The 107081-nt window shown below is 51.5% G+C and overlaps 4 protein-coding genes across 5 annotated transcripts; 3 read left to right on the forward strand and 1 right to left on the reverse strand.

Annotated features, from left to right (window-relative positions):
* Positions 1 to 5430: 5430 nt before the first annotated feature.
* Positions 5431 to 18827, forward strand: TMEM221 (transmembrane protein 221). 2 transcript variants are annotated; one of them, XM_009199629.4, is made up of 4 exons: positions 5438 to 6003; positions 8735 to 8820; positions 17412 to 17642; positions 18295 to 18827. In XM_009199629.4, exons 1-4 carry the CDS (start codon positions 5684 to 5686, stop codon positions 18354 to 18356), a joined length of 699 nt encoding a protein of 232 aa, XP_009197893.1. In that variant the 5' UTR covers positions 5438 to 5683; the 3' UTR covers positions 18357 to 18827. The 2 variants fall into 2 exon arrangements, with proteins under 2 accessions (XP_003919243.1, XP_009197893.1); XM_003919194.5 differs by having other exon boundaries at positions 5431 to 6003; positions 17412 to 18827.
* A 12953-nt stretch (positions 18828 to 31780) lies between these two features.
* MVB12A (multivesicular body subunit 12A) lies at positions 31781 to 37845 on the reverse strand. The gene is made up of 9 exons (XM_003919193.4): positions 37081 to 37845; positions 36895 to 36993; positions 36671 to 36767; positions 34546 to 34672; positions 33452 to 33571; positions 33270 to 33376; positions 33002 to 33063; positions 32384 to 32440; positions 31781 to 32152 (listed from the first exon to the last, which is right to left on the reverse strand). The coding sequence occupies exons 1-9, from the start codon at positions 37168 to 37170 to the stop codon at positions 32090 to 32092; spliced, it is 822 nt and encodes a 273-aa protein (XP_003919242.1). The 5' UTR covers positions 37171 to 37845; the 3' UTR covers positions 31781 to 32089.
* A 14416-nt stretch (positions 37846 to 52261) lies between these two features.
* BST2 (bone marrow stromal cell antigen 2) lies at positions 52262 to 54915 on the forward strand. Its single transcript, XM_003915138.4, has 5 exons — positions 52262 to 52635; positions 53447 to 53513; positions 53695 to 53755; positions 54064 to 54205; positions 54518 to 54915. Exons 1-4 carry the CDS (start codon positions 52342 to 52344, stop codon positions 54188 to 54190), a joined length of 549 nt encoding a protein of 182 aa, XP_003915187.1. The 5' UTR covers positions 52262 to 52341; the 3' UTR covers positions 54191 to 54205; positions 54518 to 54915.
* A 24794-nt stretch (positions 54916 to 79709) lies between these two features.
* PLVAP (plasmalemma vesicle associated protein) lies at positions 79710 to 106433 on the forward strand. Its single transcript, XM_003915137.5, has 6 exons — positions 79710 to 80188; positions 91541 to 91637; positions 91737 to 92449; positions 96326 to 96386; positions 96551 to 96632; positions 105495 to 106433. The coding sequence occupies exons 1-6, from the start codon at positions 79820 to 79822 to the stop codon at positions 105499 to 105501; spliced, it is 1329 nt and encodes a 442-aa protein (XP_003915186.1). The 5' UTR covers positions 79710 to 79819; the 3' UTR covers positions 105502 to 106433.
* The last annotated feature ends 648 nt before the right edge of the window (positions 106434 to 107081 follow it).

Raw genomic sequence — 107081 nt, forward strand, 5'->3', positions numbered from 1 at the left:
GCGGCTGCCCGCAGGAGCCAAGAGTCTCCCAGGTTTCACTCTGTTCCTCGTGGACCGGGGCATTACCAGGGAAGACAGCAGAATATAGACATCAAAAACTCCGATCTAGAACCATCTCCTGGCTTTGAGACTGTGAGACTATCTACCTTCTCTAAACCCTAATCCCTTCCTCTGAAAAATTAGATTTAAGGCAGATTCTCCCAGGCACGTCAGCGCAGAAGGAGGTGCAGTTTGCTAGGCTCACGAACTGTTTGGTTTGGCCTCTGGCGCCCCCTAGCGGCAGGATGAGTTGCTACACCGTCGGGGCGGGGCCTAACTTTCAAATGAGATGCAAACCACTCCTCTCGTGTCGGGTCTCCGGAAAGGATTTCCTGGGAGGCCACGCGTGTCCGTGGAAACTAGCAAGCGTGACTACGGTGCGCGGGAGTCTGGCTGACAGGAGGAAGGTGGTTGGGGGCCTGGGAGGCCAGAGGGTCCTGAATACTGGATGACCACCTCATTTCATGCTCACCTCCACTTCCAACCTCCAGGTTGGAAAATTGACCCAGCTCAGGATCCTGGTGCTGCCTGATGCTTCATGTTCCAGCAGCCCTCTCTGGACTCCAGGAGGCACATCTGTGAAATGGGTGCATTGAGGCTGGGCGTGGTGGCTCATGCCTGTAATCCTAACACTTTGGGAGGCCGAGGCAAGTGGATCACCTGAGGTCAGGAGTTCAAGACCAGCCTGGCCAATGTGACGAAAGCCCGTCTCTACTTAAAAAATATAGGCCGGTGTGGTGGCACGTGTCTGTAGTCCCAGCTACTCAGGAGGCTGAGGCACAAGAATCACTTGAACCTGGGAGGCGGAGGTCGCAGTGAGCCAAGATTGCGCCCCTGCACTCCAGCCTGGGCAACAGAGGGAGACTCTGTCCCCCCAAAAAATAAAATAAAAATCACTTAAATTATCTGTACCTCATACCAGGTTACCTTTTCCAACAAATCACAGGCTATGCAACCTGTCAGCATTGTTACTATTGTTCTAGCCAACATGCAGTGACCAGCCATCCCTGTCTGGGCAGTGAGGTTGAGGAAGTCCACCCTCTGTCCCTGTCAGGCCATGTGACTTGAACTATATAGTGGAACTCTCCAAGTCTCACCCCCCCATCCCCACCTACCCACTCCCCACCTGTCTGAGCTGGAATGAGAAGGGCAGCTTAGCAAAAGGCTAAGGTAGATGAGCTCACCATCTACCATGAGCAGAGTGGGGCCTGTTAGCAGGGTTAACATTCCAAGTTGAAGCCAGACACCCCCAAACTAGAGAATCATCCCACATACAAGGACCAGACCTTGGTATCTGTGTTCCCGCAACCCCCAACAAATACCGGCAAAACCTAAGACAGCACTGTAATGAATTTTGGCCACCTTAGGTAAGTGTCCCCTTATTGTGGGATTTCATGTATGTTTCCACCTCCCCCACCAGGCAGGCTGTGAGCACTGGAAGGGAGAGCAGGGCCTGTCTTGGTCACCCCTGGGTTCTCAAAGCCCAGCACATAGACGGGCTCTCCACTGATGTTCCTCGAATGAATACAGGAAAGTATCTTATATCTCTGTATTCCCACCACCCGGAGCAAAACTGTAGCCCTGATCCAGATGAATTGCTGCGCCCCTCAATTTGAGACTTTTCCTTACCTGGAAAACATGGAAAATTCACCCTAACACTGGTGATGATGAACAAGTGAGTGTTAGGCTGAGGCCTGATGAATGAATGAATGAATGAATGAATGAATGAATGAATGAATTGAAAGAAGGAACAGGTTCTTGCTACAGATGAGGAGGCCCAGAGAGGTTAAGGGATGTGCCCAAAGTCACACAGCAAAGAAGGAGGCCACCTGGAAAGGAAGGGTCACCCTCACCCCATACACTTCCTTGGGGCCATTTTACCTACAAGCTGAGGGCACAGGGCCCACAAACTCTTTTCAAACCCAGAATTTTCAAACCTGAAAAAAAAAATTGATTCCAGGCAAGGTGCAGTGGCTCAAGCCCGTAATCCCAGCACTTTGGGAGGCCCAGTGGGCGGATCAGTTGAGCTTAAGAGTTCCAGATGAGCCTGGACAACATAGCAAGACCCCATCTCTACAAAAAATTAATTAAAATGGAGAAAGGACTTGAATAGACATTTCTCCAAAGAAGATATATGAACAGTCAAAAAGCCCATGAAAAGATGCTTAACATCATTAGTTATTAGGGAAATGCAAATAAAAACCACAATGAGATATTACTTCATAAGCATCAGAACGACTATTTTCAGGGAGGAGGAGGCTGGGTGTGGTGGCTCACCCCTGTAATCCCCCAGAACTTTGGTTGGCTGAGGTGAGAGGTTAGCTTGGGCATACGAAGTTTGAGACCAGACCAACATAGCAAGACCCCAACTCTACAAAAACATTTAAAAAACTGGTTGGGTATGGTGGCTCACAGCTGTAATTCCAACACTTTGGGAGGCCGAGGCAGGAAGATCACTTGAGGCCAGGAGTTCGAGACCAGTCTGGCCAACATGGTGAAACCCCATCTCTACTAAAAATACAAAAATTAGCTGAGTGTTGTGGCAGCCACCTGTAATCCCAGCTACTTGGAAGGCTGAGGTGCAAGAATCGCTTGAACCCGGGAGGTGGAGGTTGCAAGTGAGCCGAGATCTCGCCACTGCACTCCAGCCTGGGCAAAAGAGTGAGTTCATCTCAAAAAAAAAAAAAAAAAAAAAAAAAAGGAAGAAGAGGAAGAATGGTTATGATGAGGGAGGAGGAGGCTGGGTGTGGTGGTTCACTCCTGTAATCCCAGCACTTTGGGAGGCTGAGGTGAGAGAATCACTTGAGTATAAAGAGTTTGAGACCAGACCAACATAGCAAGACCCCATATCTAAAAAAAAAGAAAAAAAAATTTTAAATGCTTAAAAATTAGCCAGGCATGCTGTGCTTGCCTGTGGTCCCAGCTACCTGGGGAGGCTGAGGCAGGAAGATCACTTGAGCCCAGGAGGTCAAGGCTATAATGAACTATGATCACACCACTGCAATCCAGCCTGGGTGACAGAGCAAGGCCTTGATGAAAAAAAAAAAACAGTAGAAGAAGAAGGAGAAGGAGGAGGAGGAGAGGAGGAGAGGAGGAGGAGAGGAGGAGGAGGAGGAGGAGGAGGAGGAAGAGGAGGAAAGCAGAAGGAAACACGTGTTGGGGAGGATGTGCAGAAAATTATTTTTAAAAACCTCAGACATTGCTGGTGGAAATGGAAAATGGTTCAGCTGCTATGGAAAAGCTTGAGGGTCCCACAAAGAGTTAAAATCGAGTAACTATGTGACTCAGCAACTCCACTCCTAGGAGTCCACATCCCACAAGAGTTGACAGCAGTGACTCAAGAAGATACCTGTGCGGCCGGGCGCGGTGGCTCAAGCCTGTAATCCCAGCACTTTGGGAGGCCGAGATGGGCGGATCACGAGGTCAGGAGATCGAGACCATCCTGGCTAACACGGTGAAACCCCGTCTCTACTAAGAAATACAAAAACTAGCCGGGCGAGGTGGCGGGTGCCTGTAGTCCCAGCTACTCGGGAGGCTGAGGCCGGAGAATGGCGTGAACCCGGGAGGCGGAGCTTGCAGTGAGCTGAGATCCGGCCACTGCACTCCAGCCTGGGCGACAGAGCGAGACTCCGTCTCAAAAAAAAAAAAAAAAAAAAGAAGATACCTGTGCGTACACATTTATAGCAGCATTAGTCACCTCCACCAAAAGGAAGCAACAACACAAATACCCATCAATGGATGAATGGATGAACACAGTGTGTTCCAGACACGCTATGGAATATTACACAGCCATAAAAAGGAATGAGGCACTGATCCATGCTACAACCTGGATGAACCTTGAGTATATGATGCAGAGTGAGAGAAGCCAGAATGCCACCTCTTGTATGACTCCATTGATATGAAATGTCCAGAATAGGCAAATCCACAGAAACAGGAAGTAGATAAATGGTTGTCAGTCGCTTGAGGAGGGGGAATGGGGAGTGACTTCTAATAGGGATGGGGGGATGAAAATCTTTTGGAGCTAGACAGAGGTAATGGTTGGACAACACTAAATGCCACTGAATAAAATGGTTCATTTTATGTTATGTAAGTTTCATTTCGATTTTTTTAAAGTGCTGTGGGAATAACGGGGGACCAGTTAGGGAAGGGATCCAGGATTCTCCCTAGCCTCCTGGAGGAAGCAACATTTACCCAAAGCCTTGAAGGAGGTAAGCAGAGGGGAAATCGCAGCCAATGACAGAGTCCCTGGGTTGAGATAAAATGAAAAGTGAATTTTTAAAGTTTGTTATTTCTTTTTTGAGACACAGCCTCACTCTGTTGCTCAGGCTGGAGTGCAGTGATGTGATCTCAGCTCACTGCAGCCTTGACCTCCTGGGCTCAAGCGATCCTCCTGTCTCAGTCCCTAAAGTAGCTGGGTCCACAGGCCTGCGCCACCACACCAGGCTAACTTCCTTATTTCTTGTAGAGATGAGGTCTGGCTATGTTGTCCAGGCTGGTCTCAAACTCCTGGGCTCAAGCCATCCTCCTGCCTCAGCCTCCCAAAGTGCTGGGATTACAGGCATGTACCACCTCACCCAGCCCTTTCTCTCTCCCTCTTTTTTTTTTTTTTTTAGACAGAGTCTCACTCTGTCAGCCAGGCTGGAGTGTGCAGTGGTGCAATCTCGACTCATTGCAACCTCTACCTCCCTGATTCAAACATTCCTCCCACCTCAGCCTCCCAAGTAGCTAGGATTACAGGGATGTACCACCATGCCCAGCTAATTTTTTTTTTTTTCACCATGTTGGCCAGGCTGGTCTTGAACTCCTGACCTCAAGTGATCCACCCGCCTCGGACTCCTAAAGTGCTGGGATTGCAGGCGAGAGCCACCACGCCCGGCCTCCTTTCTCTTTTTTATTTATTTATTTATTTATTTATTTATTTATTTTTAAAATTTATTTATTTGTTTGTTTGTTTATTTATTTATTTATGGCATGATCTCAGCTCATTGCAACCTCCGCCTCCTGGGTTCAAGCAATTCTCCTGCCTCAGCCTCCCAAGTAGCTGGGATTACAGGCTCCGGCCACCACACTCGGCTAATTTTTGTGTTTTTAGTAGAGACGGGGTTTCACAGTATTGGCCAGGCTGGTCTGGAACTCTTGACCTTGTGATCCGCCTGCCTTGGCCTCCCAAGGTGCTGGGATTACAGGCGAGGACCACCGCGCCAGGCCTCCTTTTTCTTGTTTTAAACAATAAAATTGATGCTTAGGGCGGCAGGGGGCGAGGTGGTGCCCTTTTCTGAACTTAGAGAGCTGTGGGGTTCCCGCGATCCAGTCCCTCGTGGGGCCTCCCCGCCCTGTGTCCCGTGCCAGGCCCCGCCCCGCCAGGCCCAGCGGACCAAGAGGGGGCGCCCGCGGGGCCCCGGGAGGGAGGAGAAAAGACTTTGTCCCAAGTTTTCGCGGAGATTCGGCGTCCCCGCTGCGACCAGCACCCCAGAGCCCCCGTCCATCTGGCGACCCCCAGCCCAGCCCCCGAACTTGCAGACACTCCCTGCGGCCCCGCCCCCTCGGGGACCCCCTGGGGACCCTCGGACTCCCCCCAACTCCCCTGCCCCCTAAAACCACTTCGATTCCTCAACTGTTCCCCCGGCCAGCGGGAACCCTCGCCATGTCTCGCTCTTACGGGGGCCGGGTGCTGGCCGCAATGACCCTGTTGGGCATCGCGGCGGCCGTGCTGACGGCTCTGGGCGCGCAGCTGCTGTTCCAGCTGCAGGCGGGCCGCGCCGAGCTGCGGGGGCTGCGCGCGGACGGGCTGGGCCAGGAGCTGGGCGCCGGCCCCGGGCTGCCCGAAGACGCGGCCGGGGCGCTACTGCCGCTGGCCGCCGCGCTGGCCGCGCTCGTGCTGGTGCTGGGGTTCACCTGCCTGCTGCTCGCTGCGCTCTGTGGCCACCTGGGCGCCGAGCTGGCGCGGGGGCCTGGCCCCAGGAGGTAGGAGGACCGGCCTCACCGCCCCGGAGGCCCGGCTGGGGGCTGGGTGAACCTGGATGAGCCTCTTTCCCTCTTTTGGCCTCAGGCTGGGGGGACAGCTTCCCTCCCCACTTCCCTCTCCCCACCACTCCGTGCATCTCTGCCTCCCTCCTTTCCTCTCTTCCTCCCTCCCTCCCTCCATTCTATATTTGTTAAATTTTGCGGCAGGCGCAACCACTGCTGTGTCTCCCGTTTTGCAGATGAGGAAACTGAGGCTCAAAGAGGGTCCAGGATCAGCTTACCTGGATCTCAAACAGGGGAGGCTGAACTCTAAGGCTGTCTGGCTTGAAAGTGGGTAGGGGGCGGGAGAGTGCTGGACTTGAACTTGGTTCTGGGTAGAGCCAGCCAGAGCCTGTGTCCTGGCCTGAAATTGAGTTCCTTCCTCAGGGACCTGAACTCAGGGATGTGCTCATTGAGGGACCTCTATCAGGGGCAGTGGTTGCAGAAGGAGGAACCCTCCTTGAGCTGAGGACCCCGCTGTCCCACATGGTAGTGTTTCCCTCCAGAATGTCGGGGGAGAGGAGCCCAAATTCTAAACCAGAATTCTGTGAAATTGAGCAGATGAGAACTTCCACTACTGGGGTAGATCCTATTCAGACCACATACCTTCCACCCAAGGGACAATGAAATGCATGGGTCCCATGGGTCAGCAAACATGTGTTGGGCGCCTGCCTGCAGGGGGGTGGGTCTGGCTCGGGGCATCAGAGACACAGCAGGGACCAAGTGGACCCAGACCTGCTCTCATGGAGTCACAGAAAATAAGGAAACATAACAAGAGCCAGGCGTGATCGTTCACACCTGCAATCCCAGCACTTTGGGAGGCAGAGGCAGGAGGATTCATTTGAGGCCAGGAATTTTTTTTTTTTTTTTTTTTTTTTTTGAGACAGAGTCTTGCTCTGTCACCCAGGCTGGAGTGCAGTGGCGCTATTTTGGTTCACTGCAGCCTACCACCTCTCGGGTTCAAGCGATTCTCCCACCTCAGCTTCCCGAGTAGCTGGAATTACAGGTGCGCACCACCACAGCCAGCTAATTTTTGTATTTTTAGTGGAGGTGGGGTTTCACCATGTTGGCCAGGCTGGTCTCGAACTCCTAACCTCAAATGATCCACCCACCTTGGCCTCCCAAAGTGCTGGGAGGCCAGGAATTTGAGACCAGCCTGGGTAATATAGCAAGACCTTCCCTGTACAAAAAGAAAAAAATAATAATTAGCTAGGTGTGGTGGTGCATGCCTGTAGTTCCATATACTTGAGAGGCTGAGGCAAGAGGATCTCTTGAGCCCAGGAGGTCGAGGCTGCAGTGAGCCATGATCATGCTTATGAATAACCACTGCGCTCTAGTTTGGGCAACATAGTGAGACCCCATCTCTAATAATAATAATAGCAGATGATAATGAATGCTGAGAAGGAAAGAAGAGAGATGGGATAGAGAGGGGATAGGACTTTGGGATTTCTCCTGCGTAGGAGAGTTGTGAGTGAGGAGGAAGGTGATCTGATTTAGGTTTTTAATGACCACCTCTAGCCACTGTGCTGAAAAGGGGACAGGAGGGAAGGAAGGGAAGGCGTCCACTTTCATTATACTGGTGGGAGCTGAGTGAGGATGGAAGCTCTCAGAGCCTCCGTTTCCTCCTCAATCAGTCTCACCTCTTGGGGTCGCTGTTTGTACCATCAATAACAGCACGTGAAACTCAGTTTCCTCATCTCTCAAAGAAGCTTGTGGTCTGTAAAATAATGGAAGCCAGGTGTGCAGCAAGTATCTGCACATAGCTGCTTCCTGAGTGTTGGGTGTTTGAGTGGACTCATGTATATAGATGGATTATAGGGGAAAGAGAATAGATGGTGGATGGATGGAAGGAAGGAGGGATGGATGGATGGATGAGGGGTGGATGGATAGTGAATGGGAGATGGATGACCAGTGGATGGGTGGGTGAGGGATAGATAGGATAGCGGAGGGTGTTTAAATGAATGGATGGATGGGTTAATAGCACATGGTTAAATGAATGGAAAGCTGTATATGAGTGCTGGTCGAATAATCAATGAATATGGATGGTAAATGGATGGTGGACACTGACTTGGAAAAATGGATGGGTGGATGGATGGAGCATAGATAAATGGATTGATATCAGATAGGTGGATGGTGGATATCTAAATGATTGTATGGATGGATGAATGGATGGGGCTGATGGATAGATAGATAAGTGGATGGATGAATGAATTGATAAGTGGATGGGTGAATGAATGAGTGGATGGATGACTGGTTGATGGATGGATAAGTGGATGGATAGATGGATGGATAGATGGATGGATAAGTGGGTGGGTGGATGGATGGATGGATGGATAAGTGGATGGATGGGTGAATGGGCGGATGTATGGATGGGTGGATGAATGGATGAGTGGACAGATGGATGAATGGGTGGATAAATGGATGAATGGATAAATGGGTGGACAGATGGATGGATGGGCTGATGGATGGATGAGTTGATGGATGAATAGATGGATAGATGGAGAGTGGATAAGTAAATGGATATAAATGGGTGGGTGAGTAGATGGATGATGGTTAGGTACTCATAGATTTTGGGTCCCTGAAAGCTGGGTCCTTGTCTCATTTAAGCTGCTCTCCCTCCCTGTCCTCACTGACCTCCCACCACCAGCTCCACTTCCTGAACCCTTTATCTTCCTGCTTCCCTTCATTCCAGGTCGGACTGGTTTCTCTATGACTGCCGCCTCCTCAGACACGTGGCCCTTGGCCTTTTCTGCTGTGGGATCTCTGTCTACTTAGCAGGTGTGTGCTGAAATAGAACGTGGGGCATAGGATCCGGGGTTGGGTAGAGAGCAGCAATGGTCCCCTAACTGGGATCAACTCCGCAGACAGTCTCCTTGAGTTCAGCTCCAGGCTCTGACACTTCCTTGCTTTGGTGCCTTGGGCAAATTCTCTCTGTGCCTTGATTTCCTCATCAGTACAATGGGAATAACTGTCTTTACCTCACAGAACCACTTGAGGAGATTCTGAGATTTAATCCTCATGAAAGCCCATAGGACCAGGGATAGTGCCTCACATCTATATCCCAGCAATTTGGGAGACTTAGGCTTGGTGTGGTGGTACACACCTGTAGTCCCAGCTACTCAGGAGGCTAAGGTGGGAGGATCACCTAAGCCCAGAAGGTTGAGGCTGCAGTGAGCCATGATTGCACCACTGCATCGCACTCCAGCCTGGGTGATACAGCGAGACCCTGTCTCATTAAAAAAAAAAAAAAAAGCCCGTGGATGGCATCTGACTCCAGTAGGGACTCCACAAATGCTAGTTGTCATCAGAACACTTCTGATTCATCAGTTTTATACATTTGTTTGAACAAAAATTTTCATGGCCTGGGTGGTGTCTAAAGATAGCATTTTGGCCAGGCGCAGTGGCTCACGCCTATAATCCCAGCACTCTGAAGGCCTGAGGCCAGTGGATCACCTGAGGTCAGGAGTTCGAGACCAGCCTGGCCAACATGGTGAAACCCCGTCTCTACTAAAAATACAAAAAAATTAGCCAGGCATGGTGGCGGGCGCCTGTATTCTCAGCTACTCAGGAGGCTGAGGCAGAGGAATCACTTGAACCCTGGAGGCAGAGGTTGCAGTGAGCCAAGATCACGCCACTGCACTCCAGCCTGGGCAACAAGGGCAAAACTCTGTCTCAAAAAAAAAAAAAGCATTTTACAGGTTGGAATGAGTGAAAGCTGTTTTGGTTACAAATATCAATCTCCAGCTCAAAAATGGCTTGAGACAATTAAAAAAAAAAAAAAAGGATACCCCAGATGCCAGAATGTTCCACACTGTCCTTCCTTCCTGATTTATAATAACTTTTCTTCAATCAACTTTCTTCATCCATCCGGGCTGGTAAAGGAACCAAATCATTAAGTGTCTTTCAAGAGACTCCTAATGCCTTATATTTGTTTTAATCTTGAAACAAATGTGTTGATGATGCTGGGGACTCAACGCTGAATCATATATAAGTCCCTGCCAGCCCTGTAAACAATCTGATTTACAGGAAGAAAAAATATCCCACTGAATGAGAAACAGGATTTGCTATTACTGTTTTTTTTATAGTCCCACCATAGAAAAATAGAAGTTTAAAAAGATATTTAGCCTGGGTGTGGTGACTCACGCCTGTAATCCCAGCACTTTGGGAGGCTGAAGTGGGTGAATCACTTGAGGGTAGGAGTTTAAGACCATCCTGGCCAACATGCTGAAATCCCCCCTCTATGAAAAATTCAAAAAAATTAGCTAGACCTGGTGGCAGGTGCCTGTAATCCCAGCTACTCGGGAGGCTGAGGTGGAAGAATCGCTTGAACCTGAGAGGTGGCTGAGATCACGCAACTGCCCTCCAGCCTGGGCGACAGAGTGAAACTTCATCTCAAAAAATAAATAAATAAAAAGACATATTTAAAATATTTTTAATGAGATGTGAGCCTAAGGTTCACTGTGGGAATTTATATATACGAAGTGCACGGAACGCTGCATAACTTTTGTTGTTTGACTTAATGAAATGCTCCAGGCCGGGCGCGGTGGCTCAAGCCTGTAATCCCAGCACTTTGGGAGGCCGAGACGGGCGGATCACGAGGTCAGGAGATCGAGACCATCCTGGCTAACACGGTGAAACCCCGTCTCTACTAAAAAATACAAAAAACTAGCCGGGCGAGGTGGTGGGCGCCTGTAGTCCCAGCTACTCGGGAGGCTGAGGCAGGAGAATGGCATAAACCCGGGAGGCGGAGCTTGCAGTGAGCTGAGATCTGGCCACTGTACTCCAGCCTGGGCGACAGAGCGAGCCTCCGTCTCAAAAAAAAAAAAAAAAAATGAAATGCTCCAGAGGTAGTTTTTTTTAGAAAAAGGAGAAGGAATGGATGACTTGTGCATCTGAAATTATCAGGGAAGTTGGCCTCAGGTGCGGCTGGATCCAGGTACTCAAATTAGGTTATCAGAAATGCCTCTCAGCTGGGTGTGGTGGCTCGCACCTGTAATTCCAGCACTTTGGGAGGCCGAGGCGGGTGGATCACTTAAGGTCAGGAGTTTGAGACCAGCCTGGCCAACATGGTGAAACCCCATCTCTACTAAAAATACAAAAATTAGCCAACCATCGGGGCACACCCCTGTAATCCCAGCTACTCCAGAGGCTGGGGCAGGAGAATTGTTTGAATCTGGGAGGTGGATGTTGCAGTGAGTCGAGATCACGCCACTGCACTCCTGCCTGGGCAATAGAGCGAGACTCCGTCTCAAAAAAAAAAAGAAAAAGAAAAGAAAAGAAAGAAATTAGCCAGGCATGGTGGCTCGTGCCTGTAGTCCCAGCTACTCAGGAGGCTGAAGGCAGGAGAATCACTTGAACCCACGAGGTGGAGGTTGCAGTGAGCTGAGATCGTGCCACTGCACAGCCTGGGTGACAGAGCGAGACTCCGTCTCAAAAATGATAATAAAAGAAAAAAGAAACAGAAATGCTTGTCACTTCACCTCTTCATCTGCTGTTCCCTGAGTGGGCATCTCTCTGAGAAAGTTGACTCTATCTGTAAGCACTTTTGACACGATGCCTGGAGCCATGAGTCTTTGCACAGGCCAACAGAAATATTAAAGACCTAGGGAATAAGATCTCCACATTCTAAAATACAAGAACAATTACAAAAGAAAAAAAAAAAGGTAACATTATGTCAGCCTCACTAAGCGTAAAATTGAGAATTCATTCACCTCCCATTTAGATTGTTTTTGAGGCTAGGTGACCTCATTCAGCAAGAATTCCTAAGCACATCCAACCAATCATCCATTCATTGCTAGCTAGAACTAAAGGAATAATTACAAAATCCCTTTCAAAATGTTTCCAGCAAAAGAAAAATGTCCTTGGCCTTGCTTTCATATGTCGGACATCATGCAGTGTGATATCTTCCAAAGCAACAGTACAGAGCCAGAGAATGTGTATAAACAGCCTGGAAAGTGCCAAAAAAAAAAAAGTCCCCCTTGTGTTCTGGGCCCCTCTCCTACCAATACCCGAGACACTGCAGGAAAATGTATCTGTCCCAATAGCCCAAGCTAAAGTCTCAGGGCTGACTCTGATAGGCTGAGCTTGGGCCATGTAATATTCCTACACCAATCACTAACATCATGGGAAGCAATTAATGCTCTGATTGGCTGAGCTTGGCCCAATGAGGACCTCACTGATGCCAAAGTGGGTCAGTGATCCCAAATCCACTCCGCAGTGTAGAGATAGGGACCAGACCAGGGATTCCCCACTGAGACTGATTCTGGCCTCAGAGGACTTTTATCACTACCTAGAGACATTTTTGGTGGTCGCCACAGAGTTGAGGGTGGGATGCTACTGACATCTAGTGGGTAAAAGCTGCTAAACGGGCCGGGCGCGGTGGCTCAAGCCTGTAATCCCAGCACTTTGGGAGGCCGAGGCGGGTGGATCACGAGGTCAGGAGATCAAGACTATCCTGGCTAACATGGTGAAACCCCGTCTCTACTAAAAATACAAAAAAAAAAAACTAGCCGGGCGTGGTGGCGGGCGCCTGTAGTCTCAGCTACTTGGGAGGCTGAGGCGGGAGAATGGCGTGAACCCGGGAGGCGGAGCTTGCAGTGAGCCGAGATCACGCCACTGCACTCCAGCCTGGGAGCACAGCGAGACTCTGTCTCAAAAAAAAAAAAAAAAAAAAAAAAAAAAGCTGCTAAACGACCTATGATGCACCACCACTAAGAATGGTGCCAACTGTATGCTGGAGAGGCTGATGGAGGGCTAGCTAGCGCAGGTCCTCAAAGTCCCTTCCTTTATTTGTTTTTGTTTTTGTTTTTTTTCTCTGAGAGGGAGTCTTGCTGTGTTGCCCAGGCTGGAACCCAGCGGAGTGATCCCAGCTCACTGCAACCACCACCTCCCAGGTTCAAGCCATTCTCCTACCTCAGCCTCCCAAGTACCCAGGATTACAGGAGTCCACCATCACGCCCAGCTAATTTTTGTATCTTTAGCAGAGACAGGGTTTTACCATGTTGGCCAGGCTGGTCTCAAACTCCTGGCCTCAAGTGATCCGCCCACCTCAGCCTCCCAAAGTGCTGGGGTTACTGGCATGAGCCACCACACCTGGTCCCTCAAGGTCCCTTCTTATTCACATTGGCTAACTGAGGCCAGAGAGAGGCTGTGAATCTCTCACAATGTCCCCCAAGCCTGGGGCGTGGCAAACCTGTGGGCACCGGACAGTAGGCAGCAGAGGCTGGCTCCCCCACCCTGACCCTCACCCCCACCCCAGGCAGAGACAGACAGAGATACAGGACCCTGAGAGCTGAGTTGCTGGAGGTGTTTCTGGTTTTGTTTGTTTAGAGACAGGGTCTTGCTGTGTAGCCCAGGCTGGACTTGAACTCCTGGCTCAAGCAATCCTCCTGCCTCAGTCTCCCAATCCAAGAAGCTGGAACTACAGGTGTGCACCACCATACCCAGTTAAGTTGCAGTTTCATTGTGGCAAAGTACACATAACCAAAACATTACCACTTTAGGCCGGGCGCAGTGGCTGCCACTTGTAATCCCAGCACTTTGGGAAGCCGAGGCAGGCGGATCATGAGGTCAGGAGATTGAGACCAACCTGGCTAACAAAGTGAAACTCCGTCTCTACTAAAAATACAAAACTTAGCCGGACGTGATGGCGGGCACCTGTAGTCCCAGTTACTTGGGAGTCTGAGGTAGGAGAATGGCATGAACCCGGGAGGCGGAGCTTGCAATGAGCCAAGATCATGCCACTGCACTCCAGCCTGGGCAACAGAGCAAGACTCTGTCTCAAAAAAAAAAAAAAAATTAGCATTTTAACCAGTGTATTTTATTTCTATTTTTTGAGGCAGGGTCTTGCTCTGTTACCCAGGCTGGAGTGCAGTGGTGTGATCATAGCTCACTGCAGCCTCCATATCCTGGGCTCAAGCAATTCTTCTGCCTCAGCCCCACAACTAGGCAAGCACTGCCATTCCTGGATAGTTTCTTATTTTTTGTAGAGACTGGTCTATCTATGTTGCCTGAGCTGGTGTCGAACTCCTGGCCTCAAGCAACCTCTCACCTCAGCTTCCAAAAGTGCTGGGATTACAGGTGTGACCCACCTCGCCCAACCTTTAACCACTTTGAAGTGTACAATTCAGTGGGATTTAGCACATTCACAGTCTTAGGCAACTATCGCTACTATCTGGTTCCAGAATATTTTAATCACCCAACAGGAAACGCTGTCCCCATTAGCAATCACTCCCCATTCCCCCTTCCTCATCCCTGGCAGCCACTAATCTACTGTCTGTCTATGGATTTGCTTGTTGTTTTTTTTTTTTTTTTTTTTTTCTTGAGACAGCGTCTTGCTTTGTCGCCCAGGGTGCAGTGCAGCAGCACGATCTCAGCTCACTGCAACCTCCACCTCTCAGATTCAAGCGATTCTCCTGCCTCAGTCTCCCAAGTAGCTGGGATTACAGGCACGCGCCACCACGCCCAGCTAATTTTTGTATTTTTAGTAGAGACCGGGTTTCACCATGTTGGTCAGGTTGTTCTCCAACACGTGACTTCAGGTGATCCACCCACCTCAGCCTCCCAAAGTGCTGGGATTACAAGCATGAGCCACTGCGCCCAGCTGGTATTTGCCTGTTCTGTACGTTTCAGATCAATGACACCTCACACTCTGTGGCTATTTGCATCTGGCTTCTCTCACTCAGCATCATGTTTTCCTGTTTCATCCACATTGTAGAATGGAAGGGTGCCTCATTCCTTACATGCTGCATCATATTCCCTCATATGGGTATTCCACCAACAGGGATGGTTCTTTTTTTTTTAAGACGGAGTCTCGCTCTGTCACCCAGGCTAGAGTGCAGTGGCATGATCTCGGTTCACTGCAAGCTCCGCCTCCCGGGTTCACACCATTCTCCTGCCTCAGCCTCCCGAGTAGCTGGGACTACAGGCACGCCCCATCACGCCCGGCTAATTTTTTTGTATTTTTAATAGAGATGGGGTTTCACCGTGTTAACCAGGATGGTCTCAATCTCCTGACCTCGTGATCCACCCACCTTGGCCTCCCAAAGTGCTGGGATTACAGGCGTGAGCCACCGTGCCTGGCTAGGGAGGCTTCTTAAGAGATAGAGCAGGTGGCTGGGCACAGTGACTCACGCCTGTAATCCCAGCACTTTGGGAGGCCAAGGCACGTGGATCACCTGAGGTCAGGAGTTCGGGACCAGCCTGACCAACATGGTGAAATCCCCGTCTCTACTAAAAATGCAAAATTAGCCAGGCATGGTGGTGCATGCCTGTAATCCCAGTTACTCGAGAGGCTGAGGCAGGAGAATTGCTTGAACCCGAGAGGCAGAGGTTGCAGTGAGCTGAGATTGCGCCACTGCACTGCAGCCTGCGCAACAAGAGCGGAACTCCATCTCAAAAAAAAAAAAAGGGAGAGAGAGCAGGTCCCATTACTCTCCAGCTCCAAAATCCCCCTACTCATTGCTCTTAGAAGAAAACATGGTGGGGCACAGTGGCTCATGCCTGTAATCCCAGCCCTCTTGGGAGGCCAAGGCGAGAGGATCACTTGAGCTCAGGAATTGGAGACCAGCCTGGGCAACAAGGCGAAACCCTGTCTCTACTAAAAATGCAAAAATTAGTCTGGGCACCATGACTCATGCCTGTAATCCCAGCACTTTGGAAGGCTGAGGCAGGCAGATCACCTGAGATCAGGGGTTCGAGACCAGCTTGGCCAACATGGTGAAACCCTGTTTCTACTAAAAATACAACAATTAGCCGAGCGTGGTGGCGGGTGCCTGTAATCCCAGCTACTTGGGAGGCTGAGGCATGAGAATCACTTGAACCCAGGAAGCAGAGGTTGCAGTGAGCAGAGGTCACACCCCTGCACTCCAGCCTAGGTGACAGAGCAAGATTCTGTCTCAAAAAAAAAAAAAAAAAAACAAGAAACAAAAACAAAACAAAATAAAACAAAAATTAGCCAGGCATGGTGGCGTGCACCTGTAGTCCCACCTACTCAGGAGGCTGAGGTGGGAGACTCACCTGAGCCTGGGGAGGTTGAGGTGGCAGTGAGCCGTAGCCAAGCCACTGCCTTCCAATCTGGGGTGACAGAGCGAGACCCTGTCTCAAGAAAAAAAAAAGAAGGAGAAGAAGGAAGAGGGCTGGGCGCGGTGGCTTACGCCTGTAATCCCAGCACTTTGGGAGGCCGAGGCGGGTGGATCACTTGAGGTCAGGAGATCGAGACCATCCTGGCTAACATGGTGAAACCCCATCTCTACTAAAAAACATTTTTAAAAAAAAAAAAAAAGAAGAAGGAAGAAGAACAAGAAGAACAAGAAGGAAGACGAACGAAGAAGGAAGAAGGACAAGAAGGAGAAGAAGGAGGAGGAGGAGGAGGAAGAGGAAGAAGAAGATGGAGGAGGAGGAAGAGGAGGAAGAGGAGGAAGGGAAGAAGAGGAAGAAGAGGAAGAAGAGGCCTCCACCCCCATCTGGTCCCCAACATCCACTCCTTCCTTAACTCCTCTATCTCTCCCCCACCTCTCTTCTCCAGTTACATCACAACCTATTTATCTTTTGTTGTTGTTATTGTTGTTGAGACTGAATCTCACTCTGTTGCCCAGACTGGAGTGCAGTGGTGCGATCTCGGCTCACTGCAGCCTCCATCTCCCAGGCTCAAGCAATTCTCTTGCTTCAGCCTCCCGAGGAGCTGGGATTACAGGCATCCGCCACGATGCCCAGCTAAGTTTTGTATTTTTTTGTAGAGAGAGGGTTTCACCATGTTGCCCAGGCTGGTCTCGAACTCCTGACCTCAAGTGATCCACCCGCCTCAGCCTCCCAAAATGTTAGGATTACAGGCGTGAGCCACTGAGCCCGGCCAGAACCCGTTTTGTTTTCTTCTGAGCCTCAGACACTCGGGCGTTTCCACCTCAGGACCTCTGCACTTGCTGTGTCCCCTGCAGCCGTCATCCTCCTCAGCAATCCCAGAAGCTGCTACTTCTTCCCCCAGGGTCTCAGCTCAGATAGCTCCTCCTCAGGGAAGCCCCTGCCCACAGCTGCTGAAATGAGTCTCTTTCTGTTGTCTTCTTTGGAGGCAGACCTGTGCCTCAGAGCACAGACTCTGGAGCCGACCAGCCTGGGTTAAAATCCCACCTCTGTCACTTCCTGACTGTATGGCTTTGAAGAGTCTCCTAACCTCTCTGGGCCCCAGCTTTCTTCTCTGTAAAATGGATGTGATGATGATGCACGTGTGGGATGTGGGAGAATTAGATGCCTAGTCTATGTTCCAGTCCCGTGGCAGGGTTTTTCATGATTTCTCCCTGTGAGCAAGAACTCCCTGAGGGCTTGGAGGGCAAATGTTTGTTGAGTGAATAAATGAGAGTCGTTTCCTTCCACAGCACTGTCCATCTATGCCTTGCTACTTTTCGAGATCGAGACAGGCGCAGCAGCCGCTTCCATCCTCGGCTCGGGCGCCCTGGTTCTGGTGGCTGTGCTGACCCACACTCTCCTCCGGGCTGCTCGGGCCACCCGCCGTGGGCTCCATGAGTTGTCCCCGCCATCCTTTGAAGATGACCTCACCCGCCCTGCTGAAGTCTCCAAGGCCAGCCCCAGAGCTCAGCCTCAGCAGGGTATCCATCGTCGGACCCCCTATTCAAGCTGTCCAGAGCCTGGGGACCCCTTTGTGTCCATGGCCACTGCCACAGCACCTGCAGCCCTGGGGGGAGGCTGGGAGAGCAGCCTGCCTGCAACCCGAATGCACCGGACACTGTCCGGCCTGGGGCACTGGGACGGGGTTACCCATGAGATGCGTCGAATGCTAGGCCATAGACCAGGGAGCACGGGGAAGGACTCTACACTGGTGTGAGCCCAGGGATAAGGAATAGAGACCTGGTGTAAGAAAAGGATACCATACAGATAGGTTCAGGTTCAGCTGCAGTAGCAGTAGGACTTGATTTTTCTCTCATTTTATTGCATACTTAGCTTTTGTCCTCAAGGTTGCCTCATGGCACAAAATAGTTGCCAGAGCTCCAGCCTTCACCTCCTCATTCTGAGGGAAAGTCAGAGGCCAGCACTGGCTGGGTGTCTCCTGGAAGTCTCCCCAGGAAGCCTTGAAACCCTTCATTTTATATCCCACTGGCCAGAACAGAGCGAAATGGCCACACCTTGCTGCAGGGGAGGCTGGGAAATGTGGCTATCCAGATGGATGAGATTCTGTTATTGGTAGAAGGGGAGCAGGGGGCTTAGGCAGTGATTCTCTAAGTGTCTCCATCCATTTTACAGATGAGGAAACCGAGGCCCCAAGAGAGGCAGTGACTCACCAGGGGGCCCACGGCCAGGACTGAGCACCAGAGCCAGGATCCTCACCTGAACCCCGTAATCGCCAGGCTGCTGATATGCAAATCTCAGACTCTGCAAAATCCGCTGCGCCCCCTTGGGCTGTGAACATTTCAAACCCATGTGTGCCAAGCTTGGAGCAGCCCAGGGCCAGAGGCACGGCTGGAGGGCTGGACCCAGGTTCCTGGCTGTGGACTCATGGCTGAGGGCTTAGCCGCTTTGTGCCTCAGTTTCCTCATCTGTAATATGGGGACAAGAAGTGGCCCTGTCTCCAAGGGCTCAGACGAGACACATGACTTCATGTAAGGCATTCTGGGGACCCCCACACAATAGGTCCTCGATGCGTGTTAATTGTTCTCATGCTGCTGCTGCTTGGGGTGTAGACATGGGTAGTTCCTGGGGCTCAAGGAAATAACAGAGGGGTCTCCAAAGGTCTCCTGTCTTGCACAACCCACAAATAAACTCCGATGTTCACTATCTGTGTGTTACTCAATATTCAATTGTGCCGCCTGGCCAAGCCCAGGCCCATGGGTGGGACTTGGATCGGGGAAGGGAAGGGCAAGAGTGAGCGCCAGGCCATGCCCCTTGTAGTCCCCAGTCTGGGACGTGTGCTCCACCAGTTGTTTATGTTTGGTTTTGGTTTGAGACGGAGTCTTGCTCTGTCTCCCAGGTGGGAGTGCAGTGGCATGATCTAGGCTCACTGCAACCTCCGTCTCCCAGGTTCAAGTGAGTCTCCTGCCTCAGCCTCCCGAGTAGCTGGGATTACAGGCGCCCGCCACCATGCCTGGCTAATTTTTGTATTTTTAGTAGAGACAGGTTTCACCATGTTGGCCGGGCTGATCTCGAACTCCTGACCTCAGGTGATCCCCCTGCCTCGGCCTCCCAAAGTGCTGGGATTACAGGTGTGAGCCACTGCTCCTGGCCTTTAAACAATATTTATGAGATGGAGTTTTGCTCTTGTGGCCCAGGCTGCAGTGCAATGGCCCAATCTCGGCTCATTGCAACCTCCCGGGTTCAAGCGATTCTCCTGCCTCAGCCTCCCAAATAGCTGGGACTAGAGGCAAGGGCCACCATGCCCGGCTAGTTTTACATTGTTTGTTGTTTGTTTTTGTTTTCTTTTTTTTTTTTTTTTTTTTTTGAGGCGGTCTGGCTCTGCAGCCAGGCTGGAGTGCGGTGGCGTCTACCGGCTCACTGCAAGCACCTCCCAGGTTCCGCGCGCCATTCTCCTGCCTCAGCCTCCTGGTATGGGACCCCAAGCGCCCGCCACCGCCCGGCTGGACTGTATTTTTTGGTAGAGGCAGTTTCACCGTGTCAGCCAGAATGGTCTCGATCTCCTGACCTCGTGATCCGCCCGTCTCCGGCCTGCGCCAAAGTGTGTTTGTTTGTTTTCTAGACAGGGGTCTCACTCTGGCCGCCCTAGGCTACAGTGCAGTGGGCGATCTGCGGCTTTCACTGCAGCCTCCGCCTCCCCACGGTTCAGCGATTCTCCTGCCTCCACCTCCCAAGTAGCTGGGACTACAGGCAAGGGCCATCATGCCTGGCTAGTTTTTACATTTTTAGTAGAGATGAGGTTTAACCATGTTGGCCAGCTAGTCTCGAACTCCTGACCTCAAGTGATCCACCCACCTTGGCCCCTCAAGATGCTACAGGCATGAGCCACCGCGCCTGACCTGAATTGTATACTTTTAAATGGTTGATTCTATGTTGATGTGATTTTCACCTCAACATCTTTTTATTTATTTATTTATTTTTAAGAGAGGGGTTTGCTCTGTCACCTGGGCTGGAATACAGTGTTGTGATCATAGCTCATTGCAGCCTCAAACTCCTGGGCTCAAGTGATCCTCCTGACTCAGTATCCAGAGTAGCTGGGACTACAGGCATGCACCACTACATCAGGTTAATTTTTGTATTTTTAATTTTTGTAGAGATGGTGTTTTGCTATGTTGCCCAGGCTGATCTCGAACTCCCGGGCGCAAACAATTCTACCTCAGCCACCTAGTAGCTAGGATTACAGGGGCATGCCACCATGCTCCCTTGCCTTTTTACACAAAAATAAAACAAGGAGGCTGGGGGCGTGGCTCACAGCTGCCTGCTTAATCCCAGCACTTTGGGAGGCTGCAGTGGGCGGATCACGAGCTCAGGAGTTCAAGACCAGCCTGGCCAACTTGGTGAAACCCTATCTCTACTAAAAATACAAAAATTAGCTGGGCATGGTGACGCACGCCAGTAATCCCAGCTACTCGGGAGGCTGAGGCAGGAGAATTGCTTGAACCGGGACCCAGGCTTCAGTGAGCTGAGATCATGCCACTGCCCTCCAGTCTGGGCTACAGAGCAAGACTCCGTCCCCCGACCAAAATAAAAATTAGCTGGGCATGGTGGTGGGTGCCTATAATCCCAGCTACTCGGGAGACTGAGGCAGGAGAATCGCTTAAGCCCGGGAGGCAGAGGTTGCAGTGAGCCAAGATTGCGCCACTGCTCTCCAGCCTAGGCACAAAGCGAGACTCCGTCTCAAAAAATAATATAATAGGCCAGGCGCAGTGGCTCACGCCTGTAATCCCAGCACTTTGGGAGGCCGAGGCGGGCGGATCACGAGGTCAGGAGATCAAGACCACAGTGAAACCCCGTCTCTACTAAAAATACAAAAAATTAGCTGGGCGTGGTGGCGGGCGCCTGTAGTCCCAGCTACCCGGGAGGCTGAGGCAGGAGAATGGCGTGAACCCGAGAGGTGGAGCTTGCAGTGAGCCAAGATCGCGCCACTGCACTCCAGCCTGGGCGACAGACAGAGACTCCGTCTCAAAAATAATAATAATAATAATAATATAATAAAAATAAATAAAAAGTTGCACCCTGGGCACCTCAACAACCTCACCCTAGGCTGGTCCCTGCTCTTCCTCCTGATACCTCAACCTTGAACCTTGGAAACTATAAGGTTCCAACTTGGGAGGCCCAGCTGAAAACCTGCCCCCTCGTCTGCACTGCCTGGAAGGAAAGCTGAGCTACCGAGCATCTTCCTATCTCAGCTAGAATCAGGTGAGGCGCAGGGCAAGGCTGGTCCTGGGGCTGCGGCCAAAACCTCCAGACTGCAGGCACCTGATACCGGTTTGGTGTGCGGCTTTCAGAGTGTTCCGGGAGCTGGGCAGACCTGCCTTAAGGAACAGTCATGCAAACTCAGTTTCCTTCTTTATAAACAGAGGTGATCTCCCCTACCCACCAAGTCATAGGCATAAGGCCCCAGTCGAAAGGGTAGAAATGCCTCCATTAATTCCACAGGCCTCACAAACACAAGCTGTCAGCATTCTGGTATGTGCTAGGGTATGAACAGTAGCTGTCAAAGATGTTGTCTTGTGAGAGGATCACCTGAGGCCAGGAGTTCAAGACCAGCCTGGGCAATATAGGGAGACCCTATCTCTAGAAAAAATTTAAAAATGAGCCAGGCGTGGTGATACACACCTGCAGTCTCAGCTACTTAGGAGGCTGAGGCGGGAGGATCAGCAATGACTGAACCAACTGCAATCCAGCCTGGGCAACAGAGCAAGACCCCATCTGTTTAAAAGAAAAGCTGGCAGGGTGCAGTGGCTCACTCCTCTAATCCCAGCACTTTGGTAGGCCAAGGCAGTCGAACTGCTTGAGGCCAGGAGTTCAAGACCAGCCTGGCCAACATGGTGAAATCCTGTCTCTATTAAAAATACAAAAATTAGCTGGACACGGTGGAAGGGACCTGTAATCCCAGCTACTTGGGAAGCTGAGGCAGGAGAATCGCTTGAACCCCAGAGGTGGAGGTTGCAGTGAGCCGAGATCATGCCCCTGCACTCCAGCCTGGGCGACAGAATGAGACTCTGTTGCAAAAAAAAAAAAAATTAGCCATGCATAGCCAAGTGTGGCAGCTCATGCCTGTATCCCAGTACTTTGGGAGGCCGAGGCAGGTGGATCACTTGAGGTCAGGAGTTCGAGACCAGCCTGGCCAACATGGTGAAACCCCATCTCTACTAAAAATACAAAATTAGCCAGGTGTGGTGGCCCTTGCCTGTAATTCTATTAATCCCAGTTACTCGGGAGCTTGAGGCAGGAGAATCACTTGAACCCAGGAGGCGGAGGTTGAGTAAGCCGAGATCACGCCATTGCACTCCAGCCTGAGCAACAAAGCCAGACGCTGTCTCAAAAAAAAAAAAAAAAATTCCACAGGCCTCACAAACACAAGCTCTGTCAGCATTCTGGTATGTTCTAGGGTGTGGACAGTGTCTGTCAAAGATGTTGTCTTGCAAGACGATCACCTGAGGCCAGGAGTTCAAGACCAGCCTGGGCAACAGAGGGAGACCCCATCTCTACCAAAAAAATCAAAAATTAGCCAGGCGTGGTGGTGCACACCTGTGGTCCCAGCTACTTGGGAGGCTGAGGCAGGAAGATCAGCAATGATAGAATCACTACGATCCAGCCTAGGCAACAGAGCAAGACCCCATCTGTTTAAAAGAAAAGTAGGCAAGGCACAGTGGCTCACTCCTGTAATCCCAGCACTTTGGGAGGCCAAGGCAGTTGGACTGCTTGAGGCCAAGAGTTCAAGACCAGCCTGGCCAACATGGCAAAACCCCATCTCTACTAAAAATATAACAATTAGCTAGGCATGGCCGGGTGCCGTGGCTCACATCTGTAATCCCAACACTTTGGGAGGCTGAGGTGGGCAGATCACTTGAAGTCAGGAGTCCAAGACCAGCCTGGCCAACAAGGTGAAACATCGTCTCTACTAAAAATACAAAAAGAAAGAAAGAAAAGAGGCCAGGTGCAGTGGCCACACTGTAATCCCAGCAGCACTTTGGGAGGCCAGGGCAGGTAGATCCGAGGTCAAGGAGATGAGACCATCCTATGCTGCAGTTGGGGAAACCCATCTCTACTAAAAATACCACAAAAAAATTAGCTGGGGCGTGGTGGGGCGGTAGCCTGTGGTCCCAGCTTCTTGGGGCTTGAGGCAGGAGGGATGGCGTGAACCGGGAGGCGGAGCTTGCAGTGAGCAGGGTCACGCCCACTGCCTCAGCCTAGTTGACAGAGTGAGACTCTGTCTAAAAAAAAAGAAAGAAGAGGAGGAGCCCGAGGTGGCCGGTGAGAAGCTCAAGCCTGTAATCCCAGCACTTTGGGAGGCCCGGCCCGAGGCGGGGACCACGAGGTCAGAGGAGTCGAGACCATCCCTGTAAGCTAACATGGTGAAACCGTCTCTACTAAAAATACAAAAACAGCCGAGGCGTGGTGGCGCCTGTAGTCCCAGCTACTCGGAGGCTGAGGCAGGAGAATGGCCCTGAACCTGGGAGGCAGGAGCTTGCAGTGAGGCGAGATCACGCCACTGCACTCCAGCCTGGGTGACACAAGCCAGCGAGACTCCGTCTCAAAAAAGAAAAGAAAAGAAAGGAGAGGAAAGGAGAGGAAGGAAGAAATTAGGCGGGCACAGTGGCTCCACGCCTCAATCCCAGCAACACTTTGGGAGGCCGAGGATCACAGGCGGATCCACGAGGTCAGGAGATTGAGACCATCCTGGCTAATGCAGGTGAGAGCCTCGTCTTTACTAAAAATACAAAAAGCCTGATGTGGTTTGCAAGCACCTGTAGTCCCAGCTACTCGGGAGGCTGAGGCAGGAGAATGGCATGAACCCGGAGGGTGGGGCTTACAGTGAGCGAGATCGCCACTGCACTCCAGCCTGGGCGACAGAGTGAGACTCCGTCTCAAAAAAAAGAAATTAGCGGGCTTGGTGGTGGGTGCCTGCAGTCCCAGCTACTCAGGAGGCTGAGGCAGGAGAATCACTTGAACCCCAGAGACAGAGAGGTTGTAGTGAGCATGATCACCTTGGCGCTCAGCCAGGTTGACAGAGTGAGACTCATAGCTGGAAAAAAAAAAATCTATAGAGACTGGGGTCTCCCTATGTTGCCCAGGCTGGCCTCAAACTCCTGGACTCAAGTGATCCTCCCACCTCAGCTTCCCAAAGTGATGGGATTACAGGGCTGAGCCACAGAGCCCAGCCCCTCTGCAACCTTTGAATACAGGAAGTGTAGGGTTTGCCACTAGCAGAGGCCACTCACGGGGAGTCACATCATCCATTCTGCCTGGATGTCAGGCTGCAGGAACCTTCCAGCTTCAAAGGCCTGTCAGAGTCAAGAGGTGTTTATTCAAGAGTCATCAGGGAGGCCGGGCGTGGTGGCTCACGCCTGTAATCCCAGGACTTTGGGAGGCCGAGGCAGGCGGATCACGAGGTCAGGAGATCGAGACCATTCTGGCTAACACGGTGAAACCCCGCCTCTACTAAAAATACAAAAAGTTAGCCAGGTGTGGTGGCGGGCGCCTGTAGTCCCAGCTACTTGGGAGGCTGAGACAGGAGAATGGCGTGAACCTGGATACCACAGATCACGCCACTGCACTCCAGCCTGGGTCACAGAGCGATTCTCCATCTCGATAAAAGGCAGCTGAGAGACACAGCTCCTGTGCATTCTCCTGTACACGTATCCCATGCAATGAGAGGATCAATGAGGTTCCCATTGTAAAGATGGAAAAACTGAGGCACAGAGAAGTTTAAGCCACAGCTCAGGGTCAGCAGCTATTGAGTAGAGGAGCTGGGATCATGTCTCTCCAAAAATGCCACTCTCAGTACCCATGTCCCTGTGGTGCCTGGGAGTAAGCAATAGAAGAGAAACCCACCTGGGCAACATAGCAAGACCCCATCTCTACAAAAGTAAAAACGTAGCTGGGTGTGGTGGCACACACCTATAGTTCCAGCTACTAGGGAGGCTGAGGTGGGAGGATAGCTTGTCCCCAGGAGGTCAAGGCTGCAGTAAGCCATGATTGCACCACTGCACTCTAGCTTGGGTAGCAGAGTGAGAGGTTGCCTCAATAAAACAGAAATGGCCAGGCACGGTGGGTCACACCTGTAATCCCAGCACTTTGGGAGGTCAATGTGAGCAGATTGCTTGAGGTCAGCAGTTCCAGACCAGCCTGACCAACATAGTAAAACCTCATCTCTACTAAAAATATAAAAATTAGGCCAGACACGTTGGCTCATGCCTATAATCCCAGCACTTTGGGAGACTGAGGCGGGTGGATCACTTGAAGCCAGGAGTTCAAGATCAGCCTGGCCAGCATGATGAAACCCTGTCTCTCTAAAAATACAGAAATAAGGACCGGGCATGGTGACTCATGCCTGTAATCCCAACACTGCCGAGGTGGGCAGATCACCTGAGGTCAGGAGTTCAAGACCAGCCTGACCAACATGGTGAAACCCTATCTCTACTAAAAACACAAAAATCAGCCAAGTGTGGTGGTGGGTGCCTGTAATCCCAGCTACTAGGGGGCTGAGGCAGGAGAATCACTTGAACCCAGGAGGCAGAGGTTGCAGTGAGCCGAGATCATACCATTGCACTCCAACCTGGGCAACAAGAATGAAACTCCGTCTCAAAAAAAAAAAAAAAAAATTACCCCAAAAACTACAAAAATTAGCTGGGTGTAGTGGTGCATGCTTGTAATCCCAGCTACTCAGGAGGCTGAGACAGGAGAATCACTTCAACCCGGGAGGTGGAGGTTGCAGTGGGCCAAGATCACACCATTGTACTCCAGCCTGGGCCACAGAGTGAGACCCAGTCTCAAAAATTATAATAATAAAAGGAGAGAAGGATAGGCACGGATCCTGGACTGAGTGCTGTGGTTCCCAGGGCCCTCAGCTCCTTCCTCTGTAACCCAAGATGATGTACGCTCAGCCTAGAAATGTTAGGATTGATGATACCCAAGTCAGAAGCAGGGGGTGGGCTCCATCGGGCCCCTCCAAACCTTGCGTGATGCAGTCCCCAGGCCTGCCTGGGCTCAGAGGGCTGGGATTTTTCGGGTTGAGTGGCCCTGTCATCAGTGACAATTGGTCTAGTCGGACCCAAGCCCAGGATGGCTCATCCTCAGGCCCCTGGTCACACACAGACTCCCCGAAATGAGATCTGGGGCTGCTTTTGGGGCAGTCGAGAAGGACGGCAGAGAGGACAAATGGCATTGGCTTTCTGGCTGGATCAGATTCTGTGGCCGGCGCCAGAGGAGCCTGGGCGAGACCTGGCAGATGGTCTGTGCGCCGGGAGCCAGGAGATGCAGGCAGGCACCTTAGCACTAGAGACCTAATTTTTCCGAGGCAGCTGAAGAGTTTGGGGGAAGGGCATACATTTTGCATCATCCCCGCTCACCTTCCCTTCCAGGAGAACTCACTGTCCCCCGTCTCAGATTCCCAGGGCCAGGCCGGGTCTCTGCCCCGACAAAGACTCTCTTCTTGGCCAAACTTGAGTCAGAGTCCTCTGAAATCTCTTCTGCATTGGGCCTTGACCTTGGTTCCCATGCTGTCTTTGATCTGTCTCGCTCAGTTTTAGCAAGAATCCTGCTAAGTCAGTTTCTTGACAGCTGATCGCCCTGGCCTGGCTTCAGCAAGGATCCTGTTAAGTGAGTTTAAGGTGACTCCCCAAGTCTTTACAATTTTCTCTCCACTGACACCCCCTTGCCCTGCTCCACGGCTATAAATCCCCCCTTGTCAATAACTTCGTGGATTCGGAGTTAAGCTCAATTTTGCCTGCAGTAGTCTTGAATAAAGCCTTGTTTACTTTAAAAAATCATCAGAATTATATATGTGTGTGGATTTTTTTCTTTTTCTTTTTTTTTTAAGAGGGAGTCTCACTCTGTCACCCAGGCTGGAATATTGAAATGTAGTGGCTCGATCTTGACTCACTGCAACCTCTGCCTCCCAGGTTCAAGCGATTCTCCTGCCTCAGCCTCCCAAGTAGCTGGGATTATAGGCACCCACCATGCCCGGGCTTTTTTTTTTTTTTTTCATATATTTAGTAGAGATGGGGTTTCACCATGTTGGCCAGGCTGGTCTCAAACTCCTGACCTCGTGATCCGCCCACCTTGGCCTCTCAAAGCGCTGGGATTATGGGCGTGAGCCATCATGCCCGATCATGTGTGCCTTTTTCATAGAGATGGTGTTTCACTGCTGCCCAGGCTGCCCTTAAACTCTTGAGCTCAACAGATCCTCCCAGCTTGGCCTCTCAAAGTGCTGGGATTACAGGTGTGAGCCACCCCTGCACCCAGCCCCATTTTTTTTTTTTTTTTTTTGAGACAGGGTCTTGCTGTATCACCCAGCCAGGAGTGTAGTAACGCAATCATGGCTCACTGCAGCCTTCACCTCCCGGGCTCAAGTGATCCTCCCACCTCAGCCTCTCGAGTAGCATGACTACAGGCACGTATCACTATGCCCGGCTAATTTTTAATTTGTACAGACAGGGCCTTGCCGTGTTGCCCAGGCTGGTCTCAAACTCCTGGGGGCTCAAGTGATCCTCTCGCCTCAGCCTCCGATAGTGCTGGCATTACAGGCATGAGCCACGATGGCTGGCCAACTGTAATTATGTAAAAGCTTGGATGTTTCTTTAGACGACACCGTCGTCACTGTGAGAAAACGACCCTCCCATTAGGCCGGTTTCTGCACCACTACAACTACCAAAGTCTACTGCCGCTAAGAGATACGCCTTAGCTTTGCTATTTATTTATTCATTTACTTAGAGATAGGGTTTTGCTCTGCACCCAGGCTGTTTACTTTTTTTTTTTTTCCAGACAGAGTTTCGCTCTTGTTGCCAAGGCTGGAGTGCAATGGCGCGATCTCGGCTCACCACAACTCCTGCCTCTCGAGTTCAAGCAATTCTCCTGTCTCAGCCTCCCGAGTAGCTGGGATTACAGGCATGGGCCACCATACCCAGCTAATTTTTTTTTTTTTTTTTTGAGACGGAATCTCGCTCTGTCGCCCAGGCTGGAGTGCAGTGGCGCCATCTCAGCTCACTACAAGTTCCGCCTCCCAGGTTCACGCCATTCTCCTGCCTCAGCCTCCCAAATAGCTGGGACTACAGGCGCCCGCCACCACACCCGGCTAATTTTTTAATATTTTTATTAGAGATGGGGTTTCACCATGTTAGCCAGGATGGTCTCGATCACCTGACCTTGTGATCCGCCCGCCTTGGCCTCCCAAAGTGCTGGGATTACAGGCGTGAGTCATCGCGCCCGGTCTAATTTTGTATTTTTAGTAGAGATGGGGGTTTCTCCATGCTGGTCAGGTTGGTCTTGAACTCCCGACCTCAGGTGATCCGTCCACCTCGGCCTCCCAAAGTGCTGGAATTACAGGCGTGAGACACCACGCCCTGCCTTATTTATTTATTTAGAGACAGGGTCTCACTGTGTCACACAGGCTGGAGTACAGTGGTGCAATCATAGCAAACTGCAGCCTTGATCTTCTGGCCTCGAGCGATCCTTGTGCCTCAGTCCCCAAAAGTGCCGAGATTACAGATAGGAGACTCCAAGTATGACAGCCTTAGTTTATCTTTTCTTTTCTTTTTTTTTCCGAGACAGAGTTTCACTCTTATTGCCAAAGCTGGAGTACAATGGTGCTATCTTGGCTCACTGTAAATTTGACCTTCCGGGTTCCAGCGATTCTCCTGCCTCAGCCTCCCAAGAAGCTAGGATTACAGGCGTGTACCACCACACACACCTAGTTTTTATATTTTTAATAGAGATGGGGTTTCACTACGTTGGCCAGGCTGGTCTCGAACTCCTGACCTCAGGTGATCTGCCTGCCTCGGCCTCCCAAAGTGCTGGGATTACAGGTGTGAGCCACCATGCCTGGCCAGCTTTTCTAAGTCACAGAGATCTGGTGAATGTTTACAACTGCAGCAGAATGTGGGCCACCACAAGGCTACAAAAGCCCAGAAGAGAAACAGGAGAAACAGCAGCATAGCAGCTGTCGCACACGTCCATGGTCATGTGCTCATGGGAGATGGAAGGTGTGAGTTTAGGGTGGTGAATTTCTTTTTTTATTTTATCATTATTTTTTTCTTTTTTGAAATGGAGTTGGCCGGGCGCGGTGGCTCAAGCCTGTAATCCCAGCACTTTGGGAGGCCGAGACGGGCGGATCACGAGGTCAGGAGATCGAGACCATCCTGGCTAACACAGTGAAACCCCGTCTCTACTAAAAAATACAAAAAACTAGCTGGGCGAGGTGGCAGGCGCCTGTAGTCCCAGCTACTCGGGAGGCTGAGGCAGGAGAATGGCACAAACCCGGGAGGCGGAGCTTGCAGTGAGCTGAGATCCGGCCACTGCACTCCAGCCCGGGCGACAGCGCAAGACTCCGTCACAAAAAAAAAAAAAAAAAAGAAATGGAGTTTTACTCTTGTTGCCTAGGCTGGAATGCAATGGTGCAATCTCAGCTCACTGCAACCTCCACCTCCTGGGTTCAAGCAATTCTCCTGCCTCAGCATCCCAAGTAGCTGGGACTACAGGCACCTGCCACCACGCCTGGCTAATGTTGCATGTTTGGTAGAGGCGGGGTTTCACCATGTTGGCCAGTCTGGTCTCGAACTCCTGACCTCAGGTGATCCACCCACCTTGGCCTCCCAAAATGCTGGGATTACAAGCGTGAGCCACTGTGCCTGGCCACGTTCTTGTGGTTTTTGTTGGTGATTTTGCTATTGAAATTCCCCCAGACACTGAAATGCTGTCCAGGGTTCCTAAGTACCAAAAGACTGTGATGGCTGGGCTCGGTGGCTCACGCCTGTAATCCCAGCACATTGGGAGCCGAGGCAGGAGGACTGCCCAAGGCCAGGAGTTCAAGACCAGCTTGGGCAATATAGTGAGACCCCCAGCAGTACAAAAACTTTTTAAAAATTAGTCCAGTGTAGCCTGTAGTCCCAGCTACTCAGGAGGCTGAGATTGGAGGATCACCTGAGCATGGGAGGTCAAGGCTGCAGTGAGCTATGATCACACCAAAAATAAAATACTTAAAAAAAAAAAAAAGTCTGTGATGCACCTCATGGAGAAAATCCCTTATAGAGAAGCTTCATGCAGACATGAGTTTCAGTGCCGCTGGCTGTGAGTTCAATGTGAATGAATCCACCATAGATATTAAATAAGATGTCTTTAAACAAACATACATAAAACAAGGTTGTATGAATCGGTGGATGAAAATGGTGTGGCCTGGGCCGGGTGCAGTGGCTCACACCTGTAATCCCAGCACTTTGGGAGGCCAAGGCGGGGGATCACTTGAGGTCAGGAGTTTGAGACCAGCCTGGCCAACAAGGTGAAACGCCATCTCTACTAAAAATACAGAAAATAAATTAGCTGGATATGGTGGCCTGAGCCTGTAGTTCCAGCTACTCGGCAGCAAAGGGGCGGGGAGGGGGGGAGCGGGGGCGGGGGCTGAGGCCGGAGAATCGCTTGAATCTGAGAGGCAGAGGTTGCAGTCAGCCGAGATCGTGCCACTGCACCCAGTCTGGGCGACAGCGCGAGATGCTGTCTCAAAAAAAAAAAAAAAATTAAAAAAGGGCTGGGCGCGGTGGCTCAAGCCTGTAATCCCAGCACTTCAGGAGGCCGAGGCCGGTGGATCATGACGTCAAGAGACTGGGACCATCCTGGCTAGCATGGTGAAACCCTGTCTCTACTAAAAATACAAAAAATTAGCCAGGCGTGGTGGCGGGCGCCTGTAGTCCCAGCTGCTCGGGAGGCTGAGGCAGGAGAATGGCGTGAACCTGGGAGGCGGAGCTTGCAGTGAGCCGAGATCGCGCCACCGCACTCCAGCCTGGGCGACAGAGCGAGACTCCCTCAAGGAAAGGAAAGGAAAGGAAAGGGCAGGGCAGGGCAGGGCAGGGCAGGACAGGGGAGGGGAGGGGAGGGGAGAGAGGAAAGGAAACAGCAATTGCTGGGTTTGAGTCCCAGTTGTGGCCTTAGCACCCCTGTCGCAGTTTCTCTATCTGGAAAACGGCAACAAAACCTGGGCTTCCCAGTGCGTTGTAGGGAGACTGAATGAGGTAATAATGGTGTATCACGTGTTGGGGATGTGGCCACTGCAATAGAAACAGTATTTGTTTTATTGTTATGCCCAATGATGGAGGGCCGAGACGAGGTCTTCTCTATGATCTAGCATCCAGACTCACTCACTCCCTGAGCCTCAGTTTCCCACTCTAGAATGGGAGACCCAAGCCGGGCGCGATGGCTCACGCCTGTAATCCCAACACTTTGGGAGGTCGAGGTGGGCGGATCACCTGAGGTCAGGAGTTCAAGACCAGCCTGGCCAACACAGTGAAATCCCGTCTATAGAAAATACAAAAAATTAGCCGGGCGTGGTGGCAGACGCTTGTAATCCCAACCACTCGGGAGGCTGAGCGAGGAGAATCGCTTGAACCCCAGAGGTGGAGGTTGCAGTGAGCCAAGATCCTGCCACTGTACCCCAGCCTGGGGCACAGAGGGAGACCCCGTCTCAGAAACAAACAAGCAAACAAACAAACACCGGAGACCAGCAGCACCGCCTCCCCGCCATTTCACCCACTTGCCCAGTGCAAGAGTGGCCGAGTCTCAGCTCCACGTGCCTAGTGTGGAGAGGCGGCAGGATCGGGACTCCAGAGGGCGTGAACCAGGTAGTGTTTATTGCCAGGAGGACACCCGCGCTGCCTCCGGACCCCAGAGGGTTTTGACACGAATGACTTAAAGGCACTGGCTTCTGTCCAGCTCCAGCCCTGCCCGGCAGGGCCTGGGGGTGGAGACCCCATCACCACGCAGCCTCGACCCGCCCCCTCCTCCAGAGCTGCAGCTCCGCCCAGTGGCTGAAGATAGCAAAGCCTTGCAGGGCGGAGGTTCCCAGGATGCAGTGAGGCGGGGTGGCCCCAGGCTGGCCGGGGGTGGCGTAAAGCTCTTCCCGCGGACGGGTGAGGGACTACGAGACGCTGGGAGGCAGGCGGGCAGCCGCAGTCTTCTCCACCACGAAGCCGTAGTTATACTGGGGGAAGGGGAGAGTGAGAGTGAGCAGGTGCCACAGTAAAGAGAGGACCAAAGCGGGGGTGACTGAGGAATGGCAGAGGGGCTACTTAGGGACTTGAGTGGTCTTCAGTCCTGGAGAGATGGGGTGCGTCTGGGGGCACGTGGGGATGGGGAAGACTGGGACAGCCTGGGGCGGAGGGGGGTTGGGGTCCCAGCCCCTCAGGCACCTCCTCCCTAGCCCTGCACCCACCTCCTCCTCAATGTCCGCCAGAGACTTGATGGTCAGGTCCCCAAAAGCAGAGAAAGCCTGGCGGGCAGAGGTGGATCAGCCTTGGGCCCGATCTCAACCTGAAACCCCCTTTCCCTCCTCTTCAAGGAGTCCTGCCCTCCCCCCCGCCCCCACACTCCCCGCGCCTGGCCCCCGCCCCCGGGCCCCCCCCTTCTTTTTTTTGTTTTGTTTTGTTTTGTTTTTAGACAACGTCTCTAAAGCCACGCCTGGTTAACTTTTGTATTTTTAATAGAGACGGGGTTTCACCATGTTGGCCAGGCTGGTCTCCCATCTCCTGACCTCAAATGATCCACCTGCCTTGTCTCCCAAAGTGCTGGGATCACAGGCGTGAGCCACCGGGCCCGGCATCCCTCCCCCTTCTTGTCACAGCCTCTAGCTACTGGTGTCCAGCTGCTTTCTCTGGATGGACCCCTCCCCATTCTGAGACTGAAGACCTTCCAGCTGCCACCTGGAGGTGACACACTCCAGCTCCAACCCTGGACGTGGCCCTCTGTGCTGGGGCGCTGGATACAGGGATGTCCTGGCACCCAGAATGGTGATGGCAGGCGCAGACCCAGGCTCCCCGAGACCCCAACTCACCAGGGGGCTGCAGCTCTTGCCCTCAAATCGTGGGTGGAGTGTGAAGGGAACCCCATCCATGGCTGAAAAACATATGGGAGGGGAGGAGGTGAGGTGCAGGGAACTGTCCACCCCACCTGCAGAGGCCAACCCCACACAGCCTGGCTCTTTCAGTCTTTACAGAATCTAGAGCTGGGAGAGGGAGGTAGGAAGATCCTTCCTGGTCGTGTAATCTCCAGACAATCACACCCTCCACCTCCGTACCTCAGTTTCCCCACTCTGTGCTCACCTGAGATGCCATAGAGGCTAGAGGCCTCGTAGATGGAGTCATTCCTCCGCAGAGTGGATGCCCGAGAGCCCAGCCTTGACGGTGTCCGCTCCAGGAGGCCGCCCTTACTGGAGGTGGGATGACCCAGGTTAGGCTTCATCCTACCCCCACGGCCACCCCCACTCCGATGCCTGAGGGCTCACCTCGGCTGGCTGGCTGCATCCAGAGACAGGCCCTGCATGTCCCGGCTGAGACCTCGGGGCTTGGGCACTGGCCTCGGGGCCTTGGCCTTCTTGCACCAGATGGCAAAGCCGCCCATGTCCCTGGACCGGGAGGGAAGGTAGGAGGGATGCTGGCCCCATGTGGGGCCAGGGTTGAGGATAGCCCCTGGGAAAGGCAGGGGACCTGGGCCTCCAGGTGACCTCTGTCTTTTGGGGGATTTTTTTTTTTTTTTTTTTTTGAGACAGAGTTTCACTCATGTGGCCCAGGCTGGAGTGCAATGGCGTGATCTCAGCTCATTGCAATCTCCACCTCCCAGGTTCAAGCAATTCTCCTGCCTCAGCCTCTGGAGTAGCTGGGATTACAGGCAACCACGCCCAGCTAATTTTTTTTTTTTTTTTTTTTAAGTAGAAACAGAGTTTCACCATGTTGGCCAGGCTTGTCTCGAACTCCTGACCTCAGGTGATCCGCCTGCCTCGGCCTCCCAAAGTGCTAGGATTACAAGCGTGAGCCACCACACCCGGCCTTTTGAGGGATTTTTGTTTTTTATTTTATTTTATATTTCATTTCATTTATTTTATTTTATTTTTGAGACAGAGTCTCGCTTTGTTACCCAGACTGGAGTGCAGTGGCACGATCTCAGCTCACTGCAACCTCCACCTCACAGGTTCAAGCGATTCTCCTGCCTCAGCCTCCCAAGTAGCTGGACTACAGGCGTGTGTCACCACGCCCGGCTAATTTTTTGTATTTTCAGTAGAGATGGAGTTTCAACATGTTAGCCAGGATGGTCTGGATCTCTTGATCTTGTGATCCGCCCATCTCTGCCTCCCAAAGTGCTGGGATTACAGGTGTGAGTCACCGCGCTCAGTCCTGTTCTGTCTACTTGAGACAACAAGTCACTGACTCCTCATGAGTCCTACAAGATGGTATACATGTCTCGGTTTTAACATGAAGAATCTGAGGCTCGGAAGGTGGCAGAAGGAACAGGAGACCTCAAGGTTGTCCCTGAGGGTCAGATTTGCGAGATCATGAGTTGGGAGGGCAGGGAAGGTAGCTAGACACTGGGGGATGGCCCTACCCTATTCGAAGGTATCCAGGCACTGTCTTGGTCTTTCCACTCAGCCGGACATCAAACACAGCTGTGTCTGCAGCTCCCAGGGGCAACAGCTTCACACACATGCGTTTCTTCTTGGACACAGAGGCCTCTGGGAGTGGGGGGCAGGGGAATAAGACAGGGAAGCCAGGAAGGGGTGGGAGGGCCCAAAGATGACTCCAGGATGAGGCTCACCAGGGTGCTGTTTAAGGCAGCCGCAGGGACAGCATTGGGGATTTGGGGTGGGAGGAGTGGTTAAATCATGAATGGTATAGATGAAGGAGGGGATTCCAGGCAGCCTTTAGGAGCCACTGGAGTAGGCTGATCTTTGGTGATATGAAGGTGCATTCATGGGGTGGCTAGCTGTGGAATCAGACAGAGCTGGGTGCCCATCCTGGCCCTCAAAGCTTACTTTCTCTGAGTCGTCTAATCCTATAGAAGTTGGCCAGCTAGCACCTGTGAGCCAAATCTGGCTCAAGGCCTGTTTTCTTTTTTTTTTTTTTGAGACGGAGTCTCGCTCTGTCGCCCGGGCTGGAGTGCAGTGGCCGGATCTCAGCTCACTGCAAGTTCCGCCTCCCGGGTTCACACCATTCTCCTGCCTCAGCCTCCTGTGTAGCTGGGACTACAGGTGCCCGCCACCTTGCCCAGCTAGTTTTTTGTATTTTTTAGTAGAGACAGGGTTTCACCGTGTTAGCCAGGATGGTCTTGATCTCCTGACGTCGTGATCCGCCCGTCTCGGCCTCCCAAAGTGCTGGGATTACAGGCTTGAGCCACCGCGCCCAGCCTCAAGGCCTGTTTTCTTTCCTTTTTTTTTTTTTTTTTTTTTTTTTTTTTTGAGACGGAGTTTCACTCTATCACTCAGCCTGGAGTGCAATGACGCGATCTCAGCTCACTGCAATCTCCGCCTCCTGGGTTCAAACAATTCTCCTGCCTCAGCCTCCCGAGTAGCTGGGACTACAGGCGCCCGCCACTATGCCCAGCTAATTTTGTATTTTTAGTAGAGACAGGGTTTCACCATGTTGGCCAGGCTGGTCTGGAACTCCTGACCTCAGGTGATCTACCGGCCTCAGCCTCCCAAAGTGCTGGGATTACAGGTGTTAGCCACCACACCCAGCCTAAGGCCTGGTTTCATACAGCTCATGAGTTAAGAATGATTTTTACATTTTTAAGGAATTGTAAAAAAAATGAATATGAACACACGTCATCTGGCCTGTAAAGCCTAAAATATTTACTATCAGGCCCTCTACATAAAAGTTTGCCAACTCTCAGAAAAAAATAAAGAAAAAAAAAAATGTTTGGCCGGGCGCGGTGGCTCACGCCTATAATCCCAGCACTTTGGGAGGCCCAGGCGGGCGGATCACCTGAGGTCAGGAGTTTAAGACCAGCCTGACCAACATGGAGAAACCCCGTCTCTATTAAAGACACAAAATTAGCCGGGGGTAATGGCGCATGCCTGTAATCCCAGCTACTCGGGAGGATGAGGCAGGAGAATCGCTTGAACCGGGTAGTGGGAGGTTGCGGTGAGTCGACATCGCGCCATTGCACTCCAGCCTGGGCAACAAGAGCAAAACTCTAGTATGAATGAATATAGCCTGAGTCAAATAAAAATGACAAGAAAGGGTGGGAAAGTTCAGGTGGGGCTGGGAAGGCCGCACTAGGGTTGTAGGCCCCAGAAAAGGAGGGGTAGGGAAGGGTGAAGGTGACATCTCAGGGAGGAGGCAGAATGAGCTACAAAGAGGAGAAAAAAAAGTGCTCCAGGCAGAGAAAGCGGCGTGTGCAAAGCCTGGAAATGAAAAAAGAGAACTGCGCAGTGGTTTTGCTTGGCTATGGTGTAAAAAGACACAAAGTAGCAAAACAGTAGTGAAACAGGTGGCGTGGACTGAACTCTTAACTCGAGGATGGAGGCTGTGCCAATCACATCACACATTTTGAATCAGGACAAGGAATATCGGTCCACCCTAGGGCAGGGCTCTGAGTCCGCAGCCAACCCTGTCATCACCTGGTGTGCCGGGGGCAGCCGAGGCTCAGATACCTAGCGCCCGTCGTCCCTCCTGCCCCGCTCCTCCCTGCAAGGGACCCTGACAACTCTCGCCTCCGACGCAGGCCTTACTGGAATCCATGGGGTCGCAGACCGGGGAGAAGCCCAGCGGCAGGGGGCTCTTGTCCACCACGATCTGGATATCGGCCACCACGTTCTCCTGGGGGTTCTGGGGGTGGAAGGGGGACACAGCGAGGGTGGCCTAGCAGCGAGGACAGCGCAGCTGGCATAGGGCACCGTGAACGGGCAGGGGAGGTGGGCAGACCCTGGTGGTCCCGAAGGTGGGCACCCCTTACCTCTAGGCTGCCCAGAGAACTAAGGCACAGGAAGTAGCCAGATTTCTGCGCGAAGCTCTTGCCAAAGCTGGCGGGTGCCCCCTCGACGGTGCAGGAGATCTACCGGGAGGACGCCGGTCAGCGCCGGACTCCCATCCCACAGCGGCTGCCTCCCCCATTTGACCCCCGCCCCTCGACGTCGCTCACCGCGCTGAACCCCCGCGGCGGGGGTGCAGAGGCCGACGACCAAGCCAGGCCAGCCAGCGGCGCCGAGTCTGTCCCGGGTACAGGATCCATCCTGCGATCGGAGCGCCGAAGGCGAGGTCGTGGGGGACAGCCTGGAACCTCGGAGCAGCCTCCCGACGGCAGCGCTCGCGGTCGAACTACAACTACCAGAAGGCCATGCGGGGCGGAGATTGCCCGGAAGCGCAGTATACGCGTGCCCGTGGGGCTGCTGGCCAATGGCGTGGGGAGGCGGGGCCACGACCCACGCGTCGCCCGGGTTGCGCGCGTGAGCGACGATTGCGGAAAAAGGTCTTGCCGGCTTTCCTCGCCCAGCAACTTCCGCCGGAAATGCTACGGCGCAGGACCAAGAGACTGGTTCTCTGCAAATCTGCACTACATTCCCCAGAATTCCTTGCGGTCGCAATAGCTAGTCTAGAAAAAGCTCAGTGCTTAACGCAAAAGTTGGGAGATTTGTGGCCGCGCTGAGTGGCACACGTCTGTAGTCCCAGCACTTTGGGAGGCGGAGGCGGGCGGATCATGAGGTCAAGAGATCGAGGCCATCCTTGGACAACGTGGTGGAACCCCGTCTCTACTAAAAATACATTGTGAAAAATCTACAATTCCAGTTCTGGGAAATCATCCCAAAGGAAATCATCGTGAGATATGCAGCTCTTGATTTAAAGAGCGAACACTATGAGCCATCATGAGCCATGAAATCTTGGGTATAACTTAGAGTTGTTTCACAGGAACAATACCTTTAAAAGGGGAAGTATAAAAAAAGGGAAATATTGTAAAAAGGGAAGTATAAAAGCATTTATTGCCTATAGCCCCAGCTACTGGGGATGCCACCAGCAAACCGAGTTACTTCCTCACTTTGTGCAGGTGGCAAAGAAGGAACATCCGATCGGAAAAGGCAATCAGGTTTTATTCACTGGCCAGGAATGGAGGAGAGGCTCTCGCTCTAACTGCCCCTTCTCCCTCAACAGTAAAAAACATGACGTTTTATTGTTTCTTCCTCTGGGTACAGGAAGGGAGAGGAATGTTAGCATGTGCAGGGTGGGACTCCAGATCTTCATACAACCGGTCTACACAAAAGGGAGATTTTCTTTTAAGAGAAGGAATTTTAGTATTACAATTATATATTGATGAATATATATTGATGATCTAAAGTCAACTAGAGGTCGTCTGTTCCAGTTTGTGCTGATTTAGGGATCTTATCTTTCTCTGGTATCTGATCAGGGGTCAAGAAGCTCTGGTGACATCCCTGGCTGCCTGCCATCTTTAAGCAGCTGTGTGTGTGTGTGTGTGTGTTTTTTTTTTTTTTTTTTTGGACTGAAAAACAGTAAGAAAAAGAACTTTCCCAGTTATTTTATCAGGGCTGTCCTGGTAACAGGGTAACAGGGAGGCTGAGGTGGGATGATCGCTTGAGTCCAGGAGTTTGAATCTAGCCTGGACAACACAAGGAGACTCTGTCTCCAAAATGAAAGAAAGGGAAAAAAAGTATTTAATAATATGCTTTTAGGCCAGGTGCAGTGGCTCACACCTGTAATCTCAGCACTTTGGGAGGCCAAGGCGAGCGGATCATCTGAGGTCAGAAGTTTGAGACCAGCCTGACTAATATGGTGAAACCCCGTTTCTACTAAAAATAAAAAAATTATCCGGGCGTGGCAGCACGCATCTGGAATCCCAGCTACTCGGGAGGCTAAGGCAGGAGAATCACTGGAACCTGGGAGGTGGAGGTTGCAATGAGCCGAGATCACGCCACTGCCCTCCAGCTTGGGCAACAAGAGCGAAACTCGTCTCAGAAATAATAATAGTAATAATAATATGCTTTTTTACACCCATCGGGGGAAAAGTTTAGAAAAATAGGGAACAAGTGCCCTGTGCTGCCCAGACTAGTGAACGATAGTCAGGATGGCTAATGGTGACCCCAAGAAACCAAAGGGCAAAATGTTTGCTTATGGTTTCTTTGTGCAGATGTGCAGAGAAGAATATAAGAAAAACCGGCCGGGTGCAGTGACTCACGCCTGTAATCCCAGCACTTTGGGAGGCCAAGGCAAGTGGATCACAATGTCAAGAGATCGAGACTATCCTGGCCAACATGGTGAAACCCCGTCTCTACTAAAAATACAAAAATTATCTGAGCGTGGTGGCATGCTCCTGTAGTCCCAGCTACTCGGGAGGCTGAGGCAGGAGAATTGCTTGAACCTGAGAGGAGGATGTTGCAGTGGCCGAGATTGTGCCACTGCACTCCAGCCTGGGCGACAGAGTGAGACTCCATCTCAAAAAAAAAAAAAGAAGAAGAAGGAGAAGGAGGAGAAGGAGAAACCCAGAGGTCCCCGTCAATTTCACAGAATTTTCCAAGAAGTGGCCGGGCGCGGTGGCTCACGCCTGTAATCTCAGCACTTTGGGAGGCCGAGGCAGATGGATCACCTGAGGTCGGGAGCTTGAGACCAGCCTGACCAACATGGAGAAACCCTGTCTCTACTAAAAATACAAAAATTAGCCCAGCATGGTGGCACATGCCTGTAATCCCAGCTACTTGGGAGGCTGAGGCAGGAGAATCACTGGAACCCGGGAGGTGGAGGTTGCAATGAGCCGAGATCGCACCATTGCACTCCAGCCTGGGCAACAAGAGTGAAACGTCGTCTCAAAAAAATAAAAATAAAGAATTTTCCAAGAAGTACTCTGAGAGTTGGAAGACAATGTTGGTGAAAGAGAAGTCCAAATTTGATGAAATGGCAAAGGCGGATAAAGTACGCTAGGATCGGGAAATGAAGGATTATAGACCAGCTAAAGAGGAGGCAAGATGAAAGAGCCTAATGTCCCCAAAAGGCCGCCGTCTGGCCTTTTATTTTATTTTATTTTTTTGAGACGGAGTTTTGTTCTTGTTGCCCAGGCTGGAGTGCAGTGGTGCGATCTCAGCTCACTGCAACTTCCATCTCCCAGGTTCAAGCGATTCTCCTGCCTCAGCCTCCAGATTAGTTGGGATTACAGTCATGTGCCACCATGTCTGGCTAATTTTTTTATTTTTAGTACAGATGGGGTTTCACCATGTTGGCCAAGCGCGGCCTCAAACTCCTGACCTCAGGTGACCCACCTGCCTTGGCTTCCCAAAGTGCTGGGATTACAGGCATGAGCCATCACACCCAGCCAAACATCTGGATTCTTCATGTTCTGTTCAGAATTCTACCCCAAGATCAAATCCACAAACCCTGGCATCTCTATCGGAGATGTGGCAAAAAAAAAAAAAAAAATGAGATGTGGAATAGCTGAAGTGACAGTGAAAAGCAGCCTGACGTCACCAACACAGCAAAGCTGAAGGAGAAATATGAGAAGGAGGCTGCTGACTATAAGTTGAAAGGAAACTTTGACAGCGCAAAGGGTCCTGCTAAAGTTGCCCGGAAAAAAGTGGAAGAGGAAAATGAAGAAAGAAGAGGAGGAGGACAATGGATGATAAAAACTGTTTCTATGCCAGGAGTGATGGCTCATTCCTGTAATCCCAGCACTTTGGGAGGCCAAGGCAAGTGGAGATCAGGAGTTCACAACCAGCCTGGCCAACATGGTGAAACCCCATCTCTACTAAAAATACAAAACATTAGTGTAGCGGGGGGGTGGGGGTGGGGTGCACGCCCGTCGTCTCAGCTACTCCAGACACTGAGGCAGGAGAATCACTTGAACCCAGGAGGCGGAGGTTGCAGTGAGCCGGGATGACGCCAGTGCACTCCAGCCCGGGTGACAGAGCGAGACTCTGTCTAAAGAAACAAAGAACAAAAAAAAAAAAAAAAAGGTGGTTGAGGCCAGGCACAGTGGCTCACACCTGTTACCCCAGCACTTTGGGAGGCCGAGGTGGACGGATCACTTGAGGTCAGGAGTTGGAGACCAGCCTGGCCCACATGGTGAAACCCCGTCTCTACTAAAAATACAAAAAAATTAGCCGGGCGTGATGGCAGGTACCTGTAATCCCAGCTACTCCGGAGGCTGAGACAGAAGAATCACTTGGGCCTCGGAGGTGGAGGTTTCAGTGAGCTGAAATGGTGCCTCTAAGCTCCAGCCTGGGTGACAGAATGAGACTCTGTCTCAAGGAAGAAAAAAAAAAAGTAGGTTGGGCACGGTGGCTCAAGCCTGTAATCCCAGCACTTTGGGAGGCCGAGGTGGGTGGATCATGAGGTCGGGAGTTCGAGACCAGCCTAATCAACATGGTGAAACCCTGTCTCTACTAAAAATACAAAAATTAGCCAGGTGTGGTGGCATTCACGTGTAATCCCAGATACTCAGGAGGTTGAGGCAGGAGAATTGCTTGAACCCAGAGGCAGAGGTTGCATTGAGCCCAGATCACACCACTGCACTCCAGCCTGGGCGACAGAGCAAGACTCCGTCTCAAAAAAAAAAAAAAAAAAAGTGGTTGAGGTTTTGGCAAGGCCTATTATTTAAACCACAGCCTAAATGTCTTACAAAGTTAGCTTGGCCCAATAGCCCAGGAATAATTAAGGGAAAAGTAAGGTGGGGTTTGGGTTAACTTAGCTTACTGTTCTAATGTTCTCACTGATATAATTTTTGCAGTGGTGGTTTCATCAGTTGGGTGCAGGAAGATTGTGAGGGTTTGTTTGTTTTGTTTTTGTTTTTTGAAACGGAGTTTCACTCTTGTTGCCCAGGCTGGAGTGCAATGGTGTGATCTCAGCTCACTGCAACCTCTGCCTCCCATGGTCAAAGGATTCTCCTGTCTCAGCCTCTGCTGGGATTACAGGCTCGCACCACCATGCCCAGTTAATTTTTGTATTTTTAATACAGACAGAGTTTTGCTAGGTCACCCAGGCTAGTCTCAAACTCCTGGGCTCAAGCAATTTGCCAGCCTCTGCCTCCCAAAGTGCTGGGATTACAAGGGTGAACCACCCCACTGATCAAGGGGAACATATTAATACTTTGTTTCTCTGTTTTGAGACGGAGTCTCACTCTCTTGCCCAGGCTGGAGTGCAGTGGCATGATCTCAGCTCATTGCAGCCTCTGCCTCTGAGGTTCAAGCCATTCTCCTGCCTCAGCCTCCCGAGTAGCTGGGATCATAGGCACGCACCACCACACCCGGCTCATTTTTGTATTTTGAGTAGAGACAGGGTTTTACTATGTTGGCCAGGCTGGTCTTGAACTCCTGATCTCAAGTGATCCACCTGCCTCAGCCTCCCATAGTGCCAGGATTACAGGCATGAGCCACTGAGCCCAGCCAGAAACATATTAATACTATGAACAACACTCAGCCCTGGGCCGGTTAAGAGGCTGGAGACTGAAAGGTGGTGGTGATTGACCATGGACCCGGGGAAATACCTGCAGTGGGTTAAGGACACTCTTGTGTGTCTTACAAAACAGAGACACAGATACTGCCTAAGAACCAGGTCCTCCTGGACCCGGCGCCAGGGAAGGATCTGAAAGGAAAAGAAGGATGCCTGTGATAGGTGTGAGAGAGGAGTGCCACTCACCGTTCACTGCAGCAATAGGGGACAGGTGAATTCTGAATTCTTTTTTTTTTTTTTTTCTTTTTGAGACAGAGTCTGTTGTGACCAACTGAGTTATAGAGAAACGCCACGCTTTGAGACAAATTAAAGAGTCCTTTATGAGCCGGCGACCGAGAGGCAGCTAACGCCCAAAATTCTCTCGGCCCTGAGGAAGGGGCTAGTTTTGTTTTTATACTGTGGTCTAAATAGGGGAGGGGGATTTTAGCTGAATCAATTTTTACAGAAGCAGAACTGGCAAAAAGTTAAAAAATGAATTGGTTACAAACGCAGTTACGAAAAATAAACGGTTCCAGGTGCAGGGGCTTAAACTATCACAAAGAGATAAATGTAGGGGTTTTGGGTGCCATCTGCCGAGCACGTCCCCAGGAGCTGCTGTGCAGCTTGCCTCAATGTCTTATCAGCAGGTGCATTCCTGGACGTGCTTTGAGTCAGTTTTACACTAGCTATACCTGGAGGGAGGTGAAAGGGGTTATAAGTGAAGAAACTAAAATGGAGTCTGTCCGGCTCTCTGCTAGGAGAGAGTCACTCAGGTTAAAACAAGGTAGAGTATCACAAGTCTTGCTCTGTCATCCAGGCTGGAGTGCAATGGCGCGATCTCAGCTCACTGCAACCTCCGCCTCCCGGGTTCAAGCAATTCTGCTCCCTCAGCCTCCCAAGTAGCTGGGATTACAGGTGCCCGCCAGGACGTCCATCTAGTTTTCTATTTTTAGTAGAGACAGGGTTTCACTATTTTGGCCAGGCTGGTCTCGAACCCCCAACCTCAGATGATCCACCCGCCTTGGCCTCCCAAAGTGCTGGGATTACAGGTGTAAGCCACCACTCCTAGCCAAATTCTGAATTATTTAGGGGAAGGGAGAGCCTGGGACATAGGCATCCCCTTGGACCCAGTAACCCCGCTTCTAGGAGTTCAGTTTAAGGAAAGCCTGCAGTCAAGTCTGAAACTTACCAAATGACAAGGGCAAACTCAGACGGGGAACTGTAATGTGCAAAGTGCTAAGCTAAGCACTTTCTATATATTGCTCTTTCCTGTCAAAGAAAATAAAAATATGAGGATCTTCCAAAGGCAATTTGCCAAAGGAAAAGTTGTTGTTGTTGTTTGTATTGGTTTGTTTTTGAGACATGGTCTCATTCTGTTGTCCAGGCTGGTGTGCAGTCATGCAAACATGGCTCACTGCATCCTCGACCTCTTGGGCTCAAGGGACCCTCTTACCCCTTGGGCTCAAGGGATCCTCCTACTCAGCCTCCTGAGTGGCAGATGACCTGAGGTCGGGGTTAGGAACCAGCCCGGCCAGCATGGGTGGCTCCGGTCTCTACTAAAAATACAATTAGCCAGGCGTGGTGTCAGGTGCCTGTAATCCCAGCTACTCAGGAGGCTGAGGCAGGAGCATTGCTTGAATGCACAGGCTGCAGTGAGCCGAGATCACACCACTGCGCTCCAGCCACTACAGGTGCAGCCACCATGTCCAGCTAATGTTTAAATATTTTGTTGGCCGAGGCTGAGTGAGGCTCAAACCTGTAATCCCAGCACTTTGGGAGGCCAAGGCGGGCAGATCCGCGAGGTCAGGAGATCCGAGACCATCCTGGCTAACACAGTGAAACCCGTCTCTACTAAAAAAATACAAAAACTAGCCCCGGTGGTGGGCTGTAGTCCCAGCTACTCAGGAGGCTGAGGCAGGAGAATGGCGTGAACACCAGGGCCGGAGCTTGCAGTGAGCTGAGATCCGGCCACTGCACTCCAGCCTGACAGGCGAGACTCCGTCTCAAAAAAAATAAAATAAAATAAAAATAAATAAATAAATATTTTGTTGAGGTGGAGGGTGGGGGTGGGGGGAAACTCACTTTGTTGCTCACGCTAGTCTTAAACTTCTGGGCTCGCGTGATCCTCCTGCCTCGGCCTCCCAAAGTGTTGGGATTACAGGCAAGTGCCACCGTGTCTGTACCAAAGGGAAAGTTAGGTCTGGAGACTGAGCCACACAGTACTGAAATTCATTTCCCAAATGCATGGCTGTTGCTTCCTGATTGTCTTAAGTGGTTAAACATTGTACATTACCCAGATGCCTACAAAAAGAAAAAAAAAAAAAAAAAGCCCTCACACATCTCCAGATGATCGCCCTCACAAATTGTTCATATGTAAATTATTTGCTTACCCCTAAATCTTTCCAAGATGTCCAGCCTCCCATAAACAAAGATAGGTAACCTTAGGTTTGCAAGCTCTATCTGACCCCTTGTCCAGGCTGTTGAATTTCATCCTGACAGCACTGATTACAAGCTTACTTTCCCCGGTGCAAAACAAAGACAGGATGACATCCATCAGCCCTCCACCAGACCCTGAGACAGCTGCAAAATTAATCTTTCCTTTACTCCTTCTTTAAATGTTTGCCTTATCTTAGGTATAACCATAGTTTGTTTCCCTGGCACTGATTAAATTCAGAAGAATGTAACTGATGAGAAATGTCATCGCCTACTTTCTTTTTACTGTTTTCTCTGAGTTGATGGAGATACTGTTTCAGTTTTTAATTTGTGTGGACATTCCAGTCCACTGGGAAGCAGCTGTTATCACACCCCTGCTTTTAAGAAAGTAGAGGTTGGCTAGGGGCAGTGGCTCACACCTGTAATCCCAGCACTTTGGGAGGCCGAGGCGGGTGGATCACTTGAGGCCAGGAGTTTGAGACCAGCCTGGCTGACATGGTGAAACTCCGTCTCTACTAAAAATACAAAAATTAGCTGGGCATGGTAGCGCACACCTTTGATCCCACCTACTCGGGAGGCTGAGTCAGGACAATCACTTGAACCTGAGAGGCGGAGGTTGCTGTGAGCCACGATTGCACCACTGCACTCCAGCCTGGGCAACAGAGTGAGACTCCATCTCAAAAAAGAGAGAAAGAGAGAGAGAGAGAAAAGCAGAGGCCTGAGGGAAAGGAGCTGATCCACCATGATGGAATTTGAGCCCAAGTCTGACTCCAAACCTGCACTCAGGTTCCCCCAGGGAAGGGCTTGTCACGTTTGGTGGCACCTCTGACACTTGGGGCTTGATCATTTACTGTGGGGAGCCATCCTGCACCCTGTAGTGTGTTGAGCAGCGTCCCTGGCCTACATCCCTAGATGGCAGGGGCACTCCCAGCCCCCACGGTGACAATAAAAATGTCCCCTGGAGCAGAATCACCCCCGCCCAGTGAGCGCCCCAGGGCCAGCGACTTCCCACAGGCATGGAGTTGTCCTCAGATGCCCACCCAGGGCCACATCTCAGTATCCCAAAGTAAGTGAAATATACATGTAGTGTAATAAACAGAAATGAAACGGCTAAGGGACGATTGCAGATGATCTTTGCTCCTTAATTTTTTTTTTTTTTTTCTTAGCCAGGTGCAGTGGTTCACACCTATAATCCCAGCACCTTGGGAGGCTGAGGAAGGAGGATCACATGAGCCCAGGAGTTTGAGACCAGCCTGGGCAACATACGGAGATCCTGTCTCTACAAACAATATAACTGGGCGTGATGGTGGTGAGTGGCTGTAGTCCCAGCTACTCAGGAGGCTGAGGCAGGAGGATCGCTTTGAGACAAGCCTGGTCAACATAGTGAGACCCCATCTCCACAAAAAATAAAAAATTAGCCAGGTGTAGTAGTACTGCGCATCTGTGGTCCCAGCTACTCGGGAGGCTGAGGTGGGAGGATCACTTGAGCCCAGGAAGTCAAGGCTGCAGTGAGCTATTATCACATCACTGTACTCCAGCCTGGACAACAGAGCAAGAGCCTGTCTTTAATAAATAAATAAAAGAGGGGAAATTGAGTGTAGAGAATGTGGGAAATTCTTTCTATTATCCTCACTGTTTTTTTTTTTTTCCTGCAAATCTAAAACTATTCTAGAATAAAATGTTGGCCGGGCATGGTGGCTCACGCCTGTAATCCCAGCACTTTGGGAGGCCGAGGTGGGCAGATCACGAGGTCAGGAGATCAAGACCATCCTGGCCACATGGTGAAACCCCATCTCTACTAAAATACAAAAATTAGCTGGGCGTGGTGGCACATGCCTGTAATCCCAGCTACTTGGGAGGCTGAAGCAGGAGAATCGCTTGAACCAGGGAGTTGGAGATTGCAGTGAGTGGAGATCATGCCACTGCACTCCATCCTGGGTGACAGAGTGAGACTCTGTCTCAAAAAATAAATAAATTAATAAAATAAAATAAAATGTTTCTTTTTTTCTTTCCTTTTCCTTTTTTTCTTTTTCTTTTTTTTTGAGAGAGAGTCTCACTCTGTCGCCCAGGCTAAAGTGCAGTGGCACAAACTCAGCTCACTGCAACCTCTGCCTCTGGGTTCAAGCAATTCTTCTGCCTCAGCCTCCCGAGTAGCTGGGATTACAGGCACCTACCGCCACACCCGGCTAGTTTTTGTATTTTCAGTAGAAACAGGGTTTCACCATGTTGGCCAGGCTGGTCTCAAACTCCTGACATCAGGTGATCCACCCGCCTCAGACTCCAAAGTGCTGGGATTACTGGCATGAACCACCACACCCAACTGAAATGTTCCTCTAAATAATAATAATAACATAATAATAAATAAAATATAATATAAATTTTAAAAAAACCTAAAACCAAAAGAATGCCAGGGGCAGGTGCAGTGGCTTACTCCTGTAATTCCAACACTTTGGGGGCCTGAGGCAGGAGGATCTTTGGAGCTCAGGAGTTTGAGACCAGCCTGGGAAACATAGTGAGACCCCCATCTCTACAAAAAATAAAAAATTAGCTGGGTGTGGTGGTGCACACCTGTAGTCCCAGCTACACCGGAGGCTGAGGTGAGAGGATTGCTTGAGCCCAGGAGGTCAAGGCTGCAGTAAGCTATGATTGCACCGCTACACTCCAGCCTGGGCAACAGGATAAGATTCTGTCTGAAAGGAAAGGAAAGGAAGGGGAGGGGAGGGGAGGGAAAGGGAGGAAAGAGGAGGGAAAGGGAAAGGAAAATAGCATAACAGTTTCCATTTCTAATTTTATTGCAAAAGTAATTGTGGTTTCTGCCATTACTTTTAGTTAACATAATTAATGTAATTAATGCCATTAAAAGTCATGGCAGGCTGGGCGTGGTGGCTCATGCCTATAATCCCAGTACTTTGGGAAGCTGAGGTGGGCAGATCACGTGGTCAAGAGTTTGAGACCAGCCTAGCTAACACGGTGAAACTCTGTCTCTATAGAAAATACAAAAATTAGCTGGACGTGGTTGCGGGTGCCTGTAATCCCAGCTACTCAGGAGACTGAGGCAGCAGGATTGCTTGACCCCAGGAGGCGGAGGTCAGGTTGCAGTGAGAAGAGATCATGCCAATGCACCCCAGCCTGTGCGACTCCATCTCAAAGAGGGAAAAAAAAAAAAAAAAAAAGAGCTGGGCGCGGTGGCTCAATCCTGTAATCCCAACTTGGGAGGCCGAGGCGGGCGGATCACCTGAGGTCAGGAGTTTGAGACCAGCCTGACCAACACGGAGAAACCTAAACCTCTCTACTAAAAATACAAAATTAGCTGGACATGGTGGCGCATGCCTGTAATCCCAGCTACTCAGGAGGCTGAGGCAGGAGAATTGCTTGAACCCAGGAGGTGGAGGTCACGGTGAGCCAAGATTGCGTCATTGCTCTCCAGCCTGGGTAACAAGAGTTAAACTCCGTCTCAAAAAAAAAAAAGTAATGGCAGAGGCTAGGGGCGGTGGCTCATGCCTGTAATCCCAGCACTTTGGGAGGCCAAGTCGGGCGGATCACTTGAGGTCAGGAGTTCGAGACCAGCCTGGCCAAAATGGCGAAACCCCGTCTCTACTAAAAATACAAAAAGTAGCCGGGCATGGTGGCAGGCATCTGTAGTCCCAGTTACTCAGGAGGCCAAGGCAGGAGAATTGCTTCAACCCAGGAGGCAGAGGTTGCAGTGAACCGAGATCGCACCACTGCACTCCAGCCTGGGCGACAGAGGGAGTTTCCCTCTCAAAAAAAAAAAAAAAAAAGTAATGGCAGAAACCACAATTACTTTGGCACCAACCAATATATATAAATATATTATATATTTTAAAATGTAAAATAAAATATAGGCTGGGCGCAGTGGCTCAGCACCAATCCTTTGGGAGGCCAGTGGAGCCGGGAATCACCTGAGGTCAGGAGTTCGAGACCAGCCTGGCCAACATGGCAAAACCCTGTCTCTACTAAAAGTACAAAAATAAACCAAGGTATGGTGGCAGAGCCACCATGGCTCCCAGCTACTTTCGGGAGGCTGAAGCTAGGGAGAATCGCTTAGGGCCGGAGGGTTTGCAGTGAGTCAAGATCATGCCACTGCACTCCAGCCTGGGCATCCGTCTCAAAAAATTAATTAAATAAAATAAATATGTATATGTACTTCAATATATATATATACATTTTTTTTTGAGTACAGGGTCTGGCTGTCACTTTGGCTGGTGCCGATCAGCGTCAGCTCACTGCAAGCTCCGCCTTCCCGATTCCACTCGTCTCGGCCTCAGCTCCCGTAACAAGAGATGGCGCCGCGCCTAATACGGCTTTAATTTTTGCATTTTTTTAGTAAGGGCGGGCCCCATCGACCAGCCAGGATGGTCTCGATCTGACTTCTCGTGATCCTCGCCTCGGCCTCAAAGTGGAAGTTGGCGTGGCTCCAGCGCTCCCGACTATATCGCTGACCTGAAAAGTAGAGATAGGGTCTCACTATGTTGAGCAGGCTGGTCTCGAACTCCTGACCTCAAGCAATCCTCCCATCTTGGCCTCCCAAAGTACTAGGATTGCAGGCATGAGCCACTGCACCTATCCCGTCATTTGCAATTTTTTTTTTTTTTTTTTTTGAGACAGAGTCTCGCTCTGTCGCCCAGGCTGGCGTGCAGTGGCCGGATCTCAGCTCACTGCAAGCTCCGCCTCCCGGGTTTCCGCCATTCTCCTGCCTCAGCCTCCTGAGTAGCTGGGACTGCAGGCGCCCGCCACCTCGCCCGGCTAGTTTTTTTTTTTTGTATTTTTTAGTAGAGACGGGGTTTCACGGGGTTAGCCAGGATGGTCTCGATCTCCTGACCTCGTGATCCGCCCGCCTCGGCCTCCCAAAGTGCTGGGATTACAGGCTTGAGCCACCGCGCCCGGCCGTCATTTGCAATTTTAAAGGGAAGAGCAACAAACTTTCAGTTTGCAGGGCTGGGACTGTTTGCAGCTGCAAAATTTAGAGAGGACATCAATCTTTTATTATCTACATTTTACAGCTGGGGAAAACAATGCTAAGAGAGGAAATTCATTTGCCCAGGGGCGCACCACCCCAGTCTCCAATGTGCATTCATGCAATTGTGATTTCCGACCTGGTCCCAAACTGACCCTAAAGTTTGCAGGCCAGAACGCTGTTGCTCAAATAAGTCAGCTTAGTCAAATAAATCAGGCAAAGGTCGTGTCTTTTCACCTGGAGTCCTGGCCAGGCTGGTAGGTCCCTCCTCCTGGGACAAGTTCACCCTCAGACTTTTCAGCAAGATCATCTCCCACAGCTTGTTAATTGGTTCTTGGTTCTAAGTGTTTTTTTGTTTTTTTGTTTGTTTGTTTAAGAGATGGGGTCCCACTTTATCACCCAGGCTTGAGTGCAGTGGCACAATCATAGCTCACTGCAGCCTCAAACTCCTGGGCTCAAGTGATCCTCCTGCCCCAGCCTCCCGAGTAGCTGGGACCACACGCACATACCATGATGCCTGGCTCTAAGTGGCTTTAATGGGGTCCTTCTGAGGGATGTTGGAGTGAGAGCCTGGGGGGAGTTCCCCAGGCCTTCTGGGAGGCCTGGGCTCTGGCCTTGACCTCACCTGCTGTCTGGTCTTGCTGAAGACAGAAAAACGTGGAAATGGCAGACCTGACAGAATCTGGGCTATGGTCAGGATGGGCTGAAGAAACCACAAGAAAAACACTCAGTCCCCTTTCAGCCGTCATGCCCAGCAGTTGGGCGCCGATAACGGGGCTGATTTCCTATAGGAAGCCCTGGCTCTCTTGGCCACATGGACAGCAGGTCGGTGTAGCCTGAGTGCTCCCCCAGCCCCGGTGTCCAACAACCCCAGCACCCACCCCATCCCAGGCTTCTTCCAAGGATGTCTCCGAGGACCGTGGGGTTTAGCACATCCCAAATGGAGCCAACTATCTTTCCTCAAAGAAAAATCCCCACTAGGCCAGGCACAGTGGCTCACGCCTGTAATCCCAGCACTTTGGGAGGCAGGGGAGGGCAGATCACTTGAGCTCAGGAGTTTGAGACCAGCCTGGTTAACATGGTGAAACCCCGTCTCTACTACAAATACAAAAAAACTAGCCAGGCGTGGCCAGGCGTGGTGGCTCATGCCTGTAATCCCAGCACTTTGGGAGGCCGAGGCGAGTGGATCATCTGAGGTCAGGAGTTCGAGACCAGCCTGACCAACATGGAGAAACCTAAACCTCTCTACTAAAAATACAAAATTAGCTGGGCATGGTGGCACCTGCCTGTAATCCCAGCTATTCAGGAAGGCTGAAGCAGGAGAATCGCTTGAACCCGGGAGGCAGAAGTTGCGGTGAGCCAAGATCGAGCCACTGCACTGTAGCCTGGCCAACAAAAGCAAAACTCAGTCTCAAAAAATAAAATAAAATAAAATTAGCCGGGCGTGGTTGCCCACACCTGTAGTCCCAGCTACTGGCAAGGCTGAGGTGGGCAAATCAGTTGAATCTGGGAGGTAGAGGCTGCAGTAAGCCGAGATCGCGCCACTGTACTCTGCACTCCAGCCTGGGCGACAGAGCAAGACTCTGTCTCAAAAAAAAAAAAAAAAAAAAAAGGAAAAGAAAAAGGAAAGGAAAGAAAAGAAAGATCCTCGCTATATGTCCATGTTCAAGCATTATCTTCCCATCCATCTGCCCTGAGCCACAGGCCTGGCAGGTGGCATGCGCATCCATTGAGCACCTACTGGATACCAAAGCACTTTATTGGCATCTTCTCCCTGGCCACTCCTGGAGAGGCTGGCCCTGTTATTCCCCTTTACAGATGAAGAAACAGGCTCAGAGAGTTTACTTGGTATCCTGGAGTCCCAGGAGCACTTTTTCTGAAATTTGAAGCCTGTTTCCTGCGGGTGCCAGGGCAGAGTCCAACACTGTTTGTTGACTGGGGTATCCTCTCACCTGGGCTGTGTGTGCCTATCCAGTCCCCCAGTTTTCAGCTGGCTCCAGTCTCACCTGCTGCTCACACACCTTCCATGGCTCCCATAGTCCCCTCGGTGGGGACAGGGGCACTGGATGAAGCCCTGCTAGTCACCACAGAGACACCTGAACACAAAACCAAGTCCCTAGGGTCAGACCCAGGCCCCGCCCTCACTCAACTGTGCAATCTCAGTTTCCCCAGGTGGAGACTGGACCAACAATGATGGCCTCTGCCTCTTCAAGTCATGGTACAGATGAATACCATGGCCTAGGCACTCAGTAACACACAGCAGAAGCACAGGGACTTAAGATGGAGTCTCCCAGGCAGCCACAGTTGGCTGGCACCCAGTTGGGAAGGGCCCGAGGCCTTTTAAAGCAGGGTTGAAAAAAAGCCCACCTCCTTTCTGGGAAACTGAAACTGAAAGCTCTAATTAATCCTCTGCCTGTAGGTGCCTCATGCAAGAGCTGCCGGTCAGAGCACTTCCTGGAACTTGCTATTGGTCAGGACGGCTCCTATGCTAATAGGGGGTGGCCCATAGAAGATTCCAGTACCCTCCCCTAACTTCAGGCCAGACTCCCTTCAGCTAGAGGGGAGATCTGGATGGCACCTATTTTGTATGACTATTGCAAAATGTCTATGGATGACATTTGGAAGGAAGACGGGGACAAGCGCTGTAAACTGGTGGTAGGAATTCTGGGGCTCCTGGTCATAGTGCTTCTGGGGGTGCCCCTGATTTTCTTCATCATCAAGGCCAACAGCGAGGCCTGCCAGGATGGCCTCCGGGCAGTGATGGAGTGTCGCAATGTCACCTATCTCCTGCAACAAGAGCTGGCCGAGGCCCAGCGGGGCTTTCGGGATGCAGAGGCCCAGGCTGTCACCTGCAACCAGACTGTGGTAAGCACCTCAACTCCTTTGGATGGCCTAGTACTAGAGGGTAGGGAGGACAATAATCTCTCCCCAGAAATCTGACACAGGGTGGGTCTCCAGGGAGATGCAAGGGAGGTCCCAAAACTGTTCCTGGGCCCCCACATCAAGGGACCTAGGTTCCCCTACCAGAGTATGGGGGCTTCTAACCCAGTCCAGGACACTGGTGTAGGGGCAGGGTGTTAAAACTCTCCAGAGCCCCCAAATCAGGGACCTCAGTATTCCCCCCCGGGACTTAGGTGAGTTGATAAATTCTTTCCAGGGCACTGGTGTCGGGAGCCTTGAAGCTCCTAGTGGGCACCAGTCCTGGGGGAGTAGAAACCCCTATTCAGGGCTGAAGGGGGACCTCACCAGACCCTGAAAAAGGAGGCTTTTGAAATTTTCACTTCATCACTAAGAAACTGAAATATTCACCTGGGTCCTGATATGGGGGATCTTGAAACTCTTGCTGAGCATGTCACTTGGGCTGGGAAATCCCACTGCGTTCTGGATTTGGTAGGGCCCTCTAACTTTTCTTGAGCCATAGACCAGGCAATCTGGAAACGTCTACTAAAGTGTGGTTATCGACAGTCTCCAACTTGCCATGTGGGGGGGTCTCAAAACTCCCATTTTGAGGACCCACATGCTTATGGGTGGCCCTGGGAGAGTATGTGGTTGTGGCTGTTCTTTAAGGTTGGAGAACATGGTGCAGAGAGGGTTGGAAGAAAACCTGAAAGGGTTTGCATTTAAGGGCAGCAGCCAAACTCCCCAGGCCAGAATCCCAGATTCTGACTCTTCTTAGATGGCCCTAATGGCTTCCCTGGATGCAGAGAAGGCCCAAGGACGAAAGAAAGTGGAGGAGCTTGAGGGTGAGAAACAGAGAAGGGAGAGGGCTGGGGAGGGGTGACTCAGCTATGGAAGAGGGGGTGGGGGCAGGGAGACCAGGGCTGGAGGTTGGGGGAAGGGGGAGGTCCTGTCCCAGAGTGGGGCCGGGCCCCAGCATGGCCACGTGCTGCCCCGCCCCCTGATTCTGTCCTCCCACCCCACCAGGGGAGATCACTACATTGAACCACAAGCTTCAGGACGCGTCTGCGGAGGTGGAGCGACTGAGGTCAGAGATAACCTTCCCCGCTACCCTCCACCCGCCACACTCCTCTCACCCCCACGTCCCTACCCCGAGACCCAGAATCTCTCCTTTGCTCCCAAAATCCCCATTGCCCCAAGGGGTAAGGTTTGAGTCCCACAAAAGGACAACTTAGCCCCCAGGGTCACAGAGCCATGGGTGGCCCCGGTCCATTCCCTCCCCAGTGACTTGGATTGGGGCGGTGCGGGGGGAACTCCCGGGGGCGATGGGCTTACAGGGAGGGCGGCAGGAGCCAGGACGAGCAGATGCCTGATTTGCCCCCATTTGCACCGCAGAAGAGAAAACCACGTCTTAAACGCGAGAATCGCGGACACGGACTCCGCCAGCTCCCAAGACTCCAGCTGCGCGGCAGAGCCCCCGCTCCTGATTCTGCTGCTGGGCTTGGGCGCTCTGCTGCTGTGACATCCCAGGAAGCTGGTCAGTGAGGAGGGGGCGGCCCCAGGAGGGAGAAGAAAGCTGGGGAAGGGGGTCGGGGAAGCAGGGACTCCGAAGTCTAGAGAGAGGGGCTGCAGGGGGAGGGACTGGGTGCAGAGGAGAGGGGCCTTGGGGAAGGAGGCAGAATCCAGTGAGAAGGGCGCCCTGGAGCGGGGGTGGGGCTTATAGCAGTATGGGGCGGGGCTATGAATGAGGGCGGGGCTATCGATGGAGGGGAGGGGCTTATGGATGGGTGGGGCGGGGCCAGTGTCTGCTGCCTCCAGTCTGCCCTGAGTCCCTCTTCTGGTCCTTTAGGCGTATTTTGGAAGATCCGGTTCCTGCTCGACTTTTCGCCTGGACATGCCCTTGATCTCATCGGTTCTGAGCGGGTCATGGGGCAGCACGGTTAGCGGGGAGGGCACGGGGTAGCCGGAGAAGGGACTCTGGAGCAGGTCTTGAGGGGCCATGGGGCAACCCTGGGTGTGGGGACACAGTCGGGTTGACCCAGGGCTGTCTCCCTCCAGAACTAGGCAGGGAATGAGTCGCCCCTCTTGTTTCCCGTCCTGAGATGATTGGGCATGGGGTGCGGTGGGGGGGCACGTGCTGCCTGTTGTTACGGGTGTTTTATTTTTTTGCGGGGGGGGGTGTGTGCTTTTTCTGGGGTCTTTGAGCTCCAAAAAATAAACACTTCCTTTGAGGGGGAGCACACCTTACTCTCGAGTTCCTGAAGTGTCATTGTGTTAGTCCCTAAGCGTCGGGGCCGCCCCTGCCGGTGAGAGTGGACTCCCGGTTGATGACAACACCTCCCTTCCCTGCTACAGGACGTTTTCAGGAGCCCACGGAGTTCGGGGAGGCACCACCCCGGTTCCTCCCAGCCCTCGTCTCTGCTGGGATCAACATAAGGACTGTACACCCTCATCAGGGCTCCCCGTTTCCCAGGTGTTTTATTCTCATCTCCTCCCTAGAGCCTCTCCTGATTCCTGGAGATCCAGTGAGGAAACTGAGGCTGTAACTGAGAGTAACCTCGCCTTGCTTCCCCTCCGGCCTGCGGAAAATGCTGGGCTGGGATTTAAACTGGGATCTGTACGCACACAGGCCATGCATTGTCAGAATATGTCCCCCTCCTTCATCCCCCAAACTTTCTCTCTCTTTTTTTTTTTTTTTTTTGAGACAGAGTGTCACTCTTGTTGCCCAGGCTGGAGTGCAGTGGTGCAATCTCAGCTCACTGCAACCTCCACCCCCCGGGTTCAAGCGATTCTCCTGCCTCAGCTTTACCAGTAGCTGGGATTACAGGCACGCGCCACCATGCCCGGCTAATTTTGTATTTTTAGTAGAGATGGGGTTTCTCCATGTTGCTCAGGCTAGTCTCGAACTCCCGACCTCAGGTGATCTGCCCACCTCGACCTCCCAAAGTGCTGGGATTACAGCCGTGAGCCACCACCCACAGCCCTTTTTTTCTTTTCCTTCTTTCTTTTTCTTTTTCTTTTTTGAGACAGAGTTTCGCTCTGTCACCCAGACTGGAGTAGAGTGGCACGATCTTGGCTCACTGCCAACTCCGCCTTCTGAGTTGAAGTGATTCTCTTGCCTCAGCCTCCCGTGTAGCTGGGATTACAGTACTACACCACCACACCTGGCTGATTATTGTATTTTTAGTGGAGATGGAGGTTTCATTATGTTGGCCAGGCTGGCCTCAAACTCCTGACCTCAAGGGATCTACCCACCTTGGGCTCCTAAAGTGCTGGAATTACAGGCATGAGCCATCACGCCTGGCCCGATTCCCCAAACTCTTATTTATTGTGCAGTACCCAGCTCTGGGAACCTCTCCCCCAGAGGGTCTCTGTGCTTCTTCACAGTTGAGGGCTGCAATCCCAACAGACCCTTCACCCACCTTCTTGGATACTCGAAGACCTCTTAGTCCCTTCCTTATCTGTTATCTTACTTCCTCCAAGTTCTCTCCGAATCCCGGCCATTGTCTCTGCAACTGCAACTCCTGTTTGTGGTAATGGGACCAGGAGCCTTTTGTCCCAGATTTCTGTACTGTCCTAAGGTCCCACAGTCCCCCGCCCAGATGGTCAGTGGGATTAAAAAAAAAAAAAACTCTCTGGCCAGGCACAGTGGCTCACACCTGTAATCTCAGCACTTTGGGAGGCCGAGGTGGGTGGATCACTTGAGCTCAGTTCAAGACCAGCCTGGTCAACATGGTGAAACCCCATCTCTATTAAAAATACAAAAAAAAAAAAAAGGCCAGGCGTGGGGGTTCATGCCTGTAATCCCAGCACTTTGGGAGGCCGAGGTCGGTGGATCACAAGGTCAGGAGATCCAGACCATCCTGGCTAACACGGTGAAACCCCGTCTTTACTAAAAATACAAAAAAATTAGCTGGGAGTGGTGGCACGCACCTGTAGTCTCAGTTATTCGGGAGACTGAGGCACGAGAATCGCTTGAACCCAGGAGGTGGAGGTTGCAGTGAGCTGAGATCACGCCACTGCCCTCCAGCCTGGGCGACAGAGCAAGAGTCTGTCTCAAAAAATAAAATAAAATAAAACCAGGCCTCCACCTCCATGGTTCCTACCGCTCTCCCAGGGAAGGGTCCCCAAATACCTCCCCTGCCACAGACCCCCCTGGCCCTCTTGCCCCCTCACTTCCTCTTGCTCACCACCTCCACCTTTCCTGATCCCAAGTTCCTTTTTGCCTCAAGGCCTTTGCCCAAGCTCTGCCTGCTTCCTAGAGCACCCGTTCCTCACTCCCAAGGTCTAGGGCAGGCTCTCAGCCTCAGCAGCATTGGTAGTTTGGGCTGAATGGTTCTCTGGGTGGGGACCATCCTGTGCATTGTAGGATTTTTGTTTTTGTTTTTGGTTGAGTTTTGTTTTGTTTTGTTTTGAGACGGAGTCTCGCTCTGTCACCCAGGCTGGAGTGCAATGATGCGATCTCAGCTCACTGCAAGCTCCGCCTCCCGGGTTTACGCCATTCTCCTGCCTCAGCCTCCAGAGTAGCTGGGACTACAGGTGCCCACCACCTCACCTGGCTGGCGTTTGTATTTTTAAGTAGAACCAAGGGTTTCACCGTGTTAGCCAGTATGGTCTCCATCTCCTGACCTCGTGATCTGCCCGTCTCAGAGCCTCAGTGCTGGGATTACAGGCGGTCACAGCGCCTGGCCTTTTGAGATGGAGTCACCAGCTCTGTCTCCCAGGCTGGAGTGCAGTGGCGCGATCTTGGCCTGCAACCTCCGCCTCCCGGGTTCAAGCGATTCTCCTACCTCGGCCTGCCGAGTAGCTGGGATTACAGGCACCTGCCATCGTGTCCGGCTAATTTTTGTATTTTTAGTAGAGATGGTGTTTCACCATGTTGGTCAGGCTGGTGTTGAACTCCTGACCTGAAGAAATCCACCCGCCTCAGCCTCCCAAAGTGCTGGAATTACAGGCGTGAGCCATGGCGCCCAGCTGCATTGTAGGATGTTAAAGGGCATCCCTGGCCCCCACCCATAGATGCAAGTAACACCCTCCCAAGTTGTGACAATTAAAAATGTTTCCAGGCTGGGCATGGTGGCTCATGCCTGTAATCCCAGCACTTTGGGAGGTCGAAGCGGGAGGATTGCTTCAGCCCAGTAGGTCAAGACCAGCCTGGGCAACATAGGGGAACCTCCAGCTCTACAAAAATTTAATAATTAGCTGGGCATGGTGGCACATGCCTGTAGTCACAGCTACTTGGGAGGCTGAGGCAGGAGGATCGCTTGAGCCTGGGATGTCAAGGCTGCAGTGAGCCGAGATGACACAACTACACTCCAGCCTGGGCAGGAGAGCCAGACTCTGTCTCAAAAGGAAAAAAAAAAAAGTCTCTAGATGTTGCTAAGTGTCCCCAGGAGCAGGGCGGGCCCTCACTTCTGTGGCCCTGGCTTGCAGAAAAGCTAAAGCCGCTTTGCAACTACTAAGCTATTTCATCCCCACCAACAGCCCCGGTGAGGCCTAGGGTAATTAGTGGACTTTTTCGGGGTTTTTTGTCTTTTTTTGTGGTTTGTTTGGGGTTTTTTGTTTTGTTTTGTTTTGTTTGAGATGGAGTCTTGCTCTGTTGCCCAGGCTGGAGTGCAATGGTGTGATCTCGGTTCATTGCAACCTCCACCTCCCAGGTTCAAGTGATTTCTCCTGCCTCAGCCTCCCAAGTAGCTGGGATTACAGGCACACATCACCACACCCAACTAATTTTTATATTTTTTAGTAGCGAATGGGTTTCACCATGCTAGCCAGACTGGTCTCGAACTCCAGACCTCAGATGATCCGCCCGCCTCAGCCTCCCAAAGTGCTGGAATTACAGGCGTGTGCCATCGCACTGGCCAATGTTTGTATTTTTAGTAGAGATGGGGTTTCACCATGTTGGCCAGGCTGGTCACAAACTCCTGACCTCAGGTGATCCACCCGCCTCGGCCTCCCAAAGTACTTGGGTTACAGTCATGAACCACCATGCCAAGCCTGGTTAAAAGATTTTTTTCCAGGTCAAAGTGTGAGGGCAGAGTCTATCCAGGGCCACAGGGACACTGAAGAATGAGGATGAGTGACTCCCATGCAGGGAAAAGTGTGGATCACTTGTTTTTTATTTGAAAAGGAGTCTTGCTCTTGTCACCCAGGCTGGAGTGCAATGGCACGATCTCAACTCACTGCAACCTCTGCCTCTCAGGTTCAAGCGATTCTCCTGTCTCAGTCTCCTGAGTAGCTGGGATTACAGGCGCCCACCACCACGCCTGGCTGATTTTTGTATTTTTGGTAGAGACAGGGTTTTGACATGTTGGTCAGGCTGGCCTTGTGATCCTGGCCTCGTGATCCACCTGCCTAGGCCTCCCAAAGTGCTGGGATTACAGGCATGAGCCACCTCTCCTCAAGGCCTGGATGGGTTATAAAGCCACAAACAGAGGTGCTGAACAGAAATACATTTCCCATACAAAGGCTAGCATACAGATACGAGATTAGATTGGCTACTATTGACTATGTCCTAAGGGGGTTGCTTAAACATTCTATTGTAAAGAGGTGACAGTCACAAGAGTCTCTATCTCCAACAACATTTAGTCTAGGCTTGAATGAAGACTAGGAAGTCTAGTTAATGTGGAATATCTCCCCACAAAGAAAGGTCAGGGGCTGGGCATGGGGTGGCTCCGTGGCTCCCAGTGGTGGTAATCCCAGCATTTAGGGAGGCCGAGATGGGGGCATCGCTGGAGGCCCAGGTTGGGCATTGCTTGAGCCCTGGAGGTCAAGGCTGCAGTGAGCCGTGATGGCGCCACTGCACTCCGGCCTGGGTGACAGAGTGAGATCAGGTCTCAAAAAAAAAAAAAAGAAAAGAAAAAAGAAAGAGGCTGGGTGCAGTGGCTCACCCCTGTAATCCCAGCACTTTGGGAGGCTGAGGTGGGCAGATCACTTCAGGCCAGGAGTTTGAGACCAGCCTGGCCAACATAGTGAAACTCTACTAAAAATACAGAAGTTAGCTAGGTGTGGTTGCAGGTGCCTGTAATCCCAGCTACTTGGGAGGCTGAGGCAGGAGAATCTCTTGAACCTGGAAGGCAGAGGTTGCAGTGGGCTGAGATCGTGACATTGCACTCCAGCCTTGGCAACAGAGCAAGACTCCATCTCAAAAAAAAAAAAAAAAAATTAGCTAGGAGTGGTGGCAGGTGCCTGCAATCCCAGCTACTCAGGAGGCTGAGGCAGGAGAAGCGCTTGAACTCAGGAGGCAGAGGTTGCAGTGAGCTGACATTGCACCCCAGCCTGGGTGACAGAGAGCAAGACTCTATCTAAAAAAAAAAAAAGAAAGAAAGAAAAGAAAAGGAAGGAAGGAAGGAAGGAAGGAGGGAAAGAAAAGAAAAGAAAGAGAGAAAGAAAGAAAGGTTGATTCAGTTTCCAGGGCTTAACTATTACCCCTTGACATAATAAATCTGGAAGTTCCTAAAATTTTATTTTGTTTTACAAGCCTAAATTCTGGACCCGTCAAAAAAGAGAACAATTACTCCGATTCTTTGAGTTTTCATTAACTGAACTCGTATCACTGGCAGAAAGACTAAAGTCTATCAACATACCTGAATAGACTTTTTTTGTTGTTTTTTGAGACATGGTCTCACTCTGTTGCCCAGGCTGGAGTGCAGTGGTGTGATCTCGGCTCACTGCAGCCTCCACTTCCTGGACTCAAGCAATCCTTCTGCCTCAGCCTCCTGAGTAGCTGGGACTACAGGTGCACACCACCACATCAGGCTCATTTTTTAATTTTTTGTAGAGATGGGGTCTCACTGTGTTACCCAGGCTGGTCTGAAACTCCTGGGGCTCAAGTGATCCTCCCACCTCCGCCTCATTGCTCCTATTAATCTTCCTTTTGTGAGTTGATTTTTCAAGGAACCTTCAGAGGGTGAAGGGGAAGATCACCCAGTTTGATGGGAAAGGTGGGGGTTGGGGGGAGAATCAGTCACACACACAAAGATACAATCACTTTTTATTTTTGAGACAGAGTCCCACTCTGTCACCCAGGCTGGAGTCCAGTGGCACCATCTCTGTTCACTGCAACCTCCGCCTCCCTGGTTCAAGAGATTCTCCTGCCTCACCCTCCTGAGTAACTGGGATTACAGGTACCAGCCACCACACTTGGCGAATTTTTTTTGTTTTTTAAAATAAGACGGAATCTTGCTCTTGTCACCCAGGCTGGAGTGCAATGGCGTGATTTCAGCTCACTGCAACCTCCCCCTCCTGGGTTGAACCCATTCTCCTGCCTCAGCCTCCCAAGTAGCTGGGATTACAGGCGCCCGCCAGCAAGCCCGACTAATTATTGTATTTTTAGTAGAGAGGAGCTTTCACCGTGTTGGCCAGGCTGGTCTCAAACTCCTGACCTCAGGTGATCCACCTGCCTCAGCATCCCGAAGTGCTGGGATTACAGACGTGACCCATAGCACCCGGCCTACAATTATCTTTTTAATGTCAGGGCCCTAGTTGCTGATCAAAAGGGGGTAGTGTTGGAGAGGGGGACTTTCTGTAGGAGGGGACCTGTCAGCAGAGCAGCAATTAGCCAGGCAGAGGAGGAGAAGGTGTAAAGGCCCTGCGGTGGGAATGCACTTGGAAGAGCGTTGGGGAGGCCACAGGAAGGCGTGAAGAGGAAATGACCATAAAGGTGTAATCAAGTCCTTTGTAGGTGTAAGGAGGGAGAGAAGGGGGAGGGGGACATAGAGAAGGAGAAACAGGAAGAGGAGGGAGGAGGGAGAGAAGGGGGAGTAGGAGGGAGGAAGGGGAGGGGAGAACTGGTTGTATTCTAAGAGGGAAGGGGAGCCAAAGCCCAATTGTAATCATGTTGTAACATCGCCCCCTGGCGGCCCAGTGGGGAGCAGGCGGGAAGACGGGGCCGGTCCACTCTTGTGTCTACCCTCTGGTCCTCTTCACAGCTAGTGTAGCAGCCTAAGCCCGGCCAACCCTAAGTCAGTGGCGTGTCCTCCCATCTCCCAACTCGGTTACCCCATCAACAGAATGGGAACCACAGGCCGCATGCGGTGCCTCACGTCTTTAATCCCAGCACCTTGGGAGGCCAAGGTGGGAGGATTGCTTGAGCTCAGGAGTTCAAGACCAGCTTGGGCAACATAGCGAGACTCTCTCTCAAAAAAACAAACAAAAAACTTAAAATGAGTCAGGCGCAGTGGCTTACGCCTGTAATCTCAGCACTTTGGGAAGCCGAGGTAGGCAGATCATCTGAGGTCAGGAGTTCGAGACCAGCCTGGCCAACATGGTGAAACCCCGTCTCTACTAAAATACAAAAACTAGCTGGGCGTGATGGTGTGCGCCTGTAATCCCAGCTACTCAGGAGGCTGAGGCAGGAGAATCGTTTCAACCAAAGAGGCGGAGGTTGCAGTGAGCCGAGATCCTGCCATTGTGCTCCAGCTTGGGCAACACATACACACAAGCTTAAGATTAAAAAATAATGGAAACAACATATTCCCAAATGATAGCCAAGCACTTCCTTTGCAGATGCGGTCTTTGGCACTTCCCACAGATGTGCCAGCTTGATTCCTACCAAGCCCTACCGAGCAGGAGTTAATACTCTCCCCATTTCACAGAGGGAGAAATTGAGGCACAGAGGGCAGCACGTGGGATGCAGGAACCGAGGATCCCTCGTCCTTTCTTGGGCTCGACGGGATGGACCAGTCCCTGGAGGGGGTCCAACCCCTCCCAACGGACTCGGGAAGCCACGGCCAGGCTGGGCGGAACCGTGGGTGTCCCTGGCGCCCCAAGGTGCCAATTAAATATTCGTGGCCGTCTGGGGCCAGAGCTGTGGACCGCGGCATGGCCGAGCCGGGGCCGGAGCCCGGGCGTGCCTGGCGGGTGCTCGCTCTGTGCGGGGTGGCCGTGTTCCTGGCTGCAGCAGCGGCCGGCGGGGCCCTAGTAGCCTGGAATCTGGCCGCCTCGGCTGCTCGGGGATCTCGCTGCCCGGAGCCGGAGGCCAATGCCACGGCGCCGCCTGGGGACCCGCCGCCTGAGGTCGACGAGTTGCGGCGCCTGCTGGCAGAGGCTGCCGAGCGGGAGGAGGCCCTAGCCAGGCAGCTGGACCAGGCAGAAAGTATCCGGCGAGAGTTGGAGAAAGCATTGAAGGCCTGTGAAGGCCGCCAGGTAGGTGGGCCGGGTGGAGGGGGAGCTCGGGAATCCAGAATGTTGGGATAAGAGAGGGCCTGCCCACACATCCCCAGGATTCCCTCCCTGTGCCTCGGTTTCCCCAGTTCCTAGACTTGAAGGCATTGAGAATAGCGCCCTAATGCCTTCCAACCCTTAGATGTCAGTTCACCATGGAGTCTACCTTCTGATCAGAAGTGGATCACCTGAGGTCAGGAGTTTGAGACAAGCCTGGCCAACATGGCGAAACCCTGTCTCCACTAAAAATACAAAAATTAGCCTGGCGTGATAGTGAACGCCTGTAATCCCAGCTACTCAGGAGGCTGATGCAGGAGAATCGCTTGAACCCGGGAAGTGGAGGTTGCAGTGTTCTGAGATTGTGCCACTGCACTCCAGCCTGGGAGACAGAGCAAGACTCCATCTGAGAAAATAAAAAAGTCTCATTGTCCTTCGCTATTTGCCAGATAAATGGTGTCTGGAGAAACCCCAGACCACTGGAGGCCCTCCGCCATGTGCCCACTCAGCGCCACTCCAGCCAGTTTCCAGCAGCCCTATTTTGAGAGAGGAACACACATGTTACCTGTAATTAGGAGGCTAAAGTTGGCCTCTTGGGGGAGGTACCTGCTAGGTTCTCCTTTTCCTCTGACTAACCCTTCAGACTTTTTTTTTTTTAACCCTTTCCAGCCCTGAGCCTTTCAAAAGAACTGTCCTCAAAATCCCAGCCATTTCCATTTATGGAGTGACTACCGTCTACCTCTGGGCACACCCCCCATTCCACCCCAACCTCCCAGCCCAGCCGAGGTAGTGCAACATCTGAATATTAAAAATCAAAATGCGGACGGGCGCGGTGGCTCACGCCTGTAATTCTAGCACTTTCGGAAGCCAGGGTGAGTGTATTAGTTGAGGTCAAGTGTTCCAGACCAGCCTGGCCAACCTGGTGAAAATCCATCTCTACTAAAAAATACAAAAATTAGCCAGGTGTGATGGCGCATGCTTGTAATCCCAGGCGGAGGTTGCAGTGAGCTGAGATCCCACCACTGCACTCCCGCCTGGCTGACAGAGCAAGACCCCATTTCAAAATAAATAAATAAATAAATAAATAAATAAATAAATAAATAAAATCAATCCAAATAAATCCCTACCCCTTTTCTGCCCCCACCAAGAGAAGGGACTGGGGCAGTCGAGGTTAAGAGCAGCCTACTCTGAGTTCAAATTCTGGCTCTGCCCCCTTACTGTAAGATACACTGAGGAAGCTGGACCAGTCATTTTGCAGAATGTCCAGAGGAAACCTACACATGCCCCAGAAATTCAATCGTTGTCAACCATCAAATTGCCCCCTGTTGGTTTTTGTTGTTGCTTGGTTTTGTGTTGTTTAGTTTTGTTTTGAGACGGAGTCATGCTCTGTTGCCCAGGCTGGAGTGCAGTGGCGCGATAGCTCACTACAACCTCCACCTCCTAGGTTCAAGCGATTCTCCTGTCTCAGTCTCTCAAGGAACTGGGATTACAGGCGCCCACCACCACACCCGGCTATTTTTTTTTTTTTTTTTTTTAAGGAGAGATGGGTTTTTCACCATGTTGGCCAGGCTAGTCTCAGCTCTGGCCTCCAAGTGATCCACGCCACGCCTCGGCCTCCCAAAGTGTTGAGATTACAGGTGTGAGCCACGATGCCCGGCTCACTGTGTTGGTTTGAAATCCTGTCAGCTGGCCGGGCGCGGTGGCTCAAGCCTGTAATCCCAGCACTTTGGGAGGCAGTGAGGTGGATCCGCGAGGTCAGGAGATGAGATATCCTGTGTAACATGGTGAAACCCGTCTCTACTAAAAATACAAAAAATTAGCAGACGCAGTGAAAGCGAGAGCCTGTAGTCCCAGCTACTTGGGGAGGCTGGTGGGAGAATGGTGGGCAGGAGGAGCTGCAGTGACCGAGATCACGCCACTTTCCTCAGCCTGGGAGACACAGTGAGACTCAGTCTCAAAAAAAAAAAAAAAAAAAAAAAAAAAAAGAAATCACCTGTCAGCGAGTCCCAGATGGAGCTGAAAGTGGAACTTGAATCTGACAGCAGAGCTAAGCCTCTCCACTATCCAGTGGCTTAGGGTTGGTGGCACTGGACCTGGGTAGAGATCTCCCCCAGGCAGGCAGCTGTCACCACTCGGTGCCCCAGGCTTCAGAAGCCACTTCTGTGTTTTACAACTACAAGGCCCCAAAGGACGTTCCACACAGCTGAGGACACAGGGTTACAGGTGGCTTCTCACTCTCCCCAAAAGGGCCAGGCCGATTCACTCCTCCCCTCCTCCGCCTACACCCCCTCCCACTTCCCCTCCACTCTTCAGAGCCGGCTTCAGACCCAACTAACGACACTGAAGATTGAGATGGACGAAGCCAAGGCACAGGAGACCCAGATGGGGGCCGAGAACGGGGCACTGACAGGTGCGTTGTGGTATAAGGGAGTGGGCAGGGATAGAGGTGGGAGGAGCCTAGGTGAATCCTAGTTATCCAAACCAGCATAATTGCAAACGTAATGCAAATAACACAGAAATAAACGCAATAACTTATGAAACGAATGCAAACAACATGCAGAGGCCATGCAAATGTCACAAAAACAACGCAAACATCACAAAACATGCAAACGCCTTGTAAACGACTCACAAAAGCAATGCAAACCTATGAAAAGCTACGCAAATGGCACGTGGAAGCCATGCAATGGTACGCACAAATTTAATTCAAATAAAGGAAAGCGTGCAAACGGCATGCAGACTATCAACTTGGATTCCGGCGTGCGTGGGGCGGGTGGGCGCGGCCTCTCTAGCCTGACCCCGACCCCTGCGCCCGCAGAGGCCCTGGCGCGCTGGGAGGCGGCGGCCACGGAGTCTGCGCGGCGGCTGGACGAGGCTCTGCGGCGCGCAGGCGTGGCGGAGGCCGAGGGCGAAGCCTGTGCGGCCCGGGAGGCGGTGCTGCGCGAACGCTTGTGAGTGAGGGGCGGGCCCGAGGGCGGGGGCGGATGGACGGGGAGGGCGCGACCAATGCCTGCGCAGGGCTACATTCTTTAGGCCAATCATTAATTTGGGCGTGGAATTGTGGGCGGGGCATTGTTATTTAATAGGAGGTTCCTGGAGTTGGAACCTAAGGATGTAGAGGGGAGCGGTCTCTCTTGGGATTCCAGGCTGGGGCGAACATTCTAGAAACTTAGGTCTCCAGGATCCAGCGTCGGTGGGAGCCCCGAGAGGGACGGGGAACGGAAGAGAAGGGTGCAAAGAAAAGGAAGTATCGAGGGAGAGGCTGGTAGTCTGGAGATAGAGCTTCTGGGGATGTAGCTGGGAGTCTCTAGGGAGGCGTCCCGGGAATGACTGGTGGTGGCGAACGGATGCCGGATCCTGGGGAGCGGGAACCCTGGGAGATGGGGATCTCTGGGGATGGAGTTCCCAGCAAAGGGACGCTCGGGCGGATGAGGGCTGGCGATGTCTGGGGACAGGGGACCAGAGGCTGACAGCCCCCTTCCCCCTTCCCGGCAGTAACGCCCTGGAAGCCGAGATGAGCCCCCAGCGCAGATCGCCTCGGCCGCGTCCCCGTTCGGGGTCCCGACCCCGGCCCAGTCCTCGCTCGCGCTCTCGCTCCGGACCCTCCGGGGGCTGCCGGCGGCCGGCACGGCGCGCACGAGGGTGAGTCGACCCCCAGCCGGAAGGGGGCTTCGGCCAGGAGGACAGACATGGTGGGGGAGTGTCTGCGGGGACGTGTATAGAGACGCCCCCACGCTGGATGCGACGCTCAGCTTTAGACCGTGGAGACGCCCTGAACGGAAACTTCACAGAAAGGAGCCTCAGCCCTCTCTCCCCGACCATGTAAAGTGCTTATTCTACAGACAGGGAAACTGAGGCCCAAGTGATCATGCAGTGAGCTAGTGCTTAGCTGGGATTTGAAGTCCCCTTTAACAACAATGTTACCGACATCCCACAGATATGAAGACTGGAGGTCTAGCCCTGGCTCAGGAGTAACCGGAAAGGGTCACTTTCCCTCTCTGGGTCTCAGTTTACCCTATCTGTAAAATGGGTGATTGGACTCTTGATAGGGAGCTGATTTGAAAACAAAAGCTGACAAAGGTGGCACAATAGGAAAACCGCAAATCCCTCACCCTGTGAGAAGGGTACAAAACTCCCAGATGGAATTTAAACAAAAAGAACCAAGTAACATGTTTGTTTGTTTTTGGTTTGGTTTTGAGATGGAGTTTTGCTCTTGTTGCCCAGGCTGGAGTGCAGTGGCACAATTTGGGCTCACTACAACCTTCAACTCCCAGGTTCAAGCAATTCTTCTGCATCAATCTCCCAGGTACCTGGGATTACAGGCCCCCACCACTACGCCCAGCTAATTTTTATATTTTTAGTAGAGACGGGGGTTACACCATGTTGACCAGGCTGGTTTTGAACTCCTGAGCTTAGGTGATCCTCCTGCCTCAGCCTCCCAAAGTGCTGGGATTACAGGCATGAGCCACTGCTCACGGCCCATGTTTTTAACCTACACTGCAACAAAGGTGACTTATGCCTGAGATGGAGCAATGGTTCAATATTCCCAAGTCTGTTAATTGCTATACTAATAGATCAAATGAGGAAATTTATAAATTGTAGAGAAAAAAACACATCAAAATCAGTGCCAAGGTGAGGACGTCCACTGTCAAGTAGTTTTTCCTCTGGGAGTACTAGCCAATGCAATCACACAAGAAAAATAAAAGCTACGACTAAAAGGAAGAGAATCTATAGGTTGAATCACAAGAAAGTGCTGTTTATATGGGTAAAAATCATTGAAATATGGACAATTTTATATTGCTCAATTTCACATGAATGTATTAGTGGGTTTTCTTGTTTTTCTAACCTTTAAATATTTTTAGCTTGTTATCTAAATTTAACCTTTATGTTTGGCATAACTTCAGACTTACAGAAAAATTGGTAGATTAATCTCCAACTTCTGAACAACATGAAGGTTATGGACGCCAGTCCCCCATGCAGTTGAAAATTCACACATAACTTTGACTCCTCCAAACTCAAGGCTGGCCAGGTGTGGTGCCTCATGCCTGTAATCCCAACATTTTGGAGGCCATGGCAAGAGAATCACTTAAGCCCAGGAGTTCGGGACCAGCCTGGGCACCACAGCAAGAACCTGTCTCTACAAAGAATATCAATAATTAGCTGAGCATGGTGACATGCATCTGTAGCCCTAGCTACTTGGGAGGCTGAGGCAGGTGGATCACGTGAGCCCAGGATGTCAAGTTTGCAGTGAGCCATGATCACACCACTGCACATCAGTCGTCTGAGTGACAGAGCAAAAGACCCTGTCTCAAAAATTAAAAATGAAAAATTAGGCCGGGCATGGTGGCTCATGCCTGTAATCCCAGCACTTTGGGAGGCCAAGACGGGCGGATCACAAGGTCAGGAGATCGAGACCATCCTGGCTAACACGGTGAAACCCCATCTCTACTAAAAATACATTTTAAAAAATTAGCCAGGCATGGTGGCGGGCACCTGTAGTCCCAGCTACATGGGAGGCTGAGGCAGGAGAATGGTGTGAACCCGGGAAGCGGAGCTTGCAGTGAGTGGAGATCGCACCACTGCACTCCAGCCTGGGCAACAGAGCAAGACTCCGTCTCAAAAAAAAAAAAAAAAAGAAAAATTAAAGTTAGAAAAAAATTATTAAGAAAGTCATGCTGGGCATGGTGGTTCATGCCTGTAAGTCCAACGCTTTGGGAGGCTAAGGCGGGAGGATCTCTTGAGCCCTGAAGTTCAAGACCAGTCTAGGCAACATAGGGAGACCCTGTCTCTACAAATAATTGTTTTAAAATTCTTTGGGAGGCTGAGGCGGGTGGATCACTTGAGCTCAGGTGTTTGAGACCAGCCTGGGCAACATGGTGAAACCCATTCTCTACCAAAACACAAAAAATTAGCTGGGCATGGTGACATGCACCTGTGGTCCCATCTACTCAGGAGACTGAGGTGGGAAGATCACTTGAGCCTGAGAGGCAGAGGCTGCAGTGAGCCAAGATCATGCTACTGCACTCCAGCCTGGGTGACTGGAGCAAAACACCTTCAAGAAAAGAAAGAAAGAGAGAGAGAGGGAAAGAAAGAAAGAAGGAAGGGAGGGAGGGAGGGAGGGAGGGAAAGAGAGAAGAAAGTAGCCAGGCTTGGTGGCATGCACCTGTGGTCCCAGCTACTTGGGAGGCTGAAGCAGGAGGATCACTTAAGCCCAGGAGGTGGAAGCTGCAATGAGCTGTGATCATGCCACTGCACTCCAGACTAGGTGACTGAGTGAGACCCTGTCTCAAAAAGAAAGGAAAGAAAGAAAGAAAGAGGCCGGGCGTAGTGGCTCAAGCCTGTAATCCCAGCACTTTGGGAGGCAATGAGCGGCGGATCACCAGGTCAGGAGATCGAGACCATCCTGGCTGGGCACGCGAAACCCCGCCTCTACTCAAAAAAAAAATACAAAAACTAGCCGGGCGAGGTGGCGGGAAGGCCTGTAGGCACCTCAGCTACTCAGGAGGCTGGAGGCAGGAGAATGGCGTGAACTGGGAAAGGAGCCAGTGAGCTGAGATCCCGGGCCACTGCACTCCAGAAGCCTGGGCGACAGAGCCAGAGACTCAGTCTCAAAAAAAAAAAAAAAAAAAAGAAAGAAAGAGAGAGAGAGAGAGAGAGAAAGAAAAGAAGGAAGGAAGGAAGGAAGCAAAAGAAAGAAAGATAAAGAAAGAAGGAAAGACAGAAGGAAGGAAGCAAAAGAAAGAAAGATAAAGAAAGAAGGAAAGACAAGGAAGGAAGGAAGGAAGGGAAGGAAGGAAGGAAGGAAGGAAGGAAGGAAGGAAGGAAAAAGAAAAAAGAAGCCAGGCACGGTGGCTCACGCCTGTAATCCCAGCACTTTGGGAGGTTGAGGTGGGCAGATCACGAGGTCAGGAGATCGAGACCATCCTGGTGAACACAGTGAAACCCCGTCTCTATTAAAAATACAAAAAATTTGAGGGGCATGGTGGTGCGCATCTGTAGTCCCAGCTACTCAGGAGGCTGAGGCAGGAGAATGGTGTGAATCCGGGAGGCAGAGCTTGTAGTGAGCCGAGATTGCGCCGCTGCACTCCAGCCTGGGCAACAGAGTGAGACTCCGTCTCAAAAACAAAAATTAAAATTAAAATAAACAGAAAGAAAGAAAGAAAAAGAAAAAGTGTCTGTCCATCCACAGTGGAACGCTATGCAACCACCATTTAAACGGCCAAAGCAGATCTTCTCTAAGATATGTTAATGTGAAAAGCAGGAGAGTGATAGGTTGTGTACTTTTTTTTTTTTTTTTTTTTTTTTTTTTGAGACAGAGTCTTGCTTTTGTCGCCCAGGCTGGAGTGCAATGGCGCAATCTCAGCTCACTGCAAGCTCCGCTTCTCGGGTTCAAGCGATTCTCTTGCCTCAGCCTCGAGTAGCTGGGATTACAGGCACCCACCACCACGCTCAGCTAGTTTTTTGTATTTTTTAGTAAAGACGGGGTTTCACCATGTTGGCCAGGCTGGTCTCGAATTCCTGACCTTGTGATCCACCCTGCTTGGCCTCCCAAAGTGCTAGGATTATAGGCGTGAGCCACAGTGCCCGGTCCCCCGCTTTTTTTTTTTTTTTTTTAAATGCAGGGCTTGGGGTGGTGACTTTTATCCAAATATCTCTGAAGGAGACACTGGTCACAGCCTCCATCTCTGGGGAGCAAACCAGGGCTCTGGTAATTGGCGGGGGACATACTCTCATGTTTCTCTATGTACCCTGTGTAAAAATTGCATTTTTAAAAACCATGCACATGTATTACTTATTAAAAATTAAAAATTGTTTTTAAAAGTGTCTGGGCTGAGTGTGGTGGCTCGTGTCTATAATCCCAGCACACTGGGAGGCTGAAGCAGGAGGATCACTTGAGCCAAGGAGCCAGAGACAAGTCTGAATAATGTAGGGAGACCACTATCTTTACGAATAGTTTTAAAATTAGCCAGGTGTAGTGGTGCGCACCTGTAGTCCCAGCTACTTGGGAGGCTGAGGCAGGAGAATCGCTTGAACCCTGGAGATAGAGGTTGCAGTAAACCAAGATCACGCCACTGCACTCCAGCCTGGGCGACAGAGTGAGACCCTGTCTCAAAAACTAAATAAATAGGCTGGGCACGGTGGCTCACACCTGTAATCCCAGCACCTTGGGAGGCCGAGGCAGGTGGATCATCTGAGGTCGAGAGTTTGAGACCAGCCTGGCCAACATGGTGAAACCCCATCTCTACTAAAAACACAAAAATTAGCGGGGTGAGGTGGTGAGCGCCTGTAATCCCAGCTGCTCGGGAGGATGAGGCAAGAGAATCACTTGAACCTGGGAGGCAGAGGTTGTAGTAAGCCCAGATTGTGCCACTGCACTCCAGCCTGGGTGACAGAGCAAGACTCCATTTCAAAAAAATAAATAAGTAAATACAAATAAAAATTAGTTGGGCGTGGTGGTGCACACCTGTAATTCCAGCTACACAGGAGGTTGTGCCAGGAGAATTGCTTAGAGAACCCTGAAGGTGGAGGTTGCAGTGAGCCGAGGTAATAGCCACTGCACTCCAGTCTGGGCGACAGAGTGAGACCCCTGACTCAAAAACTAAGTAAATAAAAATAAATTTAAAACATTCCTAAGAGGCTGGTGTAGAGAGGGGATTGGAAGCTCTTGGAACTCTGTCAGAGTTCCACCCCCTTTAGCCAGTCCTGCTCATGATCCTCCCACACACCTGGGGTTTGTAGGTGCCTGATCAGGACCTTCACCTGAGAGGGGGCTCACCTGGAGGCTCTGCCTATGGGGAAAACGAGGCTGCGGGAAAGGGAGATCTAGCTGTTGTGTTCCGCTAATGGCCACCAGGGGCCGCCCCAGCCAGCAGATCCGGTTGCCGCCTCCTGAGGGCCCAGAGTTTTGAGAGTCGGACAGGGTGGGTCTGAAACCCCCTCCCCCGGCCCTGGCGTCAATCCAGAAGCCGGCAGGAAATGGTTCCTCCTTCTGGAGTCAGCCAGAGCTGGAAGCCTGGAGACTGGCCTCGCTCCAGCCAGGACCCTAGGGACTCAAGACCCCCTCACCACAGGACTGTGTGGTCCAAGAACTGGCCCGTGTAAAGGGCAGGGCACAGGGCTGTCCACAGGAACTAAGTCATTGTCACCATTATGCATTTATTTATTTCCCCTGCTGGCTCCATCTTGGCCATACCTGAGGGACTCCTGAACATGAGTTCTGAGCCAGCCGTGGTGGCTCACTCCTGTAATCCCAACACTTTGGGAGGCCAAGGCGTGCTGATCACTTGAGATCAGGAGTTCGAGACCAGCCCGGCCAACATGGTGAAACCCCGTCTCTACTAAAAATACAAAAAATTAGCTGGGTGTGGTGGTGGGCGTCTGTAATCCCAACTACTCAGGAGGCTGAGGCTGGAGAATTGCTCGAACCCGGGAGACAGAGGTTTCAGTGAGCCGAGATCGCGCCACTGTACTCCAGCCTGGGTGACAGAGCAAAACTCCGTCTCCAAAAAAAAAAAAAAAAAAAATCAGTTCTGGGGATGGAGGGTGACAGGGAGCCGTGGCAGATGTGTGAGTAGGAGGGGCACAAGTAGAATTAGTGTCAAAGAATGTTGGGAAGCGGGGAATTTGAGGCTGGAGGCTTTGAACCCCAGGGAAGTCATAAGACAGAGAGTCGGTGAGTATTCGAGGTGACTTGAGAAGGACAGGCCGAGAACTAGGTCTGCATTGAGGCTCCCCAGATGCCCAGAGAGGCAAACAGCACTTCTCAGTGACACCTGCCTCCCACCCTACAGAGCCAGCCACTGAGCTGTCCTTGTTCTATCTCCCTGTCTCCACCTGTCTAATGATCCCTCTTGGTCTCTGTTGGTCATCTCTCTCTCTCTCTCTCTCTCTTTTCTTTCTTTCTTTCTTTCTTTTTTTTTTTTTTTTGAGACAGAGTTTCACTCTTTTTGCCCAGGCTGGATTGCATTGGCGCGATTTCGGCTCACTGCGACCTCCACACCCGAGTTCAAGTGATTCTCCTGCCTCAGCCTCCTGAGTAACTGGGATTACAGGTGTGCACAACCACACCCGGCAAATTTTTGTATTTTTTTTAGTAGAGATGGGGTTTCACCTTGCTGGCCAGGCTGGTCTTGAACCCCTGACTTTGTGATCTGCCCGCCTCGGCCTCCCAAAGTGCTGGGATTACAGGTGTGAGTCACCGCGCCCGGCCAATTTTTGTATTTTTAGTAGAGACAGGATTTCACCATGTTGGGCCAGGCTGGTTTCGAACTCCTGACCTCAAGCGATTCACCTGTGTCGGCCTCCCAAAGTGCTGGGATTACAGGCGTGAGCAACAGCACCTGGCCTCTGCTGGTCATCTCTCTAAGTGTCTTTCTGTCTCTGGTTATCTCTGTCTGTCTACCCCTGTCTCCAGGGTACCATCCTGGGTAATCCCTACCCATGGCCACACTGCAGCTCCCCTCCCATAGCTGGAGGAACAGGGGTAGGGGACAAAAATGGAAAGTCCATAGTAGCCATGGCAGGAGGGGATATGGGCTAGCTGCAACCTGACCTTTCCAGCCCCCCAATCACAGGCAAGGAAGTGGGTCCCTGTTTTTCTTTTGTTATTTATTTATTTTATTTTTATTTTATTTTATTTTATTTTATTTTATTTTATTTTATTTATTTATTTTTTTTTTTTGAGACAGAGTCTCGCTCTGTCGCCCAGACTGGACTGCAGTGGCGCGATCTCTGCTCACTGCAAGCTCCGCCTCCCGGGTTCACGCCATTCTCCTGCCTCAGCCTCCCGAGTAGCTGGGACTACAGGCGCCCGCCGCCTCGCCCGGCTAATTTTTTGCATTTTTTTTTTTTTAGTAGAGACGGGGTTTCACCATGTTAGCCAGGATGGTCTCGATCTCCTGACCTCGTGATCCGCCCGCCTCGGCCTCCCAAAGTGCTGGGATTACAGGCGTGAGCCACCGCGCCCGGCCTATTTTATTTTATGTTATTTTATTTATTTTTTTTTTTTTTGAGACGGAGTCTTGCTCTATCACCCAGGCTGGAGTGCAGTGGCCGGATCTCAGCTCACTGCAAGCTCCGCCTCCTGGGTTCACGCCATTCTCCTGCCTCAGCCTCCCGAGTAGCTGGGACTACAGGCGCCCGCCATCTCGCCCGGCTAGTTTTTTGTATTTTTTAGTAGAGATGGGGTTTCACCGGGTTAGCCAGGATGGTCTCGATCTCCTGACCTCGTGATCCGCCCGTCTCGGCCTCCCAAAGTGCTGGGATTACAGGCTTGAGCCACCGCGTCCGGCCTTTTTATTTATTTTTTATTCTTTGAGATGGAGTTTTGCTCATGTTGCCCTGGCTGGAGTGCAATAGTGCAATATCAGCTAACTGCAACCTCCATCTCCTGGGTTCAAGCGATTCTCCTGCCTCCTCCTCCCCAGTATCTGGGATTATACGCATGCGCCACCACACCTGGCTAACTTTGTATTTTTAGTAGAGATGTTGGTCATGGTGGTCTCGAACTCCTGGCCTCAGGTGATCCACCCACCTCAGCCTCCCAAAGTGCTGGGATTACAGGCGTGAGCCACTGTGCCCGGCCTAGGTCCCTATTTTTCAACAGGGAACACAGAGTCCCAGAGATCACAGGTTTCCCCCACCCCACAGAAGGACTCTCTTCACCGCCTCTGTCACCTCCAAAAGCACAAAACTTAATTTCACTTCCATTAACCAAAAACCAAACACGTGCACGTAAAAGTGGAGGGTTGGCCGGGTGAAGTGGCTCATGCCTGTAAAGCCAGCATTTTGGGAGGCCGAGGCGAGAGGATCACTTGAAGTCAGGAGTTCAAGCCCAGCCTGGCCAATACGGTGAAACCCAGTCTCTATTAAAAATACAAAAATTGGCCGGGCGCAGTGGCTCAAGCCTGTAATCCCAGCACTTTGGGAGGCCGAGATGGGCGGATCACGAGGTCAGGAGATCGAGACCATCCTGGCTAACATGTGAAACCCCGTCTCTACTAAAAAAATACAAAAAACTAGCCGGGCGAGGTGACGGGCACCTGTAGTCCCAGCTACTCGGGAGGCTGAGGCAGGAGAATGGCATGAACCCGGGAGGCGGAGCTTGCAGTTAGCTGAGATCCCGCCACTGCACTCCAGCCTGGGCGACAGAGCGAGACTCCGTCTCAAAAAAAAAAAAAACAAAAAACGAAAGAAACAAAACAAACAAACAAACAAACAAAATACAAAAATTAACCGGGGGTGGTAGTGTGTACCTGTAGTCCCAGCTACTCAGGAGGCTGAGCCAGAATTGCTCTAACCTGAGAGACAGAGGTTGCAGTGAGCCGAAGTGGCGCCACTGCACTCTAGCCTGGGCGAAAGAGCGAGACTCCGTATCAGAAAAAAAAAAAGAGAGAGAAAGAAAGTCAGGCGCGGTGGCTCACGCCTGTAATCCCAGTACTTTGGGAGGCTGAGGCAGGCGGATCATGAGGTCAGGAGATCAAGACCATCTTGGCTAACACGGTGAAACACCATCTCTATTATAGGCACAAAAAACTAGACAGGCGAGGTGGCGGGCGCCTGTAGTCCCAGCTACTCAGGAGGCTGAGGCAGGAGAATGGCATGAACCCGGGAGGTGGAGGTTGCAGTGAACCGAGATTGTGCCACTGCACTCCAGCCTGGGCAACAGTGCAAGAATCTGTCTCCAAAAAAAAAAAAATAGTGGAGGGTTTTCTGAACTTCACCGAAATCTTTCTTCACCAGAAATATCACTTCCTCAAGGACCTTCCTGAAGTTCTGAGTAATTTTTTTTTTTTTTAACTCGTGTCTCTATGAGGACTTCAGTGTCAGTTTTCAGGGAGTGACACAGAGTTGACTTCCTCATGACAGTTTTTCCTTCTCCACTCAAACAAACAAATGAAACCAAATCAATTGTTTTCTGTTTAGAAAAACAAAAGGGTTTAAAAAGCAAGCCTGATTGTCTGATGCCCCTCCAAGGGAATTTGAAGGGATTCATTTGCAAAATTTCCTGTGAACATGACAAATTGTTTTCAGGAAAAAACCCAACACTCACGTCAGGGCCCATGCATTTGACTTCATGTAGATTCTCGATCAGGCGCTCACGTTCTCCCTCCAGATTTTTCTGGCCAAGGACACAAACGGAACATTTTCGTAAAGTCCATGTTGGAGATTTCAGACCTCGCAGGCAAGTATGTCAATGAAAACAACCTCTTTGAAGGACAAATTGGTGACAACTATCAAAATGTAAAAATGTGCCCACTTTGAGACCCAGTAATTTCATTCATTTCTGGAAATTTGATTTTCTTTTTTTCTTTATTTTTTTTTGAGATCATCTCACGCTGTCACCCAGGCTGAAGTGCAGTGGTGTGATCTCGGCTCACTGCAACCTCTGCCTCCTGGATTCAAGCAATTCTCCTGCCTCAGTCTCCCAAGTAGCTGGGATTACAGGCGCCCACCACCATGCCCGGCTAATTTTTGTATTTTTTATAGAGACGGGATTTCAACATGTAGCCCAGGCTTGTCTTGAACTGGACTCAAGCGATCCGCCTGACTTGGCTTCCCAAAGCGCTTTGGATTACAGATGTGAGCCACTGCACATAGCCAGGAAATTTGATTTTAAATCTTTTATTTATTGAAACAAAAAACTCAGAAACAATCTCAGTGCCTATGCATAATTTTATTGTAATGTATCTGGTGAAAACCTAAACAGCCGGCCAAAGGAGTCAATGAATCTCAAAGACATAATACTGTGCAAAAAGAGGAAAGTCTATCTTTACCTTTTTTTTTTTTGAGACGGAGTCTTGCTTTGTCACCCAGGTTGGAGTGCAATGGCATGATCTCCGCTCACTGCAACCTCCGCCTCCCGGGTTCAAGCGATTCTTCTGCCTCAGCCTCCTGTGTAGGTGGGAGTACAGGCACCCACCACCACATCCAGCTAATTTTTGTATTTTTAGTAGAGATGGGGTTTCACCACATTGGCCAGGCTGGTCTCGAACTCCTGACCTCGTGATCCACCCGCCTCAACCTCCCAAAGTGCTGGGATTACAGGTGTGAGCCCCTGCGCCCGGCCTACCTTTTTTGTTAGGGGGGAAAAAAAAAATCAGGCCTGGCGCGGTGGCTCACACCTGTAATCCCAGCACTTTGGGAGGCCGAGGTGGGTGGATCATGAGGTCAGGAGTTCAAGACCAACATGGTGAAACCCTGTCTCTACTAAAAATACAAAAAATTAGCCGGGCATGGTGGCGTGTTCCTGTAGTCCCGGCTACTCAGGAGGCTGAGGCAGGAGAATTGCTTGAACCCGGGAGGCGGAGGTTGCGGTGAGCCGAGATGGCGCCACTGCACTCCAGCCTGGGTGACAGTACCAGATTCTGTCTCAAAAAAGAAAACTGGCTATGTTGTCTTCACTTGATTTTTGTTCTGTGTTTGTTTTTGGGGGGTTTTTTTTTGAACAGGCTCTCAAACTTGTGGGCTCAGCGATTGATTCTCCCACCTCTGGCTCCCTAATTGCTGGGATTACAGGTGTGATCCACTGCGCCTGGCTATCTCCACTTCGGACAGGAGAAAACTGAGGCCCAGGGAGGGAAAGTCACTTCTCCAAGGCCACAAAAGCTGGTAGGTGACACAGTCAGAACTCAACTCCAAAACTCTAAATTGTAATGCTGGGTTCACTCAGACTATGTTGCCCCCATTACGGAGGATGTTCTCCTCCTGCCCAGCTCTGGGGGGCTCTGGGTGGGGCTGGCCAACCTGGAGAAATGACTGGTTGGGCATCCATGGCAACCCCCAGCCCTCCTTCCCCCACTAGCAGCCGCCGACGACGCCGCTGGGAAGGGTCCGGAATCAGAATCAGGAACCACCGGGTAGCTGCAAAGGTCAAAGGTCAGACATGGGTTTCCTGCCCACCCCTGGGAACTTCCTTCTTCTCAACTCTACTCTTGCCTCACTGAGCACCACCCTGGAATACCCCTCTGCTCTGTCAACGACCCCTCCCCACTCTGTTACCCTGGCTAATGGGGAGACGGGTCTGCACGTCCCAGCCTTCACACTCCCCTACAGAGAACAGCAATTGCACGATTGTGACCTGTCCGGAGTCCAGTCTCCTTTCCAGCTCCCTGCTCCTGTCCCTCTAGCCCACCCTGACTCCACGGGGTTGGGGGGTACCTGTCCCAGTCTGTCTCCCAAGACTGGGAGTTGCTTGTGGCTGGGCTTGGGACTGATGCGTCTTGGAGGGGCCTGGCATCACCCAGCGTGGAGCAAACAAAGAAGGGACTCCAGGGAGCGTTTTGCTGGAGCTCCTGATTCTGGGAGATAGGCAGGACATACAGAATCCTTTGCTTCCTGGTCTCCAAGACCCCTCCGGGCCCAACTGTGGGGGTGACCCACAGCGACGCCAGAAAATTCCCATGGTTTTTTGGTTTGTTTGTTTTTGTTTTTGAGACAGAGTTTCTCTCTTATCTCCCAGGCTGGAGTGCAGTGGCCTGATCTCGCCTCACTGCAACCTCCGCCTTCTGAGTTCAAGTGGTTCTCCTGCCTCAGCGTCCCAAGCAGCTGGGATTACAGGTGCCCGCCACCACACCCTTCTAATTTTTGTATTTTTAGTAGAGATGGGGTTTCACCATATTGGCCAGGCTGGTCTGGAACTCCTGACCTCAGGTGATCTGCCTGCCTTGGCCTCCCAAAATGCTGGGATTACAGGCGTGAGCCACTGTGCCCAGCCCCACCATAGGGTTTTGAGTGTCGAGGGAGGAATCTCGGTCCCACCTATCCACCACTTCTCATTCACCATCTCACAGAGCCCCCAGCAGTGCCTCCAGCAGGAAATGATCCTAATCATAACAACAGCCACAGAGTGACCAGGCACCGGGTATACCCTGTCTCACAAAGGGGAAAAGTGAGGCACAGTCATGTGAGGCCTCTCGCCCAAGCTCTCATGGGGAAAGCCAGCTCTTCCCAGCTCTAAGTTCATTATTCCTTGTGCTGCAGTTTCCTGGAGCATTTATTGAGCACCTAAGTGAACAGGGCTTTGTGGGCAATGACAGAGCTTAGGGAGCCAGCGCCACCACCATCCATGGCTCAGCCCTCCGTGATGCCCTCCTGTGCAATTACTGATCACCTACTGCTTGTCCATCCCTAGGCTAGCTAAGCGTTTCACACTTTTTTTGTTTTTTTGAAACACAGTCTTGCTCTGTACCCCAGGCTGGAGTGCAATGGCACGATCTCCGTTCACTGCAACCTCCACCTCCTGGGTTCAAGCAACTATTCTGCCTCAGCCTCCTGGGTAGCTGGAATTACAGGCATGCGCCACCACACCCAGCTAATTTTTGTATTTTTGGTAGAGACGGGGGTTTCACCATGGTGGCCAGGTTGGTCTCGAACTCCTGACCTCAGGTGATCCGTCTGCCTCGGCCTCCCAAAGTGCTGGGATTATAGGTGTGAGCCACTGCGCCCGGCACGTTTCCCACGTTTTGTGGCATTTAATCAGCACCGCCCCAGTGAAGTGGGTGCACGTCTGTAGCCAGCCTGTCTCCAGGTAAGTCAAACCCCCTGAACTAACCGCGTGAGACCCCAAGGCAGCCCTTTCACCTCCCTGTGCCTCAGTTTCCTCTGCCACCCAAGGGCGACAGCAACACACCTGGCATGATTCGGTGATCTAATCACAGCAGGGACTGAGAACAGCACCGGCCACCAAGTAAAGGCGAACGCGAGGCTCAAAGAGGCCGAGAATGCCTGACCAGCCAGCCAGCGCTCCACCCAGCATTAATCAGAGGGGTCCAGCCGGTGCCCTGGCTCTGCGCCCCCAGCCCCACCCCCGCCCTCTCACAGCCAGAGTGGGAGTGTTGTGATAACCCGCAGCCCCCGTTTCCTCCGGGCCAGGAAGGAGCCAGGCAGAGGAAGTATTAAGAGGAGTAATATAAGCACTCCCCCCTGCGAGGCGGAGGCCAGAGCAGGCCGGGTGGCAAGCAGGGACGGTGCACTAGACGGCAGGAGTGAGCAAATGGGTCTGGCCATGGAGCATGGAGGGTCCTACGCTCGGGCCGGGAGCAGCTCTCGGGGCTGCTGGTATTACCTGCGCTACTTCTTCCTCTTCGTCTCCCTCATCCAATTCCTCATCATCCTGGGGCTCGTGCTCTTCATGGTCTATGGCAACGTGCACGTGAGCACGGAGTCCAACCTGCAGGCCACTGAGCGCCGAGCCGAGGGCCTGTACAGCCAGGTCCTGGGGCTCACGGCCTCCCAGACCAACCTGACCAAGGAGCTCAACCTCACCACCCGCGCCAAGGATGCCATCATGCAGATGTTGCTGAGTGCCCGCCGCGACCTGGACCGCATCAATGCCAGCTTCCGCCAGTGCCAGGGTGACCGGGTAAGGCTGTGGGCAGGACACTTGTCCTGGGGACCCTGGGCAAGCCCCCTCACCTCTCTGAGCCTGTGTTTCCTCATCCAAGAGAGGGGGACAATCACAGGACAAATATTCTATTTTCTTATGAGACACCGTCTCGCTCTGTCTCCCAGGTGGAGTGCAGTGGTGCAATCTCGGCTCACTGCAACCTCCGCCTCCCGGGTTCGAGTGATTCTCCTGCCTCAGCCTCCCAAGTAGCTGGGATTACAGGCACGTGCCACCATAACCGGCTAATTTTTGTATTTTTAGTAAAGATGGGGTTTCACCATGTTGGCCAGGCTGGTCTCAAACTCCTGACCTCAAGTGATCCACCCACCTTGGCCTCCCGAAGTGTTGGGATTACAAGCGTGAGCCACCACGCCCAGCCGACAGATTTGATTTTTTTTTTTTTTTTGTAAGAGCCAGGGTCTCCATCTGTATCCTGGGCTGGATGGAGTGCAATGGCTATCATAGCTCACTGCAGCCTCAATCTCCTGGGCTCAAGTGATCCTCTTGCCTCAGCCTCCTGAGTAGCTAGGACTACAGGCATGTGCCACCACACCCAGCTAATATGTTTATCTTTAGCAGAGATGAGGTCTCACTGTGTTGCCCAGGCTAGTCTTGAACTCCTGGGCTCAAGCAATCCTCTCACCTCAGCCTCCCAAAGTGCTGGGATTACAGGGGTGAGGCACTGCGTCCAGCTAATTTTTTTTAAATTTCTTTTCTTTTTTTTGGAGACAGGGTCTCACTCTGTCACCCAGGCTGGAGCACAGTGATGTGAGCATAGCTCACTGCAACCTTGACATCCTGGGCTCCAGCTATCCTCCTGCCTCCACCTTTTGAGTAGCTGGCACTATGGACGTGCCACTATGCCCAGGTCATTTTTTATTTTTAGTAGACATGGGGTCTCGCTATGTTGATCAGGCTGGTCTTGAACTCATGGGCTCAAGCAGTCCTCCCTCCTGGACCACCCAAAGTGCTGAGATTACAGGTGGGCACCACCACACCTGGCAATTTTTTTTTTTTTTTTTTAGATGGAGTCTCGCTCTGTCACCCAGGCTGGAGTGCAGTGGCACGATCTCGGCTCACTGCAACCTCCACCTCCCAGTTTCAAGTGATTCTCCTGCCTTAGCCTCCTGAGTAGCTGGGATTACAGGCACGTACAACCACACCAGCTAATTTTTGTATGTTTAGTAGAGACGGGGTTTCACCATGTTTGCCAGGCTGGTCTCAAACTCCAGACCTCAAGTGATCCATCCCCCTCAGCTGCCCATAGTGCTGGGATTACAGGCATGAGCCACCATGTCCTGCCCTGGCGCCCTGGCTAACTTCTTCTTTAGAGACAGAATCTCACTATGCTGCCGAGGCTGGTATTGAACTCCTAGGCTCAGCCTCATAAAGTGCTGAGATTACAGGCATGAGCCACCATTCCTAGCCAGCAACTTTTTTTTCTTTTTTTTACTGTAAGTATATTCCATACAATATTTGAGATATAATTTTGAAAAAATTATTCGTTGTCTTTTTGGAATCCAAGTTTAGCTCTCTTCCTGTGTGTTAATTGGCAGTCCTGAGCCCATAACTTACTATGCATAAAGCTCCCAGAATGTGGCAGCACACACTAGCTGCAAATAAGAAGTGGCTGAAGACTGGCTACAGTGGCTCACACCTGTAATCCCAGCACTTTGGGAGACCGAGGCAGGAGGACCACCTGAGTCCAGGAATTCAAGACCAACCTGGGCAACATGGTGAAACACTGTCTCTACAAAATGTACAAAAACTAGGTCAGGCGTAGTGGCTCACACCTGTAATCCCAGCACTGTGAGAGGCCGAGGTGGGTGGATCACTTGAGGTCAGAAATTCGAGACTAGCCTGGCCAACTTAGTAAAATCCCGTCTCTACTAAAAATATAAAAATTATTAGCCTGGTATGGTGGCACGTGCCTGTAGTCTCAGCTACTCGGGAGGCTGAGGCAGGAGAATCGCTTGAACCTGGGAGGCAGAGATTGCAGTGAGACGAGATCTCACTACTGCACTCCAGCCTGGGCGACAGAGGGAGACTCTGTTTAAAAATAGATAGATAAATAAATAAATAAATAAATACGTACATACAAAAATTAGCCAGGCATGGTGGCACGTGCCAGTAGTCCCAGCTACTTGGGAGGCTGAGGTGGGAGGATCGCTTGAGCCCAGGAGGTCAAGGCTTCAGTGAGCCAAGATGGTGCCACTGTACTCCAGCCTGGGAGACTGAGTGAGATCCAGAATGGAAAAAAAACACACACACACACACAAAAGGATGGACTGAATAAAAGTTCACAGTGTTTTGTTCCTATTCAATTCTAGCATGTATAAACAGTCCACATTTGCCGTATGCTGGGTGTTGAATTTAGAAATATTAACTCATTGCCAAATCCCAGGAAGTAGGGAGAAGCTTTCGTTGTTTTGGTTTGGTTTTTTTGAGATGGAGTCTTACTCTGTCACCCAGGCTGGAGTGCAGTGGCGCGATCTCGGCTCACTGCAAGCTGGGCCTCCTGGGTTCACTCCATTCTCCTGCCTCAGCCTCCTGAGTAGCTGGGACTACAGGCACCTGCCACCACACCCGGCTAATTTTTTGTGTTTTTAGTAGAGATGGGGTTTCACTTTGTTAGCCAGGATGGTCTCAATTTCCTGACCTCGTGATCCCCCTGCCTTGGCCTCCCAAAGTGCTGGGATTACAGGTGTGAGCCACTGCGCCCAGCCCAGCTAATTTTTCTATTTTTATTTTTATTTTTATTTTTTTTGAGATGGAGTCTCGCTCTGTCACCCAGGCTGGAGTGCAGGGGCCGGATCTCAGCTCACTGCAAGCTCCCCGTCCCGGGTTCATGCCATTCTCTTGCCTTAGCCTCCTGAGTAACTGGGACTACAGGCGCCCGCCACCTCGCCCAGCTAGTTTTTTGTATTTTTTAGTAGTGATGGGGTTTCACCATGTTAGCCAGGATGGTCTCGATCTCCTGACCTCGTGATCCGCCCGTCTCGGCCTCCCAAAGTGCTGGGATTACAGGCTTGAGCCACCGCGCCCGGCCGATTTTTCTATTTTTAGTAGACACCGGGTTTCACCGTGTTAGCCAGGATGGTCTCGATCTCCTGACCTTGTGATCCACCCGCCTCAGCCTCCCACAGTGCTGGGATAACAGGCGTGAGCCACCGCACCTGGCTGTTTTGTTTTGTTTTGTTTTGTTTTGTTTGAGACAGGGTCTCCCTCTGTTGCCAAGGCTAGAGTACAGCGGAAGGTCTTGGCTCACTGCAACCGCTGCCTCCCAGGCTCAAGTGATTCTCTTGCCTCAGCCTCCCAAGTAGCTGGGATTACAGGTGTGCCCCACCATGCCGGGCTAATTTTTGTATTTTCAGTAAAGACAGGGTTTCGCCATGTTGGCCAGGCTGGTCTCAAACCCCTGACTTGAAGCGATCCGCCTGCCTTGGCCTCCCAAAGTGCTGAGATTACAGGAGTGAGCCATTGTGCCCGGCCAGCAGAAGTTTTAAACCCTTTGCAGGCAGGAAAGTGAAGGCATGAGAGGGGAGTTGACTTTCTTGAAGTGTCAGAAACAGGCGGGCTCTCTGGGCACAGTCACAGCTGCAAATCTGGGGTCTCCTGGAGACCTTTGCGCCACTCTCGCACCCTAGCTTGTGTCAAACACACTAGACAATTATCCCCATGTTCTCAGACACAACTTCGTCCCGGGGGTGTCCTGCCTGCCCTGAGACATTGTGGGGAGCAGGTGTGGGGCTCTCTCCTTAAGGGTGAGGTGGGTGAGAGATGGGAGGGTGGGGTGAGGAAAGGCTGAAGAGGCAGCTTCGAGGTCTTCCAAGGAGGTGACCTGGCTGGCCAGGGCCAAGGCAGTGGCAAAGACAGGCCTCCCATAGGACCTCAGACCGCCCAGCCCTCCACACTGGGCAGGAAGGTAAGCTCAGCCCCTCAGACCTGCGCAAGGCAGAACTCGGTCTCCTCACCTCAGACCCCTAATGGCAGGGCCATACTTGCACCACAACCCCCTTGCTCAGAGCCCCAGAGGTAGGGCCCTGTCTCCATCCCCAAAACCCCAGGGCAAAGCACTGTCTCCCCAGATGCCCAGAGTATGGTGGTTCTCACCTCAGCCCCCCAAGATGGGGTGGAACACCCCTCAGTCCCCAGGGCACAACTGTGCCCCTTCCCTCAGACTCTCCTAATAGGGTCCTGCCTGCCCCCTCAGATCCTCAGATGAGAGCCCTGCCTGCCTCCCCTCTCAGACTAGAACCTGGCTAACTGGTGTCTTTTCTTTTTTCTTTTCTTTTTTTTTTTTTTTTTTTTTTTGAGACAGAGTCTAGCTCTGTTGCCAGGCTGGAGTGCAATGGCACGGTCTCTGCTCACTGCAACCTCCACCTCCTGGGTTCAAGCAATTCCCCTGCCTCAGCCACCCGAGTCTCTGGGACTACAGGCGCCTGCCAATGCGCCTTGATAATATATTTTTTTTTTTTTTGTATTTTTAGTAGAGACAGGGTGTTTCACCATGTCAGCCAGAATGGTCTCAATCTCCTGACTTCATGAGCCGCCCGCCTTGGCCTCCCAAAATGCTGGGATTACAGGCGTGAGCCACCACACCCGACCTGTCTTTTCATTTTAAAAAAATTATTTATTTAGGCCGGGCGCAGTGGCTCACGCCTGTAATCCCAGCACTTTGGGAGGCCGAGGCGGGCGGATCACGAGGTCAGGAGATCGAGACCATCCTGGCTGACATGGTGAAACCCCGTCTCTACTAAAAATATTAAAAATTAGCCAGGTGTGGTGGCGGGCGCCTGTAGTCCCAGCTACTCGGGAGGCTGAGGCAGGAGAATGGTGTAAACCCGGGAGGCGGAGCTTGCAGTGAGCGGAGATCCGGCCACTGCACTCCAGCCTGGGAGACAGAGCGAGACTCCGTCTTAAAAAAAAAAAAAAAAAGGCCGGGCGCGGTGGCTCAAGCCTGTAATCCCAGCACTTTGGGAGGCCAAGACGGGCGGATCACGAGGTCAGGAGATCGAGACCATCCTGGCTAACCCGGTGAAACCCCATCTCTACTAAAAAATACAAAAAACTAGCCGGGCGTGGTGGCGGGCGCCTGTAGTCCCAGCTACTTGGGAGGCTGAGGCAGGAGAATGGCGTGAACCCGGGAGGCGGAGCTTGCAGTGAGCTGAGATTCGGCCACTGCACTCCAGCCTGGGTGACAGAGCGAGACCCCGTCTCAAAAAAAAAAAAATTATTTATTTAATTATTGTATTATTATTATTATTATTGACACAGAGTTTCACTCTGTCGCCCAGGCTGGATTGCAGTGGCACGATCTCAGCTCCCTACAACCTCTGCCTCCTGGGTTCAAGTGATTCTCCTACTTCAACCTCCTGAGTAGCTGGGATTACAGGCACCCGCCACCAAACCCAGCTAATTTTTTGTATTTTTAGTAGAGATAGGGCTTCATCATGTTGGCCAGGCTGGTCTGAAACTCCTGACCTCAGGTGATCCACCTGCCTCAGCCTCCCAAGACACTTCTTCTCTATTAAAAAAAAAAAAAATTAAAAAAAAGAAACTAAAAAATTACAGCCTTTTTTTTTTTTAGAGACAAAGTCTCACTCTGTCACCCAGGCGGGAGTGTGGTGGCATGATGATACCTCACCACAGCCTCAAACTCCTGGGCTGAAGTGATCCTCCCACCTCAGCCTCCCAGGTAGCTGGGACCACAGGCACATATCACCATGCTCAGCTAATTTTTTTTTTTTTTTTTTTTTTTTGAGACAGAGTCTCGCTCTGTCGCCCAGGCTGGAGTGCAGTGGCCGGATCTCGCTCACTGCAAGCCCGCCTCCCGGTTCACGGCCTCCTGCCTCAGCCTCCCGAGTAGCTAGACTACAGGCCCGGCCACCTCGCCTCGGCTAGTTTTTGTATTTTAGTAGAGACGGGGTTTCACCGGGTTAGCCAGGATGGTCTCGATCTGCTGACCTCGTGATCCGCCCGTCTCGGCCTCCCAAAGTGCTGGGACTACAGGCTTGAGCCACTGCACCCGGCCATTTTTTTTTTTTTTTTTTTTTTAGAGACATGGTCGCATTACGTTGCCCAGGCTCAAGCAGCCTCAAGCAATGTTCCCACCTCCGCCTCCCAGTGACTAAGGCTTTTGAGAACAGAAGGCATTCCCCATGTCCCCCCAGGACATTCATCCAGGGCTAGCTTCAAAAGGACGAAGGACAGAGAGTTGCAGAAAGACAAACTCTCCTCATTCTTCATATCTTATGATATTTCTGCAGAGGGTTCTCGTCCAAAGTTTGAAAGGCACAGCTTTAGTTTGTTAAATTGTGAACACTTTCTTTAAAAACAGCCTTGCTGGCCAGGCGTGGTGGTTCACACCTGTAATCCCAACATTTTGGGAGGCCAGGGTGGGTGGATTGCTTGAGCTCAGCAGTTTAAGACCAGTCTGGGCAACATAGTGAGACCCCATCTCTATAAAAAGTACAAAAATTAGCCAGGAGTGATGGCATGCGCCTGTAATACCAGCTACTTGAGAGGCTGAGGTGGGAGGATTGCCTGAGCCTGGGGAGGTTGAGGGTGCAGTGAGCTGTGATGGCACCACTGCACTCCAGCCTGTGTGGCAGAGTGAGACCATGTCTCAAAAAATATAAAATTAAATTAAAATAAAAACAGCTGGCTGGGCGTGGTGGCTCACGCCTGTAATCCCAGCACTTTGGGAGGACAAGGCAGGTAGCTGAGGCCAGTGGATCACTTGAGGTCAGGAGTTCGAAAGCAACCTGGCCAACATGATGAAACCCCATCTCTACTAAAATACAAAAATTAGCTGGGCATGATGGTGCACCCCTGTATTCCCAGCTACTTGGGAGGCTGAGGCATGAGAGTCGCTTGAACCTGGGAAGCAGAGGTTGCAGTGAGCTGACATCACGCCACTGCACTCTAGCCTGGGCAACAGAGCGAGACTCCAGCTCAATAATAATAATAAAAAATAATTTTTAAAAACAGCTTTATTGATATATAAGTGTACAATTTGTTGATTTTTTTTTTTTTTTTAGATGGAGTCTTGCTCTGTCGCCCAGGCTGGAGTGCAGTGGCACGATCTCAGCTCACTGCAAGCTTCACCTCCCGGGTTCACGCCATTCTCCTGCCTCAGCCTCCCAAGTAGCTGGGACGACAGGCGCCCGCCACCACGCCTGGCTAATTTTTGTATTTTTAGTAGAGATGGAGTTTCACCGTATTGGCCAGGATGGTCTTGATCTCCTGACCTTGTGATCCACCTGCCTCGGCCTCCCAAAGTGCTGGGATTACAGGCATGAGCCACTGCGCCCGGCCAATTTCATGATTTTTTGTACATTCACAGAGTTGTACATTCATCACCATGATCCATTTTAGAACATTATTTTAGAACATTTTCACCTTCCCAGAAGAAAACCCACGTCCCCATCAGCAGTCACTCCCCATTCCCCTCCCCCAACCCCTGGCAGCCACCAACCTGCTTCCTGTCTCTATGAATTTGCCTGTTCTGGGCATTTCATGTCAATGGAATGTCGCACAATGTGGCCTTTTGTGTCTGGCTTCTCTCACTTGCACATCATGATTTGGGGGTTCACACACATTGCAACATGGATCAGTGCTTCTTTCCTTTTTATGGCTGAATCATGTTCTATGTATGGAAGGACACATTTTGTGCCTCGATTCATCTGCTGACAGGCATTTGGGTTCTTTCCACCTTTTGGCTACTGTGAATTGAGCTGCTGTGGACATTACTGGCAAGTTTATGTGAGAATATGTTTCCATTGCTCTGGGTATATGCTGAGAAGTAGAATTGCTGGGTCACGTGGTAACTATGTTTAACATTTTGAGGAACTGCCAGACTTTCCCAAAGCAGTTGCAACATTGTACATTCTCATTAGTACTGTCTGAGAATTCTGATTTCCGCATATCCTCATCAACACCTGTTACTGTTCATTTTGGGGTTTTATGGGTTTTTAAAATAGCCACTCTCGTGGGTGTGAAGTGGCATCTCACTGTGGTTTTGATTTGCATTTCCGTAATGGCTAATGATTTTGAGTATCTTTTGATATACTTGTTGGTCATTTGCATATCTTCTTTATTTTTAATTTTAATTTTTTTTTTTTTTTTGAAACAGAGTCTCACTCTGTTCCCCAGGCTGGAGGGCAGTGGCACAATCTCGCCTCACTGCAACCTCTGCCTCCCGGATTCAAGCGAGTCTTCTGGCTCAGCCTCCTGAATAGCTGGGACTACAGGCATGCGCCACCATGCCCAGCTCATTTTTGTAATTTTAGCAAAGATGGGGTTTCGCCATATTGGCCAGGCCGGTGGTGGGCAGATCACTTGAGGTCAGGAGTTCGAGACCAGCCTGACCAACATGGTGAAACCCTGTCTCTACTAAAAATACAAAAATTAGCCAGATATAGTGGTGCACACCTGTAATCCCAGCTACTCAAGAGGCTGAGGCTGGGGAATCACTTGAACCCGGGAGGCGGAGGTTACAGTGTGCCAAGATCATGCCACTGCACTCCAGGCTGGGTGACGGAGCGAGACCCTGTCTCGATAAAAAAAAAAAAGAAGATTGTTTTTTTAAAAGACTCTTGTTTGCCTCATGAGATGGTGTTAGCATTTGTATTAATTTGCTAGGGCTTCCATGACAAGGTATTACAGACTGGGTGGTACCAAGATCAAAGTGTTAGCAGTGTTGCTTCCTTCTGAGGCTGTGAGGGAAGGATCTGTTCCTGGTCTTTTTTTTTTTTTTTTTTTGAGACTGAGTCTCACTCCATCACCCAGGCTGGACTGGAGTGCAGAGACGTGATCTCGGCTCACTGCAACCTCCACCTCCCCGAGTTCAATCAGTTCTCTGCCTCAGCCCCCCGCGTAGCTGAGATTACAGGCACCCACCAACACGCTCAGCTAATTTTTTTTTTTTTTTTTTGAGATGGAGTCTCGCTCTGTCGCCCAGGCTGGAGTGCAGTGGCCGGATCTCGGCTCACTGCAAGCTCCGCCTCCCGGGTTCACGCCATTCTCCTGCCTCAGCCTCCCAAGTAGCTGGGACTACAGGCGCCCGCCACCACACCCGGCTAGTTTTTTGTATTTTTTTAGTAGAGACGGGGTTTCACCATGTTAGCCAGGATAGTCTCGATCTCCTGACCTCGTGATCCACCCGCCTCGGCCTCCCAAAGTGCTGGGATTACAGGCTTGAGCCACCGCGCCAGGCCACAGCTAATTTTTTTGTATTTTCAGTAGAGACGGAGTTTCACCATCTTGGTCAGGTTACTCTTGAACTCTCCACCTTTTGATCCACCCGCCTCAGCCTCCCAAAGTGCTGGGATTACAGGCGTAAGCCACCGCAGCTGGCGTGTTCCAGGTCTTTCTAACTGGGCTTGCAGGTGGCATCTTCTCCCTGTGTCTGCTCTTGGTCTTCCTTCTGTCCGTGTCTCTGTGTCCAAATCTCTTCTCTTTATAAGGACATCAGCCATGTTGGATTAGAGCCCACCCTAAGAACCTCACCTTAACTTAATTACCTCTCTGAAGACCCTACTTCTGCCAGGAGAGGTGGCTCACGACTATAATCCTAGCACTTTGGGAGGCCGAGGGGGGCGGATCACCTGAGGTCAGGAGTTTGAAACCAGCCTGGCCAACATGGTGAAACCCCGTCTCTACTAAAAATGCAAAACTTAGTTTGGCCAGGCGCGGTGGCTCACACCTGTAATCCTAGCACTTTGGGAGGCTGAGGCGGGCGGATCACCTGAGGATGGGAGTTTGAGACCAGCCTGGCCAACATGGAGAAACCCTGTCTCTACTAAAACATACAAAATTAGCCAGGCGTGGTGGCACAGGCCTGTAGTCCCAGCTACTGGAGAGGCTGAGGCAGAAGAATCACTGGAACCCAGGAGTTGGAGTCTGCAATGAGCTGTGATCACTCCACTGTATACTAGCCTGGGCAACACAGTGAGACCCCGTTTCTTTAAAAAAAAAAAAAAAAAAAAAAAGGCCGGGCGCGGTGGCTCAAGCCTGTAATCCCAGCACTTTAGGAGGCCCAGACGGGCGGATCACGAGGTCAGGAGATCGAGACCATCCTGGCTAACACGGTGAAACCCCATCTCTACTTAAAAAAATACAAAAAACTAGCTGGGCAAGGTGGCAGGCGCCTGTAGTCCCAGCTACTTGGGAGGCTGAGGCAGGAGAATGGCGTGAACCCGGGAGGCGGAGCTTGCAGTGAGCTGAGATCTGGCCACTGCACTCCAGCCTGGGCGACAGAGCCAGACTCCGTCTCAAAAAAAAAAAAAAAAAAAAAAAAAAAAAAAAACATTCAGGGCTCGGATGGATCCTTTGAGCTCAGGAGTTCCATACCAGCCTGGACAACATGGTAAAACCGCCATCTGTAAGGAAAATACAAAAAATTGGCCAGGAGTGGTGGCGCATACTTGTAGTCTCAGCTCCTCGGGAGACTGATGGAGGAGGATTGCTTGAGCCTGGGAGGTCAAGGTTGCAGAGTGAGCTGAGATAGAGCCACTGCACTCCAGCCTGGGTGACAAAGTGAGACTTTGTCTAAAAAAAAAAACAAAACAAAAACGAGCTGGGCACGGTGGCTCAAGCCTGTAATCTCAGGACTTTGGGAGGCCGAGGCGGGCAGATCACCTGAGATCAGGAGTTCAAGACCAGCCAGGCCACCATGATGAAACCCTGTCTCTACCAAAAACACACACAAAAATTAGCGGGTCGTGGTGGCAGGCCCCTGTCATCCCAGCTGCTTGGGAGGCTGAGAAAGGAGAATTGCTTGAACATGGGAGGCAGAGGTTTCGTTGAGCCAAGATTGCACCACTGCACTCCAGCCTGGGCAACAGCAACAAGAATGAAACTCCGTCTCAAAAAAAAAAAAAAAAATTCAGTTGACCATAAATGTGGATGTAATATTTTTAAAGTTCGTCCATGTTGTAGCATGTATTTATACTTTGTGTCTTTTTATTTCTAGATAGTAGTAACTGTAAAAGCTTTTGAAAATCAGGCAAACATCCACTATATTTTTATTTATTTATTTTTGTTTGTTTGTTTTATTGAGATGGGGATCTCGCTATATTGCCCAGGCTGGTCTCAAACTTCTGGGCTCCAGTGATCCTCCCACCTCAGCCTCCTGAGTAATTGGGACGACAGGTGTGAGCTGCCACACCTGGCTTCCAACATCCCCTCAATAAAGGGATGAAAGAATTGTGCCCTTGTGAATTCAGCTCACTCCGGCCACTAGGGTGCTCGATCTGGGTCCAGGCAGTCCCGGGGGCAAGACACTAAGCTCTGTCCTGCGCCCTTCCCCTCCCTTCCGGGCAGGTCATCTACACGAACAATCAGCGGTACATGGCTGCCATCATCTTGAGCGAGAAACAATGCAGAGAACAATTCAAAGACATGAACAAGAGCTGCGATGGTGAGTACTAAGGCCGCAGGGAGCCGGGGTGGTGGACTCCCCGCCCAGTGCTCACGGCAGCCCCTAATCTTCCTGGGTCTCCTGGTCCTGTTTCCTTAGCCTTGCTCCTCATGCTGAATCAGAAAGTGAAGACGCTGGAGGTGGAGATAATCCAGGAGAAGACCGTTTGCACTAAGGATAAGGAAAGCGTGCTGCTGAACAAACGCATGGTGGAGGAACAGCTGGCTGAATGTGTGAAAACCCGGGCGCTGCAGCATCAAGAGCGCCAGCTGGCCGAGGAGCAACTGCGAAAGGTTCAAGCCCTCTGCCTGCCCCTGGACAAGGACAAGTTTGAGATGGATCTTCGTAACCTGTGGAGGGACTCCATTATCCCACGCAGCCTGGACAACCTGGGTTACAACCTCTACCATCCCCTGGGCTCGGAATTGGCCTCCATCCGCAGAGCCTGCGACCACATGCCCAGCCTCATGACCTCCAAGGTGGAGGAGCTGGCCCGGAGCCTCCGGATGGGTATCGAACGCGTGGCCCGCGAGAACTCGGACCTCCAACGCCAGAAGCTGGAAGCCCAGCAGGGCCTGCAGGCCAGTCAGGAGGCGAAACAGAAAGTGGAGAAGGAGGCTCAGGCCCGGGAGGCCAAGCTCCAAGCCGAATGCTCCCGGCAGACTCAGCTAGCGCTGGAGGAGAAGGCGGTGCTGCGGAAGGAACGAGACAACCTGGCCAAGGAGCTGGAAGAGAAGAAGAGGGAGGCGGAGCAGCTCAGGATGGAGCTGGCCATCAGAAATTCGGCCCTGGACACCTGCATCAAGGCCAAGGTGGGCATGCAGGCCCCAGAGGGAGGCTGCAGTGGAGTTAGGTCCACATGCCAAGGGGGGGGTGGTGACGTTGAACTTGGAGTTGGCTTTGAGGATGGCTTCCTGTTCTAGGTTGGGTGAAGTACGACTCTCTAGGATCAGGCATTAAGATCAGGATAGAGCTTGGAATGGGGATGGGCATTGCGAAGCGTGTAGGGTTAAGAATGGAATTAGAGTGCCGGGCGCAGTGGCTCATGCCAGTAATCCCAACACTTTGGAAGGCCAAGGCGGGTGGATCATCTGAGGTCAGGAGTTCGAAACCAGCCTAGCCAACATGGCGAAACCCCTTCTTTACTAAAAATACAAAAATTAGCAGGGCGTGGTGGCAGGTGCCTGTAATCCCAGCTACTCAGGACTCTATCTCAAAAAAAAAAAACAAAAACTTGGAATTAGAGGTAGGGTGGATATCGGGTCTAGGGCTGGGTGAGGGGGTGGATCTAGAATTTCTGTTGCCTTTGGGTTTGGGTTGAGTTGAGGCATGGAGGTCGGATTTAGGATGGATGCTGTGATGACCTGTTGGTGGCTATCCACTCTACGGATGGTTATAGGATTGTAGTCATGTGGATGGAGAAGTTTGTTGGCATTAGGATTGGGGTAGAGTTTGGAATTAGGAATGACATTGAGGAAGGATTAAGAATTGAGGCTGGCTGGGTGTGGTGGCTCACACTTGTAATCCCAGCACTTTGGGAGGCCGAGGTGGGAGGATAGCTTAAATTCAGGAGTTCAGACCAGCCTGGGCAATATAGCAAGACCCCCACCCCAGGCTGGGTATGGTGGCTCACGCCTGTATTTCCTAGCACTTTGGGAGGCCGAGGTAGGTGGATTGCCCGAGCTCAGAGTTTGAGATCAGCCTGGGCAACACAGTGAAACCTCGCCTCTACTAAAATACAAAAAATTAGCTGGGCATGGCAGCGTGTATCTGTAATTCCAACTACTCGGGAGGCTGAGATAGGAGAATCTCTTGAACCCAGGAGGCAGAGGTTGCAGTGAGTCAAGATCACACCATTGCACTCCAGCCTGGGTGACAGAGCAAAACTCCGTCTCAAACAAACAAACAAAACACAAAACCCCATCCCTACAAAAAAAAAAAAAACTAGGCCGGGCGCGGTGGCTCAAGCCTGTAATCCCAGCACTTTGGGAGGCCGAGACGGGCAGATCACGAGGTCAGGAGTTTGAGACCATCCTGGCTAACACGGTGAAACCCTGTCTCTACTAAAAAATACAAAAAACTAGCCGGGCGTGGTGGCGGGCGCCTGTAGTCCCAGCTACTCGGGAGGCTGAGGCAGGAGAATGGCGTGAACTCGGGAGGCGGAGCTTGCAGTGAGCTGAGATCCGGCCACTGCACTCCAGCCTGGGTGACAGAGCGAGACTCCGTCTCAAAAAAAAACAAAAAAAATTAGCCAGGCTTGGTGGCAGACGCCTGTAATCCCAGCTGCTTGGAAGGCTGAGGCATGAGAATCACTTGAACCCAGGAGGCAGAGGTTGCAGTGAGTCCAGATCGCGCCACTGCACTCTAGCCTGTGTGACACAGCAAGACTCCGTCTCAAAACAAAAGAAACCCAAACCTCTGCATCATGCAATATACCCAGTGTAACAAACCTGCACACATCCCCACTAAATCTAAAATAAAATAAAATCTGCTCCAAATCCTAAAAAAGAAAAGTGAAAGAATTGAGGCTGGGTTTGAGTGTAGGGAGCTGGTGGGTTATTCTACTGTTGGCATTGGGATTGGGGTTAGGGTCAGAGTTAAAATCCTGTATTTGAGTTGAGTTGAGGAACCAGGGGAGTTGGTTTAGCGTTGGGAGTGATACTGGGGTGAGGATGCCTAGAGGAAGAGTTGATGTGAAGGTTGAACTCCTGTTTAAGTTGGGCTGAGATGAGTTTTTGGTCACTGCTGTGTCTAGAGTTGACTTGAGTTAAAGTTAGGATTTCACTTAGGATTTCGTTGATTTTAGAAGGGGGTTGAATTTGGAATTTGGATGGTGAGAAAAGCTTGCAAATTGAGTCAGGGATGCTTGTAGGGGGTGAGGTTGGGTGAAGAATGATCTAGGATCTCATTTGCTTTGGGACTGAGTTGAAGCACTGAAGTCGGATTTGAGGCTCTGGTAGTTGGAGGTGACTGGTGCATCTAGAAATGCTTAGAGGTTGCAGCCAAGGGTGAATTTCAGATTTCACTGGCATTGACATAAGGATTGGTATTGACAATGGGTTAGGAGTTGAGCTCGGGTTGGTTTAGGGTGACTGGTGGAAGGCTGAGTGGGCTTGCAGTTGAGTTGAAGGATTGGGTGACCCTGGGTTATGGCTGGGGAGACATTGGGGTTGAGTGACGATCAGGGCTGGGTTGAGAGTAAAATCTGGGGTAGATGGCAATCTCGGGGTGGAACTGGGTTGAGGTGAATTTGGGGTAACTGACCAGTTTAGGACGGTTTCCGGTTAATATCAGGGGCTCGATAGGGCCTTAGGATTAGGGTGAAGTTTGGGTTGGGATTGGAACTGAGTGTGGATTTAGGATGGGAGCTAGGTAGAGGCTGGGATCTGGGGTTGAGTGGGTGCTGAGCATGACATTGCACAAGTGTTTGTAGGAAGGCATGGTGGAGGCCAGGGCTGGGGCTGGGGAAATGGATATTTTCTCTCCTTTTTTTTGAGACAGAGTTTCGCTCTGTCGCCTAGGCTGGAGTGCAGTGGTACAATCTCAGCTCACTGCCACCTCCACCTCCCAGGTTCAAGTGAGTCTCCTGCCTCAGCCTCCCCGAGTAGCTGTGATTGCAGGTGCCTGCCACCACGCCTGGTTGATTTTTTTTTGTATTTTTAGTAGAGATGGAGTTTCGCCATGTTGGCCGGGCTGGTCTCGAACTCCTGACCTCAGGGGATCCACCCTCCTTGGCTTCCCAAAGTGCTGGGCGTGAGCCACCACGCCCTGCTGGAAATGGATATTTTCATAGTGGTTGGGTCAAGAGAATGGTTGGAGTCAGAATGAGATCTGAAGACATGGTCAGATCCAGTTTATAATTAGGACTGGGTTTAGGTTGGGGCTTGATTCTGAGATTGACTTTTCATGTTGGGATCAGATTTTAGGTGATTGAGTTCAGAATTGGCCTTGGATTTCAGGTTTTGGGGGATTGGCTCAGGGATATTCCAGGGGTGGCATTTAGGATCGGGGTCCAGCTGGTCTACAGGGTAGGCTGACTTCAGCCTGAAGGGGGCTGTGGTGGGTGAGTAGACTCCGATGGGGTCATGGGTTGGACCTGGATTCACCCTGAGGCTCTGATGGAGATAAGGGTAGACCAGCTGTGCAGCATGGGGCCTCGGGACTGCTGAGGTGAGCAGTCCCACAAGTCCCCAAGCCATCTGAAGTCTTGTGGTGGGTGCAGGTGATTCTATGTTCATGACCATGTGTGTCTTTCTACATGGGGTCTCTTACGCTGCCCTGGAAGGACTTTAGAGACACTGGTCTTGAAGGGCATGAAAGGGCAGAACCCAGCCGGGCGCAGTGGCTCAGGCCTGTAATCCCAGCACTTTGGGAGGCCGAGGCAGGCGGATCACCTGAGGTCAGGAGTTCGAGACCAGCCTGGCCAACATAGTGAAACCCCACCTCTATTAAAAATACAAAAAATTAGCCAGGCATGGTGGCGCGTGCCTATAGTCCCAGCTACCCGGGAGGCTGAGGCAGGAGAATCGCTTGAACCTGGGAGGCGGAGTTTGCAGTGAGCCAAGATCACGCCACTGCACTCCAGCCTGTGCAACAAAGCGAAACTCCATCTCAAAAAAAAAAAAAAGGCAGAAGCCTGTCTGGGAAGCCCTGGCTTCTACCAACCTCCCTCCATCTTTCTTTCACAGTCGCAGCCGATTATACCAGTGCCACGGCCCATGGGCCCTGTCTCCAACCCCCAGACCATCGGTGAGTGACAAAAGACAGAGCCAAGTAGGGGAGGGGCCCCTTTCCACCTCGAACCCCACCCCAGCCTCACTCTCCCACTCCCCTGGGCTGCCAGCCCATCCCTAGCCCAGGGGCAGGGGCTACTGAAGCTGTAGGTCAAGCCTCACCTCTCCCTCCCTCCACAGACCCAGCTAGCCTGGAGGAGTTCAAGAGGAAGATCCTGGAGTCCCAGAGGCCCCCTGCAGGCATCCCTGTAGCCCCTTCCAGGTAAGGCACTGGGCAGGCTGCAGTTGTTCAGTCTTAGGGCTGTGGGCAAAGCTAGGACCAGGACTGAGGGTGGAGGGAGGCTGATCTCACACTTGCTTCTTCCTTAATTGAGCACCTGCTGTATACATGTATGGTTGGGCGTGAGGGACACAGCAGTATCCAAGACACACCCAGTTCTGTCCTCATGAAACTCCCTGAGTAGTGGGTGAGACAGTGTCATGATGGGACTACCAAGGAACCTACAAGTATTAGGCACCTACTGTGAGCCCCACGCAGTTCCAAGTACTTTGCAAGATTAATTCATGTAATCTTCACAACTAAACAACAATAGTAGGGCAAACCACTATTCTACCCACTTTCCAGATGAGGAGAGTGAGGCACAGAGAGGGCATGCATTGTACCCCAGGGAGCACAGCACAACTGGGACACGAACCCAGGCCATCGGACCCCAAACAGGCAAGAGAGAGCCTTGGTGAGGAGGAGCTGGAGCATGCGGAGCTGGCCTTAGGGAAAGCAGGGGGAACAGTGTTCCAGGCAGCAGGAACAGCCAGATCAAAGGCCTGGAAGCTGGATAGGGGTGAGGGAAGGTAATGAGCAAACGGAGAGAGGGGGGAGTGGCATCCAGGAGTGATTCCTGACCTTTAATTTCTAGAAAATGAGTCTCAGCTGGGCATGGTGGCTCATGCCTGGAATCCCAGCTACTCAGGAGGCAAAGGCACGAGAATCGCTTGAACCTGGGAGGCGGAGGTTGCAATGAGCCGAGATCATGCCACTGCACTCCAGCCTGGACAAGAGTGAGACTCTGTCTCAGAAAAAAAAAAAAAAAAAAAGAGGCCAGGTGCGGTGGCTCACGCCTGTAATCCCAGGCCGAGGCGGGCGGATCACAAGGTCAAGAGATCAAGAGCATCTGGCCAACACGGTGAAACCCCATCTCTACAAAAAATACAAAAAGTAGCTGGGCATGGTGGCGGGTGCTTGTAGTCCCGGCTACTCGGGAGACTGAGGTAGGAGAATCACTTGAACCCGGGAGGCGGAGATTGCAGTGAGCCAAGATCGCGCCATTGCACTCCAGCCTGGCAACAGAGTGAGACTCCATCTCAAAAAAAAAAAAAAAAAAAAAAATCCAGTTACGGTGGCTCACGCCTGTAATCCCAACACTTTGAGAGGCCAAAGCGGGTGGATCACCTGAGCTCAGGAGTTCAAAACCAGCTTGGCCAACATGGTGAAACCCTTCTCTACTAACAAAACAAAAAAAAAGAAAAATACAAAAATTAGCCAGGTGTGGTGGTGGGCACCTGTAATCCCAGCTACTTGGGAGGCTGAGGCAGGAGGACCACTTGAACCCGGGAGGTGGAGGATGCAGTGAGCCGAGATCGCACCACTGCACTCCAGCCTGGGTGACAAAGAGAGACTCTGTCTCAAAAAAGAAAAAAAGAGTCTCAACTAGGCACTGTGGCTCACACCTGTAATCCCAGCACTTTGGGAGGCTGAGGTCAGAAGATAGCTTGAGTCCAGGAGTTCAAGACCAGTCTGGGCAACATAGTAAAACCCCCTCTGTACAAAAAATACAAAAATTACCCAGGTGTGGCGGTGTGCACCTGTAGTCCGAGCTACTCAGGAGGCTGAGGTGGGAGGATCGCTTGAGCCCAGGAGGTGGAGGCTGCAGAAAGCAAAGATCGCATCCCTGCACTCCAGCCTGGGAGACAGAGTGAGACCCTATCTTGGAAAAAAAAAAAAAAAGACAGTGTCTGAAGTCAAGGGCCTGGAAATGCTTTGCTAATTGCAAGGTGCCATCCAAAAATGGCCAGAGCAAGGGGCTAGGGGCCTCTGTAGGAAGCAGCAAGGGCTCCTGGCACATGCTCACGTCATGGCTTGAGGCCTGTGCCCCCGGCCTCCTCCCAGAGTCAGTCACTTCTCAGAGGGCGGCCTGTGCGTCACAGGGATGGTGACTCAGGCCACCGCCCCAAGAACTGCCTGTGCTCTCTTTGGGGTCCTGCTGCACCACTGACGGAGTCAGGGCTGGCACTGCCATTTGCAGTTTAGGACCCGAGGCTCAGGAAGGCACCAGGACTTTAAGTCAGATCCCTTTGACCCCAAACACTGTGCCAATGACCATTTTGCCACGGGGCTATTGTCAATCTGGGTCTATTGCAGCCTCAGAGGCATAATACGGGATTTCTGGCCAAGTAGATTTCCGAAAGCTTTGCCACCAACTCCCCAGGATGCAGCATGTCCAGCTCCATTTCCACCTCTTCTTTTTTTTGTTTTTTGTTTTTCCTTCTTGCATACCCTCTCCAACAGGGAGCTCACTCCCTTGCCAGGCTGTCTCTCAACCCCTTTGCTCTAGATGGCTCAGTTCTCAGCCCTGAGCAGCCCACAGGGAGGGAAACAAAAAGGTGAGGAGGAGATTCCCCACTCCAAGCAAACACAATTTTCCTCTCTCCATCTTGGCCCAAAGCCCTCATGGCAAGGAAGGAGGTTCTATTATTATCCCCACTTCTCAGAGGAGGAAACTGAGGCCCCAGGGAAGTGAGCAGCCCGGGGTCACACAGTGGAGAATCAGGGCCAGGCCCGGGCTCCCAGCCCAGGACTGTCAGGGCCTCGGCTGAGAACCGGGGAAGCTCTTGACATTGTTTACCCCAAAATGACGTCCATCTGCTGAGAAAACAATGTGTGCTTAAGCCTGAATCTCGCCACCTCCTCTCCTCACGGTTGCAGGAAGGGCCTCTGGCCTGCTGGCTTCTGCCCTTGACTCACCCTCCCCTGAGAGACGCTGGGGGCAAGTGGGCTGGGGTTGTCTGCTCTGGGTTCACTGGGCAACTTGGGGAGAGTCACTGGAATTTTATTTATTTATTTATTTATTTATTTATTTATTTTTTGAGACGGAGTCTCGCTCTGTCCCCCAAGCTGGAGTGCAGTGGCGCGATCTCGGCTCACTGCAAGCTCCGCCTCCCGGGTTCATGCCATTCTCCTGCCTCAGCCTCCCGAGTAGCTGGGACTACAGGCGCCCGCCACCGCGCCCAGCTAATTTTTTGTATTTTTAGTAGAGAGAGGGTTTCACCGTGGTCTTGATCTCCTGACCTTGTGATCCGCCCGCCTCGGCCTCCCAAAGTGCTGGGATTACAGGCGTGAGCCACCACGCCTGGCAATTTTATTTTTTTTAATCATTATTTCTTTTTTTTGAGACAGGGTCTTGTTCCGTCACCCAGGCTGGAGTGCAGTGGCACAATCATAGCTCACTGCAGCCTCGAACTCCTGGGCTTAAACAATCCTCCTGCCTCAGCCTCCACAGTGGTTGAGCCTATAGGTACACTCCACCTTGCCCAGCTAAATTGTTATTTTTTTGTAGAGACAGGGGTTTTGCTATGTTGCCCAGACTGGACTCGAATGCCTGGCCTCAAGTGATCTTCCTGCCTCAGCCTCCCAAGTAGCTGAGTCACTAGAATTTTAGATGCACCTAATGAGGTGCTGGGACAAGACTCAGCATTAAATCACCCACCTCATGCATCAGGAGAGTTGATTTTTCCTTTTCCACTCCTTTTTTTTTTTTTTTTTTTTTTTGAGACGGAGTCTTGCTCTGTCGCCCAGGCTGGAGTACGATGGCACAATCTCGGCTCACTACAAGCTCCGCCTCCTGGGTTCACGCCATTCTCCTGCCTCAGCCTCCCGAGTAGCTGGGACTACAGGCACCCGCCACCACGCCCAGCTAATTTTTTGTATTTTTAGTAGAGACGGGGTTTCATCGTGTTCGCCAGGATAGTCTTGATCTCCTGACCTTGTGATCTGCCCGCCTCGGTCTCCCAAAGTGCTGGGATTACAGGTGTGAACCACCGCGCCCAGCCTTTTTTTTTTTTTTTTTTTTTTTTTTTGTTGGAGTCTCACTCTGTCCCCTAGGCTGGAGTGCAGTGGTGCAATCACAGCTCACTGCAACCTCCGTCTCCTGGGTTCAAGGAATTCTGCTGCCTCAGCCTCCTGAGTAGCTGGAATTATAGGAGTATACACATCACACCAAATTTTTGTATCTTTTTTTACAAAATTTGTAAAAATTGTGAGGTTTCACCATGTTGGCCAGGCTGGTCTCAAACTCCTGGCCTCAAGCAATCTGCCCTCCTCGGCCTCCCGAAGTGCTGGGATTACAGGTATAAGCCACCCCCTCTGGCCTCCACTCTTATTCTTTCTTGTTTTGTTTTGTTTTTTGTTTTTGAGACGGAGTTTCACTCTTGTTGCCCAGGCTGGAGTGTAATGGCCCGATCTCGGCTCACCGCAACCTCCACCTCCCAGGTTCAAGCGATTCTCCTGCCTCAGCTTTTCAAGCAGCTGGGATTACAGGCATGCGCCACCATGCCTGGCTAATTTTGTATTTTTAATAGAGACAGGGTTTCTCCATGTTGGTCAGGTTGGTCTCGAACTCCTGACCTCAGGTGATCCGCCCACCTTGGCCTCCCAAAGTGTTGGGATTACAGGCGTGAGCCACCACACCTGGCCCACTCTTATTCCTTCTAAGCCTTGATAAATCTCATTTTAGCGGGATGCAGTGGCTCATGCCTGTAATCCTAGCACTTTGAGAGGCTGAGGAGGGTGAATTGCTTGAGTCTAGGAGTTCAAGGCCAGCCTGGGCAACATAGCAAGTCCTCGTCTCTAAGAGAGAAAAAATAAAATCCTCATCAATATAGTATAGTGTTTAGTTTAAAAAAATAAAATAGACAAAGCCTCAGCTGGTATTTACTTGCTCTAACAGCTTCCAGACACTTGCGCGTCTCCCATGTTCCCAAATTGATGGCCGACGCAGGACCCCGCTTCAGCTGGGATTCAGCACGAGGTCTTGCTCTTATGGAAAAAAAATGTTTATTTTTCTTTTGAGATGGAGTCTCGCTTTGTCACCAAGCTAGAGTGCAGTGGCGCAATCTCTGATCACTGCAACCTGTGTCTCCCGGGTTCAGGCGATTCTCGTGCCTCAGCCTCCCGAGTAGCTGGGATTACAGGCACATGCCAGCATGCCCGGTTATTTTTTGTATTTTTTAGTAGAGACAGGGTTTCACCACATTAACCAGGCTGGTCTCGAACTCCTGACCTCAGGCAATCCACCCGCCTTGGCTTCCCAAAGTGTTGGGATTACAGGCATGAGCCAAGGTGCCCAGCCTATGGAAAATTTTAAAGTCATTTTCTGTTGGTGGTATGTGCACCAGCTTTCCTTTACTTGATGAGATTGAGTGTCCCTTCCTGAAGATCACATGAGGCAGAGGAAAAACAAACAAACAAAAAAAACAAAAAAGAAGAAGTAGAGACTGAGTGTCTTTGGAAATCAACGTAAGTTTCTTTAAACACGATATAAAGACAATAATGGCTGGGTATGTTGGCTCACACCTGTAATCCCAGAACTTTGGGAGGCTGAGGCAGGTGGATCACGAGGTCAGGAGTTCAAGACCAGCATGGCCGATACGGTGAAACCCTGTCTCTACTAAAAATACAAAAAATTAGCTGGGCATGGTGGAGCGTGCCTGTAATCCCAGCTACTCGGGAGGCTGAGGCAGGAGAATTGCTTGAACCAGGACCTGGGAGGTGGAGGTTGCAGCGAGCTGAGATCACACCACTGCACTCCAGCCTGGGCTACAGAGCGAAATTCCGTCTTAAAAAAAAAAAAAATTAACCAGAACTGATGGCATGCACCTGTAGTCCCAGCTACTTGGGAGGCTGAGGCAGGAGGATTGCTTTAGCTGAGGAGGTCAAAGCTGCAGTGAGCTATGATCACGCCACTGCACTCCAACCTGGGTGACAGAGGAAGACCCTGCCTCTAAAACGTTTTTTATTTTTATTTATTTTTTTTATTTTATTATTATTTTTTTTTGAGACGGAGTCTCGTTCTGTCGCCCAGGCTGGAGTGCAGTGGCCGGATCTCAGCTCACTGCAAGCTCCGCCTCCCGGGTTTACGCCATTCTCCTGCCTCAGCCTCCCGAGTAGCTGGGACTACAGGCGCCCGCCACCTCGCCCGGCTAGTTTTTTGTATTTTTTTAGTAGAGACAGGGTTTCACCGGGTTAGCCAGGATGGTCTCGATCTCCTGACCTCGTGATCCGCCCGTCTCGGCCTCCCAAAGTGCTGGGATTACAGGCTTGAGCCACCGCGCCCAGCCTAAAACGTTTTTTAAAGGGCAAATATTAAGTAAATCTTGGTCCAGGAGCAATGTGGCTGAATATGGCAAAAATTGCAATGGGAAGAGCTTTTTTAAAAAAAGATTGTATTATTTATTTTATTATTATTATTATTATTATTATTATTTTGAGATGGAGTCTCACTCTGCCACCCAGACTAGAGTACAGTGGTGTGATCTCAGCTTACCATGACCTCCACCTCTCAGGTTCAAGCGATTCTCCTGCCTTAGTCTCCTGAGTAGCTGGGATTATAGGTGCCCGCCACCACACCTGGCTAATTTTTTTGTATTTTTAGTAGAGATGGGGTTTCCCCACATTTACTAGGCCGGTCTTGAACTCCTGATCTCAGGTGATCTGCCCGCCTCAGCCTCCTAAAGTGCTAGGATTATGGGTGTGGGCCACCACACCTGGCCAATATTTTATTTTTATTTTATTTTATTTTAATGTAATTTTTTTTTTTCTGGAGACAGAGTCTCGCTCTGTGTTCCAGGCTAGAGTGCAATGGTGCAATCTCTGCTCACTGCAACTTCTGCCTCCCAGGTTCAAGTGATTCTCCTACTTCAGCCTCCCAAGTAGCTGAGATTACAGGCATAAGCCACCACACCTGGTTAATTTTTGTATTTTTAGTAAAGACAGGGTTTCTCCATGTTGGCCAGGCTGGTCTCAAATTCCTGACCTCAGGTGATCTGCCCGCCTCAGCTTCCCAAAGTGCTAGGATTACAGGTATGAGCCACCACCACGCCCAGCCTTTTTTTTTTTTTTTTTTTTTTAATCTTTTTTATTTTTTGAGAGAGTCTTGCTCTCTTGTCCAGGCCACAGTGTGGTGGTGTGATCTCGGCTCACTGCAACCTCCACCTCCCAGGTTCAAGCGATTCTCATGCTTCAGCCTCCCAAGTAGCTGGGATTATAGGCATGTACCACCACGCCCGGCTAACTTTTGTTATTTTTAGTAGAGATGCGGTTTCACCAGGCCAGGCTGGTTTTGAATTCCTAGCCTCAAATGATCCGTCCGCCTCGGCCTCCCAAAGTGCTGGGATTACAAGTGTGAGCCACCGCGCCTGGCCATATGGGCTTAAGATGGGAGTCCAGGCCTGGCTCTGAGCCGGGCACATGGTTAATGTTGTTCAAGTTCCTGTTACGACTCTCATAATTCGTTTGTCCATTCGAGCCGTATTTATTGAGCAGCTGCTGGGAACTGGGCATGGTATTAGGTGCTGGGAACAAGGCAGAGAAACCGCTGCCCTCAAGGGGCTCACAGTCTAGTGGGAGAGATGGATGACAAATCAGATGAACGGGTCACTCAAGGGCCCTTTGGTGATGGGGAGACAGAGAAAGGGGCAGGAAGCGTAAGAAGGTTGGAACTTTCTACCAGAGACAGGGCAGGCTACACCGAGGAGGTGATATTGAAGCAGACACCCAAAGGAGGTGAGGGAGGAGCCATGGAGGGATCCCGGGAAGGGTGCGCCAGACAGAGGACACAGCCAGGGCAAAGGCCCCAAGGTGGGACCGTGCCATGTGTGTTTGAGGGGAGGAGGCCAGTGTGGCTGGAGCGGAGTGATTGAGGGGAACAGGAGGAGGAGGTAAGGGCAGGGAAGTGATGGGAGCTGATCAAGCCCTGTCTGTGGCTGCTGTGAGGACCTGAGCAGACGGGGGATGTGCATGACCCAGTTCAAGCATCCACAGGTTCTTCTGGTCACTGTTGGGGAACAGACTGGGGGACAAGGAGCTGGGGACCAGGACAGAGGCGGTTGCACTAGTTCAAGTAATGATGGGGGCTTCGATGCCTCTGTCTCTGAAAGATGGAGCCTTGCAGGCTGGCAGCAGGGACCAGAGCTGGGTAAATGCTGGTTGAGGATGGAGTCTGGGGCCAGGGCCAGGGACCAGAGCCAACCAAGGAACGTGAGGCCGCTCGGGCCCCAGGGAAGAGCCGGGGAAGGAAGGGAGAGGACCAGCGGAAGCGGGACTTGGCCACAGCCCCCTCCTCCCCCAGCAGGAAACAGCCTCTCAGCCAACCCCTGACCCCTCACAGGAACCTCTGCCAGGCCCAGGAGAGGGGAGGGTATCCCGGATAGCAAGACAACTCCACTCGTGCAAAGGCAGCGGGACTGGGGGTGCGGAAGCAGTGTGATGGCTCTTGGAATTGTTGGGTCTTTGGCATAGTAGGAGTCCCTGATGGGGATGCCTGGGAGGGGCAGAGGGGTGGAGCCCCGAATGCCGTGTTGTAAGGCTTGGACTTTGTCCTGAGGGCACTGGGGAGCCACGGAGGACATGTGAGCAGGAGCAGGCAAAAGAGGGAGACTGAAGCCTTGCCTTGGCAACCAGCGTAGGTGTCTGGGGGAGCGGAGGCTTTGGGGTAAATTCTCAGTATCCACAGAATGTTGGGAGGCACTGGGGAGAGTCAAACAAGCTGTAGCAGAGGCTTGGGGCTTGGAAGTGGCCACTCAGAGCCTAAGTATCTTCATCTGTATAATGGGGAGGAACACACCTCAGTCTCACCATCCTGGGGAGGTTCAACACATGAGACTTCCATGGCGAGGCTGAACCTGAAGGAGCCCTGGGGTCCTGAGGAACAAGTAGGGGCCCAGGGTGGGAGGAGGCAGGGCCGGGGTCCCCAGGATGTTGTGCCCCCACTGAGGACGAGCCTCCAGGCCCGGCGAGGTTTGCCCTTCCCTCTGTCTGACACTCTGTTGTGTTACCATCCCCTTCCTGCCCTAGTGGCTGAGGAGGTTCCAGGCCTGAGGACCAACGGATGGCCCGACTCGGCGGTTTGCGGAGGATGCAGTGAGATGCTCGCAGCGCCCGACACTACCCCCTCCCGCCGCCCCCAACCACCCAGGGCCACCATCAGACAACTCCCTGCATGCAAACCCCTAGTACTCTCTCACACCCGCACCCGCGCCTCATGATCCCTCGCCCAGAACACACAGCCGCGGAGATGACGTCACGCAAGACCCGGCGCTGACGTCACATATCACCGTGGTGATGGCGTCACGTGGCCATGTAGACGTCACGCGGCCATGTAGAGGTCACGAAGAGATTTAGCGATGGCGTCGCGCAGATGCGCACGTCGCACACAGACATGGGGGGCGTGGCATGACGTCACAATAAGATGCGGCAATGGCGTCACGGGCCACGTTGACGTCGCACGTCATGTCAATGTCACATAGAGGCGGCGATGGCATCACACAGATGGTGATGATGTCATACACAGACACAGTGACAACACACACCGTCACAACGTCACCTATAGATATGGCACCAACATCACATGCCCGCATGTCCTTTCACACTCTTTCTACCCAATTCTCACCTAGTGTCACATCCCCCCGACCCTGGCACACGGGCCAAGGTACCCACAGCATCCCACCCCCTCCCGCACAGCCCTGGGCCCCAGCACCTCCCCTCCTCCAGCTTCCTTGCCTCCCAGCCACTTCCTCACCCCCAGTGCCTGTACCCGGAGGTGAGAACAGGAAGCTATTCACCTCCGCTTCTTGAGTGTGAGTGTTTCCAGGCCCCCCTTGGGGCCCTGATCCGGGGGTGAGGGTCATCTGCTGTCGGGAGGGGAGCCATTCCTTCTCCGCCCACTCCCAGCCCTGCCTGTGGCCCGTTGAAATGTTGGTGGCACTTAATAAATATTAGTAAATCCTTCAAAGACTCCAGAGGTGCGATTTCTGCTTTTAAAGCTACTACGTGGTTTCTGGGCACGGTGGCTCACGCCTGTAATCCTAACACTTTGGGAGGCCAAGGCGGGAGGATCACCTAAGGCCAGGAGTTTGAGACCAACTTGACCAACATGAGAAACCCCATCTCTACAAAAAAACACAAAGCCAGGTGTGGTGGTGCGTGCCTGTAATCCCAGCTACTTGGGAGACTGAGGCATGAGAACCTCTTGAACCCTGGGAGTCAGAGGTTGCAAGGAGCCGAGATCATGCCACTGCACTCCAGCCTGGGCAACAGAGCAAGACCCTGTCTCAGAAAAAAAGAAAAAAGAAGAGAAAGAAAGTTCTAGGTTTGCAAAGAATTCTCCAGAAAAGGTACCAGTGTCCAGTTTAAAGACACTTTGACTCACTGATATCACTAAATTAGCCAGCAGTCAGGGAAAAGCAAATCGAAAGAACACAGGGAAATCACATTGCACCCAGCAGACTGGGAAAATGTCTTTTTAAGGCCATAACACGTAACACCTAAAGGTGTAGAAAAAAAGGGCCGTTTCCTACAAGACTAGTAGAAATTCAAGTCCTGTAATGGCCCTTCCAGAAACTAGTTTAGTGAAACGTAATAAAATCAGGCTGGGTGTGGTGG

The sequence above is a fragment of the Papio anubis genome, chromosome 20 (assembly GCF_008728515.1).
Source record: "Papio anubis isolate 15944 chromosome 20, Panubis1.0, whole genome shotgun sequence".
Taxonomy (NCBI): domain Eukaryota; kingdom Metazoa; phylum Chordata; class Mammalia; order Primates; family Cercopithecidae; genus Papio; species Papio anubis.

Coding starts and splice junctions, on each gene's coding strand:
- BST2 (XM_003915138.4), top strand. CDS start 52,342: ATGGCACCTATTTTGTATGACTATTGCAAAATGTCTATGGATGACATT. Junction 52,636..53,446: donor TCACCTGCAACCAGACTGTG/GTAAGCACCTCA, acceptor GACTCTTCTTAG/ATGGCCCTAATGGCTTCCCT. Junction 53,514..53,694: donor GAAAGTGGAGGAGCTTGAGG/GTGAGAAACAGA, acceptor CCACCCCACCAG/GGGAGATCACTACATTGAAC.
- PLVAP (XM_003915137.5), top strand. CDS start 79,820: ATGGGTCTGGCCATGGAGCATGGAGGGTCCTACGCTCGGGCCGGGAGC. Junction 91,638..91,736: donor CATGAACAAGAGCTGCGATG/GTGAGTACTAAG, acceptor CTGTTTCCTTAG/CCTTGCTCCTCATGCTGAAT. Junction 96,387..96,550: donor CTCCAACCCCCAGACCATCG/GTGAGTGACAAA, acceptor CTCCCTCCACAG/ACCCAGCTAGCCTGGAGGAG.
- TMEM221 (XM_003919194.5), top strand. CDS start 5,684: ATGTCTCGCTCTTACGGGGGCCGGGTGCTGGCCGCAATGACCCTGTTG. Junction 6,004..8,734: donor CGGGGGCCTGGCCCCAGGAG/GTAGGAGGACCG, acceptor CCTTCATTCCAG/GTCGGACTGGTTTCTCTATG. Junction 8,821..17,411: donor GATCTCTGTCTACTTAGCAG/GTGTGTGCTGAA, acceptor TTCCTTCCACAG/CACTGTCCATCTATGCCTTG.
- MVB12A (XM_003919193.4), bottom strand. CDS start 37,170: ATGGATCCTGTACCCGGGACAGACTCGGCGCCGCTGGCTGGCCTGGCT. Junction 33,572..34,545: donor CCTGGATACCTTCGAATAGG/GTAGGGCCATCC, acceptor CTCCCGGTCCAG/GGACATGGGCGGCTTTGCCA. Junction 32,153..32,383: donor TGGCGGACATTGAGGAGGAG/GTGGGTGCAGGG, acceptor CCCTTCCCCCAG/TATAACTACGGCTTCGTGGT.